At 56.5% G+C, this 136,823-nt stretch overlaps 7 protein-coding genes and 1 non-coding gene across 16 annotated transcripts in view; 5 read left to right on the forward strand and 3 right to left on the reverse strand.

Annotated features, from left to right (window-relative positions):
* SLC1A5 (solute carrier family 1 member 5) overlaps positions 1-1,758 on the forward strand; it is an 11,284-nt gene extending 9,526 nt beyond the window's left edge. Inside the window, exon 8 of the mRNA XM_039245961.1 lies at positions 528-1,758. Coding sequence (XP_039101892.1) covers positions 528-762 — 235 coding nt within the window. The 3' untranslated portion in view covers positions 763-1,758. The remainder of the gene's footprint in view (positions 1-527) is intronic.
* A 4,351-nt stretch (positions 1,759-6,109) lies between these two features.
* On the reverse strand, positions 6,110-17,097 carry LOC120241054 (fukutin related protein). Of its 2 annotated transcripts, none has more exons than XM_039245969.1 (3): positions 17,073-17,097; positions 15,451-15,577; positions 6,110-9,783 (listed from the first exon to the last, which is right to left on the reverse strand). In XM_039245969.1, exon 3 carries the CDS (start codon positions 9,742-9,744, stop codon positions 8,257-8,259), a length of 1,488 nt encoding a protein of 495 aa, XP_039101900.1. In that variant the 5' UTR covers positions 9,745-9,783; positions 15,451-15,577; positions 17,073-17,097; the 3' UTR covers positions 6,110-8,256. The 2 variants fall into 2 exon arrangements, with proteins under 2 accessions (XP_039101900.1, XP_039101909.1); XM_039245978.1 differs by having other exon boundaries at positions 15,451-15,508; positions 17,073-17,085.
* On the forward strand, positions 16,699-43,485 carry STRN4 (striatin 4). 4 transcript variants are annotated; one of them, XR_005530822.1, is made up of 19 exons: positions 16,938-17,019; positions 23,979-24,096; positions 24,951-25,054; positions 25,572-25,645; positions 26,573-26,651; positions 29,733-29,930; positions 31,781-31,922; positions 34,963-35,122; positions 35,671-35,784; positions 36,145-36,260; positions 37,859-38,034; positions 38,119-38,166; positions 38,464-38,585; positions 39,686-39,856; positions 39,977-40,117; positions 40,468-40,566; positions 40,681-40,767; positions 42,001-42,236; positions 42,495-43,485. XR_005530822.1 is itself a non-coding variant. In XM_039245947.1 (17 exons), the coding sequence occupies exons 1-17, from the start codon at positions 16,738-16,740 to the stop codon at positions 42,168-42,170; spliced, it is 2,283 nt and encodes a 760-aa protein (XP_039101878.1). In that variant the 5' UTR covers positions 16,699-16,737; the 3' UTR covers positions 42,171-43,485. The 4 variants fall into 4 exon arrangements, 1 of the variants encoding a protein (XP_039101878.1); XR_005530816.1 differs by lacking the exon at positions 23,979-24,096 and having other exon boundaries at positions 16,699-17,019; XR_005530818.1 differs by lacking the exon at positions 23,979-24,096 and having other exon boundaries at positions 16,699-17,019; positions 36,166-36,260.
* Positions 43,486-45,841: 2,356 nt separating this feature from the next.
* On the forward strand, positions 45,842-80,339 carry PRKD2 (protein kinase D2). The gene is made up of 18 exons (XM_039249822.1): positions 45,842-46,785; positions 48,867-49,005; positions 54,113-54,244; positions 57,157-57,311; positions 57,417-57,639; positions 59,461-59,538; positions 59,618-59,771; positions 62,636-62,753; positions 63,486-63,563; positions 64,764-65,022; positions 66,555-66,607; positions 66,748-66,820; positions 67,318-67,424; positions 68,401-68,562; positions 72,866-72,964; positions 76,651-76,918; positions 79,458-79,543; positions 79,858-80,339. Exons 1-18 carry the CDS (start codon positions 46,546-46,548, stop codon positions 80,068-80,070), a joined length of 2,637 nt encoding a protein of 878 aa, XP_039105753.1. The 5' UTR covers positions 45,842-46,545; the 3' UTR covers positions 80,071-80,339.
* Positions 49,856-49,940, reverse strand: TRNAQ-UUG. Its single transcript has one exon. It is a non-coding gene; the product is annotated as a tRNA-Gln (tRNA).
* A 7,806-nt stretch (positions 80,340-88,145) lies between the features above and the next one.
* On the forward strand, positions 88,146-108,534 carry LOC120239991 (guanine nucleotide-binding protein G(I)/G(S)/G(O) subunit gamma-8). 4 transcript variants are annotated; one of them, XM_039244561.1, is made up of 5 exons: positions 88,146-88,416; positions 94,341-94,437; positions 94,580-94,732; positions 108,050-108,135; positions 108,354-108,534. In XM_039244561.1, exons 1-5 carry the CDS (start codon positions 88,168-88,170, stop codon positions 108,480-108,482), a joined length of 714 nt encoding a protein of 237 aa, XP_039100492.1. In that variant the 5' UTR covers positions 88,146-88,167; the 3' UTR covers positions 108,483-108,534. The 4 variants fall into 4 exon arrangements, with proteins under 4 accessions (XP_039100492.1, XP_039100487.1, XP_039100508.1 ...); XM_039244556.1 differs by lacking the exons at positions 108,050-108,135; positions 108,354-108,534 and adding an exon at positions 95,693-97,976; XM_039244577.1 differs by lacking the exons at positions 94,341-94,437; positions 94,580-94,732 and having other exon boundaries at positions 88,369-88,416.
* A 6,068-nt stretch (positions 108,535-114,602) lies between these two features.
* PTGIR (prostaglandin I2 receptor) lies at positions 114,603-118,745 on the forward strand. Its single transcript, XM_039245148.1, has 2 exons — positions 114,603-115,602; positions 116,588-118,745. Exons 1-2 carry the CDS (start codon positions 114,835-114,837, stop codon positions 116,972-116,974), a joined length of 1,155 nt encoding a protein of 384 aa, XP_039101079.1. The 5' UTR covers positions 114,603-114,834; the 3' UTR covers positions 116,975-118,745.
* Positions 118,746-123,040: 4,295 nt separating this feature from the next.
* On the reverse strand, positions 123,041-132,090 carry CALM3 (calmodulin 3). 2 transcript variants are annotated; one of them, XM_039247430.1, is made up of 6 exons: positions 131,955-132,090; positions 127,670-127,700; positions 125,371-125,514; positions 125,099-125,205; positions 124,826-124,961; positions 123,041-124,696 (listed from the first exon to the last, which is right to left on the reverse strand). In XM_039247430.1, the coding sequence occupies exons 1-6, from the start codon at positions 131,955-131,957 to the stop codon at positions 124,668-124,670; spliced, it is 450 nt and encodes a 149-aa protein (XP_039103361.1). In that variant the 5' UTR covers positions 131,958-132,090; the 3' UTR covers positions 123,041-124,667. The 2 variants fall into 2 exon arrangements, with proteins under 2 accessions (XP_039103361.1, XP_039103366.1); XM_039247435.1 differs by lacking the exon at positions 131,955-132,090 and adding an exon at positions 131,742-131,888 and having other exon boundaries at positions 124,668-124,696.
* Between the last annotated feature and the right edge of the window lie 4,733 nt (positions 132,091-136,823).

The following is a 136,823-nucleotide window of genomic DNA, read 5'->3' on the forward strand; positions in this document are numbered from 1 at the left end:
GAAGTAGAACGGAGGGGGAGGGGCGCCTGGGTGGCTCAGTTGGTTAAGTATCTGACTTCGGCTCAGGTCATGATCTCACAGTCCGTGGGTTTGAGCCCCGAATCAGGATCTGTGCTGACAGCTCAGAGCCTGGAGCCTGCTTCGGATTCTGTGTCTCCTTCTGCCCCTCCTCTGCTCATACTCTGTCTCTCTCTCTCTAAAAAATAAATAAAACATTAAAAAAAAATTTAGAAGTAGAACAGGGCTGCATGAAGGACATGATACGGACTTCAAGATATGGGGGGAGAGGGGGGCGCCTGGGTGGCTCAGTTGGTTGAGCATCTGACTCGTGATTTCAGCTCGTCATAGTCTCCTGGTTCATGGGTTCGAGCCCCGTTTCAGGCTCCATGCTGATAGTGCAGAGCCTGCTTGGGATTCTCTCTCTTTCTCTCTCAAAAAAGAAAAAAAAGATTCAGGAGGAGAGGCGGGAGGATTGGGCCCTACCCCCTCCCCTCCTACTCACTTTCCTCTCGCTTCTGCCCCTTCAGGGACCGGTCCTGCACGGTCCTCAATGTGGAAGGTGATGCCTTTGGGGCGGGACTCCTCCAAAGTTACGTGGATCGTACAGAGCTGCGGAGTTCGGTGCCGGAGTTGATCCAAGTGAAGAGCGAGGTGCCCTTGGCTCCACCGCCCGCCCCCACTGAGGAGGGGAACCCCCTCCTCAAACACCGCCTGGGATCTGCTGGGGACGCGGACCCCTGCGAGAAGGAGTCGGTTATGTAAACCCCGCGGGGACTTTCCCTGCCCTGTTGGGGACACTCGGGACATCAGGATCGTGAATCGGGGCTATGGAGGCCCTGCCTGCACACTTGAGGGTTCCAGGGGTCCCAGCCTGTCTCCCCAACATCAGATCTGGGAAGTTTCGATGTTGGGGTATAGGTGTGTGTGTGTGTGTGTGTGTGTGTGTATCTCCCCAAATCCTCCCCAGTCTTCAATTCCTGTTTCTGACCAAAGTTAGGAAACAAGATGGAGAAACCATGTCGTTCTGGCCCCCCCACCTCTCAGGGCACAGGTCACCATGTGGATTTCTGCCCTCATTGAGAAAAAGGACATTCCAATGGGTTGATGGCTATTTTGGTGGCTGTAGCTGTGTGTGTGTGTGTGTGTGTGTGTGTGTGTGTGTGTGTGTGTGTGTGTTTTGTGACTCCATGGTACATCCCACCCTCTTCCCTCCACAGTAACAAACACTCCTCGGGACCTTGCCGGGGTTGGGGAGCCTGAGGACAAATACTGCCGTCACTCCAAAGGACATTTTTTGTAGCAACAAAACTCTATCTCATCAGGTGTTTTTAAGACCAAAAGCATGAGGCACGCACTAAAAAACCACACAGGATAAAACAGACTTCACCGAAATAAGATTATCTGTTCGTCAAAAAAAACACCACTAGAGGGCGCCTGGGTGGCTCAGTCAGTTAAGCAATCTTGCGAATGTTCCGTATCTCGACACGGGTGATGCTTACACAGACACATACATTTGAGCACGCTCATCTGCACACCGTAGATGTGCGTGATTTTACCCCATGTGTAACATCTTGGCCGTGGAAAATTCCGTACAACTGGGAAGAGACTGACTCTGCTGTAGCCACTTACAGGGACTTCCTTGATACTTGAACTCTATCCAATAGTGGCAGTAATGACTTGCTCTCCCCACCCCTTTTTTATTTAACCCAGAATTTGCTATTTGAATAAAAAATGTGCTGTGCCGCTGTTTTTAAGTCCTGTTCGAGTCCAGGATGTGGATGATACCCAGCCATGGCTCACCTGTCATAAAGATCCCAGGTCCTGTCTTACACATTGCTAAAATGTGTTACACATTACTGATAATTATCACCCCCCTCAGGGCCCTACGTCAACTTCTGCCAAGTGCCTGGGAGGCACCACCAACCCGAAGCCCAATTATATAGATGCTATCTTGGGTATCTTTCGCATCTTTCTGTTGCTTTGATTATTTAGTTACATCGCATGATCACTGCAGTGCATTAAGGAGAATGCAGTTCATTTCCGAGTCTGTGCAAAACTCGTGTATCGTACACGAACGTAACCACTAGTGAGTTCATTAAGGGTTGAATAATTAATTGTCATTTTCAGCGCTTTCTATGATGCCCAAATCCTTAGTGGGCAGTGAGAACAGTGTTTAAGAGTTTTAATGGTATTTGGGGAAAATGGCTGGGGTTGCTGGAAGGAGCTGAGTCCTTAATTTTTCTATTTAATGCTTTTTGGGAATGGATTAGATTTAGATTATGAAGGGTACACACATGCTTATGTAATATTACATATACTGTATACACAACATGTGTACATACAAGGGATAACATAACTCGGCCAAATTCAGTAGAACAGTATCCCCTCCCCTTTTTTTTCTATTCCATTAAAAAATATGTTTATTTGGAGGGGTGACAGAGGATCCAAAGCATGCTCCATGCTGACAGCAGCAAGCCTGATGTGGAGCTCAAACTCCCAAACTCTGAAATCATGACCTGAGTGGAAGTTGGGTGCTTAACCAATGGAGCCACCCAAGCGCCCCATTCCATTTTTTAAAAAATTTTTAATGTTTTATTTCTGAGAGAGAGAGATACAGAATCTGAAACATGTTCCAGGCTCTGAGCTGGCTGTCAGCACAGAGCCTGATGCGGGGCTCGAACCCATGAACCGTGAGATCATGACCTGAGCTGAAGTCGGACAATTAACCGACTGAGCCACCCAGGCGCCCCATTTCTATTCCATTTTTAAAATTTGCTGGGCACACATTACTACTTTGCCTAAGATGCTGATCTGGGTCATCTAAAAGGCCTGGAACCATTTCAGGCCTCAGTGTGGACAGGGACTCCCAAACCTGGTCCCCACTAGGATGAGCACCCCACCTTTGTCCCATTCACAACTGTATGCTCAGCACAGCATGGGCCTCGGCGCATAGTAGGTACTCCGTAAATGTTTGCAGAATGAATAAACTGGGCTCCAGCTACCGAGCTGCCTGGCTTAGAGGCTGTTACGCCAGCTCAGACGGGATCCTGCCTGCCAGCTGCATGACCTTGCGCAAGCACTCCGGAGCCTCACCCTCTGGTGACAATGGCTCTGTTATGCCTCACCCAAAGGCCACCGGTGAAGTTTACCTAAGGGCAGAAGGCAAAGCACCTGTAACGCCGCCCTCTGGAGCCCGGCTCCCTTCCTCCATTCCCCCGTCCACCCCTGCTTTGGGGGACACCCCTCTTGCCCCTACGAAGGAGCCTGGCTTGGGGGGAAGTGAGCAGGCTAGCCCTGCACCGGGCTTGGACCTGCATCCTAGGCTCATAGTAACAGGATGGGGGCGGGGGGCTGGCAGACACAGGGTAATGACAGCTTTGTCTCTCCTAACGACAGTTTCTAGGCCCGTTGGACTGGTTTTTTTAATGTTTTATTTCTTTTTTTAAAAAATATTTTTATTTATTTCTAGGAGAGAGAGAGAGAGAGCGTGAGCAGGGGAGGGTCAGAGAGAGAGGGAGTCACAGACTGAAACAGGCTCCAGGCTCTGAGCTGGCAGTCAGCACAGAGCCCGACGCGGGGCTCGAACCCACGAACCGAGAGATCATGACCTAAGCGAAAGTCGGACGCTTAACCGACTAAGCCACCCAGGCGCCCCTATTTATTTCTGAGAGAGAGAGAGACAGCATGAGCAGGGGAGGGTCAGAGAGAGAGGGAGACACAGAATATGAAACAGGCTCCAGGCTCTGAGCACAGAACCCGACACGGGGCTCGAAACCACAAACCGTAAGATCATGACCTGAGCCGAAGGCAGACACTTAACTGACTGAGCCACCCAGGCACCCCTTGTTGGACTTTTTGGGAGGGGTACCTGCTAAAGAAGGTAATTGGATGAGTTTTGACCAGATGCTTAAGCTAGCGAAACCCACCGAAATCAAGATACACGATATTCACCCGCCGCGCCCCCGATTTCTTGCTGTGCCTTTGCAACATATTCCTCTCTCCACCCCCCTGCTTCGGGGTCACTGAGGATTCGTTTGCCTCTTCTAGAATTTCGCATTAGTGGAACTATATAGTATGTCGCCTTTCGTGCCCCGTGTCCTGCTTCTCATACTTCACATCATGCCTTTGAGCTTTAGGCATGTTTTTGCCCATTATCAGTCTGTTCCTTTTTGTATTTAATCACCAAAGAGTATTCCGCTCTCTGCTGTTCACCAGTTTGTTGATCCATTTGCCTGTAATGGACACTGGACAGTTTCCAGTTTGGGGCTAATGCATATAAAGGTGCATTTGTACGTGGCTCTTTGCCTGCCCTCCACTTTCTATAGCAAACATTTTGTAATGCCCAGGAAGGATACACAAATATTTGCTGCTTGGAAAAGGGAGCAGACCATTCAACAGCATTTAAGACATGGCCCCCTTCCCTCCATCGATGCCTGGGCTTAACCCCTTGGTTGCTGGATGTGGGGGGAGACCCAGGAGGGTGAGAATAGGGGGCTCACGGCAGTGGCCATTTAGCAACTGAGCGAATCTATACTTTGGTATTTCCATATTTTAGCCACCCTGATGGCAACACTGGCGCATGTGATGGGTTGAATGTCAGCTCTGGGAATATCCTCTTGGCTCTGCCGAAATGGAATGAAATGAAATAGATAATATAACTCATCTGCACATGATTTTGTTTATTTAAGGTTCTACTTATTTTAGGTATCTCTATACCCAAAGTGGGGCTCCATCTCACGATCTCTCACGATCCTGAGATCAAGAGTCACATGCTGTTTTGACGACGCCAGCCAGGTGCTCCCTGCAAGTGATTTTAAAAACAATCTCTTAGGGGCGCCTGGGTGGCTCAGCCAATTAAGTATCTGACTCTTGATTTTGGCTCAAGTCCTGATCTCAGTTCGTGGGTTCGGGCCCCACGTTGGTCAGCACAGAGTCTGCTTGGGATTCTCTCTCTCCCTCTCTGCCTTGCCCCTGCTTGTGCTTGCTCTCTCAAAATAAACTTAAAAACACACACAACCCCCCCCCCATCTCTATATTGTCCTAACTATAACAAAAAAGAGAGAAATAAAAGGACAATTCATAATAGGAATTTCAATATGAAAATTGAAGCAGAACTGAGAACCCAAGGAGGTAGCTAGGTGTCTATGTGAATAATGTAGGCGGTTCCCATCAGCTGGAAACACGATATGGGTGTCTGATTATTAAGAGCCATGAAGATAGAATATGATTTTAAGAAATTCTTGACAATCCTTGGTCGAGTTTTAAACAAAACACGATACAAGCTTTCCTCATTTAGGACCTATTAAAACCTTACAAAAAGGACTTTGTGTTTGCATGAATAGAGAATTAGGTTCTGGGCTCATATACGTATTTTTTTAAGTAAGAAAAATTTTTAATGTTTATTTTTGAGAGAGAGAGAAAGACAGAATGTGAGTGGGGGAGGGGCAGAGAGAGAGGGAGACACAGAATTCAAAGCAGGCTCCAGGCTCTGGGCTGTCAGCACAGAGCTCGACGTGGGGCTCGAACTCACAAACCGCGAGATCATGACCGGAACCTAAGTTGAAAGCTTAACCGACTGAGCCACCCAGTCACCCCTTTTAATTTTTAAACTGTATTTACTTCTTATTTATTTAAGTAATCTCTACATCCAACGTGGGGCTTGAACTCATGACCCAGAGATCAAGAGTCCGCATGCTCTTCTGACAGAGCCAACCAGGCGCCTCTGGGCTCCGATAATTCTTAACCACGTTTTTCTAAGTGAGGCTAAAATTTGGTTATGCATTAGGATGGATGTGCTGGTTTTTACAATATCTGAACGCCTCTGTTCTAGCTACAAGACTAACTGAGAAAACACAATCCAGCAATACACATTCTCATATAAACTCATTAATTCAAGTTCATTGTTGCAGTAGGCTGTCATATTATTACTTAAAAAATTTTTTTTATGTTTTATTTATTTCTGAGAGAGAGAGAAAGACAGCATGAGCAGGGGAGGGTTAGAGAGAGAGGGAGATACAGAATCTGAAACAGGCTCCAGGCTCTGAGCTAGCTGTCAGCACAGAGCCCGATGCGGGGCTCGAACCCAAGAACCGTGAGATCATGACTTGAGCTGAAGTCAGACACTTAACCGACTGAGCCACCCAGGCACCCCTGTCAGACTATTAATTAATCAATGATAAAGGCATCAAATGCACAGAGCCGTCAGGCGGTAGTATAAAGGCTACAAAAGTTGTAGCTGTTAGTTCAGGAACAGTGAGGAGAGGGGAACATACCAGAACACCATGGGTAATGCTAAGAGAAATGATGTATTGAGACCCCATGTCACCTAATGATACCCGGTTTAGTGGGAAGTTGCTAGAAGCCCTTGATGTGGTTCCCTTATCAAATCACAGCGAAGGCAGGGTTATTTTATATATTTTTATATAATAAATAAATAATATATGTGTGCGTGTGTCAATCAAGAATTCACACCGACAATTTCTAAATAAAACAAAATCACTGCAATGATTTAAGAACGATTTGAGCTTTAGCTTCTGTTCTTTGCAAACAATTTAAAGAAATATGTATATGGAGAGATCGTTTCCATTCTTTAGAGGATAAAAAAAACTATTTAAATACTCGGATGCATATATTGACTCATATATTCATTTATATATTACTGTACCTGTTGCCAAAGATTTTGAATATCACACATCCTTCATGAATGCCCCGTGGGACATTTCAAAACCATATATGACAAGGGACAATGTTTTGTTAGGTGGAGACGCCCTGCACAATCATGAGACATCTCCATCCCTGGGCCGGGGCTCCCAAGAGCTAAGAGCACCACACGATCACCCCAAATCATCCCTTTATGTTTCCCAAATGTCCCGTGGAAACCCAACAGTCTGGGAGCCATTTGCGGGTCCAGTGGCTAAACACAGGATACGTTCTAAGAAGTCAGGCTTTGGATGTCTGAGCCTCATGGTATTGGGCCAAATTTGCATTTGTGTTCTCTCCTGCTGGTCTGTGAAGTCTCCTCGCTCAAGGGCTTCAAGTTTCTGCTTCAAGTTTCTGCGAGGACACACACACACACACCCGCCTCCCCAATCTATACGTTCGGGGAGGCAGTGACTTGCTTAAGATGGCAAAGAAAATAAGTGGCCAAGCCAGGAGCCAACCCCAGCCTTGATTCGTGACCCCTTTACCACTCAAGTGCCTCCCAGCACCCCTGTGGGGTGAACTTTCATCACACCCATTTCTAAGGTGCAAAGCAGAGTCTCAGGCAAGGCGGTTCCGCCTCCCCGGATCTCCCCTCCCGCAGCATTAGGAGAGAATGACTTCAGTTACCAACTTCAGTGTGGGCTCCAGACTGACTGCCTGGGGTCAAGTCCCTGCTCTGTCACTTCCCAAGCTGTGTGACCTTGAGCAAATGACGTTACCATTCTAGCCTCAGTTTGCTCATCTGTAAAGTGGAAAGAATAGCAGCTCTCACCTCAGAGAGTTGAGATACTCAGATACAGTCAAATACTGAGAAGGATGCCTGGCACACAGTATGTGCGGCGTAATTTGGGCTGTGATTACTGTTTATCCCGCCTTGCAAGTGGGCTAACAGGTGCAGAGAGCTAAAATAAGTTAACACGGAGTGGGGCGGGCATCCAGGACCCGGTCCTTAACCATAGCTGCAGCTCAGGGCTCTGAGCCTGCTTCCTCCTCTGTAAGATGAGGTCAAGAGCAGCACGCCCCTCACGGGGCTCTCGAAGGGAGACAGCTATCCCGTCCTGCGAGATACAGGGGATTGGAGAGACCAAAGCCAAGAAGAGTCAGGAAAGTTACAGAACAACAGAGATGCCAGGCTTCCCGGCGCCTTGGCCCCACAGCAGGACAACGGCGCCCTCTAGTGGCGGAAGCAAGCCCAGCAACCAAGCGTCCCACAGACTGTGAGCTAGACCCGAGGGCGCTCACTGCACCCTGGAAGAAACCGAGGCACAGAGACGTTGGGACAGTCGCCCGGGCCCACCTAAGTCGCAAGTGGTAGAGCTGGGGTTTTAGTCGCGGCAGTCCAGCCCAGTATCCACACGTTTTCCTCTTTACAAAAACTGTCCGCGCTCTAAATAAAGCCCACGCGCTGGGAAATCTCGGGCAGCGTGGGTCTTCGACGTCCAGGCGCGCGCTGGGCCCTGCAGGGCAGCTCGGCACCCCCAGCCCGCTCGCCAAACGCCGGCGGCACCAACCCGGAGGCCAGCTCTCCCGACCCCAGGAGCGCGCGCTGGGGCTTCAGCTGCTTCCGACCAAGCTCAGGAGTGCCGGGTTGGGGTACTCGGGGTTCTCGATGACCCCGGGGCCGAACTTGAGCTCCAGGAAGCGCCGGTAGTTGTTCGGCGCCTGCGCCACGAAGCCGGCAAAGGGCAAGGGCACGAGGGGCTGCAGGAAGTGTTCGGGGAACTCGACGTCCTGCCGGTGGTCCAGCCACGTGTCCTTGGTCATGACCCCGTTGCGGGGGTAGAAAGGCCACAGGTCCACGTGCAGATGGTTGCTCTCGCTGTACTGCACGCGGAAGAAGTCGCCCTCGACGGCCTTCTCCCACACGAAGCCGCGCTCGTCCACCACCGAGCCCGCCTCGGCCCCCCGCAGCTGCTCGCAGTTGCCCACGTCCTCCAGGTAGATGCCCAGGTCCACGTCGTAGTCCCACGGGATGATGTCCCCGTGGCGGGCGGCCCCCAGCAGCGAGCCGCCCTCCAGCCAGTAGCGCACGCCCGCCGCCTCCAGGACGCCCACCACGTAGCGCGCGGTCTCCCGCAGCGCGCGCAGGCAGCACGGGGGCGTCCAGCGCCGCTCGTAGAGGTAGGCGGGCGTGTCGCCCACCACCGTCCCGAAGCAGCGCGGCGTCTCCTTGCTGCAGCCGAACCACTCGAGCCGGCCGCCCTCGGCGCTCACCAGGCGGATGCCCAGCGCGCGCAGCAGCGCCGCCCGCCGCGCGCGCCCCTCGCGCTCCGCCTTCCAGCGCGCGTGGGCCGTGGCCAGAGGGGGCTGGCGCGCCGCGGCGAACGGCAGGTCCAGCAGCTGCACGGGCCAGCCGCGGAGGGCCGTCTGCAGGAAGAGGCCGGTGCCCACCGGCCGGGCCAGGGGCGCCGGCAGGTCGAAGAGGTCACGGGCGCGCAGGAGCACCACCGCGTCCCCGTCCAGGGCGTCGCAGCGGGGCGCCGAGGGGGCGGGGCCGTAGCGCGCGGTCCACTCCCGCAGGCTGACGTTCAGGGCCAGGCAGCGCGCGGGGTTGGCGGAGGCGACCGGGGCGGCCACCAGGCGTGCGCCTCCGGCCCGGAGCGCGTCCACCATGTGCTCCAGCTGGCCCGGCGCCTCGGCCCTCGCCCCGTCGGGCACCAGCGCCACGAATTCGGTGGCCACGTAGGTCTCGGGGCGCGAGGCCGCGGCGGGCCGGTCCAGGGCGGGCTGGAGTAGCGCCAGGCGGACGTTGGGAACCCGGGGCAGGGCCAGGGGGGGATAGGGGAGCGTGTCGGCGGCCACCACCACCGGCTGGGCTGCGTCCTGCTGCAGGAAGGAGTCCACCAGCTCTGGCACGGCGTTGTCAAAGGCCTCGAACTCGCGCACCAGGACAGTGACGCGGGGCCCGGCGGCGGCTCCACGGCGGGGACCGCGGGCCCGGGAGTTCCTGGGCTGGTGCTGTAGCCACGAGACATAGAAGAGGACCAGGAGGTTGAGCGTGATGGCGGCTGCCAGGGCAGCCTGGCAGCGGGTGAGCCGCATGGGGCCAAAGTCAGGCCCTAGCTGGGCCTCCGGCGCATCCTGGGGAGGGGAGAGTGAAAGGGGAGGCTGGTGCTGGTTGTCAGAAACCTCCTCCCAGACCCCCTTAATCCTCAGCATTGTCCTTCTCTCCTGGGCCTTTCTGTATGCGGTTTCAGCTCTGACTTGTCCTCCTCCAGGAAGCCCTCTGTGACTTCCCCGTCCCCCCTTCTGGGCTCCTTCGGCTCCTTGGGTTCTCCCACCCTAGCCCACCACTCTAAGTCATTACTGCGTGGGGACAGGTCTGCACCCTCCCACCGGCTGTGAGACCCACGGGGGCAGGCCCTGAGCTTGTCTCCATCACTACTGGGTCCCTCCTTCCACCCGGCACAGGACCTGGTGCTCAGCAAGTTTTTATCAAGTGATTCACCTTCCCGGCTTCCTTGTTCAATCCCACCTGTTCCTTATCCTTTTCTTTGTCAACTTCTCATTCTGTTTGGGGCTCAATTATAAACGCCCAACTCCATCCCCAAGCCCAGGCTGCACCTTCTGCCCCACCATTTGCTCCTCCAGGAAGCCCCTCCTGATCTCTCTCTCCTGTCCCTCTCACACCCCACCCTGGCTCCAGGGGGAGGCTGCAGCGGCAGCACTGGCCACCAAGCCCCTCCCCCACTCTCCCCTTCTCACTTCCTCAAATCCAGTGCCATCTGGTCCTCTCCTGATGGTCAGCCTGATCGTTTTGATTTTGCAAGAAAAGCTAGAGGCTCCTGGGTGGCTCAGTCAGTTAAGTGCCCACTTCAGCTCAGGTCATGATCTCACGGTTCATGAGTTTGAGCCCCGCGTCCGGCTCTGTGCTGACAGCTCAGAGCCTGGAGCCTGCTTCAGATTGTCTCCCTCTCTCTCTGCCCCTCCCCTGCTCTCTCTCTCTCTCTCTCTCTCTGCCCCTCCTCTGTGCTCATTTGCTCTCAAAATAAATAAATAAACTTAAAAAAAAAAAAACTACTAGCAACAGAAAGTAGAAAGGTGGTTGCCAGGGGCTGGGGGGTAAGGGGAAATGGAGTTGTTTAACGGGTATAGATTTCCAGTTTTGCAAGATTGAGAAAGTTCTGGAGACTGCACAATAATGGAGAATATACATAACACTACTGAACTATGCGCCTAAGAATTGTTAAGATGATAAATTTTGCTTTGTGTATTTTATTGCAACTAAAATTTTTTTTTTAATGTTTGTTTATTTAGAGAGCATGAGCAGGGGAAGAATAGAGAGAAAGAGAGAGAGAATCCCAAGCAGGCTCTTGATGTCAGCACAGAGCTGATACGGGGCTTAAACTCAGTGAACCATGATATCACGACCTGAGCCACCCAGGTCCCCCCAGAATTTTTTAAAGGCGGGGGGGCTGCATCAAAAGAGGGCTGGGGAGGTAGGGCACACCCACTCTTCATTCATCGGCCGCAGTCCTACGCGACCTCCAGGTGGCGTTGTCTCCCCGCGCCCCGCACCACTTGGCGCTCTGGCTCGCCTCCAGCACAGGAAGTGTAAGTGAGCTCTGAGCAGATACTCCAAATGTTTTCCCAGAAGGATTTCCATATGTTTCTAGTCTTCCCAGAAAGGGGTGGCATCAGAGACTCAGCTAATCTTCCCACCTCCTAGATCCTTCTGACCAAAGCTCCTCCTTCAGCCCTGGTCCACACAGATCCCCACTCGGCCTCCCCTGTTTCTCTCTCTTTCTTTTTTTTTAAATGTTTTTATTTATTTTTGAGAGAGAATGAGAGAGAGAGCATGTGTGAGGCGGGGGAAGGGGGCAGAGACAGCGACAGAGGATTTGAAGCGGACTCTGTACCGACAGCAGAGAGCCCCATGTGGGGCTTGAACCCATAAATACGAGATCATGACCTGAGCTTAACCTGAGCCACCCAGGGGCCCCTCCCTGGTCTCCTGACCAAATCCTCTCCCTGGTAACCTGAGGAGAAAGTTTAGGTTTCTTACAACATCCCACAAGCCCGTGGGTGACCTGTCCCTTGCTGGCCCACCCCTGCCATGGGTCAGACTCTATGCCTAGGACCTTTCTTCAAACAGATCTTATTTCTAAGTCTTTGTACATTCTGTTCCTTCTGCTCCCAAACACCCCTCCTCCCCATGCCTCTTTTCTCCTGGAGACCAAACACTACCTTACGCTTTAGGCCTCAGCTCTGATGCCTCCTACCCCAGGAAGCCCTCCCTGAAGCCCCAGGCTGGGTAGAAGTCCTTCATGGGCTGCCCATTCTGGTCGGGTATCATCTGGGGATGGGACTGTCTGCCCAACTAGACTTTGAGGCCCAGGAGAGTAAAGCCCGGGCTTCCTCCATCAGCTCTGTGTTCCCAGCACACGGCCGGGCACTGAAAGTGCACTTGGCGGGGCGCCTGGGTGGCTCCGTCGGTTAAGCATCCGACTTCGGTTCAAGTCACCATCTCACAGTTCATGGGTTCGAGCTCTGTGCTGACAGCTCGGAGCCTGTAGCCTGATTCAGATTCTGTGTCTCCCTCTCTCTCTGCCCCTCCCCGCTCGTGCTTTCTCTCTGTCTCTGAAAAATGAACACATGCTAACACACACTAACACACACACACAAAAGGAAAGTGCACTTGGTGAAGAAATGACGGCCAGGGTCACGGTTCTCTGAGTCTATGAGGCCTCAGGTTCCCGAAGCCAAACTCTGCATGATGGCTACGTGCCCTGCGTCTTCTGCCTCCTCTTCCCTGCCTCTCTCCTACCAGGAATAGCCTCCTACCTCTCCTCACCCATCCCAGGCCTGTTTGCCCTTCTCTGACCCAACTCGCCTGGCACTTAACAACCCAAGTTGCGCTTTAAGAGCAACTTCATTTATTAGATTTTTTTTTTATGTTCATTTTTTGATAGAGAGAGGGGGACAGAGGATCAGAAGCGGGCTCTGTGCTGACGGCAAAGAGCCTGATGCGGGGCTCGAACTCACGAACTGTGAAATCATGACCTGAGCCGAAGTCCGACACTTAACTGACTGAGCCACCCAGGCACCCTGACAACTTAATTTTTAGAACCTTGGAATTGCTTCTGGATCTTAGAGTGATTCTTCTTTCCTTCAGTCCTTCCCTCTCCTTCCCTCTGTTTATGGAACTCTTACAACGTGGCAGGCCCTGTTTGTGGCACTGGGAACACAGCAGTGGACACACAGCCCACAGAGACAGACAGCAACCCTGACCTCACATTACTGGGAGGAGGAGCCTTTGGAACCATAAAATCTGCGGAGTCTTAAAAATCTTATAATCTTAGGAACGCCTGGGTGGCTCAGTCAGTTAAGCTCCCAACTTCGGCTCGGGTCATGATCTCACAATTCGTGGTTTCGAGCCCCGCGTTGGATTCTGTGCTGACAGCTCGGAGCCTGGAGCCTCCTTCAGATTCTGTTATCTCCCTCTCTCTGACCCTCCCCTGCTCACACTGTCTCTCTCTCAGAAATAAATAAAACATTAAAAATTTAAAAAAAAAATCTTAGAATCTTAGAGCTTATGGACACGGAAGCACAGGAGAGACCGTGGACAGTTTCGGAACTTTTGGAAGATTCTAAAGAGACCACCTTCCTGCTCTGCCCACATCCCCAACAGTCCGTTCCACAGCCAGCGCCCAGAGGGATCCTGTTAAAACTCACATTCGATCCTGTCCTGCATCTGCTCCGACCCTTCTGTGGCTCACAACTCACTCAAAGGAAAAGCCAAGTCTTTACCGGGGCCCACTGGGCTCCACGTGATCCCCTACCCTCTCCCACTCTCAGCTCCAGCCACAATGGCCGCCAAACACCAGTGTTCAAATACATCCGGACATCAGGGCCAAAGATCAGCGGCTCCCTCTGCCTGGAGCTCATCCCCAGGTATCCACATGGCCTTCACCTCTGCTCAAATGTCACCTGTCCAGTGAGCCCTCTCTTTGGCTATTCTTTTTCAAAATGCACCTCTCACCCACTTTCCACGTGTCCTATCCCTGCATCTTCTCCCCTTGTCATTATCATGTAAATTTCACTTATTTGTTCCCTGCTGTAGACTCAGGGCACAGCTCAGTGCCTGATAGGTAGGAAGTGCTTAATAAATTTCAGTGGCACCGATGACTGAGTCCAGCTGTTCAGATGGGGAACGTGCGGCTCAGAGATAGAAACCATGGAGAACTCAGGTGTCTACCTCCCAGGCCTTGGCTCTCGGGATGCTCTGTCTGGCTGACTCTGTGCCCCGAGGTCCCCAGCAGGACACAGGACAGAAATCGGGTCCTCAGAGGGGCGCCTGGGTGGCTCAGTCGGTTAAGCGTCCGACTTTGGCTCAGGTCATGATCTCGTGGTTTGAGAGTTCAAGCCCCACATCGGGCTCTGTGCTGAGTTTAGAGCCCAGAGCCTGCTTCAGATTCTGTGTCTCATTCTCTCTCCGCCCCTCCCCTATTTGTGCTCTGTCTCTCTCTGTCTCTCAAATATAAGTAAGTGTAAAAAAAATTTTTTTTTTTAAATCAGGTCCTCAGAGACCAGTGGGCATGACAGTCAGACCAGCAGGCGAAGGCACCAGAGAAGAAAGAGAAAGGAATCGTCCAGCCCCCTGACAAGGTTGGTCTCGGCTTCCCCAGCTACAAAGGCTCAAACCTCCTTCATGGAGGCAAAGTGGATGAAATGATGATTTTGAAGGTGCGAATGTTCTATCTTTCCCTGAATCCCAACAGGATGGTAATATCAACAATTCTAACCACTTGTGATATGCCAGACCCGTTTCTGAGCACTTTACGCATACGAACTTGTTTGATCTTCTTGTTCTGATCACGTTTTAAGAATGGCAGCACAGAGAAGTGAAGTCACACACTCAAGGTAACACAGCTGGGAAATCGTGGACCCCAATGTGACTCACGAACCTGGTGCATTTTGTCCCCAGTCACATTTTCAACCATTGGTCATTCAACCGATGACCTCGCTATCTCTCTTGGATTCCTCAAGACAGCCCAGCTCTCTGTCAACCTTCAGGGAATGTTCGACGGGTGCCTTCAAAGCTGAATATGGCATATCCCTTAATTCAACCCGGTAACTCAACATACAGATAGTCACTGGGTACCCTCTCAGCCAGACCCTGTGTTCTGGGGACAAGGAATGACCAAGGCAGTCACTGGGCAAGCCCTCCAGAGGTAAGCGGACAAAAACCACACTCACGATGTACAGAGAGGTCAGGAAACCAGCAGGGGGTGTGACAGAGAAAAGGTGGTCAGGGAAGGAGAGGACAGTTAAGTGGGAACCTTGTCCCTGTCCATTCTCCATAAAACAATGTAAGTGGATCCAGGGGCGCCTGGGTGGCTTAGTCGGTTGGGCGTCCGACTTTCGCTTCGGTCATGATCTCGCGGTTCGTGGGTTCGAGCCCCGCATCGGGCTCTGTGCTGACTGCCAGCTCAGAGCCTGGAGCCTGTTTCAGTCTGTGAATCCCTCTCTCTCTGACCCTCCCCTGCTCGCGCTGTCTCTCTCTCTGTCTCTCTCCTAGAAATAAATAAAAAACATTAAAAAAAAACAACAACAACAATGTAAGTGGATCCAGAGTCCCTTCGGGCCTTGGTTCACCTGCCCTGGACTCTGATCTGGCCTGGGCCTCAGCTGCTACATCTGCAGAATGGGAATGTGATAGGTAAGAAAATGAGTGATACATGGGAAAGGCTTTGGGGAGAAGGGCAATCTCCACCTGAGTGCTGGTGACACTATGGGACTCCTTACCTCTGAGGCTGCTGTGGGAGCTCCCGGTGGGCAGTTCCTGCCCAGCTCAGCTGCACGCCTGAGGGAATGAGAACCAGAAAACCCCAAATCAGCCAATTTCGCACAAGAGCGGACGGCTTCATCTTACCTACAAAAGTGGCAATGGGAAGGTCAGAGAATCCTTTCGCTTGAAGTTCCATAAGCTCGGGCACCACCTGGGGTGTCTCGGGAACAGGTAGGAAGGATGTCAGTTATCATAGCAACTTATAACTATCCCTTCCGTATGAAAAGTGTCCAGAGAGGTGGGGCTAGAAGTGACCAGAGCTGTTACCGTGACAAGCCCTTCCCTAGAAATACTCCATCGTGAGACACAAACCTAAAACATCCCCTACCTTGGTGGGTCTGGTTCCTAGGGTCACTGGAAGGGAGGGGGGCTTTCCCCTCCTTGTTACCATAGGAACCAGGGTTTGACCTTGCCTGTTTCCACTTCCTGGTCCAGGCCCTGTAACCATAGCAACTATTCCTCAGCAGAGCATCTTCTCTAAATAAAAACACCTGGTTGGTTTGGGCCACAGACCTCCCACGATGCGAGAGGGGGGAGCCGGTTACCATGGTGACGCCAGCTGGGCGGCTAGGGGGAGGGGTTGGGAAAGAGGTGTTCTCTCCGCAGTCAGTGTCCTTGGGACTGGGGTCCTTGCTACCTGAGTGCTAGGTGAAGTTGCCATAGTAACCAAGTGAGGATAGGGGCAGAAAGACCACAGGGGGACTTAGGTTACCTTAGCAACCTTCCCCTCATCCAGGGACAGGACAGGTTTGGGACTTCATAACCACAAAGGGGGAGGGTTCCAGGCTGCGGAAGGGTTACCATGACTACCGACCCGGGCCAGGAATCAGGGAGGATGGGGCCACTGCTGAAATCACCCTTGGTGGTCGCCCTTTCTCTCTGACAGTGTTTGTCAAAGAGAGTAGCATTTGGGTCTGGAGGGGGTTAGAATCTTTGGGGCGAAGCTGGAGGAGAGGGGCAGAAAACGGCCCCTCCCAAAGTCCCGCTTTTCCCAGGGGCGCCCCTCGTGCTGGGCCTGGGTCTCCTCGGCCTTCCTCGAGGCGCGCGCTTCCGTCCCGCCCCCCCGCGCGCGCGGGCGCGCGCTCTCGGGGTCGACCCGGGTGGGCGCGGAGCGCGCCGGGCCTCGTTCCCATCACCGGCCCCCCCGGCCCCCGCCGAGCGCGCGCGCGGGCGGGGAGTGGGGGCGGTACGGCCGCGCAGGCGCGCGAGGCACAGCGGGCGCGCGGGCCGGCCCCGGGGCCTCCATGATGGAGGAGCGAGCGGCCGCCGCGGTCGCCGCCGCCGCCTCCTCCTGCCGCCCGCTCGGCTCCGGCGCGGGTCCCGGCCCGACGGGGGCGGCCCCTGCCTCTGCCGCTGCCCCGGGGCCCGGCCCGGCCGGTAAGGGAGGCGGCGGCGGAGGCAGCCCCGGGCCTACAGCGGGGCCCGAGCCCCTGAGCCTGCCCGGGATCCTGCATTTTATCCAGCACGAGTGGGCGCGCTTCGAAGCGGAGAAGGCCCGCTGGGAGGCCGAGCGCGCCGAGTTGCAGGTGAGCGCCGCCCCGGGACCCCCGACCCCCCGCCCGGCCCGGCCCGGCCTCACCCGCCGCCGCCGCCGCCGCCATCTTGGAGCAATGGCCGCCGGGACGGCCGGGGGGGGCGGGAGGGGACCGCGACCGGCCCGGAGACCGAGTGAGGGGCCGTCCGAGGGGGCTCCGGAGGGCACCCGGAGGCTGGAGGCGGGGGGGTGCGGCCGAGAGGAGGGGCGCGGGGCACCGGATCCGGCTGAGAGGGGGAGTGGGAGTGAGCGCACCCGCAGATGAGTTCCCGGGAGAGGGGCCTCGGGCCCTGAGAGCTCCGCGGAGGGTGGGGGGGAGGAGTGGGGGCAGGGGGTTCTTGTGGGGAGTGAGCAGAAGCCCGAAGGGGTGCCGAGGGGTCCCCACCTTCGTGGCTGACCAGGTGAGGGTGGGAGGTGGAGCCCGATGGGATTTGGGTGGGAGAGGGGGGCTTCGGGGGGACGTGGGAGCCGCCGAGGGCCAGAGTGCAACGGGCGAGGAACCGGCCTCGGTAGGGAGAGGAAGTCAGCGAGCCTGGGACCGGGTGTGTTTCGGATTGTTTGGACGGTGGAGGCGAAACGAAAGACGGCTGTATGAGGACTCAGGGGATGAGAGGAGGGCCTCCTCGAGGGGTCCAGGAGGAAGGTGTGTGCCCTCCCCTTGAAGGAGGGAGCTTTGGGGGAGCCCTGGCATGTGTGGCTGTCAGGGAGGAGTCCCCGGAGATAGAAGCACGGACAGGGCCCGGACTTGCCCTAGGAGTTTGGATGGAAGAGCGGCGGAGCGGAAACTCGTTTTGGGAGGAGGCGGCGGGATTTGAGATGCGAGGTGTGTGTAGGCTGTCAGGTGGAGAACCCTGGACTGGAGTGCGCTGGCGTCGAACGTGGACATAAGGGGACCTAGGATGGGGACAAGGAGAAGGGATCCAGGGCTACCTGGAAGATGGCAGGGAGAGAATTTTGCAGAGGAGGTAAACAGCATGGAAGAAGCACCTCAGAAGGACCCTGGGAGGAGATGTGTTTGTGGAAGTTTCTGGGCAAGGACCCTATGGCTTGTGGAGTAGCTCCGGAGCGGAGCGTGCCCAGGGATGATGTTTGGAAGAGTTGGAGGACTTGGCCTGGGTTATGTGACCTTGACAAGTGTGGGGTCTGTTTGCTGAGCGCCCCGCGGAGCCGCATGTCAGAGTTGTGAGGATTTGAAGGGATCCAGGGGTGGGCAGCGAGGACTCTGAGGGCTCCTGGGCTGGGGTATAATTAGCAGAAGCCGGGACTTATTTCTGGCAGCCCATCTTTCCCCTTCCGGTGCACCGTTTTCCTGTCCAGTTGATGTGGGGACCCAAATAACTGATTAGAATTTTGTCCAGAAGATGAATAAAGAGAGCGATCCGCAATTCCCTCCCCCTGGGCATCTTAGCTGTTTGGTAGCTGAGGCTTGGCATTGAGGTGGGAGAGGAGTCATTATGTAAGTGCCCCTCCATTCTCAGTTTCCGGAGCTCTTCTCAGATCTCAATACCCCATTATGTAGACAGGGCCCGTGGCATTGCCCTCACTTAGCTTCTTGCTGAAACTGATGGCAGCTGCTGCTTATTGGGCACATAGGAGGTGCCAGGCCTGTATGAAGCACTTTAGTTAGATGCATGGTATCCTTTAAGCCTTGCAACATTCTGGAAGGGTAAGTGATAGCATTCCCACCCCCACCCCCCCACCCCCGGCCGTGCTATTGGAGAAAAGAGTCCCAAAAGGGAAGGGAAGCTCTAGGACCGGCAGTGATTAATCTAGGATCACAGCCTGCGGGGAACTGGGCTGGTCTGTGGGCTTTGAAAAGGCTCATGCTCTACACGTCTCTGCTGCCCAGCACAGGTGAGGAAGCCGTTCCGGTGGCCTCCTCAGGATCGGGCAGACAGTCACGGGCGGGCCTGGGGTTGCCTTTTGGTCTCTGGGACTGCACGCCGGTGCGCCCTACAGCAGCCACCCTCCCACCGGCTCGTCTTTGCCACTGACCAGAGAAAAGTTGCCTGTTTATTCCCTCACCCAGTGGCCCTTGACAGGAACTCATGACAGCACCCAGGTAGGCCCGCCCAGGTCGAGGCCGCAGCGTCAGCTCACTTTGTGCTTCTGATTGCTCTTCATTCCGTCATGTTAGTAAAAGCGCACAGGTCTCAGGAGTGTGTGTGTGTGTGTGTGTGTGTGTGTGTGCGCGCGCGCGCACACGCGCACGTATGTAAGTGTGTACTTAGGACCAAGGAGAGTCCCCCGCTCTGTCCCTTCCCTGCTCTCCTCGGGAACTGCTACTGCTGGAAAGGTAGTTAGGCTCTGCCCTGTCATGTGATATGTATCATTTTGTGACTTTTTTCACAGTCTCTGTGTCTTGCTCTTCCTTCCCCATCAGCACAGAGAGCTTTCTGGTTGCTCTTGGTAACTCCATTCCGCTGGATGTTTGCACCATTCCTCCTTTAGCTGACTCTTGTGGGCAGACCTTTAGCCTGTTTGCTGCTTTTCCCTGTCAGAAATGGCGGGGTGACTATGTTCATATTCCCGCGGGAGCATGACGCAGGGCAGGGGGGTGGAGTGGGAGGGTGGAGACACTTAGCAGACGGGGGTGGGTTCTGCCAGGTTGTCCCCGGTCACAGCCCCAGGAGCAGCACCTCCTTCTACACACCTTTGCTCGAACGCTTACCACGTGCGGAGGTGTGACTTCTCCCGTGAGGTCCTGTAAGGCCTGGCCCGTATCAGACTTTTGTGCAGAACCCTGAATACCTCTTCTCCAAATAGCTGAGTTACAGCTGCTCCTGGCGCAGGACCCGCTGCGCATAAGCGTGTGGTAGAAAAGGCAGCCGCTTGTGGGGCAGGGGCACCCCAGGATGGGAGCAGGGAGGTGGCGCTGCTGCTTCATCAGATGGGGGGTTCCGAGAGGCAGGCAGTGCGGTTTCTGTCCTTCAGAAGCTTCCAGGCTAACCGGGGAGGCTGGTGTGCACAGGAGGCTGCGGAGAACTGTGCACACACAGGCCGAGTGCTTGATGGGGTGGCTCTGCTTGAAGCACAGCGATCATTTCCAGAAAGCATGAACTGTTGTAATGAAAGCATAAGCCCAAGGCATAAACGTTTGTGGTTTTATAGCTAACGTGTGTTGCGAATTTAAGGTAAATCGGCGCCAGGTCCAGTAAGCATGAGAGGTCACACACCCTGTAGAGGTTGTCGACCCGTGGCACTTCCAGGGAGGGCAGCTGGCTGAGGACGGGCGGACGCAGTCAGGGGACTCTCACCTGGACGCCCCGGTCGGCGCAGCGATGGGCAGAGGTCTGGCAGCCCTCCGCTCGCACCCACCCTGGGGGCTCTGATGGACTCAGGGGGGCGTCCTCCCGGCCAGGAGCCCCTGGAGCTAGTGAAGGAGGGGTGCGGGAGACCTAGGGCAAAGTGGGTCCAGAAGGGGAGCACATAGGACAGGGCTGGGACAGAAAGCTTGGCACCAGCTCCCGGGGGGTTGAGGTGCTGAGACTCCCCAAGAAGTTTTTTCGACGCCACCTGGCTGGAGAGGGGGACAGCCTCAGGGGAGGTGGCAGCCGTGTTTGAGCACAGATTGGGGGGGTGTTCTAACAGTCTGGCCAGAGGGAGTGGCAGTGGGTGGATGTGGTGGGTGGAGAAACTTCCAGGTCCTGGGCTTACCTGCCAGTCTACCACGGCACTTGGCATTCGCGGGTCAGACAGACAGCGCTGGCTGCTGGCGTTTTCAGAGATGGGATGGACCGGCCACCAGCGCTTCCCCTTTCCGTGGGATTCCACTGAATTGGTTTGCCGTTTCAGCCACATGTTTGTGGTTCTCTCTTCTCCCTTTGCCAGAGGAACTGGGGAGGGGACGGCGGAGCAGAGTGGGCTGAGCTGGGTTCTTGCACCATGATTAGAAGGGAGCTGAGGGCTTGACACGGTGGCAACAAGGAGATAAAGGGGCCGGGCTGAGCACGTGTGAGGGTCTGGCTCGTTCTGGACTTTCCTTTCTTCCCCCACAGACGGAGGTCACCTGTGTTATCTATCAGTCCTGCCTCCTTATCACCTCAAATCCACTCACCAACGCCCCCATCCCAGTCTCAGCCACTGTCATTTCTCCCTGGCACTTCTTTTTTTTTTTTTTTTTTTTTTTANGTGCTGACAGCAGAGAGCCCCAGGCAGAGCTTGAACTCAGGAACCATGAGATGGTGACCTGAGCGGAAGTAGGATGCTTAACCAACTGAGCCACCCCCACAAGGAACCTTTTAAAGACTTTTTTAAATATATTTTTTTATTTATTTCTAGGAGAGAGAGAGAGACCGCGTGAGCAGGGGAGGGTCAGAGAGAGAGGGAGATACAGACTCCGAAATAGGCTCCAGGCTCTGAGCTGGCAGTCAGCACAGAGCCCGACGCGGGGCCCGAACCCACGAACCTTCGCGAGGTCATGACCTAAGCGAAAGTCGAACGCTTAACCGACTAAGCCACCCAGGCGCCCCTCTCCCTGGCACTTCTGCGACTGCCTCCTGGGACTGGCCTTTAGCTGTGTGGGCACGCACCTCCCCCCAGGCCATCGGTTCTCCCCGGCAGAGCTGGAATGCTATTTGTCACAAGCACTGATCACATCTCTCCCTTGCTTGAAACCCTTCCATGGCTCTTAGAACCCTGTGCTCTTAGGACGACCTTTGAACTCTAACTTGGTCTGCGGTCCTTTCTCGGGCCTACGAGGCTCTCAGCCTTTTGTCACGAACCCCGTTACACATTCTGATGTGGCCGTCCTGGCATCGATTTATGACCCCACCAGTGGAATACGAGCGTGCCTGTCTCCTCGGTTCTCAGCCAGTGCCGGGCGTCACTTTAGCACACGCTCAGTTCTCAGCCGACTGGAGGGAGAGACCTGGTCCCTGGAGCAGGACACAGGTGACAGTAGCTTGTGGGCACAGCTCTTGTCTCTGTCCTCTGCCAGCAGCACAGTCCGCTCCGCTGGCTAACTTCTCACAGCCTTCAGGTCTTGGCTGGACTGTGCATATTAACTCCAGGAACACGTTGGGGACCTTCGTCCCATAACATCCTTTGCTCCCTCACTGTGGCCCTGGTCACGTCGTATGCCGGTCGTCGGTGCTCCCGCCTGTCTCCTGCACTGCACTGAGAGCTCTGTGGGGCCAGGAGCCACACGCAGGACCTGGCTGTCACGGGCAGTCCCAGGCTCTGGAGGTTGAATGAACGCAGGCTCTCAGTAGGCTGTACTGGCGCTGGGAAATAGAACACTGGCTGTGGAAGCCGTGGAGGGTTGGGTGGATGGTGAGGACGTAACTCGGGGCTTGTGTTCGGTGACCTTTCCTTCTCCACCTCTCCCCCCACCTTCTAAAATAGACGGGACAGGGCAGAGTGGGATGACTGAGAAGATACACAAAGGACAGACATTTCAGACGTCCAAGATGGTAATTACATGAGAGTCTGCCTGTCTGGTTTCAGATCTTTTCTTACCTATGTGTTGATGTAATGTTTGTTTGTTTTGAGAGAGAGGGGGAGAGAGAGAGAGAGAGAGAGACAGAGTGTGAGCAGGGGAGGGCCAGAGAGGAGACACAGAATCCGAGCAGGCTCCAGGCTGTGAGCTGTCAGCACAGAGCCCAACGCGGGGCTCGAACCCACGAACTGTGAGATCATGACATGAGCCAGAGTTGGACGCTCAACTGACTGAGCCACCCAGGCGCCCCTGTGTTGGTTTAAAACGTAGAGGAAAAACAGTGTTTAGAACGGGGCAGGGGGATGTCCCATTCCCTCAATGGATGGAGGGTTTTTCCTCCCCACAGCGTACCTGGTGACATATAGTGATCTGTTGATTATTTGTCTCCCCCCCGCACCCCGTAACCTCCATCTCTTCATGTTTAGTGCTCTTCTCTGTCTGCAGTTGTATCTGATACATAGTTGGGGCTCACCCAGTAAATGTTGGTGCAGTAAATGAGTGAACATGTGAAACTTTTGTCTTACATCAATGCACATGTGTCTCTTTTTATTTTCTCAAAAAGAAGCCTATGGTGCAGTTACGCCTGTAGGCTAGCTGCATCCCCGGAAGTGGACCTGTCAGGACAAAGGGAAAGTGCCTTTAACATTCTTTTTTTTTTTTTTTTTTTTAAATACTTTTATTTATTTCTAGGAGAGAGAGAGAGAGACAGCGTGAGCAGGGGAGGGCCAGAGAGAGAGGGAGTCACAGACTGAAACAGGCTCCAGGCTCTGAGCTGGCAGTCAGCACAGAGCCCGACGCGGGGCTCGAACCCACGAACCGCGAGATCATGACCTAAGCGAAAGTCGGACGCTTAACCGACTAAGCCACCCAGGCGCCCCAGTGCCTTTAACATTCTTATAGACACGGCCAACTTGCCCTCCAGGAAGGGTGCGTCGATTTATGACCCCACCAGTGGAATACGAGCGGGCCTGTGTCCCTGGGTCTCGGCCAGTGCCGGACATTACTTAGCACACGCTCAGTTCTCAGCCGACCGGAGGGAGAGACCTGGTCCCTGGAGCAGGACACAGGTGATAGTTGGCTTGTGGGCACAGGCTGTGCTGCACTGCCAAGTGCACGGGACGGATAGGTCACGGCCCTTGGAACCCCGAGGAGAGGCAAAGCAGTGAGGGCGGGCATCTGACAGCCTGCTGAAACTTGCAGTCCTGGAGCAGGGCTTTGAGAATGGTTGTGTCCTGGAAAAGGGGTCTGTGGCCAGACGCGGGGCTGCTGGTGGAGGCATTGAAGGCCCCCAGCAAGCACGTGGTGTTTGGGGGTCGGCTCCAGGAAGAGGCAGCCGCCTGTGGGGCAGGGGGCCTGGGAGCCACAGACATCTCCGCTCAGTGGGGCATGGGGCTCTGGGGATCTTAGCTCCCTTAAGGAGCTGGGCCCATTTCAGCGTTGTGGAAGAACGGACAGGGAGAAGAAAAACAGTAGGCAGGAGCTGGCATTTATTAGCCCTTCTTCTGTGCTAGGCCTCGGACTGAGAAGAACTTAACACATGAGGGGCAGGCACTCTCGTGAGCCCCATTTTCTAGAAGGGGAAATGGAGGCTCAGAGAAGGCCGATGACCTGCCTAAGATCATGCAGCAAGTAAGTGGCCGAGCCCGGCCTGCAGCTCAGGCCGTCCCAGCCTGTGACAGCGGAGCACTTGGGGAGAAGCCAGGGTTGAGCCCTGCTCTCAGGGCTTTGGCACAGGACTTCTGGAACATGGTCAGGGGCCAGGATCCTGCCTCGAAGGCCATTGGCCCAGTGTCTCCAAAAGACCTGTTGACAGACCAGAGCAGACTGGGGTAGCCATGCCAGCAGACGGTGTGAAGTGGTTGGCAGGGGCCCTGGGCCATGTCTGTGGCATGTCTCGCTCACCCTGGGCAGACTCCAGTGGGACGCGTGGTCCCCACGGTGGGGGGGGGGCGGGGGGGAGGGTGGTAAAGCTTTTGCATTGGAGCCGGAGCTGAGCTGAGCCACCCACTCTTGTCCCGAAGCTCCAGAAGTAGCTTCCTCCGCCTGCCAGAGACAGATGCTCTGGTGGAGACAGTGAGGCGCCACCTCCACCGGCAACGTAGGGGACAGCACCTGCCTTAGGGCCGGGGAGAAGGAGCCCAGGGCTCTCGATGCCTACCTCCCCCACCCTCATCCCCGATCCGACTTCTCCCCACGAGGCAGGGGCCGTGCTAGGCCCGAGCTGGCCCCTTTCGAATTGCAAGGGTTAAGACTCCTCCTCAGCTCTTCTGCGGTGGGCTAATGGCAGGGGACTCTGGAAACAGATCCAGCATGCCCTGTCGCTGCTCCATTGGACCCTGGCTCGGGGTCTTCACGCCTGAAGAAGTGGCTGCTGCATGTCATTGTGGGGGGAGGCGCTGGCGCTGATTGTCCCCGCGTGAGCGAGGGCCGCGCATCAGTGAGCCTGAGCCCTACTGCCTTCCTGTGTGCTCCTGTCTCCCCAGGCTCAGGTGGCCTTCCTCCAGGGGGAAAGGAAGGGCCAGGAGAACCTCAAGACAGACCTGGTGCGCCGGATCAAGATGCTGGAATATGCGCTGAAGCAGGAGAGGTGAGCCCACCGCCCTGCGGCCCTGCCTTCTGAAGTCGGGCCTGACGGGAGGCTCAGGAGGCTGCGGCGCCTTCCGGCCGAGGGAGGCTTGGGGTCGGGCATTCTCTTCCCCGTCACCCAGCGCTGTGGGGCTCCCGTGGGGGCACGGACAGGGTGGAGTCCGGGGTAACTGCTGGTGACAACATGCGTAGTGGCGGCGGCCCCGGCTGATCACTCACCGCCTCAGTCCCCCTCCAGCCGCCTGACGGGGTCAGTGAGGCTTCCAGAGGCCGAGGATTTCTTCAGGGGCTCCTGGAGCTGGGGTAGCTCCCCACTGTCTGACTCCAAAGAGTGGGTCCCTCTCAACGTCCCGTGTGGTGCCTCTTCCACCAGGGCTGCTTCCTGGAGGCCGGGGCAAGGGCGACTCCGCTTCCGCGCTGGGGGAGCTGGCTGGGGGGACCCCGGGACCCGGCATGGCCGAGGTGAACCCAGTCCGCCCTTCTGCATCCGTCATCCAGTAATCCTTTTGCCCTTTCAGGGCCAAGTATCATAAGTTGAAGTTCGGGACCGACCTGAACCAGGGGGAGAAGAAGCCAGAACTGGCAGAACAAGGTACCCGCTGTGCCCCCCCAACCCTGACGTGACGGAGTTGTGCGGAGCCGGGCCACCTCCGCCTTACTTCACACCACAGGAAGCAGACCTGGCCGAGTGGGTGGGGGGGGGGGTGCTGGGGAGGCTTGAACCGCACTCCGCACCCCTCTTCGTGGGCTGCCCTGCAGGGATGGCGGGGAGGGGAGATAGTGGTGAGGAAGCCTGTCCTGCCTGCCGTTCCTCTGTAAACGGAAGACAGTGTCCCTGATGCTCTAAGCTCCTGGACCAGGGCTCTTGTCACCAACAGGTGCCAGGTCGGGGGAGGTGTGTACAGAAGCATGAGAATGTGGAGGGGGACGTGCTAGGGGACGGAGCCATCGGGTGGGACTGGAGCAAGTGGCGGGGCGGCAGAGGCGACAGGCTGGGTGACCCACCAGCGGCGTTGCTTATACCAAACCCCTCCTGCCAGGACAGGACAGGAGCTCCACGGGGCGAGGGCTTTGTCCCCAGGGTGGCCCAGGCGCCGGCCAGGAGCCTGGCAGATGCCCAACAAATAGTTAATAGAATAAACAGACGGCCTGATTTAACCCTCACAGCGATCCCGAGAGGTAGCTGCAGATGTTATTAACTAATTTTCTCGGAAGAGGAAACTGAGGCTCGGGGACGTAAAGCAGCTGTTCGGGGGCACACAGCTGGGCAACAGCGGAGCCCGGGGTCTGCTCTGTATACGCTCTCGGGACGGGGTCGGCTTCCTGCGCAGAAAATGAGAGTAGAGGGTGTTGGAGGCGAGAGGGTAGGTTTCAGACGCTGTCAGGTAGGGGCTCAGCGGGACCTGTGACAGTGACCCGATGGTGACCCACGAGGGCTTGAGGGCGAGGCAGGTGGCGGAGGTGACGGGTCCCCGGCGGCACCCTAACGCAGCCTGCCTCCTTTGTCTCCGCTCTGCAGTCTCCAATGGCCCCGTGGAGTCAGTCACCCTGGAGAACAGCCCGCTGGTGTGGAAGGAGGGGCGACAGCTTCTCCGACAGTGAGTGTGCAGGGCAGGGTGAGGGCTGGGGCGGCCAGAGCGACGCGCTTGGCTCCAGAGATGAGCTGGAAGAGTCCACGGTCCTTCCTGTCCCCGCCGGGTAGGGGGACAGAGCCATCAGGGTCCTTCCTGGCCTGTCACGCCTCGGGTGGAGCCTTGCCTGCAGGAGGCAGCCACGCGGGACCCTTGCTCTTGAGAGGTGACCCCAGGTGCCCCGGCTTTAAAAGAAAAGGGGGTAACATTAAATTGTTTTTCGTTGTTAAAGAGACTTGTGGTTTTCTGTATTTATTTTTATTTTTTGAAGAAGTGGTTTTTTTTTTAGGTTTCTTTATTTTGAGAGAGAGAAAGAAAGAGAGCAAGGGAGGGGCAGAGAGAGTGTAGGGGAGAGAGGATCCCAATCTGTCAGTGCAGAACCCGATGGGGGGCCTGCACTCATGAGCTGTGACATCAGGCCCTGAGCCAAAACCAAGAGTCGGATCCTTACCCGACTGAGCCACTCAGGCACCCCGCATCCCCGATTTCCTTCAGCTAAACATCGGGACGTGGGTTGCTAGCTTACAGGGTGTGCAGGCGGTCACAGCAAAATGGTTGTGACACGCAGCACCTGACGAGTGCCTGTCACGTGCCTGGCCCTGTGCTGAGCGTCGTGCCGCGTCGATGCCCCGCAGGCGTCGTGTGCAGGAAGGCCCTGGGCTCCCCCACAGCAGAACCGCAGGGAGGGCGTGCGTTTGCCTGAGGTGACAGCACTGGCGGGTGGAGGGTCTGAGAGGAGATCTCGGGCAGTCCACCTCTAGAGGCCCACTCCTCCGCCCCTGTGCTCCCCTGCCTCTCCCTGCGGCGGAGGGAGCCTCAGACACAGCCAGGCTCTGGGGAGGACACACCAGGTGAAGGCAGGTGTGGGCGGGGCAGGCTGGGGGAGTCCCCAAGGGACAAGGTCATGGTGAAGGTGACAGGCTTCCCGAGGAGCCCCCAGAGGACCAGCAGGGGACTCTGGTCTCCTATCTTTTAAAGCCACAGATCCCCACAATTGATTTTACCTGCTGTTTGTGACTTTTCTTTCTTTCTTTTTTTTTTAAATGTTTTATTTATTTCTAGGAGAAAGAAAAAGAAAGAGAGAGAGAGCGTGAGCAGGGGAGGGTCAGAGAGAGAGGGAGTCACAGACTGAAACAGGCTCCAGGCTCTGAGCCGGCAGTCAGCACAGAGCCCGACGCGGGGCTCGAACCCACGAACCGCGAGATCATGACCTAAGCGAAAGTCGGACGCTTAACCGACTAAGCCACCCAGGCGCCCCTGTTTGTAACTTTTCGACCAGTCCCAGCTGGCTTCCACTTTTTTTACATTGCAGAAGTAATGAACCCTAATTTGTAGAAGTGAGTAGAGCAAGTTGTAAAGGTTTCTCCCACGTCTCGAATCCTTTACTCTGAAGGTTGAAAGTAGCTGCTGCTGAGTTTAGTGGGTGTTTTTCCAGGCCTCATGGGGGGCATAGTTCAAATATGCGCTTGCATGTGGTCTTACAGTTTTGCTAACGGTAACACTTTTTTTGTGTGTGTTGATTTATTTTGAGAGAGGGAGAGAGTTCGAGCAGGGGAGGGGCAGAGAGAGAGGGAGACAGAGAATCCCAAGTGGGCTCCACACTATCAGTGCAGAGCCCGACGAATCAGTGCAGAGCCCGACGAGGGGCTTGATCTCATGAACTGTGAGATCAGAACCTGAGTCGAAGTCAGACTCTTATTGACCAAGCCACCCAGGTGCCTCAACACTTTTTTTTTTTTTTTTAAGGAATTATATGGATCATGTAACTTATGTTTTGTGAAACTGTGTATTGTGGCTGTCTTGGTACTCTGCCTCCTTTATTTTTTGCCTAGTATCCCCATCAGTCATTTGTGGCCACAGTCCTCTGCAGATTTTGGCTCTTCTGTACGACATCCCTGAGAGCGTGTGTGGCTGCACTGTGCCTGTTTATAAAGGCTTCCCCTGGAAATAGACTTGAAAGTCAAACGGCGGGGTCAGGGCAATGCTTATTTAAAATACTGGTGTGCTGGGACGCCTGGGTGGCACAGTCTGTTGGGCACCTGACACTTGATCTCGGCTCAGGTCATGATCTCACGGTTTATGAGTTCAAGCCCCACTTCGGGTTCTGCACTGATAGCATGGAGCCTGCTTGGGATTCTGTCTCTCCCTCTCTGCCCCTTCCCTGCTTGTGTGTGCGCTCTGTCTCACTCTCTTTTTCTCTCTCTCAAAGTAACTACATAAACTTAAAAAAAAGAAAATCTGAAATACTGGTGTGTGGGGTCACCTGGGGGCTCAGTCGGTTAAGCGTCCGACTTTGGCTCAGGTCATGATCTCACGGTTTGTGAGTTTGAGCTCCGCATCAGGCTCTGTGCTGACAGCCAGCTCAGAGCCTGGAGCCTGTTTCAGATTCTGTGTCCCCCTCTCTGTGAGTAGAGGAGTCTACTTACACTTTGCTTCTCTCAGAAGTAAATAAACATAAAAAAAATTTTTATTAAAAGAAATACTGGTGTGTAGTGTATTATTATTATTTTTTTAAATGTTTTATTTATTTCTAGGAGAGAGAGAGAGCGTGAGCCAGGGGTGGGTAAGAGAGAGAGGGAGTCACAGACTGAAACAGGCTCCAGGCTCTGAGCTGGCAGTCAGCACAGAGCCCGACGCGGGGCTCAAACCCACAAACCGCGAGATCATGACCTAAGCGAAAGTTGGACGCTTAACCAACTAAGCCACCCAGGCACCCCCGTAGTCTGTTATTGTTTTAACGTTTATTTATGTTTGAGAGACGGAGCATGAGCAGGGGAGGGGCAGAGAGTGGGGGAGACACAGAAGCCGAGGCAGGTTCCAGGCTCTGAGCTGTCAGCACAGAGCCCCGTGTGGGGCCCAAACACCTGAACTGTGAGATCATGACCCGAGCCCAGGTCGGACACTTAACCAAATGCGCCCCCAGGCGCCCCTGCAGCATAGTCTTCGGTCACTTCTCCACAAAGGCTGAACCCCATCCCAGTTGGCAGCAGCCACCACTGTACACAAAGCCCGGAGACGCCTGACCTGCGTGGCGCTGTCTCCCTGCAGGTACCTGGAAGAGGTGGGCTACACGGACACCATCCTGGATATGCGGTCCAAACGCGTGCGCTCCCTGCTAGGCCGCTCGTTGGAGCTCAACGGGGCCGTGGAGCCCAGTGAAGGTGGCTCTAGGGCCCCACCAGGCCCCGGGACGCTCGGCGGCGGCAAGTCGCTGCTGGTGAAGCAGATCGAAGAGCAGATCAAAAGGTGAGCCCTTGGTGAGACCGGACAGGTCCCTCCGTCCGTGTCCTCTCCTCCGATGTCTGACAAGTCGACAGTGCTGCCCGGTGCTCTGGTGGCCGCTTCCCTCCTGGAGAGTATCGTGGCTCCATTCGTTCCAGCACCTGTGCTGCCTTCACCGTGGGTCCGCTGGATCCTCTCCGGGCCCCCTGCGCGCTCTCCCGTGTGCCGTCGTGTTCGTACCGCCTTGTGCCACAGCTCACGTCCCGCCCGGTGCCTCTCCTGAGGCTCCGGCCTTAAGGTGCTCAGCACACAGAGCACCTGCTGAAGGCAGAGGCTGGGCGGCCACCCAGTACCCCTCTCTCCCCACTGTGGGGAGCGAAACGCACGGCCGCCGCCCAGGGGAGCTCTTACTTGTCCATCGTCTTGCCGCTGGTAGGTCATCAGCATCAGTGACTTGACATTTGCTGGCGCTCCGTGCCGGGCAGAAGGGCGAGGAGGAAGAGAGGTCGGGGCTGGCCCTGCTCTGAATGGGCCGGCGGGGCCTCTTCACCAGGCCACATCTGGGCAGAGACCCGTGGGAGGAGGCTTAGTGAGTCGTGCACAGGCCAGAGGGAGAGGGCACAGCGATTGTGTCAGGGGCCCGAGGCGTGGCCCGTGGAGGAACCACGGCCGGGCGGCAGTGGCTGCAGCGAGCGAGCACGTGGGGGGCTGTGGTCTGCGGTGAGGTTGAAATCTCGGGAGTCAGATGAAGTGGGCTGCACCGGCCACGGTAGGGAGCTTGGATTCCTCTCTACAGCTTGTGGGAAGGCCGTGCTTTCAAGCGGGGGTGTGACGCGATCCGGTGTGCTGGTCGCCTTGCAGAAGGAAGGGAGCCTCCTGCGTCATCCTGGCGAGGGGGAGGGCCCGAGCCGCGGAGGGGGCGCCAAGTGGCCCGCCTGCCTGTGGGTTTTCTTTTTAAAGGAGTGGCTGTCAGGGAGAGGAGGGAAGCTGGGAGGTGGCTTCAGGGTTTGGTCCAAGCAGCCTTGACTGCGGCAGGGGAGACGGCGAGCGGAGCGAGCGGAAGGAACATCGAGGGAGCTGTTGAGGGTGGGCGGAGTCCGCCGTTGGCGGCCCCAGTACAGGTGACGAGTGGCCAGCCTGGAGCTGGGGGGAGGGCTGGGCTCCGAACCCCCCTCTTGCTCACCAGTGTGCGGGCGGGGTTGGCACGCTAGAGGCCGCAGCCCGGGAGGCTGGACGGTGCAGCAGGGTGGCGGGAGGAAACCCCGGAGCGGAGCCCGGCTGCTGGGCACAGAGCAGCTCTGCCGAGAGGCCGCGGGTGCCGGGTTTGGCAGCCTGGAGGAAAGCTCTGTCCTCCGGGCGGTGTCCATACACCTGGGCAGTTGGGAGGAACTCTCCAGAGCGTCGGCCCTGTGGCCAGGAAGGAGGATGTTTGCATTTATCTGAACTTTGAATCCCACCCGGTTTTCTCCCTTGGAGTCCGGTTTGGGCAAATACCTCCTTTGTTAAACCCTGTTATCCGGTCGGAGGCGTTAGACGGTTGGCCAGGAGTGGAAATGGGAGGCCATCTGTCATTCGGGAGGGTGCAGGCCCGCTGACGGCTGGGCTGCCGGTAGGGAGCTGGGCATTTGCAGAGTGACCGGTTCCTCTTCCCGCCAGGCGTGTCTGCCTCTCCCTGCCCGGCGCCCCGCGCCTGTGGGTTTGGCACCTGCGGGTTTGCCCGGGGCCGTGGGAACGTGGGCCGCCCTCCTGCCCCAGCACGTGGAGGTGTCCCTGGGCAGAGGCGGGGATCGCGGGCCGGGCTGTGGCCACCTCCCGAGTTTTGTCGCCTGATGGGACTGACGTCCCCTCTGCTCCCCTCCCCCCATCACGGGCAGGAACGCGGCGGGCAAAGACGGCAAAGAGCGCCTGAGCGGCTCGGTGCTGGAGCAGATCCCCTTCCTGCAGAGCTGTGAGGACGAGGACAGTGATGACGACGACGAGCTGGACAGCGTGCAGCACAAGAAACAGCGGGTGAAGGTGCGCTCGCCGCCCCCAAGAGGGTCCCCTGCTTTGGGTACCGGTGCCCCCCCGGGTGCTCTTGGGGCCGGCTCTCCCGCCCAGCCCCTGCCTCGGGAACTCGTCAGGGCTGCCTCGTCCCCGCGCGCGTTTCCTCCCATCCGGCTGCTCACATGGTCCCGAGGGGCCTGAACTCTCCAGACCAGCCCGCCACACGCTGCCCTGTCCCCGTGCTCTGTCCCTTGGGCCCGACCTCCATCACCCACACCAGGGGCTCTCCGTCTTCTCCCTCAGTAGGTTGTGAGCCCCACCAGGCAGGGGCTGCGTGCGTCCTCTCGCTCTTCTCTCCCCAGCACCTGGCACGGGTGGCGGCTGGGGTCAGCCTGGGGCCAGGTTGGGGCTCCTGTCGGGGACTTGGCAGTTCCGAGTGTCAGGTCTGCCCTGTGTCAAGACCTCGGCGCGGGCACTGGCCACAGGGCAGAGTCCACATCTCAGCTTGGCTTCGAAATAATGGCCTGAGGCCCCTTTAACCCCTGCTCCTCGACTGCCAGAGCCACCGTGTTCCCGCCATTTCCGCGGCACTGTCCCCAGGCACGGTGCGGGCTCACCTGTCCGGTGAGCAGGCCTCGCTTTGGGCCTCACGGGCCCAGCTCTGCTCCAGCAGCAGCGACGGGGGGACAGAGGCCCGGTCCCTGGCGTGCGGAGCCGGCAGCCGGCGGCGGGCTTGTGAGCAGGCCTGCGCAGGGGGCCGCGCGCCCGCGAAGGGGCCTGTGTGCGGCCTTCCCGGCAGAGCCCCTCCGGGCCTCCTTCAGCCTCCCCTCAGCGGTCCTCTTCCAGGCCACCTCCCCCGCCCTCTCCCCTGCCGGGTCGCAGCCCTCTGGACCCCGACCGCCCTGGGTCCTCCCTGCTGGTGTCCCCACGCCTGTGTGGGACCACGTCCGTCCTTGCCACGGCCCCCTCTGCAGGGTCGCCGGCGTGGCTCAGCACGGGGTCCCGCCCGGCGCAGGCGCTCCGGGCACCACGGAGCCAGGACGCTGGCGCCGGGTGACAGGAGCACCCGGATCTGCTCGGGGTCCCTCCTGCCCCCGGTTGGGACTCGCGCTCCTGTACCTCTTACCTCTCCCTCCTCTGGGAGACCTGCCCGCTCCTCTCCGCTCCCCCCAGCGGAGCTCATCGCTGACTCGTCACACTCCCTCAGGCCTTTGTGTCTGTCGCCACGCTTGCCCCGCGGGCCCTGAGGGGGTGGCTCGTCTTACGGGGGTCCCCAGGCCCGCTCTCGCACCCAGCAGACCTTCGGTGACCAGGCCGTGCTCCCAAAGCCCTCCAAGACTCCCGGGGTGGCCGCTGGCCTGGCTCTGTGCCTTCGGGCACGTGATTCTCTTTGTCTCGGCTGCGGTTTCAGGGGCTCGCCGTCCCCGGCTCTGGGTTGTTAACACGAGTTCGTGGCCAGGGAGCCCCTGGCTGCACTGCGGCCGGCCACGCCCAGGTCGCGGTGCTGGCAGAATGTGCGGTGCTGGGCACAGCGGGCAGAACAGGACCACGCGGGACACCTCTGTCGTGGGCCCTCGGGAGCGCCTGTTGATGCTCGCATGCGCCTGCCGAGCCCTGGCCCCACCGGGGCCTCTCTGGGCCCGCTGGCCAGCCCTCCAGCCTAGGTCTTCTAGAGGGGACGGGGAGGGGGTCGCCAGGTCCTGTCCCCGTGGCTCTCCCCCACAGGCCAGCGGCCGGCCCCTTACGGATGCCCGAGCGGTTAGGACTCCACAGATTCAGAGCCCGCAGTCCTGGGGGGGTTGGGGTGGGGGTCAGCCACAGCGTCGAGGAGCCTGCGGTCCAACTGCGGCTGGCCTCGTGGGTGCCCGGGACTTGGTCCAGTCCGGGGACACTGAGGAGGGAGAAGATTACCCAGAAGAGGTGGTGTTTGAGGCCGCTGTCTGTCAGAGCCCCAGCGCTGGGGTGGGGTGTGCTCTTACACCGGCACTTAAAGCAGAAGTCGGAGGTCCAGACTGTTGTAGAAAGTCCTGGAACTCCCTTAAGCTGTTTTATGCAGCCACTAGGGTTGTGAGCACACAGTCCCTGGATGGCACTTTGTGTACGACATAGTGACGCAGGACCGCGAGGGGGCAGAAGGTCGGGTGCAAGATGTCCTTGTGGAAGCCTGGGCCGTGTGGGGAGATGCAGGCGCGTGCGCAGGGGGTTGGGTCCAAGCTTGCGGATGGGGGTTTGGTTCTGACCCTGTGGAAGAGTGGCCATGAGGAGTGCCCGTGCTCACCTGCCCGGCGTCCTGCTTCTCTCGCTGTGGGGGGTGGAGACAGTGCTGGGCTCTCTTGTTCCAAAAGCAGCGCGCACTGGTTGTCCAAGAACACAGAGCTTCAGCCCCCCCGGAAAGTTCTAAGGGCTTGGCGAGCCCTCGGTAATCCCCGTGGTTCAGAGCCGCCTTAACGTATCAGGAACGGCTTGCACCAGGGACTCGGGATGAGCGGCTTCTCTGCTCAGCCTCAGTTTCCTCCTCTGTAGTATGGGAATCAGTGCAGTAATGCTGACTCTCCACGAGGTCGTGAAGCTCCACGGGTGAAGCTTGCTTGGCGCGCTGGAGGACGCACAGAGGCTGGCGCAGCCTGCCTGATGAGTGTCTGTCGCCGCCACCCCCGTGTCCCGCTTTAATCGTGCATCTCCGCACACTCGCTTACACACATAGGCACACACATCTCTCCCCTGTGCCCTGCAGCAGGCGGTGCTGTCTGACTCCCCTGCCCCCCAGGCAGGCTTGCCCGGGTGAGGCCAGGTGGGGTGGCAGGGAAGAGGAAGCGACTCCCAAGCTGTGGGGCTGGCACGGCCCTGGGCCCAGCGAGGAGCCACCTGTGAAGGCTCCCGGCAGGGGGAGCACTGCCGCCACAGCGCGTCCCCCGCGGCCTCCGGGCCCAGGGGAAGGGCACCCGGGGAGGCCGGGGGAGCCGTGTCTGGTGCGGGACACTTCCAGGCAGGGCACGTCGGCTCCCGGGGAGCCGGTGGCGTGGGCCGCGGGCAGGCGCCTCCCGACCCGGCCGCTCTTCTCCGTGCCCAGCTGCCCTCCAAGGCCCTGGTGCCGGAAGTGGAGGACGAGGACGAGGAGGACGACTCCGAGGACGCCATCAATGAGTTCGACTTCCTGGGCTCAGGAGAGGACGGGGAGGGCGCCCCAGACCCTCGGCGGTGCGCCGGAGAGGGGGCCCGCCGCGAGCTGGGTAAGCCGAGGGCCTTCTGGCCCCGCCGTCCGCCCCAGACGAGGCAGGAGCACGCAGGGCCGCCCGCAGCCGCTTCCTGGCCCAGGGTCTCTGCCGGACGGATCCGCTTCCTGAGAGGAGGGTGGCCGAGGCGAGCAGGAGTCCCGCACGGCGGCGGCCGGGCCCTCACCCTTGCCCTGGAAAATCCCTGTGGGGGTGCAGCCGGGCCCAGCTCTTCCTGGAGCGTCTGGTTCTCGGCGGGCCTCTGGGAGGGGACAGGACGAGGACCTGGCGGGGAGAGGCAGACAGGGCAGGGCCGCCTCCTCCTGTTTGGTGACTCTGAGCCCCGGGGCCCTCGCTGGTCACACGGGGTTGCTGGGGACTGAGTTCCCCGCGAGGCTGGCACCACAGAGCATCCTGACTCGGCGTACCGCCTCCGCGTGGCCCCCGCCTTGAGCCCTAGCGCTGCAGGTCAGGCTGCTGGCCGCCGCCCCCTGCAGGGGAGCGAGGCCCCCAGGGGCTGGGGCGCAGCGGAACACAGGCTCCAGCCCTGTGCTCTGTCCCTGCAGAAAGCCGGCGGGTCAAACTCCAGGGAATTTTGGCCGACCTTCGGGATGTGGATGGACTGCCCCCTAAAGTGACGGGTCCCCCGCCTGGCACACCCCAGCCCCGGCCACACGAAGGTAAGCTGCCCCCCCGCCCCCCGCCCAGCCCAGTCCCCTGGGGCCCATAGCCAGCGGGGGGGGGGGGGCTGCAGAGCTAAGCCCAGGGCTTCTGTGTCCTCAGGGTCGGAGCCTGGCCTCTAGTCTGCAGCCTCCCTGTCCCAAAAGTTTGTCTGTCTGTCTGTCTCCCTCCTTTTTTGTCTGTCCTGCCCTGTCTGTCTGTCTGTCTCTCCCTGTCTCTTTCTTTCCAGCTGTGATTCTTGATCTTGTCCTCTCCCTGTCTCTTTCTGACTTCTTATCTCTCCCTCTGCCTCTCTCTGTCTTTCTCTCTCTCTCCCTGCTCCTCTCCGCCCCCTCCTTCCCCTCCCCTCCCCCTACCAGGTTCCTTTGGCTTCTCCTCAGACGTTTTCATCATGGACACTATCGGGGGCGGGGAGGTGAGCCTGGGGGACTTGGCGGATCTCACCGTCACCAACGACAACGACCTCAGCTGTGATGTAAGTTCTGGGGGCGTCCCGCACCATGCCCGCTCTTGCTGGGTTCTGACTGGGTGCTCAGCCTGCACTCGGCCCCTTAGCGGGAGGATGCTGTGAGGTCGTTCAGCAGCTCACCCTGTCTTACCGATAGGTGTGGACGCGCACTCGGCGTGGGGCTTGACAGGGTCACCGAGATGTGGGGTCTGGAAGACTGCAGGCGACACTCCCTCCCACCCCTGGCCTAGGCGCACCTTACATCCAGCGCCCCCGTGGGCTGGGAGCCGGGCAGGATGGCACCGGCGGGGGGAGGGGGCCTGGATTGGCACGGCGCGGGGAAATTGGCTTGTGCAGGAGATGGGAATCGAGCCGACTTTCACAGCCAGAAACCAGAAAGCCGGGCGCAAGAGGGGTCTGGTGGGCAGGCGGGCCGGGGTGAGAGGAGGCCTTAGGGCCCGTGTTCGGAGCCCCAGATCCACAGATGAGCCTCTGGCCACGCGGTCTCTGCATCCAGTGCATGTGCCTTTCCCCCCGGGGACGTTCACCATGGCTTTCAGCAGGGTCTCGAGCAGCGGGTTCCCCAGCACGGTTGAGGATGCTGCTGTGGGATACCGGGGGGCAGGGTGCAGAGCAGAGGCTTCGTGCAGGCACGTGTGCCTGTGGGGAGGTAGCTGCACAGCGGCAGAGCCTCTGGCCCTCAAGAGCAAGGGCAGCGGTGCCAGCACTGGTGGGGACCTTTGGGGATAGAGCCCAGGCAGAGGGCTTCGTCACGTGTGCGGCCTGTGTTGGGGCAGGACATGGAGTCTTGTGTGACAGTCTGCTCTTCCTCCTTCCTGAGAGGCTGCCCCTGGGTCCCCTGCTCGGAGAGGGACACCACCATCTGCTAGGGCGTGTGCAGGGTCTCTGGGACTCCCCCAGCAACCTGTGGGTTCTGCACCCGGGCTCTCCCTTCTGCGCACACCTGTCCCTGTCCACTCCCCAGCATGTGGTCTCCGGGCCCCCTCTTTCCCCGAGAGACTTCTCTCTGGGCCCCTTAGCCTCTCTGCAGCCACTCGTATCTTCCCCCATCCGTATCATTCCGCTCTAAACCCTTCCACGGCTCCCCGGTCACTTAGGAGGAGATACGGGTCCTTAGAAGCGGCTCCGGCCCTGGCTCCTGCCACACTCTCCCTTGCTCTCTACAACCCAGGCCACCCTTCGGGCTCTAGAGCTGCTCCTACGGCCTCAGGGACTTTGCACACGCAGGGTCCTCCCTCAGTCCCCTCGCCCGATCTGGTTGAGTCTTACTCCCTTGACACCTCAGGAAAGCCTCACTGACGCCCGCGGAGGCGGCAGGCTCTCGGGTACCCTTCCCAGTGCATTTGCGATCCCTAGCCGCTCAGAGTTCACGGTCCTGGCACTGTCGGGGGCACTGACCTGACTGCTTTCCCCAGGCCCCCTCTGAGCTGACTGCTGCCCAGAGTGCACCGGGTCCCCACACACCACAGGGCTCCCTGAGGGTGGGAAGCGAGGGCAGGGTGCATGGGGCTAAGGGCTGGCGGCGGTGGTGCTCCGTGTGGGTCTGGCTGGCCGGCCTCGTCTGCCGGATCAAGGGGACGCTGAGGCAGCTCCCCCTACCCCAGCTCTCGGACAGCAAAGACGCCTTTAAGAAGACCTGGAACCCCAAATTCACCCTGCGCTCCCACTACGACGGCGTGCGCTCCCTGGCTTTCCACCACAGCCAGTCCGCCTTGCTCACCGCCTCCGAGGACGGCACGCTCAAGCTCTGGAACCTGCAGAAAGCCGTCACGGCCAAAAAGTGAGGCTGCCCCGGGCTGGGGCGGGGGGAGGGCAGGGGGCGTCTGGGCTCAGGGTGACAGCCAGCCCCTCTGCCTCCCCTCAGGAATGCCGCGCTCGATGTGGAGCCTATCCACGCCTTCCGGGCTCACAGGTAGGCCAGCACCCCCAGAGGCGGTCCGGCCCTCTGCCCGCACCCCCGCACCCCGGCTCTCGGTGCTCTGCAGATAGTGCTACCGCAGCTGGGTCTTGGCGCAGCCAAGAGGAGGAGATGAGTGTGGGGAGCCAGGGGAAGGCAGGTCTGGGGGGCACAGCTGGAGCCCCAGATGCCAGATTCCGATTGGCCAACCTTGAAAAATCTAGCAGAGAACTTCAGGATCCCCTGGAGGGGGCTGGAGGGGGGCCGAGACTGAGGTTTTCATTTCTGCTTTGCCGCTTTTGCACCTTCCAGGGGCCCCGTGTTGGCGGTAGCTGTGGGCAGCAACAGCGAGTACTGCTACAGCGGCGGGGCCGATGCCCGCATCCACAGCTGGAAGATTCCGGACCTCAACGTGGACCCCTATGATGGCTACGGTGAGGCCATCTCCCTCGTCTGGCCCCCACCCCCCGGGTCCGCTGGAGCCTCTTCATTGCCTAGCAGTGCAGGGGCGGTGGGGGGGAGCTCTGTGCGCCCCCAGCCTGGGTGAGCCCAGAGCCGTGTGTTGCACCTCTGCCCGGTGGGGTGGGCTGAGCAGGCAGGAGAGCGGCGGCGGGGGTGCTGCTTCGTCCAGGAGCTGGCGGGTGAGCGGGCTCGAGGTCCACGCGACGCCGGGGCCCTGCTGTGTCCTCTTGGCTGAGCGCAGGCAGTCGCTGAGGAGGGGGGCAGGTGACAGGCATGAGTTAGTTGGGCCAGGTCATAGGAGGTCTGTGCTCGGTCCTTGGTGCCCCTTTACGGGTTCAGTGGAAAAGTGATCGTGCTTAGTTCTGTGTGTCGTACGGCCCCCACCTTCTGACGCGTCTTCTGAGAACTTTCTTGATCACACGCGTGGCTCTGCCGCGTCTTCTCATGGCAGAGTTTAGAGGCCTGTGTCTTCCCAGGAAGGGTCCCACCCTGTGAAAGGTCAAGGGTCAGTCTCAGGTAGTCTGTGCTCTGGGCCCCGCGAGCTGCCACATATCAGGGGTCGGCTGGGCCTGACCTGAGCACGCTGTGTGAACTTGAGTGATGGGGGAGGTGGAGGTGGGAGGGACCAGAGGGCTTTGGAGAGAGTGGCCAGGGCTTGTGCCCCGAGGGCGGGACAGGCAGGTGGAGGGTGGGGGTGACCCATAGGTCCCCAGCTGCAAGGGGCCTCAGGGCCACAGAACTACCATTGTTCCTTCCCCGCTTCACCGAGTCCTAAAAGTTGTGTCCGGAGCGCTTATTCGGTGCCCGGCACTACAGGGCGCCCTGCGGGGATGGCGGTGAAAAGCGGGGCACCCCCCTCCCCCTGGAGCTTCCGTTCTGGGCCCTGAAACCTTCCCAGCAGGGCAGGGGGTGACCGCGTGAGCAGCCACAGCTCCGAGGGCAGGAGGAGCCTGGGAAGAAGCTGGGTGAACGGGCGGCTCCAGGCAGCCCCGCTCTCAGCAGGGTCGGTGTCCTGCAGCCGTCGGGGGCTGGTGGCCCTGACCAGCTTGTTCCCTCCCTTCGGGGGCCCCAGACCCGAGCGTGCTGAGCCACGTGCTAGAGGGCCACGCGGACGCCGTGTGGGGCCTGGCCTTCAGTCCCGCCTCCCAGCGCCTGGCGTCCTGCTCTGCCGACGGCACCATTCGCATCTGGGACCCGAGCAGCAGCAGCCCCACCTGCCTCTGTACCTTCCTCACGGCCAGCGGTGAGTGGGGGGAGCGGGGCTGGGGGGGGGGTGTGAACACGTCACAGGAACGTGACTCCCCACGAGGACCCCAGGGCAGGGCCGGGTCTGTGAGGCAGCCCTCCCGCCCTCTGCCCTCAGATCACGGGATCCCCACCTCAGTGGCCTTCACCAGCACCGAGCCCGCCCACATCGTGGCCTCCTTCCGCTCTGGCGACACCGTCTTGTACGACCTAGAGGCTGGCAGTGCCCTCCTCTCGCTGGAATCCCGGGGCAGCAGCGGTAAGGGGGGGGCCCGGGGCCAGCGGCCGGTCTCTGAGTGCCTCCCGTGGCCCCGCCAAGCCGGTGTCTGGTCAGCGGAAGACGGCTCCCTGCCCTCTCGGGGGCTCTGGGTAGGAAGGAGATAAGGTCCCAGCAGCCGCCCTCGTGGCGCGAGTGGGGCTCTCGGGAGGGCTCAGGGGACAGAGATCATGAGGGACTCGCCCGTCAAGCCTGCTGGCACGATACATGGCCCGTGCGGGGAGCCCAGGACCGCGGGCAGAGGGCAGGGCTGCGGCACGTGCTTCTCTTCCTCTGGCCTGTGTCCGGGTCTGCCTGCTCCCCCGACACCCTCCCCTCCCCTCTCCGTCCAGGCCCGACGCAGATCAACCAGGTGGTGAGCCACCCGCACCAGCCCCTCACCATCACCGCCCACGACGACAGGGGCATCCGCTTCCTGGACAGCCGGACAGGTGAGGCCCGGCCTTCCCGGCGCCCGCTCAAGCGCACTCGCTCGCGGTGTCCCCTCGGGCCCTTCACCTCCCGCCCAGGGAGAGCGACCCACCATCCCCCCATCTGTCCTCCAGGGAAGTCTGTGCACTCCATGGTCGCCCACCTGGACGCGGTCACCTGCCTAGCCGTGGACCCCAACGGCGTGTTCCTGATGTCGGGAAGTAAGTGGGGACCGTCCTGGCTCCTGAGGGGCAAGGCTGTGTGGGCGGCCAAGAGGAGGAGAGGCGGGGGTGTCCAGGGCCCCGGCGGCAGGGGGCAGGCACGGCGCACGCGCAGCCCAGTGAACGCTCTTGCGCACATCTTCCCGTCTCACCCAAACACGCCCTCGGTGGGCACGTTATGCCCACCGCGCAGACCAGACACGGGCTCCCGGAGTTCCGCGCTTTGGGCACGGCCGGGTGGGCCGGCTGCGGGAACAGAGTCTGGGCGGGTCTGGTTCTCAGTCCCCACGGGATTGGTAGTAGGTGCCACGTGCTCTGTGGATAAGGGCACTGGGGCCCAGCCTCCGTGGGGCCTTGCCTAGAAAGGAGGGGTGCGGCCTGCGCAGAGGGGAAGGGCAGGGAAGGGTGTGCCCGGGCCATCAGGGCGCCGCTGCTCCCCCTGGCAAGTGTGTGGGATGTCGCGAGCCGGCACCCAGAGGGGACAGTAGAGCCCGTGGCTGGGCCTGCTCCCCCCGCGGCTTGGTCTTTGCCCCATGATGGTAGCCGCTGGCCCTACAGATGGTGGTAGAGGGGCAGTCAGGAAGGTCAGGCCCAGGGCAGAGAGGATTTGGGACAGGGCCCAGGTCCTCCCTTTATAAGCGACAAATCGAGCGGGTCTGTGCCACAGCCAGCCTAGTCTTTCTGACGCAGAAGTCAGAACATCTCTGTAGGTGGCTCTTGCCCCAAGGCCCAGCCCTGTCCGCCCCCGCCCCCTCCACTCCCTGCCCTCCTCCTCTCCATGCTCCTGCTCCAGCTGCTGCAGCCATACCCGCCCCTGCGGGTCCTCAGAACCTTCCCCTGCCAACCCTTCTGTGCCTCCTGCTCCTCCCCCGGCCGCTCTGGCATCGCGCCGACCGGCTTGTACTCAGGGCTGCTGTCCGCCTGGTACGCCTCTCCTCCTTTCTCATTTACCAGGTGCCGGGTCCGAACGTCGACAGAACTGGGGTGGGGGGTCTGCCCAGCCTGTCCGCTGGGCCCCCAGGTCCCAGTGCCCGGTGAATACTTGGTCGCTGGATGGAAGGAGGCTGGGCTGAAAGCGTACTCCTTCGGGCTTGGTGTCAGGAGGTGGCCGGTAGAGCTGGGGGCCGAGAGGATGGGGGGCCCCTGTTGTTGAGGCCAGGCTGCTTCGGGGGGAGGTTCAGGGGAACCGGGGCACCACAGGGGCCAGCGCTTTCCGCCCCCTCACCCGCGCAGGCCACGACTGCTCCCTTCGCCTGTGGAGCCTGGACAACAAGACGTGCGTGCAGGAGATCACGGCCCACCGCAAGAAGCACGAGGAGGCCATCCACGCGGTCGCGTGCCACCCCAGCAAGGCCCTCATTGCCAGCGCGGGCGCCGACGCCCTGGCCAAGGTCTTCGTATGATGCCCACCTGGCCCCCCCCCGGCCGCCACGCCGGCTGGGGACTGGGGCCGGGCAGGCGGGACTGAGGTGAGGGGCTGGGCAGGAGCAAGGCTTGGTCCGGGACGGCTTCTAGAAACCCTCTGCGTCCTCACCCCTAAACGGGACCTCAGACGCATCCCTTTGCCTGGCACTTGAGGAGGCTGCCACGTTCCCAAGATGGTAGCCAGGCCCCTTGTGCGAATCATCCAGGTAGCCCCTGGGCCTCAAGAGAGGAGGCTGAGGCCTGACCTCCTGTACCCGCGGGGTCATGAGGGTCCAGTCTCCCTTCCCTTCTGTCTCCCTCAGGCGACGCCCAGCCTCGGTCTGGAGGCCCGGAGGCCCGGCCTCCTCCCACCTGCCTCGGAACCTGGTGGTGCTAACGGCCCTTTCCCCGGGAGGCCCTTTCCCCGGGAGGCCGTCCCCCACAGCCTCCCCTTCCCCAGGCATCCAGCCTGGGGAGTCTCCTCCTTCAGGACTCCCCCTCCGGGACGGCCTCGGGGAATGTCCTCTCTGCGCCCTGACACCCAGTCCTGGTATCTGAGCTGCCTTGTTGGGTGCAGCACAGCCAGGGCCGGGTGTCCTTGGGGATCAGCTTTTCCAAGACGCCAGAAGGTGCCAGGTTCTCTCTTTGAACCCCGATCACGCCTCCCCCTACCCAGACCTGGGAGGTAGCTGTGCCAGGAGGAACCCCAGGCGCCCCTGCCCTGGGTAACCCCAGGAAGCCATGGCGCCAGCTGGACCCTGGGCCGTCCTCGGTGGGGGAGCGCCCAGCCTGGGCCGCCCTAGCAGCACGCTCGGGTCCACCACCCTCTCCTCCAGTTCTCCCAGCACAGCTTTCTGGACACTACCCAGCGCCCCCAGGGCCAGTAACCTTACCTGGGGCCAGGTGATGCCCTGGGGGAGGCACCCAGCCCTCTCCCCCTCCCACAGCACTCCTCCAAGGGCAGCCCCCCAGCCCCCACAGGGTCACCCATGGGGAGAGAGAGCCGTCTCTCACCCCTCCCTGGGGCCTGGAGGCTGGAAGGGGGTCCCCCGGGTCCCCCACAGCTCCCTGTATATCTGTATAAATAAATGGGATTTTAAAGGAGCCCCGCCCCCCCTCCCCTGTCGTTATCACTGTGTGATAGTCTGTGTCTCCTCTCCCAGCCCTCCGCTCTCTTCCTCTATTTATTTCACTCTTTTTTTGGGTTCCACCCTGAGCCCTCGGGCCCCCTTCAAGGTTCCTGTTTATAAGCCCCATCCCCTCTGCCCTGGACTTGGATGTGAAACTTGTCTCAATAAACCCTTTGGAGTAAGATGGGTGGTGGTGCTGACTGTTGAGGGGCTCAGGGGACCCGGGACTTCAGGAGACGGGTGCTGGGTTCTGCCTGGGCTGGGTGGAGCTCAGGGAGGGGGTGATGGGTTTGGGTTTTGTGGTAAGGTTGGGGGGGGGTTGCCAGAGAGGGGCCCAGAGTTTAGGCGGGGTGTGGGTGGAGGGCCGGAAATGGGGGCACAGGACCGAATCTCCCAGGGCCCCTCCTTTCTGTTCCTAAGCACACTCCTTCCCCAGGGGCCTCAGCAGCAGCCTGGGGGCAGAAGCCTGAGAAACACGACCTGATGTGACAGCTCATGGCTCACCCCCCCCCCTCCCCGGGTGTGATGGGTGGTAGGAGGCCAGAGAGTTCTTCCTGAGTGTCCTGAGTACTTACCTCCCCTCCTCCCCTGCCCTCCCCACGTGGGCCAGGCTTCCCTGGAGCCCCAGGCAACCTGGAGTGGGAAGGGAGAGCCTGGGGCCTGCCTGCAGAATGCCTCCACCCTGCTGGTGGGTCCCTCACCGCCTGTGCCCTGACGAGCCCCGTCCCTTCACCGCGGCAGTCCTATCCAGGTGGTCAGTTACGCGCCTCGTGGGAGCCAGATGTCATGCTAGGTGCCTCACGTGCTATTTCAGTGGGTCCTCACGACGCCCTCCATAGTGGGCGTCATTACCCCAAGTTACAGAAAATGAGACACAGGTGGGGGCTGCTCCGAGTGCCCAGCAGGTCCTCAGAATTTGTATCCAGTCCTGTGGGACTCCCTCTGCACACCCTGGGTCTCGGCATGGTCTGTACAATGGGCATAATGCCAATGCCCGCCCCCTGGATTGTCAAGGGCTGTGCCCTGGTGCCCAGAATAGGACCCGGCCCCAGTTGGGGCTCCGGGGCCGCTCAGAGAAGGAGGCAGGTTGGCAGATGGCCATCGGGTGACACTGACAGAAGCCTAACTGTGAGCTCCACGTGGCCTTGTTCACCCCTCATCCCTCTGGGCTCTGAGAAGCTTCCCCAGGTGGTGGTTTGGGTTTTGACTCCAGCCTCAGACTTCCTTCCTTCCCCAGCCCCAGCCAGCCCCCGGATGTGGTGGCAGAGTCACTACTGTACCGACCTCAGCTGCCCTCAGCAGCCCTTTACCAGGAAGGGGGGCCCGTCTCGAGGCCCCCCTCCCCAGCCAGCCCTGCCTCTCTGGAACGCAGGTGGCCAGGTGGCCCATCTCTCTCATTGTTAGCTGGGGAAGAGAGATCGAGTCTAAATAGCCCCTGAACAGGCTGGGAGAGCTGTTTTATGACAAGCCTGGCACATAGTAGGCCGGCGTTCAATGCCTCTGGGATGACTGGCCGGATGAACATAACTGTACTTGACACCTCAGTGCTCGAGGTGCCCACCCCTTTGTCTCTGCAAATTATAGTGACGGCCACCACCTACTGAACCTCAGCTGTGTGCCAGGCACCGACATACAATCTCATGAATCCCCTCAAAGACCCTCTGGGTTCAGCCCTGTCACGGTCCCATCTAACAGATGGAGCGACAGGCTCAGAGGAACAGACTGTTCTTCCTCTGCAAGTGGGGGTGGGGATGCCGTGCTCCCTGGTTGCTCTGGCCCTTACAGCACCCCCAGGTCTGTGGCTCTCCTGGGCCAGAGTGGCAAGCAGATGAAAGGAAACTACACCCCTTCTCTGCCGGCCCTGTCTGTGCCTGGCTCTTCCCTGCACAGATAATCCAGCTCTGGCCCCTCCAGGTTTCTCCGTGCACCTTGCCAAGTTTGCCAGAGGCAGACATGAGTCAAGGGTCCTTCTGCCCATCTGGAGGCCTCTGTCTTGCCACCTGTGTAATGGGCTGGGGGATCTCTACAGCACCCCCCTCTCCTGGGCGGGGCGGGGGTAGGGGTGGGGAGGACGACGCTCTGAGAAGAGGCAGGCCGAGGCCAGCGATCCCAGAGCGGGCTGGCCCCGACACCAGTTTCCCACCCTTTCCCCTGCGGTGGGCGCCGGATGCAGGCCAGGCTAGACGGGCCCCCTTCCTTAAAGGGCCAGGCGCCTCCTCAGCCCGGGCCCCCGCGACCTGCGGCGGTAATGAGGGTGACTGGCCCCTCCTCTCCGGCTCTGGGAATAGTTAACTTTCCAGACTTGGGTGTGTTGAGGGGCAGGAATCAGTCCCGGATCCCTGCCCTGCATCTCGCACCCCAGACAGCCGGACCCAGGCGGGGCAGGTGACGCCCCCACTCGGAGGTGCCCGGCCCGCCCTCTCCTTCCGCCCCCGGCCCCTCGACTGGCTCCGCCCATCTCTGACGTCACCGAGCCCCGCGCGGATTGGCTGACTGCGCCATCGCTCCGGACACTTCCTCCTGGGCCGCAGCCGCAGAGTTAAACTTTGGAGGGGGAAAAAGAGCCACCGGCGCCCGGCGCCGGGCGACCCTCCCTTGCCCCCCCCCCTCCACCGCCGCCGGGAACGCCCCCTCCTCCGCGGCCCCCGACCGAACTTTCCTCCAACTTCTGAGACCCGTGAGATACCCTCCTTAGTACCCCGGCCCTCAGAATCCCTTTGCCCATCCCTGGGCCCGTCGGATCCCTGGGTTCCACTCGATCCCCGACTCAGAGACTCCTGTCCTCCACCGCTAGGGTCTGGTGAATCCCCTCGGGCCCCCTTCTTAATTGAATCCTTTTCTTAGAGCCATTGGATTCTGGGACACCCCCCCTCTCCGCCCGCTCTCTCCTCAAGCCTTTCTCTCCCCGAAGGGCCTCTGGATCCTGGGTTCCTCCCCTGATCCCGACCTACTAGATTTCCTTGATTTCTTAGAACCTCTCAGTCTCTGGGTCCCTCAAACCATTAGATTTCTCCTTTATGATTCCCTGGCGTCTGACCCACTAGCTTAAATTTCTCTATTTTCCCAGGGTCCCGCCACCCTCGAGTGCCCTCAACCTGATAGGTTTCTTTTCTCGTAGCCCCGGGATCCCGGCACCCCCACCACCAGCTTACCAGCTCCTTCGAATCCGGTGACCCGGGTTCCCCGGGCTCCTTCAGCCGGATCCCGGGTGGGCGCCGGGCGGCTGGTCCCGGGCCTCCCCCCTATGGCCGCCTCCCCCTCCCATCTCGCCGGGCTCCCAGGCTCTCCCGGGCCTGGGTCTCCTCTGCCCCCCGGCGGCTTGGAGTTGCAGTCGCCGCCACCGCAGCTGGCCCAGATCCCAGCTCCCAGCTCCGGGGTCTCCTTCCACATCCAGATCGGGCTGACCCGCGAGTTTGTGCTGCTGCCCACCGCCTCCGAGCTGGCCCATGTGAAGCAGCTGGCTTGCTCCATCGTGGACCAGAAGGTGAGGGTGCAGGGTTTCTCCTGTCAAGCTTGGGGAGAGGTCTGGGGGTGGGGAGGGCCTGGCAGAGGTGGCCTGGAGCCTGGCCCAGGGGAGGGAGAAGAAGGAGGATTAAACCTCGGTGGTCTGGGAGGTGGGGATAGGGCATTTAGCCCCCAGTTGCCTCCTCACCCCACTTTCCGTTTGAGGGAGGCCCGGCCAGGGGCGGGGTGCTCCAGCGGCCTCCCCAGTTGCGTGTCCCTGTATGTTGTTGTTTTCTGTAGCCAGCAGGGAGGAAGGGAGAGGCCAGCTAGGTGTAGAAGTGGGGAGGAAGGGACCGGTGAGGTCAGCAGATGGGGGACCTCCCCATTCAAGCCCATCCCGGACCTCCCATTTGGTGGAAACAGTAGAAATCGGAGCCGCACCGGGCCGTGGCGATCGGGTGACATGTGTCGGTGTGGGTGCTTGCACACTAGCTGCCAGGGGCAAGTGAGGTCTCAGAGCCCAATCTCGGCCCTCCCCCGGGCCTGAGAGGTGTGGGGAGGGGCAGGCACCTCTTTGGAACCCCAAGAGGCTCAGGGGACTCTGTCCCCATTCCTAATCAGTGTCACCACCTCTCAGGTCTGATGCTGGCCTATTAAAACAGGCCTTCCCCAACCCCAACACTACCACAGTGGGAAGCTGGAGATCACTGGGGGCGAGAGGGAATCAGGTGGAACTCAACGCGTGAATTCTAGAACGTCCAAAGTTAGAACAGTGGGCTTCTCGGTTGTGGCAGTTCGAGACTGTAAAAATGTTAGAATATTAGATTCCTGAGCTGTTGGAATCGTGGAAAATGAAAATGTAGAATTTGGGAATGCTGGGTTGTTGAAATCATAATGGAAAGATATTCAAATACTAGAATCCTCAGTGTATTCGATTCCTAGAACATTAACATCCCAGACTGTGCTAATCTGGAGTGGTGAAGTCCTAAAACATACATGTTGGGCCCTAAGACAGATAGATACTATCATGTGGGCATGTTGGAATCCCAAAATGTCCACATTCCAGAATCTTCTCAGACCCCTGATGATAAATTCTTTGGGTTTCGGAGAAACCACAGGAACTGAGCCCAGTCCCCCATTTTACAGACAAGGAAACTGACAGAGAAAGGCCCTCTTCCCTGCACACACCCCCTGGCCCCTTGCCCCCCCCCCCCCAAGGAGTCAGGGCTCAGGCAGTCCCTGCCACCTGTGGACCCTCTCCCAGCAGACATGAACACGCGGGGCTTCCTTTGCCCTCCACCCAAATCCCCAAACCCACAGGCCCAGCCAGTTTTCACACCCAACTCAGCCCAACGGCCCTTTGAGAAAACGGGGTGGGGGTGGGGTAGGTTGGAGGGCAGATGGTCCCCTGGGGGTAATTTGTCCAGTGCTCACATCTTCTGCCGCCTCCTTCAGGCCCCCCCCCCCCCGGGGAGGGGGGTGTTGCGTCTTCTCTGTCCAGGTGTGGTAGGCCCCTTCCTTTCTTTCCAGCCACCCCACCTGGGCGGTTTCACTTTCTGTTCTACCAGGTTTCATTTCCTGCCCCCCAGCCCAAGCTAGGGACAGGGACACCTGGGTCCTTCGGGCATTGTGGGGGGGGGCACCCTACCTCCCTCCAGCTCCCTTGAGCCCTAACCTTTCCGCCTCCACCCCCCCCGCACCCCCCCCATGTCCTAAATCCCCATCTTCCAGCTGGCCCCACCCTAGTGCTGGGCCAGGAGCCAGGTAACTGGGACAATAGATCTAGGAAGGAAGCTGGGGGGGAGGGGGACGGAGTGGGTGTTCACTTAGACCCTCACTGCGCGCGCGCCCCCCACCCCCCCCGGAAAATTCTAGATGCCCACTGCTCCCAGAGCCACTCCGCCTCCCACCCTAGTTTCCTAGTCCAGCCACCAAACTGTTGGCGGCGCTGTCTCCCAGCACACCTGGGCCCTGGCACCCCGCCCGGGGCTGGCAGGAAGCAAGGGCTGCGGGGTCTCGGTTTCCGGGGGAAACAGGCCCGCCTGCCCTGGGAGCGTTCCAGACCGCTGCTGAAGGCAGTGCCGAGCCTTTGGGTCACCGCCTCCCTGTCCCGCCCCTCAGTTCCCCGAGTGCGGCTTCTACGGCCTTTACGACAAGATCCTTCTCTTCAAACATGACCCCACGTCGGCCAACCTCTTGCAGCTGGTGCGCTCCGTCGGAGACATCCAGGAGGGCGACCTGGTGGAGGTGGTGCTGTCGGGTGAGCGGTGGAGGCCCGCCTGTGGGCGCAGCCTGTCGCTGGGGGGGAACAGGGTGAGGGGCCGGTGTGTGTGTGTGTAGGGGTGGGGAACGGAGGGAGGTGGGGTGGCACATCTGGAGGAGGGAGAGGAGAGGGCCCCAGAAACCTGCTTCTTAAAGTCGGGGCCAGTGGTTCAAAGCCCTGGGTGCAAATTGGAATCCCTTTTGGGACTTTTATAAACTACGACCTTGAAACGGGTAAATATATTGTGTATGCGCACCAGCAACGTGAGTGAATCTCGCAGACCTAATGCCGAAAGCGGAAAGATGCTAGACATGAGACTACATAGTATAATTCCATTTAGGAAGCACAGAGACGGATACAGTTACTATATGGTATTGGAAGGGAGGAACGTGGTGCCTTCCGAGAAGACAGAGTGGGGCAGGAGGGAGATTTCTGCGGACTGATTTGAACTTCCATTTACTTATCAAGATGTGGGTGACGGGGTGTGTACAGTTTGACAATTCGCTGAGCCCTGCACTCGAGATGTGTCCTTTTCTAGATGGATGTTATACTTTGATACCAAGTAGACAGTGTTCCGATGCCCACGCCTCCTCCCATGAAAGGCCAAATGGAATCAGACTCTTTGAGGTTAGATGAGGCGTGGGCACCTGTATTTCCAGCCAGAATTTAGCCATTCGCATTAAAAAAATTTCTTTTAATGTTTATTTATTTATTTTTAAATATTTTTATTTTTTAAACGTTTTTTATTTATTTCTGAGAGAGAGAGAGAGCATGAGCAGGGGAGGGTCAGAGAGAGAGGGAGACACAGAATCTAAAGTAGGCTCCAGGCTCTGAGCTGTTAGCACAGAGCCTGATGTGGGGCTCGAACCCACGGACTGTGAGATCACGACCTGAGCCAAAGTCAGACACTCAACCGACTGAGCCACCCAGGCGCCACCTATTGTTTATTTATTTTTGAGAGAGACAGACAGAGCTTGAGCGGGAAGGGGCAGAGAGAGAGAGGGAGACACAGAATCCATAGCAGGCTCCAGGCTCTGAGCTGTCAGCACAGAGCCCAATGCAGGACTTGAACTCCTGGACTATGAGATCATGACCTGAGCTGAAGTCAGAAGCTCCTCCGACTGAGCCACCCAGCTGCCCCTTGGCCATTTGCATTTTAGAGACTAGTTAGCTCTGGGCACCTCAGAGGAGTGGATGGCCCCCCATTTCTTTTAGGAGGGTAGGGGATTGGAGGTATCCGCCCCCAGGCTTGCATAGCACAATGCTTAGTAAAACCCGTTGAATGGATGGATGACAATTAGCAGAAGTTTGGACGCATACCCCCGGTGACTTTATTCAGGTTTCAGATACCCTCAATATAGGCTGGAAACTCGGATTTTTATTCATCCTGGTCTCCCTCCCCTAGATCCAAGTCTTCGTCCTATAGCTCTCTCCCTGACACTGTTAGTCGGTATCTCTCGGCATCTGAGATGGGGCCTGCCTAAGACAGAAATCTTGATTTTTCTCCTCCTTTCTTCCAGCAGTCTTCTCCCCCTCAGTGAAGGGCGTCACCATTCACTCAGGTGTTCATGATCCCAAACATTGGGGCATCCTTGACCCCTCCATTCCTCTCACCCCTTCACCCATCATCAAATGAATTGGTCTTACCATTAACATACATCTTGAATCTATTGTTTTAATTTACTTTTTAAAGTTTACTCATTTTTGAGAAAGAGAGAGAAACAGCATGAGCGGGGAAGGGGCAGAGAGAAAGGGAGGGAGACCCAGAATCTGAAGCAGGCTCCAGGCTCTGAGCTGTCTGCACAGAGCCCGACGCGGGGCTTGAACTCACGAACGGTGAGATCATGACCTGAGCCAAAGTCTGACACTTAACCAACTGAGCCACCCAGGCGCCCCATCTGGAATCTATTTCTTACTACCTCCTCTGGTCCAAGAGGCCGTCACCTTCTGCCCAGATTGTTGGAGTAGCTCATGACACTTGGATGCTCCGAATCCTCCCCTGGCTCCACATTACCCTTGGACTAAAATGCATACTCCTCCCATGTGGCCTTAAGGATGTCCATGATCTGGACTTGCCCGTCCTCTGTCCCTTGAACAAACCAAGCTGCCTCCCATCTCTGGGTCTGTGCGCCCACCGTCCATGCCTCCCTCCCCGCCCCATCTTCTCACAGCTAGCTGCTGCTTGTTATTTGAATCTGAGCTTAAATGCCATTTCCTCCAGTGTCTGAAATGTCCTTGTTTATTGTGTGTGCACGTTTCTTGTCTGTCTCCGCAAAAGAATGTCAGCTCCCTGAGAGTGGGGTGCAAATCTGACTTGTTCATAGCTTTACCCTGTGTGTGTAAACAGTGCTTGGCGCACAGAAGAGAATCCCCTTTTGTCACACAATAACAAGGAAAATAGCCCAACGTTAGAGTGAATTTCGGGGGAAGTGGGGAGAAAAGAGAGTGAGACTTAGTTGAAAAATGAAACTTTAAAAATAAAAGCTAGGGACGCCTGGGTGGCTCACTCGGGTAAACATTCGACTTCGGCTCAGGTCATGATCTCACAGTTCGTGAGTTCAAGCCTCGCATCAGTTTCCAAGCTGAAGGTGCAGAGCCTGCTTGGGATTCTCTCTCTCTCTCTCTCTCTCTCCCCCACCTTCCCTCTCCCTCTCCCCCCTCTCCCTGCCCCTTCCCTGCACTCACTTGCTCTGTCTCTCTCTATTTCTCAAAATAAATAAATAAACTTTAAAAAATCATTCTAAAATAAAAGTTAACAGTTATTGAACACTTTCTATGTGCTTTGTTTAAAGAGCACCATTAAAAAAATTTTTTTAGGGGCACCTGGTTGGCTCAGTCGGTTAAGCGTCCCGACTTCAGCTCAGGTCATGATCTCGTGGTTCATGAGTTCGAGCCCCGCGTTGGGCTCTGTGCTGACAGCTCAGAGCCTGGAGCCTGCTTCGGATTCTGTCTCCCTCTCTCTCTGACCCTCCCCTGCTCGTACTCTGTCTCTCTCTCTCTCTCTCAAAAATAAATAAACATTAAAATTAAAAAAAAAATTTTTTTTAATTGAAAAAACTTAAGGGGCCCCTGGGTAGCTTAGTCACTTTAGCATTTGACTCTTGATGTCGGCTCAGGCCTTGATCTCAGGGTTGTGAGTTCAAGCCCCTACTTAAAAACAAAACAAAACATTTTTTTAAACTTAAAAAAAATTTTTTAAACTTAAGAAAATATGGGGCGCTTGACTGGCTCAGTCAGTAAAGCATGCAGCTCTTGATCTCAGGGTTGTGGGTTCAAGCCCCACATTGGGTATAGAGATTACTTAAAAACAAAACCTCAAAATAATAATAATAAAAGAACACTGTTTTCAATGTTTTCCCAATAGTAATTCATTTGGCACTTAAAAAAGAATTTCTAAATGAGCACCTGGATGGCACATTTTGATTAAGCGTCCGACTCTTGATTTTGGCTCAGGTCATGATCTCATGGTTTCATGAGTTCGAGCCCCAAGTTGGGCTCTGTGCTGACTCTGCAGAGCCTGCTTGGGATTCTCTTTCTCTCGCTCTCTCTTTCTCTTTTAAATTTTTAAATTTATTTCTGAGAGAGAGAGATAGCACGAGCAGGGGAGGTTCAGAGAGAGAGGGGGAGACACAGAATCCGAAGCAGGCTCCAGGCTCTGAGCTAGCTGTCAGCACAGAGCCTGATGCGGGGCTTGAACCCACAAACCATGAGATCATGACCTGAGCCGAAGTTGGATGTTTAACTGACTGAGCCACCCGGGCGCCACCAGTTGTTGTTTTTTTTTAATTATTTGAGGACAATTGGCACATGCTGTGTATTTTATTAGTTAACCAGTTCAGTGACGAAGTAAGTACAGCGCTAAAAGCATGAACTTTGGAGCCTCACTGACCTGGGTTCGATTTCAAGTTCCACGATTTGCAGACTGTGTGACCTTAGGCAAGTCGTTTCGCCTCTCTGTGCTGCCACCTTCTCATCTGGAAAATGGGGATAATGACAGAATGTACCTCCAGGGCTCTTGAGACAACTGAATTCATTGGTATTTTATTTGTTTTAAGTTTATTTATTTTGATAGAAAGGGAGAGAGAATCCCAAGCAGACTCCACTCTGGCAGCACAGGCAGGGCTCAAACTCCCTAACGGTGGGATCATGACTTGACCAGAAGTCAAGAGTCAGACGCTCAACCGAATGAGCCCCCCAAAGTGCCCCTGACTTTGTTAGTATTTTAAAATACTTAGAGGAGTGCCTGGCACAAGGTAACTGCTAGACTGGGTGATTGTTAAATAGGAATATTTATATTTTCTTTACTTTGGGGGTCTGCCCCTGCTTACTAGAGGCCAGGCAGGGAATTTTTGTTCTATGTGGTGTTCCCTAGCACCTAGGACAATACTCAGGAAATGTTTGTTGGATTTCCATTTTAAGGTTTATTATTTTTTTTAATTTATTTTGAGAGAGAGAGAGATAAAGAGCAAGCGGGGAAGGGGCAGAGAGAGTGGGAGACAGAATCCCAAGGAGGCTCCGCGGGCTCAGGGCAGAGTCCCAATGCAGGGCTGGAACTCACGAACTGTGATTTTGTGACCTGACCGGAAATCAAGAGTCCGAAGCTTAAACGATTGAGCCGCCCGGGTGCCCCTGTTGGATTTCCATTTTAAAGATGAGAACATTGAGATACATAGGTATTTGTTTTTTCTCTTGATGCTCAAGCTCTGTCCTAGACCAGGTAGATCAAGAGACTCTGAGAAAGAGACCCAGGCATCTGTATTTTTAAATTTTATTTTAAAATGTTGAATTGTGAAATATTTATAACATAACATAAAATTTACCGTCTTAACCATATTTGGAGACTCCTGTTCAGTAGTGTTCGTTCCATTCACGCTGCCCTGCAGCAGTCTCCAAAACTCCAAAACTGGGGCCACTAAACGACCCCCCAGTCCGCGGCATAGTGGTGAAACGGGGATTTGAACGCAGGGAGAGTGGTATGTGAGTAAATGAAGGCAGGCAGGCAACATCAAACCTTGCAGCGGGGAGGACTGTGAGGAAGACACCCAGGAACAAACACAGCCTCCGCCGCCCGGCTCAACCCTCCGCCTCTCCCTGCTGCCCGCAGCTTCGGCCACCTTCGAGGACTTCCAGATCCGCCCCCACGCCCTCACCGTTCACTCCTACCGGGCGCCTGCCTTCTGCGATCACTGCGGGGAGATGCTCTTCGGCCTTGTGCGCCAGGGCCTCAAGTGTGACGGTGAGGCGAGAGGGGCTGGAGGCGGGGCCAAGGGTAGGGGGTGGGCAGGAGGGTGGGGCTGGGGTGGAGTCCAGGTGTAGGAGGCGGGGCTCGGAAGGAGAGGTGGGGCAGGAGGCACCGCATGGGGGAGGAGCTGGAGGTGGGTGGGGGCGGGGCTTGGATAAGGGGGCGGGTCTAGGGTGGGGCTCAGCCCCGGAGGAGGAGCTTGAGAGGTGGAGCTCCGAGAGAGGGGTAAAAAGGGGGAGGGGCTTGGGGAGGAAAAAAGGAATGTGCGCAGGGAAGAGGGCGGAGCCTGTAACTGGGATCAACCAGAGAAACTGCCAGTAGGAGGCTGCGTATTAAGGTATATTTGGAAGGAATTCCTGTATGGGAATTGTAAGCCCCTTTTAAGGGGGCTGGCTAAGCGCCTCTAAAATCCATAGGGCAGGGGCGCCTGGGTGGCTTAGTCCGTTAAGCGTCCGCCTTTCGCTTGGGTCATGATCTCGCGGTTCGTGGGTTCGAGCCCCGCGTCGGACTCTGCGCTGACTGCCTGCTCAGAGCCTGGAGCCTGTTTCAGAGTCTGTGACTCCCTCTCTCTCTGACCCTCCCCAGCTCACGCTGTCTCTCTCTCTCTCTCTCTCTCTCTCCTAGAAATAAATAAAAAAGCATTAAAAAAAAAATCCATAGGGCAGCCGGTCAGGAAGGGCAGGCTGGGCTCCCAGGCAGAAGCTGAAACTGCTTTTCACTGGCAGAATATCTTCATCTGAGAAATCTCACTCCTTTTCAAACCTTTCAACTGATGGAAACAGGCCCACCCAGCTTAACTAGGACACCCTCCATCACTTCAAGTCATCCGATTGTGGACTTGAATCACACCTACTAAATACCTTTATAGCAGTCCCTACATCAGTGTCTGAATTACCAGGGATGCTACCCTAGGCAATTGCACACATAAACCTGACCATCAGTGTCCACTCCTTATTGACTTGGCACGTCAGTGGGCCAGCGTTGTCATAACCAAATACCGCAGGCTGACTGGCTTAAACAACACATATTTATAACTCACAGTCCGGAGGCTGGAAGGTTTAAGATAAGCTTCGGCCTGGGTTTGGTTCCTGGTGAGAATTTCTTCCTGGCGTGCAGACGGCTGCTGTCTCGCCGTGTGCTACCACGGCGTGCAGAGACAGAACAGCTTCTGAAATGTCTTCCTTTTACAAAAGACCTCAGTTGCCTCCGATCACAGCCCCACCCTTATGGCCTCATTTAATGTTAGTGATCCCCTTAAAGGCCCATCTCCAAATACAGTCACATTGCGGATTAGGGCATCATCCCGAGTTTGGAGGGGTGGACGCATGTTCAGTCTGCAACAAGCACCCCTGCACATGTCCTTAATTTTATCATACAGTGTTTCTTTACCCAAATGTCTCAAGGCCGGGCCCCAGGGCCAAGTTCCTCAGGTCCACTCTTCCTGTCTTTGATGCTTCTGGGGGAGAGGTTGAGATCTCGCCCCCGCCTGCAGATGAAGCCACACCCTGCCTTGATTACACACACACGGCGACGGAAGACCTTCTATTGTGCGAAGAAGACTGTCTGCACCATCATTGTTTTTCAATATTAGAGGCCTATTTTCCGCTGTTCCGTCATCCAGTGATCTCCAGCTTTGCAGCTATCAAGCTCAAATGGAAATCTAGAGTGTGGAACACCCTGTGTTCTAGAAGACCTACAGAATGGACCAGAATTGTTACCATGGAGCCCTGAATACACTTGCGGCATTTAAGGGCTCTTCGGATCATAGCCCAATCAGGCCTGCAGAAAACTGACTCCCATTCACTCAGAGTCGCTATCAATATTGCCGTTATGCACACACCGTATCCAGCTTTTTTTTTTTCTTTAAAGCTTATTTACTTATTTTGAGAACACCATATCCAACTCTTCCCGTCTTGGCACATGGAAGGTTTTTTTAGAGCACACACGTGGTGAGCTCACACACAGCCATGAACAGGGAAGGAACAGAGAAAGAGGGAGGGAGAGAATCCCAAGCAGGCTCCGAGCCGTGGGCACAGAGCCTGCCGTGGGGCTCAATCCCACGAACCACGAGATCATGATCTGAGCAAAAATCAAGAGTAGGCTCCTGTTAGACTGAGCCACGCAGGCGCCACGTGTAACCTTCCTCACTGTGTGACCCTGGTGTCGTCAATTGTAATGGGCATTCTTAGCATCCATTTCACAGATGATGTGCCCCCCGCACAAGGATGACATGCACATTCATAAATGTTCCATATTTTAAAAAGTGATGACGGGATAGAAGGAAGAAAACAAAAATATTGGTGGACGTGTATATCAGAATAAGGAAGAAAATAATCATTGCAAGTGCACCCTTCATGTGTACAGTTGGTCACGTGGTTGTGGCTTCTTTCTTCAGTTACCCAGTCCACATTCCCTGGGCCCTCAGCAAGCACCCCACCTGCACATGGTTCAGTGCCTGGTGGACTGGTCCAGCACCTTCTAGGCCTGAATTGAGTTCTCGTGATTTTCTTTTTTTTGTTGTTAATGTTTTTTTTCATTTATTTGTAGGAGAGAGAGAGAGAGAGACAACGTGAGCGGGGCAGGGTCAGAGAGAGAGAGAGTCACAGACTCTAAAACAGGCTCCAGGCTCTGAGCTGGCTGGCTGTCAGCACAGAGCCCGACGTGGGGCTTGAACCCATGAACCCCGAGATCATGACCTAAGCGAAAGTCGGACCCTTAACCGACTAAGCCTCCCAGGCGCCCCGAGTTCTTGTAATTTTCCATTGGCTTGAATGGCACTGCTAGGGGGCCCTCCTGAGAGATCTACTGTATTCCTGATCTACGGAAAAGGAAAAGGGGGGTGGGGTCGAGCGTTAGAGCCCAGGCCTGGAGGAAGTGTGTCTCTGATCGTCTGGCGCCCCCCGCAGGCTGTGGACTGAACTACCACAAGCGCTGCGCCTTCAGCATCCCTAACAATTGCAGCGGGGCCCGCAAGCGCCGCCTGTCGTCCACGTCTCTGGCCAGTGGCCATTCCGTGCGCCTCAGCACCTCTGAGTCCCTGCCGTGCATGGTCGATGAGCTGGTGAGGGGCTGGGGAGTGGGCGGGCCGGCGGTGGTGGCGGCGGCGGCCAGGGCGGGTGACAGGGCCCAGGCACTAATGCGTCCCTTCCGTCTTGCTGACCCATAGAGCCGTAGTACCACCGAGCTCCTGCCTCGCCGCCCCCCATCCTCCTCCTCCTCCTCTTCTGCCTCCTCCTACACCGGGCGCCCGATCGAGCTAGACAAGATGCTGCTCTCCAAGGTCAAGGTGCCGCACACATTCCTCATCCACAGCTACACCCGGCCCACCGTCTGCCAGGCTTGCAAGAAGCTCCTCAAAGGCCTCTTTCGCCAGGGCCTGCAGTGCAAAGGTCAGCGGGGCCCCCGTGGGGGGACAGATGGGGTGACACCCCCGCCCCCCCCCCATACATCCATACACTCACTCAGCAGCTCAGGGCTTCCCTCCCCTGGGCTCCTGGCCGTAAGAATCCCAGTGTTTTGGGGGCACCTGGCTGGCTCAGGTGGTGGGGCGCGTGACTCTTGCTCTTGGGGTTGTGAGTTTGAAGCCCACGTCAGGCTCTCTGCTGACGGCTCAAAGCCTGAAGCCTGCTTTGGATTCCAGTGTCTCTGTTTCTCTCTGCCCTTCCCCTGCTCGCACTCTTGTCTCTCAAAAATAAATAAACATTTTAAAAAATTGTTTTTAATCTTAAAAAAAAAAAAAAAAAAAGAATCCCAGTGTGTTTCTGATCTTTAGGAGCACAGGGCCTCAGGAGAGGAGTGCCCTGAATCCTGGGGATCTAGAACCTTTGGAATTCTGCAATCCTAGAACCTCAGAGAATTTAGCTTTATAAACCCACTTAGCATAGAATGCTTTTTTTAAAAAAATTTTAATGTTTATTTTTGAGAGAGAGAATGTATGTGTATGGGAAGGACACAGAATCCGAAGCAGGCTCCAGGCTCCGAGCTGTCAGCACAAAGCCCAATACGGGGCTTGAACCCACGAATCGTGAGATCATGACCTGAGCTGAAGTTGGCCACTTCGCTGACTGAGCCCCCTGGGTTCCCCAGCATGGAATTCTAAAACTGTAGAACTTGAGAATTCTAGAACCATGGAGCCCTGGAAGTGCCAAATTCTAGATTCTCAGAATACTGGAACTTTACAACCATCAGGTTTGATAATAATGGAAGCCCTAGAAGCATCACATGTGAACCATGGGTCCTAGAAATCTAGAACACGGAACGTTGCATGATCAAATCTAGAAAATCAGAAATCAAGATCCGTAAAAACTCAGAGCTGTCCAATTCTAGAATTCATTGGAACAAAAAATATATATAGAATCTTAGCTGCACACAGCTAAAGAACGATAGGAACATCAAGGTTTAGAATCTCGAGTGCAGGGAATCCTAGAACCTTGGAATCATCAGATTCTAGAGTGTTCACAGTCAGGAACTGTAGAGTCACAATTCTAGAATTTATATATAGAAAACCCTAAAACCCTGGACATCAAGGAGTCTTAGCAGCCTAGAATCATAGGCCTATAGAATTGTAGGTATATCAAGTTCTAAAAACGTGCGTGTCAAAATCTGAAGTCTTAGAAATCTAGAATTGAAGGAAGGAAGAAAAGAAAGAAAGGGAGGGAGAGAATGAGGGAGGGAGAGAATGAGGGAGGGAGGAGGGAGGGAAGGAAGAAAGAAGAAATCTAGAACCACAGGACCTTAGGAAAATAGGTTTTCATAAAATTCCAGCATTCTAGAACCTTGGAACCATCCAACTCTAGAGCGATGATGGTTCTTAACCAGACGGGATTTTGCCCCAGGGGATGTTGGGAGCCATTGTCATGATGACGTGCTGCTGGCATCTAGTGGGTAGAAGTCAGCAGGGCAGACACAGCAGCCCCAGCAACAAGGAATTCTCCAGCCCCAGATATTCTTAGTGCCGAAAGTTCGGAAACCCTTTCCTGAGTGTTCAAAGTCCAGAATCCTGGAACCTTAGACCCTATTATAATCATCCCAGAATTCTAGAAGGAAACCGGCTCAAAGAGGGACAGCCAGAGAAGGCTCCGGCTAGGTTTCCTGCCCCAAACAGCGAGTGGCGCATCTTGTGGGCCTGGGGGTTAGGCGTCAAGATTCAGCCCTTACAGGTGACCTCTTTTCCCCTCCCCCCCGTCCGCTTGTTCCGGTCCTCATACCAGACTGCAAGTTCAACTGTCACAAGCGCTGTGCCACCCGCGTCCCTAACGACTGTTTGGGGGAGGCGCTCATCAACGGAGGTGAGAGGCCGTGGGCCGAGCTGGGAGGGGGAGGGGGCAGGGCTGGGCGGGGTCCCCTCTGATGCGCCTGTGCCCCTAGATGTCCCGATGGAGGAGGCCACTGATTACAGCGAGGCTGACAAGAGCTCCCTCATGGACGAGCCCGATGACACCGGGATCATCCCAGGCTCCCACTCGGAAAATGCCCTTCATGCCAGTGAGGAGGAGGAAGGCGAGGAAGGCAAGGCCCAGAGGTACCCAGGGGACCCTCCGGGGAGGGCCCTTCCTCTCTCTCGAATGGGTTGGCGTCACCCTGCAAATCTGCCAGGCGCCCGCACCTTGATTTTTCAATTTTACCTTTCTCTTGAAAAATGTGCCTTTAAAAATTAGGTTTTCATAGAAGCAGACTTTAATTGGTGTCGCGTTTCCGTTTTGGAGATGCTAACGTGGTCCTTACAAAGGACCTTACCTCTCTACAAAGGTAGAGAGTCAAACCCGCCTCCCTCCCTGCCCCTCAGCCACTTCCCGATCCCGGGATGATGCCCCTGGGATCAGCTGTGGGCGGAACCTTCCAGAAACAGTCTGGGCTGAAAAGGGACGGAGCAAAGAATGAGAACATGGGAGTCTGGAACCAGACTGCTGTGTGGCCTTTGGCAGGAGATTAACCTCTCTAGGGCCTCAGTTTCCCTGTCAGTAAGATGGGGATAAAGTAGTACGGACCTTTGAGGATTGTTGTAAGGGGAAGATGAATGGATACAAACGAAGTACCTCACACAGTGCCTGGCACGCAGTAAGGGTTAAAAATGTTAGTTATTCTTGGGGCGTCTGGGGCGCTCAGTCGGTTAAGGGTCCAAGTCTTGATTTCGGCTCCGGTCATGACCTCGCTGTTCATGAGTTCGAGCCCGGAAGCCCCATGTCGGGCTCTCTGCTCACAGTGTGGGAGCCGGCTTGGGATTCTCTCTCTCTGCCCCTTCCCCTGCTCACATGCTCGCTTGCTTGCTCCCTCTCAAAATAAGTAAGTAAACGTTAAAAAAAAAAAGTTACCTTTTCTTGTAGAGAAAGCTGCTCATTTTCTTTTGACCATTCTGGCCTCAGATTGACTTGTATGGCCTACGCAACTCCCTGCCCCTTTTGGTGCCTCATTCTGCCCATCTGTAAAATGGGGAGGGGGAAACCGTTCCCAAGTACCTGACAGGCCGTGGCTTTCTTCTGGCCTGGAAACTCTCAAACATGATAGTGAGTTGCTATGTTATACATTTTATTTTATTATTTATTTATTTACTTACTTATTCATTCATTCATTCTGAGAGAGAGGGGAAAAAAAGCACAAGTGGGAGAGGGTCAGAGAGAGAGAGGGAGAGAGAGAATTCCAAGCAGGCTCTGCACAGACAGTGCAAAGCTTGATGTGGGGCTCAAACCCACAAACCATGAGATCATGACTTAGCCAAAATCAGGAGTCAGAGGCTTAACCAACTGAGCCACCCTGGTGCCCCTGATTATACCTTTTTTTTAACGTTTATTTATTTTTGAGAGACAGAGAGAGACAGAGCACGAGCAGGGGAGGGGCAGAGAGAGAGGGAAACACAGAATCCGAAGCGGGCTCCAGGCTCTGAGCTGTCAGCACAGAGCCCGATGTGGGGCTAGAACTCATGGCCTGCGAGATCATGACCTGAGCCAAAGTTGCCTGCCCAACCGACTGAGCCACCCAGGCGCCCTGAGAAGCATTTGCTCTTGAACTAAATCCTTTCCGTAAGACCACAAGGATCACTGTCCCCATTTCTAGGTTAGAAGATTGAGCCTCAGTGGCTTCCGCCAATAATTAGTAAGAGAAAGGAGCTGTGATGTCCCCCCACAGGGCTAGAGCGGCACAAACATGGAGAGGAGGGTCAGCCACTTCCACGGTGCATTGGTAAACATTTAATGAGCACCTACTGGGTTCTAGACTCCAAGCATTACAGCAGTGAAGCAAGCCTGTAAAACTCTCCAGCCTCATAGAGCAGACACTCTAAGTTGCGGAGACCAGTAATGAACAGACACACCTTTAGCATCAGGTATTGATAACTGCTATCAAAATAAATAAAAACAAAGCAATGAGAGGGGACAGAGAATGAAGACATGCTGTTTTAGTTTGGGTCATTAAAGGAGGCCTCTAGGAGGAGGTGACATTTGAAAAGATCTGAAGGAGGGAAGGAAGAGAGCTATGTGGAAAGTAGTTGGTGGAAGAGCCTACCAAGCAAAGGGAACAGCAAGTGCAAAGGCCCTGAGGTAGCTCCAAGCATGTTCCAGGAACACATGGAGCTTGGTGTGCCTGTAGCAGGGACAGAAAGGGGAGGGGATGGGAGACCAGGCCAGAGTGGGGATGGGTATGCAGGTCACAATGATTGAAGAGTTTCTTACTGGTGCCACCTGACCCAAGCTGCCTGGAAGTTCAAATTCTCTTTCTTCCAAGTCTTTCTTGGGAGTGTTAAGCAACAGAATAACAGGGTGGCAGAGTTGGATCTTGATGGACTTGGGCGAGGTGGGGGTATTGGGAGAGGCAGCCTGTTTCACAGATGAGAAAAACAAGTCTTAGGCAAAGGGAAGTGGCAAGGCCACCCGAATCCTGATTTAGTCCAGATATCAAGGGATTGTTGGTTCGGGAGTTGAGCAGGTCTCTTAATCTCTCTCAGCCTTTGTTTTCCCTCTGTAATAATAACAGGTGCACAGATGAAGGCAAGTGAGGCACAGAGAGGTTGAGTCACTTGCCCAGTGTTCCACAGCTGGCTCCACAATCACTGGGCTCAATACCGATGAGCACTTATTGGAGGCCCACTGTATGCTGAGCATTGTGCCAAATGCCCTAAGAAGGTTTTCACTTCTCACAGCAACCCCTTTGGGTGGAGAAACTGAGGTACACAGAGGTTAGGTGATATGCCAGGCAGCCTGACTTCGGAATCCAGCCTTTTACTGTGAGCCTCTAGCGAGTCCCCTTCCTCATTAAGGGAAATCAGGAAACCACAGGAGTGTGGCCCCCAAATCCCAACTCCTGCCTGCCCAGAGAGGTGCCCCGCCGTCCCAGGTGCTTATGGGTATTTTCCACTTGTAACGTCTCGCCTCTTCTGCTCCCCCTCCCCCTCAGCTCCTTGGGGTACATCCCCCTAATGAGGGTAGTGCAGTCGGTGCGACACACGACACGGAAATCTAGCACCACCCTGCGCGAGGGTTGGGTGGTTCATTACAGCAACAAGGACACGCTGGTGAGTGGGTGGGGCGGGGCGGAGCTAGAGTTAGGGGAGGGGCAAGACTCCCTTGAGGGGCTGGGCAGGGTGGGGTCGGCGGGGGCGGGGCCAAGATGGAGGCGGAGCTAGATTAGAGGGATGGGTTCTAAGGGAGGGAGGGGGCCCCTGGGAGTCCGGGAGAGGAGGCGTGGGATCAGAAACGAGGAAGCTGGAGTTAGGGGCTGGGCGAGAAGGGTTAAGGTCAGGAAGATGGGATGAGGGGGTGCTGGGCCGGGCCAGAAGCTTACCTAGAGGTAATTAAGGGGGTTGGGGGTGTGATATAGGGTGGTGCCAGGTAGGGCGAAATTGGAAGGGAGGGAAGGGGAGGGCTTATCGTGGGGGCCAGGTGTGGGCAGGCAGGACGCAGGGGTGGATGGAGCAGGGTTAGGGGCAGAGGAGCCAGGCCAGAGGCGGCCCTAAAGTGAGAGAGGGGTTATGGGGCAGAGCAAGGTGGGGTGGAGCCGAAGCGAAGGCGGGAGAGGCGAGATCAATTTGTGAAGGGGACGAGGTGGGGGTGGGGCTGGAGCCAGAAATGGGCGGAGCCCTGATGGAGGCGGGGCTAGAGGTAAAGGCGTGGGTTCCCAGAGATGGAAGGGGTGGGGCCTGATGGGTGGGGCTCGAGTTAGGGGCGGGGTTCGGCTCCAGGAAGCGCTGGAGCCCCAGGCGCGCCACGTGCGGGCCACTCACCCCCTGGGGACCCTCTCCCAACAGAGGAAGCGGCACTATTGGCGCCTGGACTGCAAGTGCATCACGCTCTTCCAGAACAACACGACCAACAGATACTACAAGGTGGGCCTTCCGGCCCCCAGCTCCCCCGGTCCTCCTGCACTCCTCTCCCGCCTGCTTGCCGGCTTGCTTGTCATGAGCAAGTGGGCCCGCCCGCCCCGCCGCTTTCCAGCTGGGGACCCAGGCTGCACCTCACGTCTCGCACCTCAAAGACTAACCCTCGCCGCAGGGCTGCTGCCCCGAATTCAGAGATAATCTTCCAGAAGCAGTTAGCTAAGGGCCTGGCGTGTGTTGAGCTCCCTGTTACCATCATGACTTTATGATGAATTCGTGGATTCTTTATTAGTGTTCCTCGCCACCTCCCATGGCCGCGCTGTACCCTAGGCCGTCTCGTCGCTAGGCCCTTGCTTCTGCGCTTGCCCGCCCCTCCCCATCTTGGCCCACACCGCAGCCAGAGGAGTGGAGAAAACCGTCAGAACCTTCCCGTTGCCCTTAAACTAAAACTCAGCGGCTTCGGAGTCACCTGCCCTGGAGCGGCGTCCCTCAGAAGGGTGACTTCTCATCCTTCCTGTTTTCTCAGCCCCGCTGTCTAGGATGCCATCCCCACCACCTCTCTGTCTCCCGCTTTTATTAGCTGTTTCATGTTTTCATGTTTATTCATTCTTTCCTCCCCCTCCTGCACCCCTCCCCCACTTTCTCTGCCAACATTTTTCAAAGCACTCTTTTCCTTCCACACGACCCCGCACCTTCTCTTCCCCTGCCCTTCCCTCCTTCCTGGCCTCCTGTCTCAGTCCCATCCTCTCCCATCCACCCTCCACACACAGCCAGAGACTTCCCACTCCCTCACTCTAAACCCTTCCGTGGCTCCCAGAGCCCTGAAGACAAAAGCTAAGCTCTTGTAGTCCTTGAGCCCTTCATAGCCTAGCCATAGCCTGATTGCCTTCATTTACTCACCAAACATCGCACAACTACAGTGTGCTGTGCACCATCTATTGTGATGGGAATAGAGTATGTCCCTTGAAGACAAGCCTTTCCCACCCCGGGGCCTTTGCACATGCTGTTTCCACCATCCTCCACCAGCTGGCCTCTTCTTACCTTTCTGATCGCTGCTTTGTGCAACTCCTGCCAGGAGGCCTCTGCTGACTCCTCTGCGCAATTCAGGCCCTTCCCACTGACCCTGGATTCTGTGTGCTCTTCTGAGTAAGTGGGGAGCCCCAGGGTCTGCTTGGCCTCCTCACTGGTGCTGGTTATGTGTCCTGCCAGGAAATTCCACTGTCAGAAATCCTCACTGTGGAGCCCGCCCAGAACTTCAGCCTTGTGCCACCAGGCACCAACCCCCACTGCTTCGAGATCGTCACTGCCAATGTCACCTACTTTGTGGGCGAGACACCCGGCGGGGCCCCGGGGGGGCCCAGTGGGCAGGGAGCCGAGGCCGCCCGGGGCTGGGAAACGGCCATCCGCCAGGCCCTGATGCCCGTCATCCTCCAGGACGGGCCCAGCACCCCAGGCCACACACCCCACAGTAAGTCCCCACCCTGGGCCCTGAGAGGATGGGTCTGGGGGGGCTCGTGTGGGTCTCAGGGGAAGGGGAGAGGCAGGGAGAAGGCAGGGAAGACAGCTTCTGGACTCAGCTGGCCTGGGTCCAAATCTCCATGAAGCCCAAACCCTATGTGTGGCCTTGGACCTGTCACTTCCCTTTTCTGAATCTTGTCCCAGATGGTGACAACCCCTCTAGATTGTGAGTTGAGACTATTTAATTCATGTATTTACTATGTGTCCATCCTGTGCCGGACAGTACTGGGGACATGGTCGTGACCAAGACAGCCCAGCACCGGCCCTCAGCTGGCTCAGAGTCCAGTAAGGGAGACAGAATTGTCCCCAGACAGTGACGACCCAGAGTGGGCAGGGCTGGGCCAGGGAAGCCAGAGGGCTGTGGGAGTTCAGAGCGGATGGGTAATCCAGCCTGGCTATCTAGAAGGGCTTCCTGGAGGTGGCAACATCTGAGTTGAGCCATAGAAGCTGAGGAGGGGTGAAAGAGGGGAAAGCGAATGGGAACTATTTCAAGTAGAAGCAACAGATGATCAGAAAGTTCTAGGTTCCTGCCTTCTGGAGCTCATAATCCAGAGCGAGTGGCTGATACTAATCAGATCATCCTGTGTCACGTAGAACATGTTCCGGGGTAACGTGACATGGCCCCAGGGGTGGCGTTTGAGCTGAGACTGAGTGATGAGGAGGAGTGGACTAAGTCCAGAGGAAGGGACACATGTTCCTGGCAGCGGGGACAGAAAATGAAGGGCAGGAGGCGAGAGGGAACCCGCTCTATCCGGGGCGCAGCGAGGAGGCCAGGTCATCAGGAGGATAGGACATCATGGTGGGGGTTGAAGTCAAGGAAATAAATGGTGGACCGGTGCCTGTTAGGCCACCGCAGGGGCTTGGGCTTCCTCCTGAGGGCGCTGGGGAGCCATTGCAGGGTTTTGAGCAGGGGAAGGGAGGCAGGTTCAGGTTTGTGCTTCAGCACACTCTCTCTGGAGGCTGAAAAGGAGAGAGCAGAACCCGAGAGGGGATGAAGGAGGAGGAGGAGGAGGAAGGGCCAGGCCTGGAACCCCCGGGGAGGGGGTAGATGTTCAAATGGCAGAAGGATCAGAACTTTGGAAATGTCTGGCTCTGGTTGGGTGGTAAGGTGGCAAGTTTAGGGGAAGATGCTGGAATCAGTGTGGGCGCTCCCGCAGAGCCTCAGTTTCCTCCTCGGTAAGATGGGATCAGCGCGCTTCATCTGGAACTGAGATCATGGGGTGCAGTGCTCAGCGAAATCATCCGTGACATCACTTCCTGAGCCCCCCACCCCAGGATATCTCATTTCCTTCTCCCACTGGCCCAATAAGGGAGCACCTGTTGTCATCTCCATTCACTAGATGTGGAAACTGAGGTTCCTAAGTCAGCAGCCCGGAGCTGCACTGGATTCCCTAGATTCAAACCTGGGTGGAGTTATGGGCGAAGATAATCTTGAGCCCGGGGTCGACTCACCTCCCCCTCTCCCCTCACCCCTCTCCCCAGGACAAGCTTCTCTGAGCATCTCCGTGTCTAACAGCCAGATCCAAGAGAATGTGGTGAGACCCTGCCCACACTGCGTGGTCCCAAGGATGTCCTATGCCTCCCACACAGCCTCCCGGCCCTCCTGCCCTTTCCAGTCTCTTCGATGCCCTGTCTCCATTTGTACTTCCTGACCCTCCCTGTCCCCACCTTACAGGACATCGCCACAGTCTACCAGATCTTCCCTGATGAGGTGCTGGGCTCGGGGCAGTTTGGAGTGGTCTATGGAGGTAAGGATGCTTCCGATCTAATCCAGAAGGGATCCTGTGGGGGGAGGGGGGAGCGGGTTCTGGGCTCCAGACCTTCCTATCTGATTGGCCACATGCTCACCTCCTATTCTGGTTGACTCCGAAAGCTAGATCCTCTTCGCAGATGGTCGCAGGCTCTCTCTCACTGGGAAAAGCCAATGGGCTTTCTCCCGTTATTAATAGAGAGAGCAAATTCTGCGCTTTGATTGGCCACGGAGCTAGTTCCTAGATTCTGATTGGTTCTAAACCTAGTTTCCCACCTCAGAATTCTGTCCTTTACCTTCTTCATTCCGCCTTTGCCCCCCAAGGCCCCCCACCCCTCACATCTCTCCTGGGGGCCCCACAGAGCCGCCTTGATGTCCTTCTGTCCACCTTTGGTCAGCTATGCCTGTGTCTCTGTGGTGGGGGTGGGTGTTCCTTTTGCCAGGACTGGAAGGTTTTTCTCCCCTCATCCCCCTCCTCCCCTACCCCCTGCCCAGGAAAGCACCGGAAGACAGGCCGGGACGTGGCAGTAAAGGTCATTGACAAACTGCGTTTCCCCACCAAGCAGGAAAGCCAGCTCCGGAACGAAGTGGCCATTCTGCAGGTGACCACCAGGCTCTGGGCCCCAGCTCTGCCCCCACCTAGGAAGGACTTTCCCTTCCCACTTCCTCCTTTCAGGGCTAGCCCACGCTGGGGGGTGGTCAGGGAAGGCTTCCTGGAGGAGGGAATACGCATATGGAGACTGAAGGAGTGGGAAGGTGTGCTGCGCCCCGAGGTCATCTTGGAATTTGAATTTCAAGGTTACTAGATGTGTGGGGAGGTGGTGGGGGGTGAGGCCAGAGAAGAGGGTAGGGTCACACCCTGTGGATTTTCTCCTGAGGCTACTGGGGAACCAAGGAAAGATTTAGAGCGAGGGAGGGTTGAGTGTCTATTTGGGCCAATCTCTCTGGCTGCTGCTGGAGGGGTGAGGCCAGAGTCTGGAGCTCAGGGAGGAGGCTGGGTTGGGGGCCTTGGTGGGAGAAATGGGGGTAGGCCAGGTAGGGCTGGGGGTAGAGGGCAAAGGATTTAAAAAACAGAGATGTACAAAGGTTTTTTCCCATTGTTCCATATTCCTGGCCCCACCCCCCCATCCCTCCCACAACCCTGGACCTTCAGCAGAGCTTCAAAATTTAGATCCTTCTGGATACCTGGTGGTGCAGGAATGTGGTTCTGTCGGGGCCTGTAGGAAGCCCCTCTCCTCCCCCCAGGAAAGGAGCTGCTCACCCTCCAGGGACATTTAAAAAATTATTTATTTATTTATTTTGAGAGCGAGGAGGGGAGGGTGGGGAGGGGGGGTAGAGAATCCCAAGCAGGTGCCACACTGCTAACGTGGAGCTGGATGTGGGGCCCCACCCGGGGCTTGAACCCACGAACTAGGAGATCACGACCTGAGCTGATCTCAAGAGTCGGGGGCTTAACAGAATGAGCCGCCCAGGCGCCCTCCTTATTTGTCGTCTCTCTGCTTCTGTGGCTTGCCTCCCAAGTTCATGGGCCGCCTAGACCCTGACCGCCATCCTACCCCACCCCCACCCCACCCCCAGAGTCTGAGGCACCCCGGGATCGTGAATCTGGACTGTATGTTTGAGACGCCAGAGAAGGTGTTCGTGGTCATGGAGAAGCTGCATGGGGACATGCTGGAGATGATCCTGTCCAGCGAGAAGGGCCGGCTGCCTGAGCGCCTCACCAAGTTCCTCATCACCCAGGTGCGCCCGCGCCCCTGCGCCCCCTCCCCCTCCCTGCACGCAGGGTGCCTCAGATACTGCATGCAGTATGCGGGCCATCGCGGCCGATAATAAAAAGTATACCAATAGACTAATGAGAGACTAACAGAAAGGTAATTTTCCATTTCAGTTTTCTTTTCAATGTTTCGTTTAATTTTGAGAGAGTGCGAGTGGGGGAGGGGCACAGAGCAAGGGACAGAGGATCTGAAGCCGGCTCCGCGCCTAAGGCAGCGAGCCTGATGTGGGCCTTGAACTGCGAGATCGTGACCTGAACCAAAGTTGGACGCTCAACCCACTGGGCCACCCAGGTGCCCTGGGATGATAATTTTATTTTTATTTATTAAAAAAAATTTTTTTGATGTTTTATTTATTTTTGAGAGAGACAGAGTGAGAGCAGGGGAAGGGAAGAGAGAGAGAGAGATGGAGACACAGAATCCGGAGCAGGCTCCAGGCTCCGAGCTGTCAGCACAGAGCCCGACATGGGGTTCGAACCCTCAAACCGTAAGATCATGACGTGAGCCAAAGTCTGCCGCTTAACCAACTGAGCCACCCAGGGGCCCTGGAATGATAATCTTAAAATAATAATAACAGAGTCATAACAGAACAGACTGTAGATTAATAAAAGAGGAACAACAATAGAAAGTAATCAAGTAATAAAAATAATAGAGTAGTAGTAATAATAGTTATTAGTATAGAAAACTAATACATGATTTTTCTATTTTTTATTACTTTATATAATGAAGCTCCCTAGGCCTGACCATATTCATGTAGAAAAAGGGAAGGGGAGAGAGTCCTTTCTGTTGGAAGCTCATTCATTCCTTACATTCTTCAGCAGACCCTCCATGTGCCTCAGTTCCCGCCCCACAGAGGGGACAGGGCTGGCGACACAGCTGCGATCAACACAGCCCCAGCCCTGGACACCGATCGCCCACAATGGGCAGGGCTGGGATGGGGGTGCTAATAATGGGGGCAAATAATGCAGTCACCAACCTGTATTGAGCATCTACTGTGTGCCAGGCACTGTTTTCACTCATTTTATCTCCATAGCAATCTCTGTGCCGATGGCTGTTGTCACCCCCGTTTTCAAGTTGAGAACCTTGAGGCACAGCAACTTTAAGGAACTTGCCTGGGGTCACACAGCTGGCGGGATTTGAACCTAGGGTCTGTCCTTTTTTTTTTTTTTTTTAATTTTTTTTTTTTTTTTTACATTTATTCATTTTTTGAGAGACAGAGAGAGACAGAGTATGAGCAGGGGAGGAGCAGAGAGGGGGAGACACAGAATCGGAAGCAGGCTCCAGGCTCTGAGCTGTCAGCACAGAGCCGGATGCGGGGCTCGAACCCACAACTTTGAGATCATGACCTGAGCTGAAGTCGGCCGCCCAACCCACTGAGCCACCCAGGTGGCCCCTAGGGTCTGTGCTTTTAACTAGTAATGTCAAACGAATTGATGTTATCTGTGCCTCTTTCTGCCACTTACTTTCTTCACTATAATAGTACTTCTGGAAGGCTATTTTGTTTCGGAACGTTGTTTAGCGATTTTTTTTTTTTTTTTTTTTTTTTTCTGAATTGTCTCCCCTGGTGGATATCACCAAATTCCCTAACTGCTGAGCACTTTAGGTTGTTTTCACTTTTCCATTAGTACAAATAACATCCTGTGAATAGTTGTCTGCAAACACTGCTGGGCTCTGGTGGGAGAATTTCTGTAGAATGCATTTCTGATAATGGACTACTGAGTCCAGAGAAATGCTTTAGAATTTTTTTAAACACGCTGCCCAGTTATCCGCTAAAATCCCTTTCAGTCTTTGCTCTCAACAACAATTTGAGGGTGTCTACTTTCTCCTTACTAACTCTGGATAAAGTAATCACTAAAGTAATCAATAGCTGGAAAAACACTTCATGTGGCTTCATTTGGCAATTTAAAAATTATGGGTCAAGTCGAGTATATTTTCCTATGTTTATTGGCCTGTGTTTCATATACCCTTTGCCCATTGTTCAGTTGGATCAATCTTATTGATTTGTAAGAGCTCTTTGTATATGATGGACACTGGATCTTTGTCACTTGTGTCGTTCAATTTTTTTTTCTTTTGTTCAATTTTTTTTTTAAATCCCAGTATTTGTTTTCCTTTCCATTTCATTCATGGCTTTTATTTGCCCTAAACAGTTTAACTTTTACAATATTAAATGGTGCCTTTCATGGCTTCTGGGTTTTACAGCATTTCTAGAAAGACGTACCCACAGGCTGGTCCCTTACCTGATTCTAGGGCTTGTTCTCTTGGTCACAAAATCCCCTGTGCTGTGGTTCCTTTATACAGACCCAGCACCCTCGCTCTCCCCAGTCCTGGGTCTTTGTCAGGCTGGCTTGTGGGGTGTGGACAGAAGCCTACTGACGCAGGCCTATCCACACTCCAGGTGGAGAGAGGGAACTGCTTGCCCTCAGCAACTGGTTGGTTTCTCTTTCTGGTCTTCCATCTCTTCCTCTCTTTGCCTGTGTTCCTCTCTCTCTCTCTCTCTCTGCAGATTTCTGCCTTCCACCTCTTGTCTGCCCTACCCCAAGTCCTGTGCTAAGCCCTGTACCTAATGGGCTTGTTTAGGCTTCACAGCTGCCCTCCAAGGTAGGTTACTATAACCCCCATTGTACAGATGAGGAAACTGAGGTGGAGAGAGGGCCCATGTCCTGCCCAATGTCACCGAGCTAGCTAGCGGTCTGGCTGAGACTTGAACCTGGATCTCGCTAGCTGCCAACCTGCCCTCTTCACTAGTAGGGGAGGGAGGCGGTCAACAAACAGGAAATCTGGAGAAGGGGTCCATGTTCATCTTGGATCTCAGGCTCCCTGGCTCCAGAATGAGCCGGGACCTTTGGCAACGGCTTTCACATAGCATTTCTATGCTCGGAAGTCATTTGGCAAAAATCATGAGAAGTATAGGGGCGCCTGGGCTGCTCAGTGGGTTAAGCGTCCTACTTCGGCTCAGGTCGGGAGCTCGCGGTTCGTGGGTTCGGGCCCTGCGTCAGGCTCTGTGCTGACAGCTCAGAGCCTGGAGCCTGCTTCAGATTCTGTCTTCCCCCCTCTACCCCGCCCCAGCTCACACTCTGCCTCTCTCTCAAAAATAAACAAATATTAAAAATTTTAAAAAAAGAAGTACAAATACCTAAATTCTAAGACAGAAGTCACAGCTTCATGCTTCCATCACTCTGTACTTGCAGTGTAGTGGGTATTTTGTTTGGATTACACAGAATCAAGGAAAATCATAATGTCCGTGGATAAGTGGTTAAAAACGGTATCAGTTTTTTTGTTTTGTAAATTAGCTCCCCTTGCCATCTTAGAATCTCTGAGATTAGCAGATACAGCAGGAAAAGCTTTATTTATTTATTTATTTATATTAAAAAAGTTTTTTAACGTTTTTGTTCATTTTTGGAAGAGAGAGAGAACACTAGCGGGGTAAAGACAGAGGGAGAGGGAGACACAGAATCCGAAGCAGGCTCCAGGTTCCGAGCTGTCCGCACAGAGCCCGATGCGGGGCTCGAACCCCGTGAACCGTGAGATCATGACCTGAGCCAAAGTCAGAGGCTCAACCGACTGAGCCACCCAGGTGCCCCAATATTATACATATATATTTAATAGATGAAAAATATGTTTTAAAAAATTGGGGCACACATTGGTACTTCCTTAAAGGCTGCTACTTTATTGATAGCACCTCCACTACGTTTTTAAAGTAAACTCCAGGCCAAAGTAAGGCTCCAACTTATGACCCCCAGAGAGCCAGCCCGGAGCCCCATTAATAGTTCTTTTTTGTCAGGAGCTCACACGTGCTGGCGGATCTCAGGATTTTCCTAAGCCCACTGTTCCAGCCGAGCCTTTCTAGAATTATCCAACTCCTATCTTGGATGTAATGGTTTGGGGGTTCTGAGATTTTTTTTTTTCAGAGAGAGAGGGAGTAGGGAAGAGAGGCAGAAGGGGGGGGGAGAGAGAGAGAGAGAGAGAGAGAGAGAGAGAGAGAATCCCAAGCAGGCCCCACACCCAGTGCAGAGCCTGATGCAGGGCTCGATCCCATACCCTGGGTCTGTGACCCGAGCCAAAATCAAGAGTTGGACGCTTAACCAACTGAGCCACCCAGCCACCCCTGGGGTTCTGAGATTATTTGGAGCTCCAGCGCCTCCCCCTGGTCCCGGGGGGCATCTGTAGGGGTGCAGAGACAGGCATGGATAGGGTTTGGAGGGCTGGCTGCCCACAGCATCTGGGACAGGTGCCTTTCGGCCTTCCTTACCTGCCCCATCTCCTCCCCTCAGATCCTGGTGGCTTTGAGACACCTTCACTTCAAGAACATCGTCCACTGTGACTTGAAACCAGAGAACGTGTTGCTGGCATCCGCTGACCCGTTTCCTCAGGTCAGTCACGTCCCAGCTTGATTTGAGGACGTCTAGCTAACGCTGGGGGCTGGTGGCGATTGTATGAACTGGATAATTGGACACAGAGACTCTAGATAACAATGACTTAAATAAAATAGACGCTTGTTTCTCACTCATGTACGGTCCAGCATAAGCATTTTGAGGCTGAAAGCGGTTTCTTGGTGTCAGGTATTCGGCTCCGGCGGTCTTCTGCTGGCCTGTGATCGTTGCTTCCTCTTCATGGTCATGACGGTCCCTGTCATGCGAAAAGATAATAGGGAGAGGGAGGAAAGAAGCAGGGTGGAGGAAACGGACGCACCCCCTTCCTTTTCAAGGAGCGTTTTCTGACATCCCATTGGCTAGGTCTTGATCACGTGGTCATGGCTGGCTGCAAGGGAGGTTGGGAAATGTAGTCTGTATTCTTCATGGCTCGTGGCCAATTAAGGTCAAGATTTTTATTGTTATTGTTTTTTATTTATTTTTATGTTTTATTTTATATTTGAGAGAGAGAGGGAGGGAGAAAGAGTGCGAGCAGGGGAGGGGCAGAGAGACCGACAGAATCCAAAGCAGGCTTCTGGTTCTGAGCTGTCAGCACAGAGCCTGATGTAAGGCTCAAATTCAAGATCCATGAGATAATGACCTGAGCTGAAGTCAGATGCTTAACAGACTGGGCCACTCAGGCATTCCTATTGTTATTATTTTTTTAATGTTTATTTATTTTTGAGAGAGAGAATGTGAGTGGGAGAGATGCAGAGAGAAAGGGGACACAGGATCCAAAATGGGCTCCATACTGACAGCAGAGAGTTCGATGCAAGGCTCAAACTCACAAACTGTGAAATCATGACTGGAGCAGAAAACAAGAGTCGACACTTAACCGACTAAGCCACCCACATGCCCCCAGATACCACATTTTAGTAGCCACATTTAAAAAGATAAAAAGAAACTGGTAACATTAACTTTAAAATTATTTATTTACTTATTTAAATTTATTTATTTATTTTGAGAGAGAGTGCACAGCAGAGGGTAGGGGAGAGAGAGAGCAGAGAGAGAGAATCCTATACAGGCTCTGCACTCCCAATGCAGAGTCCCACATGAGCCTTGAACTCATGAACTGTGACATCAAGACCTGAGCTGAGATCAAGAGTCAGAAGTTCAACCAACTGAGCCACCCAGGTGCCCCAAGATATTTTTTATTTTTAAGTAATCTCTACCCCCAAGGTGGGGCTCGAACCCACAACCCTGAGATCAAGAGCCACGTGCTCCACTGACCGAGCCAGCCAGGCGCCCTTGGTGATCTTAACTTTAATAATATACTTTATCCCAGTATATTCCAATATTATCATTTCAACATGTAACCCACATAAAAATTATCAATGAAATATTCTTTCTTTCCATACCAAGTTTCAAAATCTGGTGTGCATTTAACACCTAGAAGACATCTCAGTTCAGCTATGAAATCTTCATAAGAGATATTTGATTTGGAAAAAAAGGAAATATTTGATTTTATGCTTAGATTTCTGAAAATTAGCAGTTGGAGAAGTAGATTGACCTATCTACTTCCAAGCACATTTAAAAGTTGTCCAATAATTAAGTCTAGAAACTTTTTTTTCTAATAGTAAAAGAGGATATTATTCTCACTAACATTTATTTCAGAAGGCTAAAAGATTCTGACTCCCAGTGGAAACAACTTACATCAACATCATAGTTTCCTTCTGCTTCCGGAAATCGTTCAGTTGTTAGCGGCAGCCTGGGATGTAACACAGGATCAGGTTTTACATGTCAATTAATGACAATTAAATAAAATAAAAACTAGTTCGTCAATTGCACTTGCCATATCGAAGGGCTCAGTGGCCACCATATTGGTCAGTGCAGATCACAATGGGAAGAGCAAACGTTGATCATGTGGTCACAATAATGTCATACCTGTAATGAGTTCTGTGACATGGTTCTATGAGCCCACATCACTGTATAGCCCACTTGAAAGGTCAAAAAGAAACCTCTCTGAAGAAAGAGTAGGAGTCCAAATTTTTTGATGGTCAAGGATTCCAGGCAGGGGGAACAGCCTGTACAAAGGCCCCATAGCGAGAAGATCCCTACTTTTTCTTTTTTTTAACAGCTTTATCGAGATATAATTTGCACACGACTCAATTCACTGATTCAGCTATACAATTCGGGGGTGGCTGGGTGGCTCGGTTGGATAAGTGTCTGACTCTTGATTTCAGCCTGGATCACAATCTCACGGTTCGTGAGTTCAAGCCCCACATCGGGCTCTGTGCTGACAGTTCAGAGCCCGCTTAAGATTCTCTCTTTTTCCTTCTCTCTGCCCCTCCCTCCTTCTCTCTCTCTTTCTCAAATAAATAAACTTAAAAAAAAAGAAGTATACAACTCAGTGGCTTTCAGCGTATTCAGAGTTGTACAACCATCCCCACAGCACATTTTAGAACATTTCATGACCCCCAAAACAAACCCCGTACCCGTTAGCCATCATCCTCCAACCCCACCACCCTTCATCCCAACCATGAATCTACTTTCTGCAGATTTGCCTATTCTGGGTGTTTTGCATAAACAGAACATCCACCGACAGACTGTGTGGCCCTTTGCAACTGGCTCCTCTCACTTGGAGGTTCTCAGAGCTCATTTATGTTGTCGCCTGGATCGCTACTTCCATTTCTTTCAATGGCCCCGTAACATTGCATGTAACATCTGCAGAAAAGGGTGGATCTTTGACAAAGACAAGGATCTTAGGACAGGGTGGCGTGGCAGTCGCATGGCATCAGTGGTTGGGTTGTGGCTGTTTTTGAGGACCGATACAGACGTGTCGGGCTTCGATGGGTCTTGGGCCCTTGAGAGCCATAGTGAGCCTAGAAGATTTTGAGCAGGGGAGGAACAATATATGAACAGAGACCTCAGCACAGAGGTGGTGCCGCTTATGAACAGATGGGAAGGAGAGCAGGACCTTGAACGCAGGTGTTGCTGGCTCCGAAGCCCATCCATGACCCTGGACTGCCTCCACCACCCAGGGGGAGGTGGGCGAACACCTGTTACTGTCCGCCGGCCATCACGGTCAGCAGTTTATGTGCGGGTGTTCCGTTTAATCCCCAGGGAGGCTGGAGAGCAAGCTGTGGTTAACATCCCCGATACACATGACATCGCTGGGGCTGGGCGGAGTTAGGTCCTGCCCTTGAGGTCCGTGAAGCCCACTTTGAGCCAGACACTGCTCCCAGCACTTGGAGTGTATTTATTCTTTCAATCCATACAACCACCCGTTAAGGGAGGGATTTTTCGGATCCCTGTTGTTCAAAAGAGGCAATAGAGGCACGAGGTGGTTAAGAGACATGTTCGGTGTGGCGGAAGTGTAGGGGCAGATGGCATTTATTAAGCGCTCACGGCATACGGGGCATTTATCATCCTATGGGCCTTAGATGGATAAACTCACGTAATCCTCATGACGGCCCTTCGAGGTGGGCCGTTTTGATCCCCCTCCTCGTACAGATGAGGCAACTGAAGCACAGAGAGAGGAAATCACTTAACTTACCCACGGTCACTTGACTAGTGGCAGGAGAGGCTTGGATCTGAACCGTCATTCAGATTTACCTGGAATGCCGTGGAGGGGTGTGGTGGTGCGGACGCGGGGTAGGGTGCATCCTTAACACTCCTTCAGACCCTCCACCCCACGCCCTCTGCAGGTGAAGCTGTGCGACTTCGGCTTCGCGCGCATCATCGGCGAGAAGTCGTTCCGGCGCTCGGTGGTGGGCACGCCTGCCTACCTGGCGCCCGAGGTGCTGCTCAACCAGGGCTACAACCGCTCCCTGGACATGTGGTCGGTGGGCGTGATCATGTACGTCAGCCTCAGTGGCACGTTCCCCTTCAACGAGGACGAGGACATCAAAGACCAGATCCAGAACGCCGCCTTCATGTACCCAGCCTGCCCCTGGAGCTGCATCTCCTCCGGAGGTGGGCGGAGGCGAGGGGCGGGGCGGGATGAGGGGCGGGGCCATAAAAGAGGCGGGCCCTGAGCCTACTCTGGGGGTGGAGCCTGGCGGTGGGTGGGGCCGCAGGGAGGCAGGTCCTTTAAACGGTGAGGTGCCCTGGCCTGGAGCCTTGGGTCAGGGACTCGGGGGTTTGTGTGGAACTAGTCAGGCCTAGTTCCTGGATCACGGGAAATGAAGTGTTCCAGAAGAATGGACAGACGGCGCCTTGGGGGCTGAGTGAGGTTTGGCTTGTCTAGGGCGGGACCAGGAGAGGAACCGGGGGACCTGCGGAAGCAAAAGGTTGGGGTAGCCGGGAGAAGAGGTGGATCCTTCCTCCCAAGGCATTGGCTGGGGGGCTGGAGTCTTTGGGGTTATGACCCCGGAAGGGTTAGCCTTGCAAAAGCAGTGGTGCTGGAGAGTAGCTCATTTGCTGGGTACTGGGCCGACTTGGGCCTGGGGCCAGGGGGAAGGTCCCCCGATGGAGGGGACTGGTTTAGGGGAGTGGCCAGAGGAGGGGCGGGGCCATGGAGGGTTTCTGAAGCTTCCCGGAAAAAGCCATCTTGAGATCAGTCAAAATCACCTGAACCTAGAAGCAAGTGGGAATGGGGGGAAGCTTGGGGGTGCGTGGGGAGGGGACCCAGGCACGAGATGGACACTGGGATTCAGGGGCTTTGGCGTTGTGGCCGGGTAATGACACTGGGTCTCGTGACTTGGGCCCTGAGAGGCTTGTAACTTTGGGGCCCCAGCCAGGTGTGGGGGCGAGCCTACCAGGGCCAAGATACTGCGGCCATGTGAGGAGGCTGTAAGAACAGGGGGCAGGTCCCGGGGCCGGGGAGCTCAGACAGAGCACGGGAGGTTGGTTGCGAAGGCAATCGCTATTCCTAACAGTTTATTCAACAAGCGCACACTGAGTGCCTACTATGCGCCCGGTACTGACTGTCCCAGGTTCTGGGAATATTGGGATGACTGGGAGAGAAGGCGTCACATGAGGAGAAGGTTGTCGAGGAGGGAAGGGCCCTAGAGGGAGGTGGCCTCGTGGAGCAGGCAGAGCGGGAGAGCAGGGGTGCCATGGGGGTTAGTCCGGGCGGCAGTGGTGAGCCTGAGAGAGGGAAGCACTAAGTGATAAGAATGTACATTCACGAGTGCTGGAGCGGTACTGGGGGGTCCTCGGCGTTGTTTGGGACCCACTCAGCAGCCTCAGGCAAAGTGCATCAAGTGTGTGAGTGAATCTGGTGTGGATGGACGCGTGTGAGGGAGGCGGTGTGGACAAGGCCTGGATTCTGAGGGGTTCACGCCATGAGGCCTTGTTCTTCAAGGCTTCTGATCAAGGTGACGGTCGCAGCCAAGTGGTGGCTTGTCTTGAACGCCTGACGCTTACTAATGCTCCTTTCCTAAAGTCCAGGCCTGTCTCTGGGCCTCAGGAAAGTGCTGACTGACTACCGTCTAATAATTTTGTTTGATTTTCATTTTATGTTTGTGTGCGTGGCAAGTGATCTTTGGATTGTCATTGACCGGGGTGATGTAATATTTTCATTCTCACCTTGAAAAATGGATTTTTGAAAAGTGAAGTGATTTAAAACCAAATGCTGTCGATTTTTGCTTACATATTCCCATGGCAGAAGGCAGGGCGCCTGGGTGGCTCAGTTGGTTGAGCTTCCTACTTTGGCCCAGGTTATGATCTCATGGCTCATGATTTCAAGCCCTGCGTCGGGCTCTGTGTTGACAGCTCAGAGCCTGGAACCTGCTTCGGATTCTATGTCTCCCTCTTTTTCTGCCCCTCCCCTGCTTGTGCTCTCTCTCTCTCTCTCTCAAAAATAATTTAGTGATCCATCACTTACATAGAACACTCAGTGCTCATCCCAACAAGTGTCCTCTTTAATGTTTGTCACCCATTTAGCCCATCCCCCTCTGCACCTCCCCTCTAGCAACCCTCAGTTTGTTCTCTGTATTTAAGAGTCTCTTATGATTTGCCTCTCTCTCCATTTTTATCTTATTTTCCTTCCCTTCCCCTACGTTCATCTGTTTTGTTTCTTAAATTCCACATCTGAGTGAAATCGTATGATATTTATCCTTCTCTGACTGATTTATTTCACTTAGCATAAAACATTCTTCCATCCGGTTGTCACAAGTGACAACATTGCATTCTTTTTGGTCGCCAAGTAATATGCCATTGTATGCTTAAAGAAAAATATTAAGCGAGGAGTAGTATGGGTGTTCCTGGATGTACCTCTGTATGACAAAGCTTATGATGGTGACATGGGAATGGGGAAACTGAGGGAGAGGCTTGGTGAAGAGATGTAGGAGCTAGTGTATGTGCAACGTCGGGGGAGGTAGACAAAATGGTAATTTAATGAGGAAACGGGTGGGTGAGTGAGTGGTGAAGTGGTGAAGGTGAGGCCTCAGAGCCACCGGCGCCACGCAGAGGGAAGGCCCTGGAAGGTAGGCAGGTAGGCTGGAGTGGCCTGTTGGAGGAGGGGTGGCCCCTCGGCGCACAGGGCTTGAACTGTCTCCTTCCCGTGCAGCCATTGACCTCATCAACAACCTGCTGCAGGTGAAGATGCGCAAGCGCTACAGCGTGGACAAATCTCTCAGTCACCCCTGGTTACAGGTGATGCAGGGGCCAGGGCTGAGAGCGACCGGGGAGGGAGGTCCTATTGGCCGGGTTGAAGTAAGGGGTGGAACCAGATGGCTTGTTGGCTGTGTCGGTGGTAAAGGATGCAGGTTCATTGTCCATCGAACGTGGCTGAGATTCCCATTGGCTGGGCTGTAGAAGGAGGTGGAGCTGAATTTCCATTGGCTGGACAGGCTGTGGGGGTGTGGCTTCACCTTCCTGGGTACCCGCGCTGTCATCCGCTGGGTGGGCGAGGTGCGGGCGGGCGCTGTGTGCTGTGTGCAGGCTAACCCTCGGTCTCCGGGGCCCAGGAGTACCAGACGTGGCTGGACCTCCGAGAGCTGGAGGGGAAGATGGGCGAGCGGTACATCACGCACGAGAGTGACGACGCGCGCTGGGAGCAGTTCGTGGCAGAGCACCCGCTGCCCGGGCCCGGCCTGCCCGCCGGTGGGGACTTCGGGGGGGCCCTCCCGCCGCAGGACCACGAGCTGCAGGGGCTGGCCGAGCGCATCAGCGTCCTCTGAGGCCCCGTCCTTCTGCCCTGGCTGCCCCATGATGCTGCCCTCCGGTCCCCGAGGAGCCGCCCTCCCGCCCCATCTCATGGAACTGTTCCTCCTAAGGAGAAGCGGCTTCCTGCCCAAACCGGGCGACACCAGCCCCGGGGGAGGAGCCCGGCGGGTGTCCGTGCAGGGGGGTAGTTATTTCCAACTACCCAACATGAATTCCCCAGCAATTAAAACGAACTCATCTCTGGCCCCAAGGCCTGGGTTTCTGGCCACGCTGCACTCTCGTATCACGAGTCTGTTGAGCATATTTCCTGAAAGGGAGGCGGGAGGAAGGGGGGGTGGGAGAGGGGGCGGCGAGGAGGCTGAAAGCGGAGGAGTCTTGGAAGGAGGATCAACGGGGGTGGGAAGTCCGGAGGGAGGACCGGAGGGGGGAAGGTACGGAAGGGAGCAGGAGGAGGACGGGGAAGAGTTCGAGAAGGAAGGAGTAAGCCGCGGGGGGGGCGGGGGGGGATGGATGGAGGAACCCGACTGGTCGCTTGGAGGGTTTCGAGCAAAGTAATCTCATGGGTAGTTCGATCCCCTGTTTTGGTTGGCAGCACTGCTACTAATCACAACTACGGATGACGACACGCAGTTCGCGCAAGTCTGGTCCGTAGGAGAAGCCTGATGCGCAGTATTCAGTATTTTCAGTTGACGCGGTCACGTCTCTACACGCAGAATGTGCTCATTCGCTGTTTCATCCGTCTGCCACACTGTGGCAGGTGACGCTAGGGACACGGTGGTGCCCGAGACCACCCAAGCTCTGCCCTCGGGGTTCTCCATCCAGTGGAGAGACAGACTTGTTGTCTCTGGACAGTGAGGACCCAGAGTGGGTTAAGGCTGGGATGGGAGACTCAAGGGAGCCTGGGGATCGGGAAGGCAGGTCTTCCAAGCTGACTTCTCAAGCTCCATCCTGGTCCTGAGGTTGCAGGCACATGGAACGTTGCTCCCCATTTGACCCCTGCCCTCCAGCTCCCTGTTGTCACCCAGATTTTTTTTTTAATGTTATTTTGAGAGAGAGCACACAGCATGGGAGGGGGAGAGAGGCAACAGAGGATCCGAAGCAGACTCCACAGTGACAGCGCAGAGCCCAATTCTGGGCTCAAACTCCTGAAGTGTGAGATCATGACCTGAGGGGAAATTAAGAGTCAGACAGTTAGGACGCCTGGGTGGCTCAGTCGGTTAAGTGTCCAACTTTGGCTCAGGTCATGATCTCACGGTTCGTGGGTTCGAGCCCTGCGTCAGGCTCTGTGTTGACAGCCAGCTCAGAGCCTGGAGCCTGTCTTCAGATTCTGTGTCTCCCTCGCTCTCTGACCCTCCCCTGCTCACGCTGTCTCTCTCTCTCTCTCAGAAATAAATAAAACATTTAAAAAAAAATTTTAAAGAGTCAGACACTTAACCGATGGTCCCACCCAGGCGCCCCTGTTTGTTTTTTTAATTTAAATTTTAGTTGGCATACAGTGCAATACTGGTTTCAGGAGTAGAATTCAGTGATTCATCACTTACATAAAACACCCGGTGCTCGGGGCGCCTGGGTGGCTCAGTCGGTTAAGCGTCTGACTTCATCTTGCAGTTCACAAGTTCAAGCCCTGCATCAGGCTCCATGCTGAGAGCTCAAAGCCTGGAGTCTTCTTCAGATTCTGTGTCTCCCTCTTGCTCTGCCCCTCCCCCCGACTCTTCTCTCTCTCTCTCTCTCTCTCTCTCTCTCTCAAAAATAAAACATTTAAAAAAAATTTTTTTAAAGCTCAGGAATGGGGCACCTGGATGACTCAGTTGGTAAAGCACCCAACTCCTGATTTTGGCTCATGGTTCGTAGGTTTGAGCCCCATATCAGGCTCTGGGCTGACACCATGAAGCCTGCGTTGGATTCTCTCTCCCTCTCTTTCCACCCCTCCCCCACTCACACACATACACACTCTCTCAAAATAAGTAAGTAGGAACTTAAAAAGTTAAAGAAGCTCAGATAAATGTCAATGAGGAGCTCCAGATGAACGAGAATACCTTTGAGGCATAATTCCAGCTAATAACATTGGAGAATGTCTCTTGGCTTCCATCTTGAATGCTTCTCCCTCTAAAACTGATTGGCCCAAGGTCGGTAGCCAACAGATAGACAAATCCATCTCCAATGATAGACCCAAGTTGGGAAATGTGTGCAATGACTACTCAGGCCCGATCCTGGATGATCACACTGCTTCTATCTTGGGTACTGGTTTTGTTAACACTTTGAGACCAAACATTAGAGATATGATCAGAGACATGTTAGGGGCGCCTGGCTGGCTCAGTCCGAAGAGTGTGCGACATTTTTTTTTTTTTTTACATTTATTTAGTTTTGAGAGACCGAGTGAGACAGAACGTGAGTTGCGGAGGGGCAGAGAGAGGGAGACATAGAAACCGAAGCAGGCTCCAGGCTCTGAGCTAGCTGTCAGCACAGAGCCCGATGCGGGGCTTGAACCCACAAACCATGAGATCATGACCTGAGCGGAAGTCAGAGGCTCAACTGACTGAACCACCCAGGCGCCCCTAAAGAACATGCAACTGTTGATCTCAGGGTCGTGAGTTCAAGTCCCACACTGGGTGCAAAGATTACTTAAACGAGTAAAGAAATAAAAACTCAAACAAACAAACAAAAAACCATAACATTAGCTGGGGAAATGCCTTGATTGCAGAATTCCATGAGATAGTCAGACATCATGGGGATGCTGCAGCACATCAAAGCAAAGCCACACAGTGTCACTTAAAGCCCCACGATTTGAATTTGATAAAAAAGCCCATCGTGTAGACACTTGTAGGGCTCTAAAGAAAAGGGACACTAGGGGCGCCTGGGTGGCTCAGTCGGTTAAGTCTCTGACTTTGGCTCAGATCATGATCTCATTGTCCATGAGTTCGAGCCCCGTGTCAGGCTCTGAGCCTGCTTCAGATTCTGTCTCCCTCTCTCTCTGCCTCTGCCCCGCTCATGCTCTGTCTCTCAAAAATAAATAAACGTTAAAAAAAAAAAGAAGAAGAAAAGGGACAGTAAATTAGAGGGTAAGATTTAGTCTCCCCCAAGGATTCCCTTCTGGTAGGTTTTCTCCATGTCCACAAATACCCCTCACCCCGCAGGGGAAATGCCTAGCCCCATTAGTGGGTATCCTACCCCAGGGGCCACGCCCTCCCCATAAATAGCTCACAGTCCCCCTCCCCCTCCCTCAGTACACAGCAATGACTCTGATGAAATCCCAGTTTGCTGTGCAGTTGATGCTCTTCTAAGGCACTCTGTGCCTCATTACGCGCCCCCACTACCCAGTCCGGTTTCTTACCAGTAAATTTACCCCAGTAAATCTTTTTATAAGAATATTTTTAAGTTTATTTATTTTGAGAGAGAGGGAGAGGACATGAACAAGCAGGAGAGGGACAGAGAGAGGGAGAGACAGAATTCTAATGCTGGGCTCAAGCTCACAAACTCAGATCATGACCTGAGCTGAGATCAAGAGTCGAACATTTAACCGACAGTGTCACCCAGGCGCCTCACTACTCCAGGCACTCTTTCAGGAAGGGATATTCTTTCAATCCTGGACGTTAAGATTTCACGTTCACAAGAGAGTCTATCTCTTATGGTCCCCAGCTGTTTCTATCCATGTTAGTCCGCTAACCTTCCTCACACCGCCCCCTTCAAAAACAAAAACAAACAAAAAAATCCCCATCAACTTCTCCCGCAAGCCCACATAGTCAATCATGATACGCTGACTCGAATCTTGATTGAGACTGATTCTCTTTGGGCCTCAAGAACTCAACAACACAGGGTGCATCTTGGAAGCTGAGCCTTTAGAAGCGCAAGTGAAACCTTCATGCCCTTCCTGAAACGGACTTATCATCAATGACTTCAGCTCAGGTCATGATCTCACGGTTCACGAGTTCAAGCCCCCCATCGGGCTCTGCACGGACAGCTCAGAGCCTGTAGCCTGCTTCAGATTCTGTGTCTCCCTGTCTCTCTCTGCCTCTCCCTGGCTCATGCTCTGTCTCCCTCTTTCTCTCATAAATGAATAAACATTAAGAAAAAAGAAACCTAAAACTAAAAGTAACCTTATCTTAACAGCAGCTCGCCCTGCTTCCGAATTCCTTACAGACTTATACTAGCCTTACCCGCCACTAATTAAAAAGTATATAACAGTCACTTTGGAACCAATAATGTCTTAAGGATCCTTTCTTAGCCATTTGCTCCTGAACCCCACTTCACACCTCATCAGTTACCTTTGGCATATGGCTGGTCAAAGACCCATCAGCCATAAATAAAAGAGTCAAACCTAGGTCCCTGCTAGCTCCCAATCCAAACACTGTCTTTACCTCTCTATACCTTCCAGCACCGCCCACTTTACCGTTTTAACGCCTCGTCTACTTCTTGTTTCCTATCCTTCTACGTTCTGATTCTCGATCTTTTTGTTTTCACTTGGGAAAGTCAACAATACACAGGGACAGAAGTTCCCTGAAGCCCCTCCTTCCTTTCCGGTGACTCTGAATGGTAATTTGAGGGGTGTGGTTTTTCTCTTGCAATACCCACCCCCCAATCCAATATGTGGATGATCCCCTACTCAGCTCACTCACTGACACTCATCAGGTACCTCACAGAGACACAAGGTATCTAGGGACAGATTACAACTACGTAAGTCACAAGCACACCATTTAGGACCTGACTTTGCACCAGAAGGCTAACCTTAGCGCAGGAGGAATGTATCCTATTGTGAATGTGACCTTGACCTCAGACTAAAACGTAACTCCAGTGGTTTCTGAGGCTGTGATGGGTTGGATTGTGTCCCCTCCCCCACCACCAAAAAAAAGATAGTTGAAGTCTTATCCTCCAGTGGCTCAGAATGTGACGTGATTTGGAAATAGGATGGGTTCCAGACAGACTGAGCCCTGTCTCACGTACCCCTCAAAGACTCCTAACTCATGGCCTGGTTGTGACACTAACCTCTCCCTCTCGCTAGCATCGATGAGTCAGGATTTCTGTGCTCCTTCACAACCTGCCTCACGGCCCCTTCATGGGACTCTGTCTCTGGAAATGTGGTAAATGACACTAACACAACCTTACTGGCAAGAGCCACCTCCTTGCTGAACTCACCCGGATTTTCCAGCTATCAAAATATTACCGATCCCATGTCAACCGGTGCCACTCACAATTGCTCTTGGCATCAAGCTCCTCGTGTGACTCATTTCATGGTCCCAGTCCCATCCCTGCGTCTTCTCCTTGATGTTCCATCTTTGATCAACATTTATTTTCTGACCCCTCAGATAAATAAGATAATTATTTCCATGAGTCTTGGATTGCCCCCAGTGAGGCATGCCATATGTGTGAAGATTTTTGCAGAGCGGTACCTACCTACCAGCTGGACTGGCTTCTGTTATCATGCCAACCCTGTAAGTCCTTTTTGGGGTTTCAACCCCCCCTTCCTTCTATTCATGTCTCAACTTCACTCTTCTCTCCACGCCTCACTGAATTCCCACCAATGTAAGAGATCAGCCGCATCCTGGAAAGGCGGAAAGTCACCATACAGACACAAGATCTAAGATGACTGTGACCCCCTTTTTCATTAGCATCAAAGGAGCCAAATGCTTAGCAGTAAGCTCCTAGGACTTAATATGGCCTCCAACCGTATTTGGGCAACTTTTCCAAGGGAAGGACTTGTATGTTACAGTTGGTAGTTTCTGCTGCGTGTTCATTTCCAGGGACTCCTCAGACAGCATCATTATCAACAAGAACATCAAGAGGCCAATGAGGTGGGGCACCTGGGTGGCTCAGTTGGTTGAGCATCCAAATCTTGATTGCAGCTCAACTCATGATCTCGTGGTTGGTGAGATCAAGCCCCTGAATCAGCCTCTGCGGTGACAGTCCGGAGCCTGATCGGGATTCTCTCTCTCCGCCCCTCCTCTACTTACACGTGCATGCACCACCACCCCCCTTCTAAATAAATAAACTTAAAGAAAAGAGGCCAACGAGGATACCTGCGGAATTGTGACCCCTGTTCTGACTCCCTCAACCAAGAATCTCTCTATACCTCGTTCTTGGAACACTGTCAACTGGCTGCCCTTGGGCCTCAAATCTTGGTTTTACTCCCTTATTCAACCCTTAATAATTTTCTTTTTTTATTGATCTTCCTAGGAATACCCATGTTTGAATGCCCAGTGACCAAATCCTAAATCAGTTTCAGATCCAACGTTTTATGCAAGAAATGGTTCAACTGGCTTCTCACAAACACCAGAGATCGAAAACCAATCCTGACATCGCACCCAGACACTAATTACTAAGTAAATCTTCTTTGAGATGGAGCTCCCAAGATCCACCTATCAGGAAATCTCCATCATCTCCCCACTCTTGGAAAATTAAGACAGTTTCAGGACAGCCTAGGTCTGTCTTAAACGAGAGGGGGATTGACTACAGTTCATCTCTACCAAAGTCCAAATTCGTTTTTCTCCTTGGGACTCACTAGATTATTTTGTGCTTATTTATCAGACCCCCTATGGCTCTTTCTACATAGAAGGCACTGGACACATATCTCACGCAATCCTCAGAATGACTCTATATGGTAGACCATATTATGAACCCCATCATACAGATAAGGAAACCGAGGCACAGAAGCTAACCAAGTTTCTCAAAGTCACACAGCTAGAAAGTGGCAGGGCTGGGGATCACACGCCCTTCCGCCCCGCCCCCTAGTCTGGTTCCAGACTACCACTGCTTCTCCAGCTTACTGCCAGAAGGTCTCCTGGTGTAGGGGGGTCATATAAGACGGAGGTTTTCACATGGTCTTCTGGGCCCTGGCCTTTAGGGAGTCAAAGTCTGTCTGAGAAATGGGTATGAATACTCGAGCTAGATCTTGAAGGTTGTAGGGACGCACGCTCGGCGTAGTGACACAGGCTGGCCGCCTGAGGGGGCGCCAGCCCCGGCTCCCGGAGCCAGGGAAAGCCAGAGGGAATCTTGGAAACGAATGTCGGGCTCAGACTCTTAGGACCACGGAACGTTGAGAACAGAGCATCTTAGAATGCTGAGAACAAAGCCTCTTAGAACGTAGAACAAAGGCTCCTGGAGTCGTAGAATGGTGAACGAAATGCCCCATACGATATGAGACACAAAAGACGCCTAGATTCTGTTCTGGTGGAATTATAGAATCTTCCACCCAGGCTGGTCTTTTAATTCCAGAATTTGGGATGTGATCGATCTCAGACTCTTAGAAGTTAAGACTGTCTACATACTTTGGGAAGCCTGCTGCAAAATGAAAATACAGGGCCCCTTGTTCAAAAAATCAGAATTTCAAGACAGGAACAGCCTAATATTAAACCAAGCGCAAGGCCCTCCTAAACTGGTCACACGCTGGTGAAGCCGGTCCCGCTCAGAAGCATAATTTTACTGGAGGATGCCGTTCCTAAGCTGGCCTGGTCCTCTAGTTAGGTAGCTGAGTGTCTGGGAAGGCTTCGTGGAAGAGGAGGCAAAATCAGGGCTTGACTCAATAACCCTCACCGCCCCCTGCACAGCCTCAGCAGCTTAGGGTTGCTAGGGGTGGGGGGAGAGGAACAGCTGCCAAACTGTCACGTGGACCCATTCTCTATTTATAGATCACCCCTTCCCCTCTCGCGGGGCAGCCCAATGCGGAGCTGAGCTCGCCCGCAAGGGGGCGGAACCAGCTGCGGGACCGGGGAGGCACGGACCAATGACATTGAAGCAAGGGCGGACTTGTTTCATTGTGACGCGAGAGGGGGCGTGACTAGGACCCAAAGGCTGGAGAGCGGTGGGGCGTGGCGAGGCCGCCCAGAAGCAAAGCGAGTAGGAAGCTGGGAGCATGCGTCGCGTTGGGGGGCGCCGGTGCACCGCCGAGCATCTTCGTAAAGGAGGGTACCAGCCAATGGGCGACGGTTGCTCTGTCGCCGGGGGCGTGGCCATGCAGATACGGCGCGGGTGGGCGGCCCAATGGGCGGGCGCCTATGCAGATGAGACGGTGACAGCCGGGCCAGCGGGCGGGCGGGCAGGCGGGCTGTTGGGGCGGGGAGGTGGGACCCGGAGAGGGGTGGCCGTGGGGCCCGGCCGGGCTGGGGTGGGGGGCCGCAGCCATGATCCGGGCCTTCTCGTTCCCGGTGAGCCCCGAGCGGGGCCGGCTGCGGGGCTGGCTGGAGGGCAGCCTGGCCGGGCTCTGCGAGTTGCACTGGCTCCGGGAGAGGCAGGAGTACCGCGTGCAGCAGGCTCTGCGGCTGGCCCAGCCCGGAATGGGGGGCGCCGAGGCCGAGGACGAGGAGGACGCCGATGAAGACGAAGATGCGGCGGCGGCGCGCCGGGCCGCGGCGGCCCTGGAGGAGCAGCTGGTGAGGGGCCGCCTGTCCGTCCATCCCTCCGCCCCCGTCTGTGTCTGTCTGTCTGTCTCGGTTGGATGCTCAGACACCCGTTGCGGTGGGGGAGGGGGAAAGGACAGGGGGTGGGGCTGGAGACCCAGGAGTACGGGCGGCGGGCGGGCTCCGGCCTCCTCACCCCCTAACTGGGGAAGGGGGGGGTCTGCATCGCCTCCGCTGGGGCCTCGTGAAATGCACAGACCCCTTCCCCAGAGAAAATCCTTCTGGGCGCTAAGTATGTGTCAGGCCTGGGCCGAGTATTTGGCATGCGTTGTCTTCTTGCAGCTTGGGGGACAGGGGGTGATGGTCCCCATTTTACAGAGAAAGAAACTGCGGTTCAGAGATGGCAAGTGACTCACCCAAGGTCACACAGCCAGGGACCCAAACATGCTCCCCTCTGGCCCCGCTACCAGAGCTCCATCTTCCCTAAGTCCTGGTGTGCTTGGAGATCTCCGGAGGGGGCGGGGTGGGGAGGGGGAGGGGATCCTCGGGCCTCCTGGGGGAGGGACCACCAATGAGGGGAAGCTTGCAGTCCCTGAGCACCCCCCCCCCAGGTGATTTTGACTCTTGGTGACACTTTCCCTCCTTTCCTACCTGGTCCCAGGCTTGGTTGACCCCAGAAGAGGCAGGTTGAGGTAGCATGGGGGGAGGGGCCGACTTCGGAACTCCCTGAGTGCTCTAATGGTGGAAATTGAGGCAGAGGTCTCCAGAACAACTTGAGGAGCACCACCCCGCTCTCTTTCTATCTCTGTGACTTTCAGGGTCTCTTTCTATCCTTCTTAATCCTGTGTGTGTGTCTCTGTCTCCCTAGGCTTCTCTTGCATTTCTGCACCTCTCTCTTCCGGCCCCAAGTCCCTGTCCCTGTCTCTCCCTTCCCCTCCCCCCAGGCTGCCAGGCCCCAGACCCGGGTTCCCCTAGCAGATCCCATCCCCAAGCCTGTGTGTGGTCAGAGTTTCCCGTTTGGGGAAACCTGAGACCCGGTGGCGGGGGAGGGGGCTCTCCCCGCCGCTGACCTCCGTTGCCCCCTCCCCAGATGGGGAATGGGGAGGCGGGGGGTCTGCAGCCAGACTCCGGGGCTGCGCGCAAGGCCCCTCCCCCGACCGGGAGAGGGACCCTGCACATTCTTCTCTGGAAACAGAAACAGCTGTGGGAGGCCCCACCCCCTCCCAAAGTTGGAGCCGCCTGGTGGGGGCCTTCGCCCAGCTCCCCCCACCCCACCCCAAGCCGGCTGGGCTGGGGAAGGCACCTCCCACCCTACGAGGAGAGGGATGGGCAGGCTGTGTCCTTCCTTCCTGTCCCTCAGTCTCGCCCTCTCTCTGCCTCAGTCTCCTCTCTCCGTCCTTCAGCCGCCCCATCCCTGCCCCTAAGTCTCCCCCCTTCTCCCGCCCCTCCGGCTCCCCCCACCCCCCAGGAGGTGGTAGTGGAGAGGCCTCTTTCCCCCACACTCTCCAGGCACAGCTCCGTCCCAGCGTCAGCGAGGAGGCGGTGGCAGGCAGCGGGAGAGAGACAGCGGCACCGAGGGAGGAACAGAGAAGCGCTAAATATAAACTCCTCTGCTGCAGGGGGTTCCTGGGTCCTTCTGAGGAGGGTGTGGGGACCTCCTCTGATCCCTGAGCCTCTGTCTCAGGATACTTCCCCCTCCCGCCCCTCTCCCTGAGCTCCCCTCCCCTGCCCCAGGAATACACTCCCTTTTAAGCAAGAAAGATTGAAGCCAGACTTAATTCGTTCCTAAGAGGAATGGTGGGGAATATAGGTAAAGACTAGGGCTATTTGGAGAAAAGAGGCAAGAATCCTGAATGGGGGTAGGAGTTCCGTTCTCTCCCACCAAGAGAAAGGGTCCCCTTCCAGCAAGAAGGACTCAAGTTAGACTTGCAGAAGGACTTCCTAGTAGAGATAAAGGGAATTGGAGAGCAGTGGGGACAAAGGTCTGGAAAAGTTTGGGCAAAGGGGTTTCCAGGGGTCATAACCACACGCATGTTGACCCTCCCTGGATGGCAGCAGGCCGACTGTTGAAGGCTTTGCAAAAAAAAAAGAAAAAAAAAAAAGAAAAGATGAGGGGCACACAGGAAGCCAGATTCAGGCCAAGGTCCTTCTGGTCTTTTTATTTTTTTATTTTTTATTTTTATTTTTTTTAATATTTTTATTTATTTCTAGGAGAGAGAGAGACAGCGTGAGCAGGGGAGGGTCAGAGAGAGAGGGATTCACAGACTGAAACAGGCTCCAGGCTCCAAGCTGGCAGTCAGCACAGAGCCCGACGCGGGGCCCAAACCCACGAACTGCGAGATCATGACCTAAGCAAAAGTCAGACGCTTAACCGACTAAGCCACCCAGGCGCCCCCCTTCTGGTCTTTTTAAAGAGTCGTCATCGCCTTGCACCTGGAAGGGATGGGGTCAAACTTACAAACAGTGGGAGTGTGTAAAGTAGGGTGGTGGTAGAGGGTCCAGGCGTGGGGGAAGGGGAGGCCTCTCCTGTCGGTCTTCCTACTGTTTCTCTTCCCTGCAGTGCAAGAACTGAAATGAGATCGGGAGAACTTACCCCCAGCTCCCAAAGCTATCCATGAAAGGAAATATGAAAATTTTAATTTTTTTAGTGTTTATTTTATTTAAAAAAATTTTTAACGTTTTTATTTATTTCTGAGAGAGAGAGAGAGACAGCGCGAGCAGGGGAAGGTCAGAGAGAGAGGGAGATCCAGAATCTGAAGCAGGCTCCAGGCTCTGAGCTGTCAGCACAGAGCCCAACGCAGGGCTCGAACCCACAAACTGTGAAATCATGACCTGAGCCAAAGTCAGACGCTTAACCGACTGAGCCACCCAGGCGCCCCAGTGTTTGTTCATTTTTGAGACACAGACAGAAAGACAGAATGTGAGCAGGGGAGGGGCAGGGGAGGGGCAGAGAGAGAGGGAGACACAGAATTAGAACCAGGCTCCAGGCTCTGAGCTGTCAGCACAGAGCCCAGCGTGGTGCTTGATCTCACGAACAGTGAGATCATGACCTGAGCTGAAGCTGAATGCTAACCAACTTAGCCACCCAGGCACCCCTCCTATTTATTTTTAATCACACAAGTAAAACACGATTTTATATTTTCCTTGCTAAAAATTCAGAGCTTTGGAGGCTCCTGGGGGGCTCACAGTTGAGTGTCTGACTTCGGCCCAGGTCATGATCTCGAGGTTCACGAGTTCGAGCTGGGTGTGGGGCTCTGTGCTGACAGCTCAGAGCCTGGAGCCTGGTTCTAATTCTGTGTCTCCCTCTCTCTCTGCCCCTCCCCTGCTCGTGCTTGCGCACACGCTCTCTCTCTGTCTCTCTGTCTCAAAAATAAATAAACATTAAAAAAAGAAATTCAGAGCTTTCGTGTAATAATAAAAGCTAGCATTTATTAAGAGCTTAAAAAGAACTGCTGTTTTAGCTCATTTAATCCTTTGACACCCTGTAAGAGAGGGAGTTGAAAGCCATGTTACAGAGGAGGAAACCAGGGCCCAGAGAGGAGAAGTAACCTGTTCCGGATCACCCATGGTCTCTTCTGAGACCTCCTCTGAGGTGTTGAGTCCCTCCAGACCTCTTTCACAGCTTACCTACCAAGAAATGTAGTGTTTTGCTTTGCTTTTTAATTTGTATTTTATTAGAAAATTTGTTTAAGTTTATTTAGAGAGAGAGAGCGAGAGAGAGCACGAATGGGATAGGAGCAGAGGAGAAAGAATCTCAAGGCGGCTCCATGCTGTCAGCGCAGAGCCCAACGCACGGCTCTAACTCACAAACCATCAGATCATGACCTGGGTCAAAATCAAGAACCAGATGCCTAACCGACTGAGCCACCCAGGCGCCCGATGCTTTATTGGGCTCCAGACTGGAATCAGACGCTCTGGAGGTGGGACCCAGTAAGTTAGGTGCGAACCATGCCCTTCAGATAATTCTGACTCACGCTTATGCGATGCCCTTCCCTTTTCTGCTCAGCAGCTCGGCCTTGGTAATGGTCGTATACACAAATGGTGTCCTTCCGTTTTGACAGCTGTATAGTATTCTGCTGTGCACGTTCATTCCCGCAGCAAACATTTCCTGAGCACCTACTGTGTGCCAGGCACTGTGCGAGGCACTGGGGGGAGGGGAGGGGCGCTGCGCCGACATCGCAGGCAGAACTCTCTGCCTTCCAGGAATGACATTTAGTGAGACAGACAATAAACAAAATGACAACCCGATGTATCATTCTGAGCCAGGAGGTCTTTACTGCTGTGCAGCCCCGGGGGGGGGGGGGGGGGGGAGCTATTTTGGAAAGACTGGTCCCAGGAGGGATCAAGTAAGCGAAGATGTGAACAGAGCAAGGGAGTGAGGCAGGAGGAAATTCAGGGGAAACATATCTTATGCAGGTAGGAACTCTCCGGAAACAGCAAGGAGGCCAGTGTGGCCGCGACGGGGGGACACATGACGCGGGACATATATGGGCGATCCGAGAGTTTTTCTAGCCTCCCCCCCCCATACTGCACAGTTGGGCTGCCCCCTGGGTTCTGCTCAAAGATGACGCCACCCTGAGCATCTCTGCACGGCCCAGGGCAGGAGCCCAAAGTGGAATGATTTGTTGACTTTCTTCCCATAAACAAGCCCAGATGGGGGCTTCTGTTGGGGGGGGAGGGGTGAAGACGGGGGCCCAGGAGAGCCGCCGCAGGAGTAGGAAGCTGGGGGAGGGGGGGCGTCTGCGAGGGAGCTGGCCGGTCTTTCTGCCCTAAATAGGCAGGGCTGGGCGCCTGGCCTCCCAGCTCCTCCCCCCCCCCCCCCCCCCCCCCCCCCCCCCCCCCCCCCCGCCGTCCAGACAAGCCGCTTTTGTCTGAGGGTCAACCGTCAGCCTGCGGCTGCTGCCACCCCTGGCCTCACGCAGACCCATGTGGGACTCTCCCTGGATGTTTTCCAAAATGGGGTGAAGCCCTAGTGTCTCGGAGGCCCCATCGGTGTTCTTTAGCGCCTACCCCCATCCCCAGCCACTGCCGCGCCCCTAAAAGGGGTTTCAGCTTCATTCATTCTCCCCTGATAAGAAATGCTCATTTCCTGCAGCAAGAAGGATCCGGGATAGACTCGACAGAATTTTCTCATGGGGATGAGGGGCGAGGGGCAGACACGGGCTTGGGGGGGTGGCTTCTGGGTGGGAATGAAGCAGGGGCAGGAGGAAGATGCGGTCCCCCAGGCAAGGGAAACTGACTTGCTGTGTGTGTGGGGGGGGGGTTGCTGCAGCCCCACCAGGGCTAGACTCACAGAAGGACTTACCAGTGGATGGGGGGTGGGGGTGGGGATGGTTCTTCCCTAGAGAAGGAGCAAAGGACCTAATCGTGGTGTGCCTCTTTTATCCACATGAGGGAAAGAATCGGTCTGCAGCAGGAAGGACTTAAGGAAGCCTTGCAGAAGGACTTTCTGCTGCTGATAAGGGGCAGTGGGGGGAAACGGGAGCATCTGAGAAGAGAAGGTCAAGGACTGGAGAAGGCGGACCCATGGCTAAGGGATCTGCTGGGTCCTGGACACCAACTTTTAGCAGCGAATTGCCCTTGCGGCAAGACCACTGGAGCTTAGACTCAAAGAGGGACATCCTAATAGCGGTTAAGGGGCCAGGAGCACAAATGGAGGGGACGCCCGATAGAGAGGGAGCAAGGGATGGGGCCTTCTGAAGCTTATCATACCTAAGAGAGGGTGATGTCACTGCAGCAGGAAGGACTTGAGTTAGACCGTCCGAAGGACTTCTAATGGGATGAAGGGACAGAGACCCTGAGGGGGAATCCTGGGACTCGGGTGCGGCTTTTACCCTTTCGAAATCAGAGCCTCGTTGCCAAAATGAAACTCTGTCCGTGGTCTGGGGGAGATGCGGGGGGTTGGTCGCCAGAGCTTGGGGGGCGTTCTGACAAGTCTGCTCTCCTCATGCCCCCAGGAGGCCTTGCCCGGGCTCATCTGGGACCTGGGCCAGCAGCTGGGAGATCTGAGCCTGGAATCTGGGGGCCTGGAACAGGAGAGCGGACGCAGCTCAGGTGAGCAGGGTGTGGCCTGGGACACCCCAGTCTTTCCTCCTGCCCCCTACCTCTCAAGCTGCTTCTTGGTCTCTTCCTTCCCCCACCCCTGGCTTCCCCATCGAGGCCCCTGATTCTTTCTCCTCTCCTCCTTGGAATCCAGGCTTCTACGAAGACCCCAGTTCCACGGGGGGTCCAGACTCACCACCCTCTACCTTCTGTGGGGACAGTGGCTTCTCTGGATCTGGCTCCTATGGACGCCTGGGTCCCTCTGAACCCCGGGGCATCTATGCCAGCGAGAGGCCCAAGTCCCTAGGTAAGGTGGGTGGGGTTGGGGCCCTGAGAACCAGGGAATGGACAGTAAGGATGGTTTTGAGCCCAAGCCTCTGAGCCAGGCTGACCTGGATTCGAATTCTGGCTGTGACATTCCCCCTTCGTGTGATTTTTGAGCTTGTTGCTTCTTTCTGGGCCTCGGTTTCTCCGTCGGTTAAAATGGGATTGATAACAGCACCTCCGTCATAGGGAAGTTTTGCATATTCAGTGAGCCTCAGCCCTAATTGCTATTGGACTTGGCACACACGGTAGCCACTCGGTAAACGGCAACGGCTATTGCTCATGTATACAAGTAAGTTTCTGAGCCCCTACTATGTGCCAGCGTAGCCCTATCTTAGTGGTGAGGGATATAGCAGGGGACCAAAACCACAAAAAACCCTGTCCTCATGAAGCTGACTTTGCAGTGGGAGAAACAGGTAATATACAAGTAAGATACACACATACTGCAGCAGACAGTTGGGGAAGGGGACCAGGGAGGGCATCCTCTTTTGAATGGTGGAGGAAGTTGCAATTTCAGAAGACGTGGCCCGGACAGGATGTCACTGAGACTATGACATTTGTGTGGCGCCCTAAAATAAGTGAAGGGGTGGACCAAACATATATCCTCAGGGAAGAGTGTTCCAGGTAGCGGGAACAGCAAGTGCAAAGGCCATGAGGCTGGCATGTGCAACCAGGAAGTCAAGGTAGCCAGCAGGAGATCTGGAATCACAGAGGACGGGGGTTAGAGAGAGAGAGGCTGGGGCGGGACAGACCATTCAGGGTCTTGGGAAGATTTTGTGATGAACCTGGTATGAGGGAAAAGGTGACAGACAGCAGGGTTTCTGATGACAGTGGAAGAGGAGGGGGTAGACAACTTGACCCTCCGAGGCTCTCTGAGAAAGCGCTTCGAGAGCCTCTCCACTCTCTTCCTTTTTTTTTTTTTTTTTTTTGCCTCCCTCCCCAGGAGACGCCAGTCCAAGCGCTCCAGAGGCGGTGAGCGCTCGGGCAGCCGTGCCGCGATCATACTCGGCGCCCTACCCGACGGCGGCGGGCTCTGCGGGCCCGGAGGCCTGCTCCTCGGCGGAGCGGCGGGCCCGCGCGGGGCCCTTCCTGACGCCCAGCCCCCTGCACGCCGTGGCGCTGCGCAGCCCGCGGCCCTGCGTCCGTCCTCCCGCGGACTCGCCGGACGCGCCCGGCGGGGGGCGGCCCCTGGACGGCTACATCTCGGCGCTCCTGCGCAGGCGCCGCCGCCGGGGGGCGGGCCAGCCCCGGACGAGTCCCGGGGGCGCGGACGGGGGCCCGCGGCGCCAGAACAGCGTGCGCCAGAGGCCGCCCGACGTGTCCCCGCCCCCCGGAGGCGCGCGGCCCGCGCCCGAGCCCCCGGTGGAGCGCGCGGGGGGCCGTCCCGCCAGCCCGGCCGCCTTGGGGCGCGCCTGGGCCTCGCCGTGGGAGTCGGAGACGGCGCCCGAGCCCGCCGCGCCGCCCGCCGCCCCCTCGCCCCCCGACAGCCCGGCCGAGGGTCGCCTGGTGAAGGCGCAGTACATCCCAGGAGCGCAGGCCGCCAGCCGCGGCCTCCCCGGCCGCGCGGCGCGCCGCAAAGCGCCACCGCTGACCCGCGGCCGCAGCGTGGAGCAGTCCCCACCCCGGGAGCGTCCCCGGGCCGCCGGCCGCCGCGGACGCATGACGGAGGCCTCGGGCCGCCGGGGCTCGCCCAGGGCTCGCAAGGCCGCGCGCTCCCAGTCGGAGACCAGCCTGTTGGGCCGCGCGGCCGCGGTGCCTCCGGGGCCCCCCAAGTACCCCACGGCCGAACGGGAAGAGCCCCGGCCGCCGAGGCCCCGTCGCGGCCCTGCGCCCACACTCGCGGCGCAGGCCGCGGGGGCCTGCCGCCGCTGGCGCTCCACGGCGGAGATCGACGCTGCGGACGGACGCCGCGGCCGTCCCCGAGCGCCGGCGGCCCGGGGCCCGGGGCCCGGCCCATCCCCGTCAGCCCCGCAGCGCCGGCTCCTGTACGGCTGCGCGGGCAGCGACTCGGAGTGCTCCGCTGGGCGCCTGGGGCCCCTGGGACGCCGGGGGCCCACAGGCGGCGGCGGCGGCTATGGGGAGAGTGAATCGAGCGCCAGCGAGGGGGAGTCGCCTGCCTTCAGCTCCGCATCCAGCGACTCAGACGGCAGCGGCGGCCTGGTGTGGCCGCAGCAGCTGGTGGCAGCCACCGCAGCCTCTGGGGCAGGGGGTGGTGCAGGCGGAGGGGCGCCCGCGGGCCCCGCCAAAGTCTTTGTGAAGATCAAGGCTTCCCACGCACTCAAGAAAAAGATACTGCGTTTCCGTTCGGGTTCTCTCAAGGTCATGACTACAGTGTGAGTGTGGGGGTTTGCTTGGGCTCCCCCTTCATGGCCTCTGCACCACCACACACCCAATCACTGCCCCTTCCGCACCTCCATTCCAAAGACCACCATTTTCTCGGCTTCCAAAGACCCTTCCTCCACTGCCCCCATCCACTGCAGTCTTGGTTGAAGAGGCTCCCCCCCCCCCTCGCCATAGGGAGGACTGGGGGAGGAGCCCTGTTTGACCCAGCTCAGCTGCTGGCTCTGCAGCATTTGGGCAAGAAAGTTCCCTTTGTCTGGGCCTCACTTTTCTTCATCTGTACTATGGGTGTAATATGGTATGCAGAAGGGGTAATTCCGTTTGAATTTCCCCATTTTAGTTTAGACACTTAGTCCGTTTGTTCCCGTTCACTTCCATCACCGAAACTTCTTACTCCTTCTTTCCATGCCCAGATATGGTGCCCCCCCCACTCCCTCATTCACAAAGTGCCCCCGTCCATGTCCCTGGATTCTTAAGATATCCCCTTGGCACCTGTCAGAGACTCTGTGTCTGACCCAGGTGGTGCCTGCGGAGTGCCCTGGGAAAGGAAGGAGCACTGATTTTGGGGTTTTGAGGGTCACGTAGGAGGTGGTAACACCTGGGAAGAAAGGCTCTTTTCACCTCTATCCCCGGACAGTTATGGAGGATTAGGAGGTAGAAGAGGGATAGGAAGATTGTTTCTATCTCATGCCCCCCTTCTCTCCCCTCTCCCTTTGGGGGGAGGGGGGAGAGCCCAGGATGACCCCCGGCTGTTCCAATCCAGTATTTTTTTTTCTTTTTTAAAATTACTGTATTTATTATGACGACGGTGACTCCCCAGCGCACAGGGGGGCCGGATTCTGTGTGTTTCTCTAACCTCTTTGTAAATAAATGCACACTGTTACATACCTGGCAGACTCTCCTTCTGTGGCAAAATGGGAGAAACGGCTTTCCTTTGGGCATTTAGTGAGCAACTACTGTTTGCCTTGAATATAGTAGTGTCTGGAGCCAGGTGGCAGAACTCAGGGAGGGCCTCAACCTGATATTCCTACCAGTGGCTGGTTTACGACAATGAATCTGAATCTGACCTTTGAGTTGTGTTTGGTCAAAAACATGGTTTCATAAAAATGTAAGTAAAGGGACGACCCACATTTCTCTTCTCAGAAATCATCATAATCAGCTTGATGTGTATTCTTGAATGTTTTCCTTTATGTGTTTGCATACAAATATGAATTTAAGTAACTAAAGAAATATATAACCATAATATATAACCATTATATCTACATATATACTATGTATACTTACATATATACATGTATAAATTGAACCATATATTTGTATTATCAGTTTTATTTTCTATTCTATTATTTAATAGTAGTAGTACTATTATTATTTGGTGGTGTTAAGTCATCGATGTCCAGAGATTTCTTTATGGGAAGGATTTTAATTAAGAATTGGATTTCTTTGGGGCACCCAGGTGCCTCGGTCGGTTGAGCGTCCAGCTCTTAATTTTGGCTCAGGTCATGATCCCAGTGTCCTGCGTCAGGCTTCATGCTGAGCCTGGAGCCTGCTTGGTATTCTCTTCTCTCTCTCTCTCTCAAAAGAAAAAAAAGGCGGCGGGTTTCTTTGATGATTATAGTACTATTTAGCTTTTCTCTTTCTTTCTGTGTCAGTTTTACTAAGCTGTATTCTTCTAGGAAATTGTCCATTTCGTCTAAATTTAGATGACATTTTCCTATCACTGTATAATTACTGCTTAAAAATTTTTTTAACATTTATTTATTTTTGAGAGACAGAGACAGATCATGAGCAGGGGAGGGGCAGAGAGAGAGGGACACACAGAATCAGAAGCAGGCTCCATGCCCTGAGCTGTCAGCACAGGGCCTGATGCGGGACTCAAACCCACAAACTGTGAAATCATGACCTGAGCCAAAGTCAGACGCTCAACCGACTGAGCCAGCCAGGCGCCCCTGTTAAGATTTTATTTATTTTATTATTTATTTACTTATTTATTTTGAGAGAGCATTCACAAGTGAAGAAGGGGTGGAGAGAGAGGAAAAGAGAGTGTAGAACCCAAAGGGCGGCTCAAGCTCACCTGAAGTAGGGCTCGAGCTCACCCAAAGTGGTACTGGAACTCACCAGATGTGGGGCTCGAACTCACAAACCGTGAGATCATGACCTGAGCCTAAGCTGGATGCTTAACCCACTGCGCCACCCAGGTGCTCTAAGATTTTATTTTTAATTAATCTCTACACCCAACATGGAGCTTGAACTTAAAACTCCAAGCTCGAGAGTCGCATACTCTACTGACTGAGGCAGCCAGGAGCCCCCTATCACTGTATTATTATTATTAGCTGCATAAGAGTCCACTGTGGGATTGTCAGCTCTCCCAGTTATTTTGCTGTTAGGGACCTTGCTGGAGGAATGTCCTTGCACCTCTATGTGCATATATGCATGTATTTCTGTAGGCTTCACTCCTAGAAATAGAATTGTTTGGTCATTATAGTACGCTCATTTATTTTATTTTTTTTTTTAATGTTTTATTTATTTCTAGGAGAGAGAGAGACAGCGTGAGCAGAGGAGGGTCAGAGAGAGAGGGAGTCACAGACTGAAACAGGCTCCAGGCTCCGAGCCGGCAGTCAGCACAGAGCCCGACGCGGGGCCTGAACCCACAAACCGCGAGATCATGACCTAAGCGAAAGTCGGACGCTTAACCGACTAAGCCACCCAGGCGCCCCTATAGTACGCTCATTTAAAAACTTTTATTTGACACTGCCACACTTCCTTCCACTAAAAGTCCCTTCAGGGGGTGCCTGGGTGGCTCAGTTGGTTGGGCGTCCGACTTCGGCTTGGGTCATGATCTCAACGGTTCATGGGTTCGAGCCCTGCATCGGGCTCTGTGCTGACAGCTAGCTCAGAGCCTGGAGCCTGCTTCGGATTCTGTGCCTCCCTCTCTCTCTGACCCTCGCCTGCTCATGCTGTCTCTCTCTCTCAGAAATAAATAAAACATTTAAAAAATTAAAAAAATAAAAGTCCCTTCAGCTGACATTTCCAACAGCAATTTCTGAGTTGCCCATTTTCCCACCTGTCCACCAGATATTTTTGCCAATCTCATGGTGGGGGCAAAACCGTGTTCTGTTTTAATTAGGATGTCTCTCTCCCTGTTTCCTTGAAGCAACACATACTTCTGTATGTCCATTGGCCCACTTGTCATTCAGTGAATTGCCTGTTCATACTGTTTGCCCATATTTCTATTGGATAAGATCAATAATCATACTAGTATCATGGATGGGTAAGTAGACGTTTGGGGAGGGGCCATTACTTACCCTGATCATACAGCAAGAAGGAGAGAGCTAGGGCTAGCCCCCCTCCCCCAAACCAGACTCCACAGTCATATGGAGAATGGTATTTGTTCTGCTTTGACCTTTGTGTCTAGATGGGTGGGTCCACCTCGCTGTAGCTTTGAACTCTGAGAGAGCAGGAGACCAGGCCAGTTGTGCTCACCTGCATCCCCACTGCCCCCACTGAGGCACTGGGGCCAGGGGCGGGGAGGGCAGTGGGCAATGTGTGTGTATGGATAAACAAGTATTTCTTTTCTTTTTTTTTTATGTTTTATTTATTTCTAGGAGAGAGAGAGAGAGAGAGACAGCGTGAGCAGGGGAGGGTCAGAGAGAGAGGGAGTCACAGACTGAAACAGGCCCAGGCTCTGAGCTGGCAGTCAGCACAGAGCCCGACGCGGGGCCCGAAACCATGAACCGCGAGATCATGTCCTAAGCGAAAGTCGGACGCTTAACCGACTAAGCCACCCAGGCGCCCCAACAAGTATTTCTTTTCAAGTACCAATGAATAAAAGTCAATTTTAAAAGTTTGCCAAGGGGCGCCTGGGTGGCGCAGTCAGTTAAGTGTCTCACTCTTGATCTTGGCTCAGGTCATGATCTCACTGTTCATGAATTCAAAGCTAGCATCGGTTTTATGGTGTGGAGCTTGCTTAGGATTCTTTCTCTCTACCCCTCCCCTGCTTTGCTCACTCTCTCTCTCTCAAAATAAATAAATAAACATTTTTAAAAATTGCCAGGAAAAGCCATTGCTTGTCAGGCTTTTGGGAATATTTGCCCCATCTCCATTCCGTTAAGAGAGGCAACTAACGTCAGAAAGGGAAAGGGACTTGTCTAAGGCCACACTGGCCACCACGGTCAAAATGACTAAAGTGCACATGGATGACCTTTCATCTTCTTTTTTTAAGATTTTGGTACAAACTCATTTAAAAATACATAAATAACAGTGGGGCGCCCAGCCGGCTCAGTCTGTAGAGCATGCGACTCTTAATCTCAGAGTCATGTGTTTAAGCCCCCACCTTGGGTGTGGAGCCTACTTAAAAATAAAAAATAAAAAAAGAACAGCTAACTGTTAAATTGAGCATTTATTGCCTGCCAGACTCAATTCTCAGTGACTCACTTAATCCTCACAACCTCGAGGGCATATTAGATAGATAGATGGATACTAGTATGCCCATTTCACAGATGCAGAAACCGAAGCACAGAGATGTTAAGTAACTTACCTGAAGCTAATAAGTAGCAAAGCCAGAATTTAAGTTCAGGTTGCTTAAGAGTGCATGCTCTTAAGCACTGCCCGACATAGCCTATTTGCTGTATGGTTTATCTCTAAGGATACAGAAGGAACTGCTTATAGGGACGGGAGCTGGGGGGAGGGGCGGAGGTGTTGACATAACAAATAAATAAGGTCTATGATCTGTTAAAGGTGACAAGCATTATGGGGGAGAACCGAGCAGAGCTCTGAGGAAATTGGGTGGGATGGGGGAGCAGAGGAGTTTGTGATTTTCAGTAGAGGCATCAGAATGGTCTGAGAAGGTGACATTTGAACAGAGATCTGAAGGAGGTGGGGGAAGGGGGTGTGTGAATATCTTGGGTAAAGGGGTGGGAGTAGCTAGAGTGGGGGGGGCAGAGAATGGTAGGGTCTACGACATTATTCGGGGCCTCATGGGCCATGGTGAGGGTTTTGGTTTTTACTTCAAGGGAGGTGGGAGCCATGGGAGAATTCTGAGCACAAGAGGGACTTAGAGGCTTTTGCGGGGGGGGGGGGGCGGTGAGAGGGTTAACAGCTCTATTGAGCTATACTTCACACATCAGGGCACCTGGGCATCTCAGCTTGTTAAGCTTCCGACTCTTGATCTCAACTCAGTTCTTGATCTCAGGGTTGTGAGTTCAAGCCCCCAGTTGGGCTTCACACTGGGTGGGAATCTTACTTAAAAAATTAAAAAGTCAAAGGATACCTGGGTGGCTCAGTCTGTTAAGCACCCGACTCTTGGTTTCAGCTCAGGTCATGATCTTGCAGTTCTTGAGTTCGAGCACCGCGTTGGGCTCTGGGCTGGCGGCATGGAGCCTGCTTGGGATTCTCTTTCTCTCAAAATAAAGTTTTTAAAATGTTGAGGTATAATTCACATACCATAAAATTCACCCATATAGAGTTCAGTGGCTTTTAGTATATTCACAGAGTTGTACAACTATCCCCATATTAAGTGTCTGACTTCAGCTCAGGTCATGATCTCATGGTTCATGAGTTTGAGCCCTGCCTCCGGCTCTGTGCAGACAGCTCAGAGCCTGGAGCCTGCTTCAGATTCTGTGTCTCCTTCTCTCTCTGCCCCTTTCCCACTCACACTCTGTCTCCCTCTCTCTCAAAAACTGAATAAACATTTAAAAAACGAAAGAAAAGAATTCCCTTAGGTGTCATCCTCCGGTATCTCCAGCCCCTGGAAATCACTTATCTACTCTGTGTCTCTCTATATATTGGCCCACTCTGGACGTTTTATATAAATGGAATCATGCAATGTGTGACCTTTTAAAGTGACTGCCTTCTTTCAAGTTTCATCCCTTGATAAAATGAAATGAAAGGGTTTTATTTCTTTTTATTGCCTAATGATATTCTATTGTCTGGACATCCCGCATTTAGTGTTCCCACTCATCAGTGGATGGACATTTAGGTTGATTCCACTTTGGGGCTGTTATGACCAAAGCTGCCCCGAACATTCGTGTACAAGTTTTTGTCCGGAGGAATGTTTTCATTTCTTTTATGTGGATACCTAGGGACTGGAATGGCCGTGTCTTCCTAACTCTTTAGCCTCTTAAAGTAGTGCCAGACTGTTTTCTCCAGTGGCTATGCCACTTTACTTCCCACAACCGGCATATGAAGGCTCCAATTTCGCCACCTCCTCGCCAACACACGCTATTATCTGGGGACTTCGTTTCAAACAGCGTCCCTCCCTCTGGCTGCCCTGTGGGGGCCCCGGATGAGGGAAGCCAGTGAGGAGCTGTGGCTGGATCAGAGTGTGGGCAGCGAAGGAGGTGGGAAGTGACTGCAAGCGGCAGTTAGTGGCAGTTGCTACGACATCAGTTGTGGGTGCGAGGGAGGGAAGGCAAGAATGACCCCAAAGATTTACTATCAGATGGATGGGACAGAAGTAGGAGGGGGTTTGGGGGTTGGAATCTGGAGTTCAGTGTTGGGACGCGAGTGTGAGATACCCCCTAAGACATCCAGCTGGGAATAGACAGCGGGCGATTGCGTATTGACCCTGGAATTACTGTTGGCGTTCATTGCACATCTCTTGAATAATTAAAAGTTAAAGCTGAGGCCGAATCCAGGATCTCAGTTTCCCCCTCCAAAAAATGGGTGCAATAATGCCACTGACTACCAGGCTGTTACGAGGCCGGGGCGACTCGCGTGCAGCACAAGCCAGGATTGCACATCTGAAAACCGAAGTTACACGTCGGGTGGAAAGACGGCTGAGGTCTGCAGCTCCGGCGAGAAAGGGAGGTTATTTAAGTATGGTTCAAGCCGCGTCGGTCCGTCCGTCTCCCCCGCCCTCCCCCCCGCCCCCGGCGTCTGGCAGCCGTCAGAGAGGAGGCTAGGAGATTGGGTCGTCACCCTGGCTTCCCCCACTCTAAGCTGGGTTTCCTCCTTGGGGGCGCCCGGGGCCAAAATCGCTGATGGAAACCAGCTGCGGGAGGCGCAGAGGCTCGGCGCACGCCCAGGCCCCTCCCCGGCGCCGGCCGACCCCGCTGAGGGGGGAGGACGAGGCCGCCCTAGCTCCCCTCCCCCCCTCCGCAGCCGGGCCCGGGGCCCTGGCACGTCCGGCGCGCCTGATGCTTTCCAGATGTGAGCCCGGTTCCCTTCCCCCACCGGGCCGCGTTGCTTCTGCGGGGTGGCGGGGGCGGGGGGGAGGGAGAAGCGGGGAGTCGGGGTCGGGTACCCTCAAATCACCGGCACCCGGGCCGGTGTCCCCTCCGCGCTCGTCTCGCTTCCCCATGCAGTCGGTAAAAACCGAATTGGGAAGGGCTGACTGCGTGGAGAAGCTCCCTCCAGGACCGCCACCTCTCCCCAGCACCCGCCCCTGGGGGCACGCCTCATCCAGCCACGCCCCTTATGGTCCGCCTCGGGACGCGCCCCCTGGGGGGCCACGCCCCTAGTCACGCCCCCCGACCGCATCGAGGCCACGCCTCCGGGGCGCGCCCTGGAAGCCCCGCCTCCGCCACAACCCCCGTGGGAGGCTTGCTCCGCGAGTTGGTCTCCGTTCGCTTCTGTGTGTGTCTCTTGGGTGTCTGTGTTTCTCGGTCCCTGTCTCGGCCTCTCCATTCCTGTCCGTGTGTCTCGCCTGTACCCTGCATGTCTCTGTCTCTCTGTCTTTGCGATCCTGGGCCTGTCTCTGTTTCACCTAATCCCTAGGTCTTTCTCTCCAAATTTGTCTCTGCGTCCCTATCTCTCTCTGCCTCTCCCTGAATCTCTGTCCCCCTCTCTTTGAATTTCTCTTGTCCCAGTCCATCTTCAGTTCTCTCCCTCTGGTCTCCAGCCCCCTCCGCCCCGCTGTGTCCCGGCGTCCCTCCCAGGTCTGCGACCCCCGCGGGCCCGCGGGGGCGCCTTGCCTTCCCAGTTTCCACCACCACCTACGGCTTTGGTGTCGGCGGGCCGCGGGCGCCCCCGTGTGGCCATCAGGGGGCTGTCACGAGAGGCCCGAGGGCTGCGTATGGGCGCCCTCAGGGGTGTGGGCAGTGCAGGAAAGACCCTGGGGGTGTCCCTAGGTGACACCGGGAAATGGCGTGGGACGCCAAGAGGCTGTGTGAGCGTGTACTACCGTGAGCTTGTGATGTTATGTGTGTGGCTGTGTGAACTGTGGCATTTTGTGACAACCAGAAATAGGGTGTGACTGTGAAACCATGTGTTATGCAGAGATGCTGTGTGTGACTGAGTGTGTGAGATAATAGAGGTGACGTGGCTGTGTGGGAACCTGTGAGGCTGGGTGTGTCTGAGACACCATTTGGGGGCTGTGACATCAGGAGGGGCTCTATGTGACAGCGAAAGATTGGCATGGTGTGACACGGGGAGGATATGAGGGCTGTGTGGGTCACGTGGGCAGTTGAGGTGGGACAGGGTGTGATGGGCCTGGGCCAACGAGTGTGACAGAGGGACCACGTGGGTGTGACAGTGTGTGTCAGCTACGCTGATCAACTGTGAGAAACTGATGATGTGCGACACAGAGCATGTGGGACAGCAAGAGACTGTCACGGTGTTGTGACAGCACGTGAGGGAGTGTGCCACTGTGCAGGGCACTCAGAGACGAGAAGATGAGAGAGACTGCGTGTGTGTGTGCGTGACACGGGACTGCTGTGTGACGGCAGTGACAGCAGTGTGCGCTGTACATGACAGTGCGTGGGGGACACTCTGTAAGATGGTGTGTGACACCAGGGAGGTCATGCGAGGGTGAGTCACTGTATGGCTGTCACTGTATGGCTGTATAGTGGAGTCACTGGATGCGTGACGGTGTGTCACTGGGTGACACCATAACATACTGGGTGACAGTGTTCCACAAAGGTGTCATGTGAGTAATTCCATGTCACAGTGTGCAGCACGGGAAAAGTGCATGTGAAGTTGCTATAGGGTGTGAGACAGAGAGAAGTTTCAATTGCCTGTGAATGTGTGTGACGTCCAATTGCCTGTGAATGGTCGCCTGTGACACTGTGACGCTGTGTCTGCACCGCTGACACCCTGAGATGGTGTGTCTGGCCTGTGGTATGTGAGGCGGCATTGGTGACGATGTGCCACCCTCTGATGTGCCACACTCTGAGAGACTGTGAGCCACCGTGTGTGGCATTTTGGGGGGAGGCGTGGCTGTGGCCAGTGAGAGAGTGTGGTGAGCGCGGGTCAACCGTGAGACTGTGTGGCAGCGCCACGCGACAGGAGGTGATGTGCACGTGGGTCTGGGGGGCTGCGAGGGTGAGCCTGTGTGCTGAGGGGGCTGGTCTGTGATGGGGCGACGCAGGTGGCTGCTGGGGGGGACATCGGAATAAATGCAGAGCAGGGGCCACCCTTGAAGGCTGTCTTTTCCTGGGAGTGAGTGTGTGCGGGCGTGTTTGAGAGAGACAGAGACAGAGGCAGAGATGGAGGGGGGAGATTGGGGGGAGAGAGGGAGAAAAGACACAGAGACGCAGAAACGGGAAGACAAAGCGGGGACGGACATGGAGAGCGGACCCGAGGAAACAGACCCAAGGCGGTGTGTGTGGGCGGGGGACAGCGGGGAGGAGGCGGGCCCTCAGGGGCTGTGCCCCCGGGGGAGGGGGCGGGGCGGGACTGGAGAGGTGGCGGGGGTGGGGGGGGGACCCAGACGCGTCTCCCAGGCTCTGCCACCTGCCTGCCATCCTGGCCCCCGAGCAGCAACAGGTAGGAGGCTCCGGTCTGGACCCCACAGCTGATCCCTCTGTCTCCATCGCAGCCATGTTCTGTCCGCCTAGGAATGAATCAATGAATGAGTGAATGAATGACTTTCTACTTCTCCATCAGCCTGTCTCTCCCCCAGCCCCTCCATCTCCCTCTCTCCATCCTCCGGTCCCCTCTCTCCTCTGCCCCTTTACCCCCCCCATCCCTCCCATGCCTCTCCCTGCCCCTCTATCATCGTGTCTTCCTCTGTCCCTCTATTTGCCCCTCCCTCCATCCTATCCCACCCCCCCACTCCACCCCTTCTGGACCCTCCGCCTCCCCGTTTCTGTCCCCGCTCTGTCCCTTCACCCCCTCAGTGGCTCTGTGTCCTGGATCCTGTCTCTCTCTCTCTCTCTCATTCTTGTTTTCACTCCTCTATTTGTCCTCCCCTTCCTCTACCTCGCTTCATCCCTCCATCTCTCTCTCCCCCACCCCTGTCTCTCTATTTCTTCCGTGTCTCGGTCTTTTTCGGTCACTCTGGGGCTCTCTCTGCCCCTCCGTTTGCACCCTCTCCGCTCCTCTCGCCGTCATGGCTGAGCGGCCCGGCGCACCCCACCCCCAGCCCTCTCCTTGGCGGCTAATGAGCAGAGGAGCCTTTGAGGTGGCCAGGGCGGGGGTGGGGGGCCCCCCAAGGGGGCCGGAGGGGGCAGCTGCTGCTCCGGCCCTAATGAGGCCCCCTCTGCGCCTTTCCCGCCGCGATCTTAATTCCTTGTTCTCCCCGGAGCCGCCGCTAATTGGCCTGGGGAGGCCCCCTCCTGGCTCACGCTCTGTCCCCGGGGGCCGAGGACACCTGGATCCCGACCCAGCACCTGTGGCCCTGCTCTTCGGTCCCTCCCTCCACCTGCCTGGCGGCCTCACCGCTGTACTTCCGTCCGGCCTTCCCTCGCCCCTCTTTGTCCTTCCCTCCATCTGCCTCCAGGTGCCCCGTCTATGCACCCCTCCATCCCTTCTCTTGTCGCCCCCCTCCCGGTCCCTCTGTCCCTCCCTGGCCTGCCTCTTGGTCGCCCATCTGTATGTCCCTTCATTCCTCCTCTTTTCTCTGGGTTCCCGTCCCTCCCTCTGTCCGTCTCCGGGCACCCCATTCGTACGCTCTCCCACCCACACCCCTGTCGCCGGGTCGCACTACCGCTGCCACCCTTACCTGGGGACCCAGGCTTGTCCCAGCCTACCTCTTCAGCCCCTACTCCCGCCTGGCTTTTAAACTCTTCCCCGCCCTTAGCCATGTCCAACAACATGGCCAAGATCGCGGAGGCCCGCAAGACGGTGGAGCAGCTGAAGCTGGAGGTGAACATCGATCGCATGAAGGTGCGGGGTGGGTCTGGGGAGGAGGGAGGGGGCCGCGGGGCCGGGGTCCAGACTCCGCGCGGTTGGAGGTGGGGCGCGTGGGAAGATCCCCTTCGGAACTGGGTGGGACCAGGGGCGGGGCCAGGACGGGGCGGGGCCACAAGGGGGCGTTTCCGGGCGTGGCCGAGACGAGGGGCGGGGTCTTGGGCGGAGAACAGACCGCGCTCCGGCGTCCGCAGGTGTCGCAGGCGGCGGCCGAGCTCCTGGCCTTCTGCGAGACGCACGCCAAAGATGACCCGCTGGTGACGCCGGTCCCCGCCGCAGAGAACCCCTTTCGCGACAAGCGCCTCTTTTGCGTCCTGCTCTGAGTCTTCGCGACAGCTCACCCACCTCCCTTGCCAAAGTATGAATCCAATAAACGCGGTGACCGTGGTGGTACCTGTGCTTTTGGGGAAACTGAGGCATGCAGCGAGCTTGGGGCCATCACGGGGGAACCTGTCTCTTCTCATCCCTTCTGAGTGTGTTTGGAGCGTGTTGGGGGTGAGGATGAGTGGCGTGTGTGGGGTTTGTGGATGTGGAGGGTGTTCCTGAGGAAATGAGCGCTCCGGACTCTGACCTCCACTGAGCACTCGGCGATGCTGAACTTATTTAATCATCCCAACCGCCCAGAAGGCAGCCGGCCAGTTGTATAGTACCCACTTTGCAGATACAGAAACTGAGCTAGGAGGTAATGAGGTGAAGACTGTGGCTTCCAGTCAAGGCCTCAAGGACTGAACCTTTGAACCAAAGCTGGCCCCTCTCCTCTCCTGAGCTGTAGATTCGTAGGAGCCCCGGTGTCCACCCCACCTTTCTCTCTGCCTGGATGACTCCACCTCCTTTTGTCACAGGTGGCTACCCCCTGACACAGGCTTACCTCTGTGTGTAGCACTGACCTCTGTTCATTCGTTCGTCCGTTCATTCTTCTAAGCTCTCCCTGAGTACCTACCTGCTCTGTGACCAGCCCTGTTCTGGGTGAAGCAGGGTACACAGCCCTTGGCTTTGCCCTCTTGGGGCTCAGAGTCCACTAGGAGACACAGACCTGTTCCCAGATAGTGATGACCCAGACAGGGCAGGGCTGTGGGTCAGGGGAGCTCAAAGGGAGCCCTTGAGTCAGCTTGGGGATCAGAGAAGGCTTCCGGGAGGAGGGGACATCTGAGCTGGGACATGGTGGTAATAAAATTTGGGGACCCAGAGGAGAGAAAAGCGTGGCTGGAGGGAGAAGGAGACACATTAAGGTGTGGCATTCTTTCCTTCACTGGTTATTTTCTTTGTTCTGGGGACACAGGAGGGACTGAGGTAGGTCTGGTTCCTGCCCTGTGTTTCCCGCTTCACACACTGGTGGCCCACGGGACATTTATAGCCTGCAGCTATATATATACATATATATATATTTTTTGGTTCTCTACTTTTGGCCTACATAATGTTTAAAAATGTTCTTGACTTGGTTGCCAACTTGAAAAATAGGAGTACTTCACATAAAAGTCCCTATTTCTGGCTTCTCCCAAATTGGAAGCGCTGGTGACCTCAGACCCGTATAAGCCCTCGGGGTGCCCAGAAAGCCAGGGGATGGGAGGGCGCGGCGGACACTCTGGTGAACCGCAAAGCCCAGGTGAGATGGCTTGGAGAAAGCCCAAAGCAGGCTGGGTGAGATGGGGGTTTGCTCCATCATTTCACCTGGGTGGCTGGAGGGCCACTGAGTTAGAGACCCCCTCTCATCTCCTCACGCCCACTTCCTCTTTTCTCCAGACTAACACCTGTGCTCCCCAGCTTGGGGCTAACGGGGTGGGGGAGGTGGCTGCACCCCTGGATCCTGATGGAGCTCACTCACTGGGCCTCCCCTCCCTGGAGGGGGATGCGTGCTTCTGGTGAGTGCTCCATTATTCGCATCGGATTAGGGTCCCCTGGGCCCCAACTCTGAGCTTCCTGCTGGATTGAGGTAGAAGCGTCTGTAATTACATCTCCCTCCTGCCTCCCACCTCTCAGCCGGCTCCAGCCCCGGTTGCATCATGTCTGTGGGAGCCTCGGGGGAGACTGGGGACAGAGAGAGCCAAGGATGAGCTGGGAGGGTGGGGGGCTGGGGAGGAGGGATGCCTGGAGAGAAGTTGCCAGAGGGTTCTGGAATTTCTCAGACCCAGCATCCTTGCCTCTTAAAACATGAAATGCAAAGGAATCTAGAATCGCGGGACCTCAGAGGGCTGGCGTTCTGGAATCTTTGAACCCTGGGGGGGTGGGGGGGCAGAATCCTGTTCCCTGTCGCTCTGGGATCCAGAACTCTGCACGTCATGAGTGTAAGGATGCCTTGAGCCTAGACAGTTGGGATTTTTAGACCCTTTAGACCCTCAGCCTTGAAATCTTGGGCGTGGGTAGTGGAGGTCGCTCCTCCTTGACACTCCTGGTCTCGGGGAATGGAAGTCAGGAGAAGCAAGGGGGCTGGCTGACCCCGTGGGGAAGGGAGGGTGGGCAGGAAGGGAGGTCCACCTGGAGGAGGAGGGGGGAGGCTGGAGGTGGTGGTGGTGATGGCTGGATGAGCCAGACAGAGCTGGTTCCCAGCTGACCAGCATCCATGTGTGCAAATCTGGGTAATCTTGTTAGCGGGTATGACTTGGGAGCACCAGCTTCTGGTCGCCAGCTGCTCTATCCGGCCAGCCCCCAGCTGTGAGGTCAGCTCTGGGGTCAGAGCCAGGGCAAGAGGCAGAGAGGTGACCGCCTGGGGAAGTGATTGCAGTCAGCAGTCCCTTCCCTCTTCACCCCAAACCCTGAGGGCTGCCCCTCCCAGGCTGCTTCCCCTCTGCACCCCACATGCTCCGAGAGATGCTTGGATCTTGCTGAAGGGGTCTGGGGGCTGGGTGGCCCTGAGCCACAACTATGACCATCACTTACTGAGGTCTTGTTTCCGAAACCCCAACCTCAATTCTTGGATAACCCCACCCCCCAAAGTATCCCCATTTTACAGACGTGGAATCAGGCACAGGGCGGTGGCATCACGTGGCCCAGTTAGGGGTGGAGGTGGGAGTGGGAGCCGATGGGTGAGTTGTTCCGGAAGGGGCTGGAGGTGTTGGGGGGGGTGCTTGAAGGATGGAAGCGAGAGGCGCAGCCCCCAGCAAAGGCAGGGCAGGGATGACAGAGTAGAGCCCCTTGGAGCAGGGCTAAGAAGCAGAGTCTGACAGGTTAGGCAAGGGCCCATCTGGGGTGCAGGAAAGGGTGGGGCAGAGGAAAATGGCCTCTGACCGAAGGTGTTGGATGGACGCACAGCAACATCTTGCTACAGCGCGATGGGCTTGGCAGGTGCGAGCAGCTGATGGGGTGTGTGCACACTCATTCCTGTTTGTGTGTAGGGTGGGGAGGGGCACGGGTGGGTCCATCCTCCTCCCAGGGCACCATCAGGAGTGGGGGAGTCAAGACAGGGTTGGGCCCAGGGCTGGCGGAGTGTTAGGTCAGCCAGATGCAGACCTGGGCAGGCCGCCTGAGGCGCTGGCCTGCGAGCAGGGGTGGGGAAGAGCCCTGGGGGGTGAGGATGACTCAGCAGAGGGCCTGCTGGCCCAGGCTCCAACCCAGCCTTCCTCTTCCTCCCCCTCTCCCACCCCTTGTCCCACACCACTTGGGAACCCGTGTCTGCCAGATGGCGCCCTCGGAGCCCCTCTGGGTCCCTCACCCTTCACACATAGTTAAGTGGGTCAGAGTCTGTCGAATGGATAATAACCATATACCAACAGCTATTTGAGGGCTTCCTGGAGGAGGCGGGCAGGGCAAATTCTGCCTCTGATCTCCACACCACGCCCCTAACAAGGGCAAGGCAGCCATTTGATGAAGAAGAACATCAAGGCTAAGCTCTAGCAAGTTGTTTTCCAGAGTCACAGGGCGGGTGGCCGAGGGGAGCTGCCAGAGCCCCTCTCTTCCCACAGCACCAGGCAGCCCCTTCACCTGCAAACACACACAGTAGACGCAGCCACAAAGAGGCCCACGGGCCCACGGTACACAGGCACAGACCCACAACAACATGCGCAAATGGACACTGATGGACCAATAGAGAAAGTAATGCGTGCTCACTGCTGGAGTGCGCGCGCATGTGCGCACGCGCGCACGCACACACACACACACACACACACACACACACACACACACTCACACACTCATGGTGCTGTTGCAAGGCTCTCTTGGGTTACACTAATCCCACACAGGCCCACACGTGAAGGTCACACGTCCAACACAGTCCCTAGCACACCCCGCCCCTGGGTGCCCATCCCCCTCCCTGCCCAGGTACGGAGCTGGCCACTGCCATCGGCCCTGGGCTGTCCTCCCCTCTGCCCCTGTCCAGGGTCCTTCTGCGGAAGCCTGAGTCTCATTCGAGATGCGGGAGAGAAAGGACGCTGACTCACCCGCCCAGGGCAGCTCCTTCCCACGGTTCCGCCACCGATGGAAGCCACCCCCTCCTGGCCCAGCCGGGGTGACCTCTCACCTCAAGGCACCTGGAGGAAGAAGGACCCTTTGCGACCCTTGCTGTGGGCAGGATGCCAGGTTCCCGGAAAGTGAGTGGAAGTACATCCAGCACTGACACTGGCCCCGGGGCTCCTGGTCGGGCGCAGGTGGGTAAACTGAGGCCTGGAGGGGGGCAGGATGTGTGAGGCCTCACTGGGCACGGGAGCAGTGTGGATTTCCTGAATGCTTAACGGTCCCCGGTGGGGACAGGAAGCCAGCGGGAGGGAGGCTCCAGGAACCGGAGCCACCCCATCTTTCCCCCGCGCACCCTCCCCACCCCGCCAACTCCCCTGATGCTTCGACAGGACATAAGCCTGCCAGGCGTCATCTTTCATTAATATGATACAACTTCCTGAGTTCCCTCTGGCCTGTCTGGGGACCACAGAGCCTGAGGCCCGTACACGCAGGCGCCCCCCTCGCAGAGCCCCTGCTATGGCTGGAGCTGAGGCCGGAAGCTGGGGATGCCAGCTGGGCATGGGTGATAGGGAGAGGGGGAGAAGGGGTGAGGGGGTTGTGGTCACTGAGGGGCATGAGCAGAGAGGGGAAGTCTGCAGCCACCCAGTGTCCGGCCTCAGGGATCAGGCACACCCCTCCTGGCCTTGGACATGAGGCAACATCGGCGCAGCCTCTCCGCCGTGCTACAAACAGGGCTCTGGCCATCGTTGGCCGCTGGGCCCGTGAAGCTGCTGGTAGCCCGTTGCACAGATGAGGAAGCTGAGGTACACTGGCTTCTCGTCCTCACCCAGAGCAGCGCACCACAAAGAGGTGGTGGAATGGGGCCAGGAGCTCAAGTCACATGGGGTCTGTGACCCCTCTACGGAAACAGCCTCCTCTAAAGGGTATCCGGAGGGTCTCTGGCCCTTATGGGCCTGGAGGCTGAATGGGAGGCCAGTGACTCAGTGGGAACCCGGGCTGATTAACAGCTGTGCTTGCGGCGGGGACATGCCGGCTGACCACCCAAGGGTGGCGGTGGCTGGGGGTGTGTTTGGGGAGGTGTGGGAGACATCTATCTGACACTGATCTTGGAGTCTTGGACTGCTCTCTGTGGCCAAAATATTATTCCTGGACGTCAAGGTCACCAGAGCTTGGCCTAGGGCCTGGGATAGCTAAGAGGGTGGGAGGGCTCTCCCCTCTGGTGCCCTTGGAAGTCACCGCCCCCCCCCCCCCCCCCCCCCCACCGAAGGCAGGACACCGAGTCCCAAGTCCCTCGAATCCCTCTTCCCAGGACTCGGCTGAGTGATGAGCCTGCAAGCCAGGATGGGCTCCAGGGACCGGCATTTTTTTCTCTGGCGCGGCCACCTCCTTCCCCAGCTTTCTGGAAGGAGTGAATTGTGTGTCCGGGAGCAGAAATCTCAGTAGTGCCTGTAAAACACTGCATCGGGGAGGAATTTCCTGGTCGTTTCTCAATCCCTGGGCAATGTCCTAACCCCGGGGCCTGGAGCCCAGAATAGATCCCGGAGGCCACCCCCTTCGGCCTCTCGCTCTGGGCAGCAGTGTACCCCTGAGGTCTTGTCCTGGTGTGTCCCCAGAGTGGGACAATTCAGTGATCCCCACACCGGCTCGCTGGGAGACACGGGGCAAGGAGGTGGACAGAGAGAGACCCTCCTGGGAGGAGGTGGCAGGTGGCTCAGGGACGGATGGCACCTTGAGGCGGGGAGGTAGAGGCAGGACCTGGAAGGTGTGCTGGGCAGGGGAGATGGAGGGAGCAAGCCAGGGGAGGCGGGAGAGAGCCTGAGGTTGGGGGGAGCGCCTCTGGAGCAAGCAGGGGGAGGGAAGGCGGGGCAGAGGGAGGAAATGAAAAAGCCAGGGCGAGGAGGGAGGGAGGGAGGGAGGAGGAGGGAAATAGGGAGAAGCTGACACGCAGAGACCGACACAGACGGACCTCGGACCTCGGGCGCACAGGAGAGCAGGGGACAGAGGAGGGACTGAGAGAGAAGGCAGACAGAGGTGCAGTGAGGAGGGGAGAGAGAGGGACAGGCAGAGGCAGAGAAGGGTGGGCGAGGGAGAGGACAGAATAGGGAGAGCCAGGGAGGAAAGGCAGGGAGAGAGAGGAGAGAGGCAGACAGACCGACGTGCGAGCTTGGGGTTGACCATGGGGAGGGCGGTGGGCCTCTGAGTGGGGCTCAGGGTGGCAGACCCTGCCCCCCCTCACCCCCCTGCCCCCTCGGGACCCCTCTAGTGCAGGAGGCGGGGCGGGGGGGGGGGATGGCCGATTCCTGCAGGAACCTCACCTACGTGCGGGACTCGGTGGGCCCAGCCACCAGCACCCTGATGTTCGTGGCGGGCGTGGTGGGCAATGGGCTGGCACTGGGCATCCTGGGGGCCCGGCGACGGTCACGCCCGTCGGCCTTCGCCGTGCTGGTCACCGGACTGGCTGTCACCGACCTGCTGGGCACTTGCTTCCTGAGCCCGGCGGTGTTCGTGACCTACGCCCGAAACAGCTCGCTGCTGGGCCTGGCCCGGGGCCGCCCCGCCTTGTGCGACGCCTTCGCCTTCGCCATGACCTTCTTCGGCCTGGCTTCCACGCTCATCCTCTTCGCCATGGCCGTGGAGCGCTGCCTGGCGCTCAGCCACCCCTACCTGTACGCGCAGCTGGACGGGCCGCGCTGCGCCCGCCTGGCCCTGCCTGCCATCTACGCCTTCTGCACCCTCTTCTGCTCGCTGCCCCTGCTGGGCCTGGGCCAGCACCAGCAGTATTGCCCTGGCAGCTGGTGCTTCATCCGCATGCGCGCCCCGGAGCCCGGCGGCCGTGCCTTCTCCCTGGCCTATGCCAGCCTCGTGGCGCTGCTGGTGGCCGCCATCATCCTCTGCAACAGCTCCGTCACCCTGAGCCTCTGCCGCATGTACCACCAGCAGAGGCGCCACCAGGGCTCACTGGTCCCCGGTCCCCGAGCAGGCGAGGACGAGGTTGACCACCTGATCCTGCTGGCTCTCATGACGGGCATCATGGCCGTGTGCTCCCTGCCTCTCACGGTGAGTCCTCCCCGCAGCCGGGGTGGGGGGAGGGAGGGCGGCACCCAGCTCCGTCCTCCAGCGGTTGCGCCCATTTCGCGGATGGGGGAAACTGAGACCCAAAGAGGTCAGAGGCTTTGTCTGTGGTCAGACAGCTGCCAGCTTTCTGGAGAAGAAGTCTCTCCCCATATGCTTCTGCCCTGTTTGACTCCTCCCGACCCCTCCTCTGCCCCCCTTCCACATCTCCAGCACCCCTCCAACCCACCCCGACCTTCCCCTACCCCCGTGATGATAATAAGATCCCCCATTCGTTGCACGCTTGCCCTAGGTCCACCCTGTGCTCTGTGGTTTATAAATTCTCTCTCGAATAGTCTTCAGATGACCTTCTACACCCATTCTGCAAGCACTTAGCAAGGAACTGAAAAAAGTTCCTGCCCCAGGGCTCTTCTTACAGATGCGGGGTGATGCGTCCTGCCCACGGTCACACAGAGCCGGGTCTGGGCCCCAGGCCTGTCTGATGCCAGGGTCTGCTGTCCCCACCACCTCCCATCCCAGCCCCACCCTCCCTCGGGCCCGGACTCCCCTGCTCTTGCCCCTTCCCTGCGCAGCTCCTGCCTGCGTCTCGGAGAACCCGGCCACCTGGCCGTCCGCCCCTGTATTCTGGGCCTCGGCTTCTCTTGCCGTAACATGCGACGGCTGGGCTAGATTAGAGGGCTGTCCAGCCTTTGGGGCCGGGGGTTACGGACAACTCAGAGACGGGACGGTGCGGACACGCCCAAAGGACCCCGGCTCTGTCCCTCCAGGCTGGTGGTTTCCTGGGGCTTCTCTCTCTCAGCTCCCCGGATGCCTTTCTTACTTCCTTTACATCTTATCTTATTCCCTTCTCTTTCTCAAGGGCGCCCCTCCCTCATTCCCGCCAGTGAGCAACGTGGAAGGAGGGGCGCGCGAGGGCGGGGCGGGGGGAGGATTCGCGGGTGCTTCTTGATGCCCTCGCCCTGCCCCCCAGATCCGAGGCTTCACGCAGGCCGTCGCCCCGGACAGCAGCGAGATGGGGGACCTCCTCGCCTTCCGATTCAACGCCTTCAACCCCATCCTGGACCCCTGGGTCTTCATCCTCTTCCGCAAGGCCGTCTTCCAGAAGCTCAGGGGCTGGCTCTGCTGCCGGTGCCCCAGGCCGGCCTGCGGCGGCTCGCACACACCCCTCTCCCGGCCTGCCCCGGGGAGGACAGACTCAAGGGCCCCCACTGATCCCGGGGGGAAGGAGGGGAGCTGGGTGCCTCTGTCGGCCCGGGGCGAGGGGCAGGGGGGACCCTTACTCCAGGCACAGCAGCCCGCCAGCACCATGGGAACGCCACCCAAAGAGGGGGCGGCGCCGGCCTGCTCCCTCTGCTGACCCAGCTGCCTGCCGACACCGGCCCTGACTTCCGGCCGCTCAGGGGCACCGTAGGGACGAGTGTCAGGGTCCTCGTCTGCTGGAGCCTTGAACCCCTGGATGCAGGGGGCGATCAGCTGCTATCCCCCTGGCTCTCCCCACGGCAGGCTCTGGAAGAGGGAGGGACGGAGGGAGCGTGGAAAGAACGGTTCTCTCAAAATAACTGGTGGCCCGGCCGGCCCGGTCTGGCCCCCGCTTGCCCATCCATCTCACTGTCTAAATATTTAGAAGGCGGGAAAGTTTCCAGAAGCTTCTGTGCACTCAGGTCTGCTCTGGTTCAGGTTCTGGCTCTGATCCTCACCCATTCGGGGTACTCGGCTGCCCTCCCCCCCAGTCCCCAGGGGACGTCCCTGCCCTCTCCCAGGCCACTCCAACAGCCGCCCTCTCTTCTGCCTCATGGGAGCCCGGGATTCTTGGACTAGCTCCCTGCCTCCCCTCACTCCCGATTTCCCACCAGACTTGGAAGGTAGGGGAGGGGACCGGAGGAGGGACGGATTGTCGTATGGTAGGTGGCACGCTGGACACGTGCCTGGGAAACTGCATGGCTTGGTGGCTTGTAAGATGTGGAGTGTGGGTGGGGGGCGGGTGCAGGGGGAGATGGAGCCAGTGGCCCGAGGACAAAGCCAGCGGAGTTACGCATCCCAGGGACCCCCCGGGGACAGGGACGCAGGCACAAGCCCTGGGCCTGCCCCTCAATAAACAGCTGCCCGCTTACTTACAAAGCCTGACCCCACCTCATGTGTCCTCGGAAGAGCCCTCACAAAAATGTCATTCATTCATTCCACAAACAGTGGGCACTGACCCTGAGGGTATTGGAGACACTGGGCTGGCCTCTGCCACCCCCAGGGCTCCGCTGGTGTGACTGCCAGCCTTCGGGGTTCTGGGCTTCACGGCCATCCCACAGAGAGGCCCTGAGATCAAGGGTGCTTGGGAGGGAGCCGCCTGGTGGGAAAGGAAGTGTGGTGTTTGTGGTGGCAGGCGGCGAACAGGGACTGTCCTTCTCTCCCAGCCCCTCCCAGTTCCCCTTTGCAGTTGCTCCAGGGTTAAAACCATAAACACGTATGGGGGGGGGGGGGAGGGAGAGAGGGACCGGAGAGGCAACAGCAGAGATAATCAGTGAGTCTTTTGCTGTGCAGGGCGCACCCTCTCTCCAGCCTATTATTGGAGCCTTTCCACAGAAACTGGAATCAAGGCCCAGAGAAGGCAATCATCAGCCCTGGGTCACACAGCGAGCATAAGCAGTCTCAGGGTGTAGTCCATCTTTCTATCTCACTTGGCTAGTGGCTTTGCCTCTCCGTGACCTGCCCTGACTTCCTTTTGTGCAGAATGGTGATGATAATGTAACGTTCAGTGTACAGGGTTGGCCTGCGGATTAACCCATTCCTCCTGAAAAGCAGTTTAGCGCAGCCTGAAATAAACACCGCAAGAAACGCTACTGTTACTGCCCTCCTTGTCGCTGCTATTGTTGTCTGTGGCTTGAAATGGGGGTTGACAAAAAGCAACACTTTGCTCCGATATTTCCCCATTTCTTTCTTTCTTTTTTCAGCCACCATGATTCGAATCGCATTACAGAAGAACAAGGGGTGTCTGGGAAAGTTAAAAATAGGTCACGAGGGGGGCTTCCTTTGGGGGTGATCAAAACGTCTGGAACTAGATAATGCTGATAGTCGCACAGCACTGAAAATGGACTAAATGTCTCTGAATTGTACGCATTAAAATGGTTAACATGGTACATTTTATGTTATGGGCATTTTTACCGCAATAAAAAAAATACATGGAATATTCAAAAAGAATTGAGCGTGTTCAGAAACTTCTATGGCGGTCTTACCAGAGTGACCTATTGGTTGACTTTAGGGGATCCCAAGCAGACTCCGGGCTGCCAGCGCAGAGCCCAAGGCGGGGCTCGATCCCACGCATGGTGAGATCATGACCTGAGCGGGAATTGAGAGTCCCACACTTAGCCGACTGAACCACCCAGGAGCCCCAAGGGGTTGGCTTTCCGCTGGCTTTTACTCACCAGCCCTAAGGTCTCAAGAATCTGCCCCCCTCCCCTGCCCCTTCCCCCTCCCCCAGCTTCCCACCCACATCCGCTGTTTAATAGCAGACCCCACCAGCTCTCTTCCAGGCCAGGGGTTTTCAAGCAGTCCTCACCCCGTCTATCAGCAGCCCTTCCGGGATGAGTTGGAAATTTGTCTCCTCGCTGGTGTCCTGACCCCTGACTGCCTGTGTGTCCCCCTCCAGGGTCCAGACCCAGTGGTCATTCCTTTGCTTGCCAAGCCTCAAGGGCTCCCTCTGGTGGAGGTCCAGGGACAGCGCCCTCCCTCTCTTCTCAGCCACAGCGGCGACCATGGGCCGCCCAGAGCCCGCGCAGGACCTGTGTGGCCTCCACCTCTCTGTGCACTGAGCTCGCCTTTCCTGCAGCAGCGCTCTCCCTCCTCCAATCCTCAAAAGCACCGTGGCCCTTCAGGTCCTGCTCAAACTACTCCTTCTCCTTTTTCCTTTTTAAGACTTTTATTTTTGAGTAATCCCTACACCCAAAGTGGGGTTTGAACTCACAACCCCAAGATCAAGAGTCGCACGGTCCACCAACTGAGCCGGCCAGGCGCCCCCAGTCCTTCTCCCAGAAGCCTCAGTCCCTCCTATCTCAGGCACGCTCGTCGCTTTGTGGGCTCCACGATGGTGCTCCCTGCAGCCTGCTCCGGCGCAGACCTCTGCCCGTTCATTCAGCAAGGTTCTTTTGAGACTTTGATGCCAGGGACACGGCAGTGACAGAGACAGCCCTGGTCCCGCTCTCCTGCGGCTCCTAGTCCAGAGTGGGCGGCGCTGAGACATGGGGGGTGGGGTGCTGTCCAAGGGGGACCTCAGGGAGGGCTTCCTGGAGGAGGGGGTGGCTGAGCGGGCCCAGAGGATTGCAAGAAAGTGAGCCCAGGAAAGAGGAAGGTTTCTGTCGTGCTCAAGGTGCCGTCCCTGGCCGCAGCCTCCTGCTTCTCGAGACTCAACAGACACCCTGGAAATTGCTTGGGGGCCCCAAGGCTGCACTGTGCCTGCGGGGATCTAGCAGTGACTGACTTTGCCTTGGCCCCGGCTCACTCATTTCCCAGTTGGGTGACAGCTTAATCACCGCAGAACTAAGTATTGCAAGGAGCAGAAAAGATGCAAAGTTGCAAGCTGGGATCTGTGCCGGGAGCACCGTGCAGGCATCTGGGGGCGCACAGCCCCGGGGCCTGCCTGGCGCAGAGGGGGCGTCGGGATGCCAAGGAGACTCTGTTCATTTAGAACTTCAGTCATTCTGGACTTCCTCGCCCTGGGCCTGGGCCACAGATGGGACTTGTGTGCATGGGATCACGCACGCGCGTGCGCGCAAACACACACACACACACACGGAGGCTGGTCGCCCCCAGCGGCCGCTCTCCGGGGCTTTGTACAGTCATTGCCCCACCTGCTGGCCACGGTGGGAATAACACTTAGGAGTGGTCCCAGCGGCCACTACTCACCCACCGGGAAGGGTGAACCCATGCGGGCCCCCTCGGCTAGTCACCTGCTAAGGACAGGGCTGGGCTGGCCTGGCAGACCTGCGAGCCTGAGCTGGGAACGATTCTGGTTCCAAGCATCTCTCTGGTTGGGGCGGGAGTCGGCTCCCTCAGAGCCTGCCCCGTGTCCGTTAGAAGCTCAGAGTGCCATCTATGTGTCTTTGATTAATAAAGAATGGGAAAGCGAAGTCATGATTATTTAATCACGCAGGCTTTTTGGGAGTAAAAGTCTTTCGAAACACAGGGCCCAAGGGGGAAAAGCACTGACAGGCGGGAGCGCAGGGCGTGGAGCGCCGCCGCTGAAAGCATGGCTGTTCGGGAATCCGAATTCTGGGGCTTTGAGATGCAGTTCCGCTGTGTCCGAGAAGCGAAGCGCGGTGTCACGGTGTCGGAGGCTTTACCTGCCTGGGCCCTCCAGGTTCCGGCAAGTATTTCAGGCCTGGGTGCCGAGAGCAGGGCACGCACACCCTCGCTGGGCGCAGGGCCTTGTTCCGACTCACTCTGGCCGGTGCGCCAATTACGTGAGATGTGCCTACAAAGGGGTTGGCACAGCCCTCTGAAGTGGGGGCTTTTCTTTTTTTTTTTAAAAATATATTTTTTTAATGTTTATTTCTTTTTGAGAGAGAGAGAGAGAGAGAGAGAGAGAGAGCGCATGAGCAGGGGAGGGAGAGAGGGAGAGTGAGAGAGAAAGTGGGACTCACTCGAAGCAGGGCTGGAACTCATGAACCCGGAGATCATGACCGGAGCCGAAGTCAGACGCTTACCCGGCTGAGCCGCCCCGGCGCCTTGAAGTGGATGTGTTATGATCTCCCTTTTACAGGACCGGTGTTATTTTCCATTTTGCAGAATGGTAAACTGAGGACCACAGGTTGTCAGGTAGGAAGTGGCACAGCTGGGCCTCGCGGTTGGGCAAGCCCGCGGACTCACGGCAGCGAGTGTCCGCACCAGGCTCGGAGCCCAGTTCCGTGGGGCACCAGACCTTGTCGTTCTCTCAACTGCGAGACCAGAATTTTCCACAGGCGTCCTGGCAGCTGAGACGGCAGCCCCCTTCTCGGACTCCACCACGGTGACCCCAGGCCCAGCCCAGCCTCCCGCTGGCTCTGGCTTGGGGCTGCCTGAAGTCAGTTTTAAAACGACCATTGAAACGACTGAGGCATGGACCCCTCGAGGTCAGGTCTGGTTCAGTTTCCAGCTCTGCCACTTTGGAGGTTGGCTTCAGTGACCTTGGGGGTAATCTCTTCACTTCTCCGGGCCTCAGTTTCCTAGTCTGCAAAATTGGGATTAACGGCACTCAGCCCAAACGGGCTGCCTGCAGGCTTCCGGGAGACGGACGCGGAGGCGAGCAGGGAGCCTGTGGAGTGGGGAGGGGTCTCCGGGAAAGAAGGGCTGCGGCTCGCTCTAGCCCGGGCCTGCTTCCCCGGGGCTCCAGCGGTCCTGGGCCAGCCCCAGGGGCACCTGCTACGGCGCTCCCGGGTTACGGTCGGGGTCATCTGCCCGAGGTCGCCCTGGTCCCCACCTCTCACCCATCACACTCTACTTTCTTCACTGCGCTGGAAGGCAGGCCACAGCCAGAGGGTAGCAGGGGGCCCAGAAGCTGGGGCTCTGGAAGCACGCCAGGTGCTCCCTGCTTGCGCCCCTGCGACGGGGGCCACAGGGGGAAGGCCCAGCCATGTCTCTGCCCCCAGGAAGGCCCCCGAGGTTGGATCCTGCTGCTGGCCTTCTCCAACCTCCCAAGGCCAGGGACGGGGAGTGCAAGTAGGTTAATTCCTCTGAATTTGGTCCGTGTCCCTCCTGCCCGGTGGAGGAGGTGGGGTGTCCGCTAACCATCCACTCCCTGCACCCCTGGGAACGGGGAGCAGGTGGGCTTTGTGGTTGGGGACGGGGTTCATGTATTTTGGGAGAAGGATGGTTATGCACCTCCCCTATGGAACCACCGGACCCCAGGCCTCGCTTCTTCACGCGCCTGCTCGCTAAGCCTTCTGGGGTTTGCAATTGTTTGGAGCTTGTTTCAAATCTCCCTGTCCGGTGCCCTTGCTGGGAGTTAAAAGCTGAGAGACGAGGACCACGTGGTACGTATGCGGCCAGACGTGGACTCCTCCGGTCCCCCCTCCCCAGAGCGCCCTGAGAACCCCTGCCAGGTGATACCCCCAGGGTCTGGCTCCTTGCTGCTCCCTTGGACGCCCATCCTTCGGGTGTCGCTCCCTGGGATGCTCTCGAGGCCCGAACTGGCCCCAGGCCTTCCCGGGTCACCTGGGGCTCACTCCCCTGCGGACAAGGGTCGGTGCGCCCCCAGCGGCTGCGGCCAGCGCGCAGAGGATGGCACCCGCCAGCGGTGACCAGGACCCGCCCGTGGTATCTGGCTGGGATCAGAACTCAGCTGGGAGGTTCCCTCTCGGCTGCCGGTGACAAGGACAGGGCTCCTGAGTGAGCACGGGGGCAGGGCTGGCCGGGGCAGGGCGCGGGCCCAGAAACAGAGGCGAGAGGGTAAGAGCCGAGGTAGGTAGTCACTGTATTTTATTGGAAAACATTGATATATATTTTTCTTCACAGCTTGAACTGAACACAATATTGCCCGGTTTAAAAAAAAAAATAAACAAACAAACCGAAACCTAAACCGAAACACTCCGAAAAACGTCCACAGCCTCACGCCTACCTGCCCTTAACCATCAGCTCTTGGCTGGGTCTCCCCCTGCGCCCCATCCCTCCCCTCCCCTCCCCCAGAGGCTGAGCGCCCCAGGGTGGATGAGGAGATTCTCAAAGCTGGGCAGGTCCCGGAAAAGCCACTTGAACAACCTGGGAGGGGTGGGGGCGGGGGGCAAGATGAAATGAACAGAAAAAGGAAAAAAGAAGAATCCAGACGACCGAACTGCCCACATTGACTTACTTGTCCCAGAGGCGAAAACCAGAAGCAAGGTCACGGATCATGCTCTCCGCTGGGGGAGGGTGGGGGCAGGCAGGCGGGGGAGGGCAGGGAGGGCACAGAGACAGCACGGATGTGAGGGAGCCAACCAAGTCACCACGGAGAAGCGGGAGGGGCCGGCTGAGCGGTCCTCCCTGGGCGGCCGGCCGACGACACGCTTTTATTGCAGGTTAGTTCTCTCGAGAGCGTGGCGGGGCTTGCCCTTCCCTCCCCACCCCTTCAGCTGGCCCGGCATGGGTTTTGACAGAGTCAGTTTTAGGGGGCATAAAGGAAAAAAAAAAAAAAAAAAGAAAAACGAAACCAGAGGATAACCTGTACATCACAAAGCAGCCCCCCCACATCCGTCCCGGCGCGGGGACCCGGGGGCGGGGGGCGGAGCGGCGTGGGACGTTAGCACCAGGTTACAGAACAGCCGGAGATCGCATTAGAAACAGGGGCGCAGCCGACCTGCAGGGCAGCCCCCCGCCCCACCCCGGCAAGTCAGCCGGACGGTGTCAGGGTGGTGGCCGCTGGGGTCCGAGCGCGGGCCACTCGGTCTGTCCCCTTCGGCGAGTCGGCCCCCTTGAGCCGTAAAAGAATGACGGCCTCCGGGACTCCCTTGCCCCTCGAGCCCCTCTCCTGGGCCACAGCCGGTCGACACCACAACTCCTCAACTCCCCCCCGCCCCCCCCGGTCCTTCCAGAACGCCGCTCTCGGCACCCCTGCCCCCAAAGGCTGCTGGGATGTGCACACGGAATCACGGGGCTGGCTGCATGCAATAACGAAAGGCATGCTCTCTGTCTGGGCGAGGCCTCACCCCTGCCTAGCAGGCCCCGGGACAGGGCTGGCAGCCACCCCAGCACCCAAAATAAGAGGACACACGAACGGAAACAAACCAAAATAGAGGAGAGCCACCCGGGCTGGAGGGGGGGGCAGAGGCTCCCCCGAGGGGAACGGGGCTCCACCTTATGAACGCATCAGGCCTCGGAAGATGTGAACGGGAGGGGGGAGGGTGAAAGGAAGAGATGAGGGGCAGGGGAGGAGACTCCGGGAGGGAGAAAGAGCAGTCATGCAGCTTGGGACAAATCTTTTGTTGCTTTATCAGATTCTCAGTCAATCAACTGGTGTTTGCTAGAACCGGGGAACGCAGGGGAGTGTTGAAGAGAGCGCGCGCGCGAGAAGAGAGAGATCACGAGAACGGGCATCACCAGCTGCCCAGGGGCCTTCACTTGGCCGTCATCATCTGTACGAACTCTGTGGGGTGAAGCAGAGAGCAGGGGGTCAGCGGGCGTGGAGGTGGGGGGTGGGGCGCGGCCGAGCCACCGGACACGGACAGGAGGGACCCGGGGCCTGTTCCTGAAGCTGCGACTGGCGCCCGCTCACCTTCATAGTTGACCTGGCCGTCCCCGTCGATGTCGGCCTCTCTGATCATCTCGTCCACCTCCTCGTCGGTGAGCTTCTCGCCCAGGTTCGTCATTACGTGACGGAGCTCGGCAGCGCTGATGTAGCCGTTGCCGTCCTGGGCGGGGGTGGGGGAGGGCCGTCAGGCACCCACGCTCGGCCGGGGAAGGGGGCCTCCGGGGGCCAGGTGTCCCGGGCCGCAGCCACCTGGCCCTCTGCTGGGCCCCGGAGCCGCCCCGGCAGAGGGCCGCTCACCTTGTCAAAGACACGGAAGGCCTCTCGGATCTCTTCCTCGCTGTCCGTGTCCTTCATCTTCCGGGCCATCATGGTCAGGAACTCCGGGAAGTCGATGGTCCCATTCCCTGGAGAGGGGGAGGGGAGCGCCGTCGGCCCGGGCCCGGGAGGCCACGCCAGAGCCCCCGGCGGGGAGACACCAGCTCCTCCGCAACCCCCTCCCCCAAGGAAGGCACCCAGTGGTCAGGAGAGGTGACCCAGAGCGGGGCCGTCCACCCCTCCCCGGGGCTCACCGTCCGCGTCCACCTCGTTGATCATGTCCTGAAGCTCCGCCTCGGTGGGGTTCTGTCCCAGGGACCGCATCACTGTCCCCAGCTCCTTGGTGGTGATGGTGCCATCTCCGTCCTTGTCAAAGAGGGAGAAGGCCTCCTTGAACTCTGCGATAAGAGAGGGAACGAGGCGGTGGTCAAGGACCACGGGCAAAGCCCTCCGTGGGTGAAGGCCAAGGGAGCCCATCCCACCTGAGGACACCAGAGCAAGACTGCAATTCCGGTCCGAGCCCCTCGCGGCAGTGCTCAGAGCAGACCCCTTCTTTTGGTCAACATTTATTGAGCACCTACTGCGTACCAGGGGAAGCTACCTGTTCAGCCAGCCTAGCTCAGCGAGGACAGAGGGGGCACACGGGCTGACAGCTGCTCTCAGAGACTTCTACGGCTCTTGTTGGGCCCCAGCCTCAGCCTCTCCCTCAAATGATGAAATGGACTAAAGTCATAGAGCGGACAAAAGCCAAGAGAACTCTTCACCGGAAGTGGGCCAGCCAAGGTCAACTGGCTGGGAAGGGACGAGGAGGCTGCGGGATGCTTGCCGTTGGCGGCCCCGCATCCCTCCTGACCGGTACCGCCGGTCCCCTGGGCCGCGCCGCTGGCTTCCCGAGGAGCGAGTGGCCGCATGTGACGCGGTGAGGGGGTGGTCGGCAGCAGAGCGTGGCTGGCGGCCCGGAGGGGGGGGGCTGGAAGGAGAGGGGCCGGCTGCCAAGCGGGCCGGGCGCTAGCGGCGCCGAGGGGGAGGGCCGCAGCTGGGGCCGCACCAGGAGCGGGGAGAGAAGCGCGCGGCTGCTGCCCTCCCACTGGGCCCGATTTGGCACCTGGCGCTCCCACCCCCAGCCCTCAGGGAACAGACGCCTGGCAGCCTCTTCCCAGCGGGTGTGGGCCGGGTGAGCGGTGGACAGTTTGCTGATGGGGACAGGGACGGGGTGCAGAGCGTCCTGCCTGTGGCGCGTAGGGCAGAGCTGTGGGGTGGAGGGCAGGTGCGGCAGGCCACATGCACAGCCGAGAAGCTGCGTCCCCAGCCTCTGGGCCACCGGGCCACGGGTGTCCCTGCGGCTATAGGCGCTGCCCCGGGCCGAGGCCTTGTTGTTCCGGGGGAGGGCAGGGGCTGGGTCGCGGGGGCTCCCTGAGCTCACGATCACCCAACAGGGAGGCTCTCCGGCTTTCCTCGGTGGGTCTCCATAGCCCCTGGGGCCATTTCCACACTGACAGTGTGACTGACCGTGGGCTGGGGGGGAGGGGACGACAGGAGAGACGCATGTCCACTCCGGCCTCCTCCACTTCCGATGTGGGGCCTTCGACACTCATCACGCAGCCCGCTGGACCTGACAGCACAGCCGGGGTCTGGGGGGTCGTTCCGAGTCCCTCCCCCGCCTACTTGGTGCTGGCCCGTGGCCGTGGCCGTGGACTGAGAGCTGCTCTCTGTGTTGGGAGAGGGAGATGGAGAAGTGCACTCGCTCACACGGCAGCGCCTGCAGCGGGGACCTTCCTGGGACCCAGGGGCCAGGGGCCCACAGGTATGAATTAGATGGGATCCCAGGGTTTCCTTTAGCTTCCTGGGAGACGTACGACCATTCGTTCATTCACTTGTTTGGCCAACAAAAACTACAGGGCACTGACTATGTGCTGGGCACTGAAGATACAGAAAGGACCCCCCACTCCTGCTCCAAAAAAAGCCCCCAACTCAAGGAGCTCACATCTAGTGACAGGGGACACAGCAGGTAAAGACAGGGGACAGTTTTGAGGGCGAGCTGAGCCGGGGAGTCAGGGATGGCCTCTCCAAGGTGACAGCTGAGCGGAGGCCCAAAGGATGGGGAGAGCCGCTGCTGCCAGAGGACGGTGACGGCCAGCACGTGCGGAGGGGAGCGCGGAGGCGGGAGTGACAAGCCATCTCCTGGGTGGCTCCTAAAGGGGGACAGGAGCTCTGCAGCCCCCGGAGGGAGGCTCGCCTCGGAGCCCCACCGGCAGGAGCTGGGGCAGACGGCTGGGTTCACCGCGTGGCCCCGAGCTAACCAAGGGCCCCTGGACTCCAGGTGAGGGGAGGAACACAGATTTGGCATCGGGTTAAGTGCCCATCTTGGGACCAGCAGGGGTCGGTGTAACCGGAGTGCAGTGTGCTCTTTTCCACGGTTCCCCACATTTCAAGCACAAGCCCCAGCATTAAACAGTGGAGGGAACACAGGCGGCTATCTGTCGGGTGCCATCTGCCGCGCACGCAGAGGCCTCCCCGGGGCAGCACGGGGAGGAGGAGGGGAGGCAGGCTCACCTGCGATCTGCTCCTCGGTCAGCTGGTCAGCCTGGAAAAACAAGGAGACAGTCAGTCACTGGGCCAGCCAGTCACAGCCAGCGCGTCCTGCTGGCTGAGTCCAGCCCCCTCTGGCGAGGGCAGCCCACATGCCTGCGCCCCTGAGCCCATCAGGGTGTGCGGGACAGCAGAGGGCCTGGCAGACAGTCTGGGGATTCACGAAGTCAGGGACTGAAGTGGACTGGAAACCCAGCCTGCCCGATGAGGGGCCTGAGCAAGTTGCCTGGACCCCAGGGCGGCCAAGCTTGGATGAGCGTGCCCCGGGGCCAAAGGGTGGGGACACGTGCCACGCCAGCCGCAAACCAGGTGCACGGGCACAGTGTGGGTTCGTTGTCTCGGGGTCGGCTTGGCTGTCGGGGGCTGCGTGCAGGGAGCAGTTGCCCTGGAGGCCCCACAGAGCAGCTCTAGAAGCCTCCACGCCAAAGCAGGCCAGTCCTTGGCTAGGACGGAGAGATGATGTCTGGGCTCTTCGCTAGTTTCTGTGTCACCTATTTGGAGGTGCCAAGTCCAAGCACAGTGGACCCAGCGGGCAAAAATTCTCCTAACGGGGGGCCCTGAACGGCCCTGAGTGCCTGGCGGAGACCCCCCATCCCCCGAGTGCCTGGAGGAGCCCAGTCAGTCCAGAGCGGCCACTCTATGTCCCTGCTCCTGTCCTGTCCTGCGTGCTCTTCCATTTCTGCTGGGCAGGAGGGTAAATGTTGGGGAGGGGACTGCAGCAAGCAGCGGGGAGGGGAGGGCGACAGGCTTTCAGGACTGAAGTCAGCGTCCAAGGCTTCGCTGCAGTTTTTAACCCTTTCCAGTCCTGGCCGCTCTGGGGACTGGCCAGCCCGTGGCGGGCGGCCCTTGCTGCATGCGGGGCTTGGGGGTGGGGCGGAGGAGAGGCCAGGACAGGCCTCCTCCGCACTGGTGTGCTGGGAACCCGCCAGGGGAGGGGCCTTCTGCAGGGGGGGCTGGGGGGGGGTGCTGAGTCTCAACATTCAGCCTCAGGCGGCCAATACACACACTCTCCCTGGTTTTAGTGAATGTCGCCAAGAAGGTGCCACTCTGCCTGGTGCCCAGATGGCTGCCCCCCTCCTTTGCTTTCACAATCGGGGGAAGGGGCTCTATGTCCACAGCACGGCTGGAGCTGTGAGGCCCTCAAAACTGATGCAAACTAGCTGCACCAGGGCTCTGCAGGCTAGCAACGACCCCCCCCCCCCAGTCCCAAACACTAAGAACTGGTCTAAGATGTCCCTTTCCTTTTTTTTCCTTTTCAATCTAAGGGAAGAGGAACTTGAGGCCAAGCCCCAAAGAGGCGGAATGGGAGGGGAAATCGATGATGACAGAGAAAAGAGATGGCTAGGGGAGGAGGAAGGAAGGTAGAGAAGGAAAAACATGGCCTGTGCCCATTCTGGAAAAGTCCGAAGTCTAACCGGAAGGTTAGCAGGACGACCAGAGGAAGTCTTCCGTACTGCCTTCAAAAAAGCCTTGGGGCTGCTGGGGGAAGGCGAGAAGAGAGGATGGGCACCCGGCAATGGCAGGGGAGGGGGAAGGGAAAAGAGGAGGGCAGAGTAACAGTCTGGGGGAGGAGGGCTGCCATTCCACCGGCTCCTCGTTCTCTCCCCCTCCCCTGCCCTAGAATGGAGAGAGCCGGCCTAATTGGGGGGCTACCGCACCCCTACCGCACCCCTCTTCGAGAAGCCCAATTCTTTCAGCCTTTGGGCAGCACCGTCAGGGGCTGAGACAGGTCACCTGGGCTGTCCGGAAGGGGCTCTGCAGGCCCCTGTCTGCTACTACCCTCAACCCGCTAGCTGCCACGGGCGGGGGTGGGGTGGGGGGAGTGGTGGGCAGCTGGGGCTGCTGCAAATAGGCGTGGCTCTGCCTATAGAACCTGTCAGAAGCGCTCCCTCCTCCCTCCTGGGAGTAGGAGACCCTTCCCCCTGCCCGAAGAAGGAAAGGTCCCAACTCCATGTTCTAGATCTGCTCTAGATCACAAAGCATGGCTGCTGCCCACGAGACTGGTCGCCCAAGAAACTATCACCACTGGGGGCCCCTCCCCGGGGCTTCTTCCCTTTCCAAATCTGAAGACGTTAAGCTTTCACAAAAACGGTCTCCAAGATCACCCAGCGGGTCTACTGCTTCCTTATCCCTCATCTTAGTCTCCAGCCAGATAAGAGAAAAAAAAAAAAACAAAAAACCTTGGGGTGGGGGAGGGAAGAGGGTATTATTTCTCTGCCGTGACCCAGCCCCCAGCCAATGCCAGGGAGCAGTGTTAGATGAGATCAGAAACCAAGGCCAGGGCCCCTCACTCGGGCCAAGGCGGAGCCCCGGCGCCCAGGCCGAAGTCCAAGGCCAGTTCACAGTGGCTCGTCCCACCCGAACCTTGCCCATTACAAACGGGAAGAGAAACTAGCTGGTGCCCAGCTCAGGTCCTCGCCGGGAGGTGGGGGGCCTCCTGGCACCTGCCGGAGCCCCAGGGCCCCTTCTGCAAGGTCCAGCGGGGCGAAAACGGGGTGGCGGCAAGAGGAGCCACCAGGCCTGTGTCAGCAAGTATGAGATCTGATACAAGCGGCGGCTCCTGGTTCTCCCGGCCTTGCCAGGGGGGGTGGCTGCGCACGGTGCCGAGGCTGAGCCCGGGGGGGGGGCCGTGGGGGCTGTGGGTGGCAGGGCGCAGGAAAGAGCTGTCTGCTGCTTTTCGCGGCAAGCCCTTGCAGCGTGAACTGACAGCAGCGCTCGCTGAGGGCCCCAGGCGGACCCAGTGGTCCTCAGGCAGACGGAGGGGTCCCTCTGGAGACCCTCTCTGTTCCAGCTCTGCAGTCCCCACCCCGAGGCCCCAGGAACAGGCGTCCGATTGTCACCGACGCCACACTGTACTGCACTGTCATTTGGCACGAGGGAGGTGCAGAACGAGGAGAAACCCGGGACTCCTGTTCGGAAAAAGCAGCTCTCCGGGGTCGCAGAGGGGCGGTGACGGGGTGAGATTCTAAGCTCGAAAGGCTGGCTCATTCGATGCATCCCAAACTTTGGCCCCCCCACCCCCATTTCATGCGGCTTCAGTGCGCAATGAGGGGCCTGAACAACTCCGCCCACCGGCTCCCACTGGGCTGGGGCGCCTCCTGCCCAGCCCCATTCTTCCTGGGGAGGGGGGACCGTGTGGCCACTCCCTTTGGCCTCTGCAGCCCCCTCCCCATCTCGGGGGAAGAGTCTTTGCCTTGGTCCTTCCCTGGAGACTTCCAGGGAGCTACCCACATCCACTTCCAAATCGAGGCCCACCTTGGCCGTCATTCATCGTCTCCTCCAACACCCCCCGCCCCCGCAGGCCTCCCACCACCGGAGCCAGAGTCCTCTCCCACCCCCACCTTCTTCTGGACCCGACACAACGCTCGGCCCCAGCCCCCTCCCAGGAACGCCAACCTCCCTAGTCCAACAGCCTCAACCCACCAGTAACCTCAGAACCTTTTCTGGCCGCCCCCCAAATCAAGCACGCGGCCTCCCGCTCCCCCACCACTGGCAAGGGACGGCCTCGCCGCTCCCTCTTCACCGCTTCTCCGACCCCAATCCTTTTCAGTCCCTGCAGGCTTCCAGAGCATCTTCTAACCTCCGCTGCCGCCCACCCCAGGCTCTTCCTCTCCTAAGCTTGCACCTCACCCTTCTCCTACTTCCTCTGCAATGCCGGTCTTTGGAGAACAGCTCCCCCCCCCCCCCCCCGGGTCGGATCTGCAGAAATCACCCCCATCCCTGCCCCTCTCCCCACCCCGGTCCAGCTACACGCGGCCCCCAGCAGCCTGGCTTTCCTCTGGGCTCCCTTCCCTGCATCCTTTTAGGATCCAAAGTCTTCATCAGGGCCCAAATACCCCCCTTCCCCAGCCTGTGTTTCTTACCTCGCCCCCTATGGGGTCCAAACACCCCATCTCAGAGACCAAACGCCCCACCCTGGCTCCAAACGCCCTTTCTGGGGTCCAAACGCCCCCTGTGAGGGTCCAGATGTCCCATCCCGGGTTCCAACGTCCCCTCTGAGAGCTCGGGTGCCCATTTTGGGGTCTAAACACCCCACCTGGTATTAAAAGTCGCCTTTGAAGCCCCAAAGCCCCTTCTGGGATCCAAATGTCCCGCTCTGGGTTCGAAGGTCCCCCGGGCAGAAGGGGCTCCAGAGGCGCTCGCCGGGGACCCAACACCCCCGGTTCTGGGTCCACTCGCCCCTTCGGGAGTCCTGCCCGCCGCGCCCGCCTCCGAGCCCCAGCCTGGGCAGTCCCCCAGCCTCACTCACCATGGCGAGGCCGGGGTGTCCGGAACGCGGGGATCAAGGTTCCTCCGGCGGCGGCAGCAGCTGCAGCAGCTCGAGCTCCGCCGCGCGTCCGCGCCTCCACACTCACTGCCCGCAGCGCGCGCCGCCGCCACCTCCCGCCCCAACGGTCCTTCAACGGCCGCCGCGCGCGCGCCCCGCCTCGCCCGGCCCCGCCCCGCCCTGCCCGCGTGCCGCCGCACTGCGGCTCCCACGGATCCCTCCGCGCCCCGCTCCGCACCGACGAGCCCGCGGATCTCTCGCGCCCGCCCCGCGCAGGGCCGGGTTCTGCCTCCAGGCGCGCACGCGCGGGCACGCGCCTCGGCCGCGGGACTACTTTCCGTTGCCGCGCGCCCCGCCCTCTGCGCTCCAGTCCACGGGCCTCCCCGGCGGAGGGGCACCACTCGGCGGCGCGTGACGCGTCCCTGTGTGAGCCGAGCCGCTATTGGGTCCGGGCCATGGCGGAAATGAGAGCACGGCACCGATTGGTCCGGCCTTCCCTGCAATGCGTCAAACCGGGGCGAGCCACTGCGTGGTCGTGGTGGGAAGCCTGAAGTGTGTGGCTGCGGGGAGCCGGGGGGTGTAACGAGGCGAAGGGAGAAACTGTGTGGCCATCAGAGACGCAAATGTACCGTCTTGGTGGTCGGGGAATGGTACCGGGGCTGGCGAAAGATGCAGAAGGACTATCTCGGCTCTCCCCTCTAACAGATGAAAGATGGTGCAACCCAAAATTCTGGGGTCTGGAAGCCCCGCCCCCAACTGGGCCCTACTTGCTGGCGGGGTCTTCAAGGTTCGCTTCGCGAAGGTTCCTCGTGTCGCGGCTGCCGTCTGCGCCCCGACACACGCCCCGCAGGTGTGCGGGACCTCTATCCGCGCTTCACGCTTGATCAGCTCAGAGTCCATGAAATCAGGGCCGTAGCAGGACAGCCTCTGGGAACAGGACACTCATTCATTCAATTCATAAGCACGAATGGGGCGCGTGCTGTATGAAGCGACCTGTGTTGGGCCGGGCTGGGGAGACCATACTTCCCAACCATTGTCCTGCTGTCTCCTAGACCCACCTGAGTCTTGCACTTCTCTTTCCAAGGTTCTAACCACAGAAAGGAAAAGGATGCAAAGATTAGCCGACAACTGTTTACTGGAGCTCCAAAACAAAACTCAAACCTGTAGGAGCTGCTGTTCCTTTATGTGCCCTGCCCCTCGCGCCCCCGCAGATTGGCTGAGGGATGGGCAAGGAAGTCAAGCTGGACCAGTCATGATGTCCCACCTGGAACAGACTGTAGGGGGAACCAATGGGAGTCTTTCCCTGGGTTTTTTGGGTCCGGATGTTGGGGGCAAGAAGCCTATTCCTTATGGGGGCGCATGGCTGATTCAATTGGTAGAGCTTGTGACTCATGATCTTGGGGTTGAAGTTGGAGTTCCACACGGGGTGTAGAGATTAGTTAAAAATAAAATCTTCAAAAAAAAAAAGCCTTTTCCTTATGGATAGTGAGGCTTTGAAGGAAGAGGTCCAGAGCTGTTTGTCTGTGGCCATTTTCCCACTGCTGGAGGATAGAATAAAAGTGACACCAGGCAGGAGCGCCTGGGTGGCTCAGATGGTTAAATGTCTGACTTCAGCCCAGGTCATGATCTCACGGTTTGTGAGTTCAAGCCTGGCATGTGCGTTCAAGCCCCGTGTCGGGCTCTGTGCTGACAGCGCAGAGCCTGGAGCCTGCATCGGATTCTATGTCTCCCTCTCTCACTCTCTCTCTCTCTCTCTCTCTCTCTGCCCCTGTCCCACTTGCGCTCTGTCTGTCTCTCTCAAAAATAGGAATAAAAATTAAGGAAAAAAGCCAACCTGACCCCAGGGAGAAGCAAATAAGACCTGGAGTGAAAGCCCTGTTGATAATTACTTTCCCGGGTCCAGTACTCTTGAGGCCACCTGCACACCGTCATGGGGGAATTTTGATTACACGAGCGATTAAAATTTCCCTTGCTCCCAAACCAATTAGAATGTTTGTCACTTGTAACCAAAGAATTCCCGATGGAGATGATCTAGGCTAACCTCTGTCTTGGTCATCGGCACTGGACCTGAAATAGAAGGCCAATGACCCCATTCAACATTTACTGAGCAAATAAGCAAAATGTAGGCAGGTTCATGCTCTCTCCTTCTCGCTGTCTTTCTCTTTTTCTTAACTCTGAATTTCTACCAGGCAGATCTTAACTCCTGAATGACTTAGAGTTCTGAAATAGTCAAGACACTGCCAGCAACATCTTTGAGCACTTATGCTCTTCCACGCACTATTCCAAGCACTCTGTGTGGGTTAGCCCGTTTAATTCTTATGGCCTCTCTCAGGCTTTGTTCCTTCCTTTTTTTTTTTTTTTCATTTGCTGAAACTGTTTCATTGCCCCTGGAATTAGATGAGACCAGAGAGGTACGGAGGCTTGGCCAAGAACAGAATTGAAGTAGCTTGCCCATGGTCACCCTGGAGAAGGTAGAATCAGGATGTGAACCCAGGCAGTTTGATTGAAGAGCCCACTCTTTTTTTTTTTTTTTTTAATTTTTAAGAGCTTGCTTTTTTATTTGTTTATTTGTTTGTTTAGAGAGAATAGAAATAATGGGGGCACCTGGGTGGCTCAGTCAGTTGAGCGTCCAACTCTTGATTTTGGCTCAGGTCATGATCCCAGGGTTGTGGAATTGAACCCCATGTCATGTCACGATCTCACAGTTCATGAGTTTGAGCCCCGCGTCCGGCTCTGTGCTGACAGCTCAGAGCCTGGAACCTGCTTCGGATTCTGTGTCTCCCTCTCTGTCTGCCCCTCCCCCGCTGATGTTCTGTCCCTGTCTCTGTCTCTCTCTCTTTCTCAAAAATAAATAAACATTAAAAAAAATAAAATGAGCTTTCCTTTTATTGATTTTTACACCAGGTCCAGTGGATCCATGCCACAATCTGGTGACCCTATTATTAAAAAAAATTTTTTTTAATGTTTTTTATTTATTTCTGAGAGAGAGAGAGCATGAGCAGGGGAGGGTCAGAGAGAGAGGGAGACACAGAATCGGAAGCAGGTTCCAGGCTCTGAGCTGTCAGCACAGAGCCCGACGACGTGGGGCTCGAACCCACGAACCGTGAGATCATGACCTGAGCTGAAGTCGGACACTTAACCGACTGAGCCACCCAGGCACCCCAATACATCTACATTTCTGATTGTTCCTGACAAATGGCTCATAATTATGAAGTGACCCTCTTTATTTTGGGTAGTTTCTTGTTCTGAGGTCTACTTGCTCTGATCTCAATATAAACACTCCATGTTCCTATATTTTCTTTATATTTTTTGTTTTCATGATATGTCTTTTTCTACCCCTTTACTTAAAAATTTTTTTCAAGTTTATTTATTTATTTTGAAGGAGAGAGAAAAAGAGAGAGAGCACGAACGTGATAGGGACAGAGAGGGAGAGAGTGAGAACTCCAAGCAGGCTCTGCGCTGACAGTGCATAGCCCGACATGGGGCTCGAACTCTCAAACTCTGAGATCATGACCTGAGCCGAGATCAAGAGTCCGATGCTTAATCAACTGAGCCACTCAAGTGCCCCTCTACCCTTTTACTTTTGATGTGACTCTATATTTAGAATGTCTTTCTTGTGGACAGCGTATTGTTGGGTCTTGCTTTTTTTTTTTTTTTTTTTAATCCAGTCTGGCAATCTCTGTATTTCAATCAGAGTGTTTGGCTCATTTATATTTAATGTGATTAATCATATGGTTTGAAGTTTGGCACTTTCTTTTTTTTTTTTTTTAAATGTTTTATTTATTTCTAGGAGAGAGAGACAGCGTGAGCAGGGGAGGGTCAGAGAGAGAGGGAGTCACAGACTGAAACAGGCTCCAGGCTCCGAGCTGGCAGTCAGCACAGAGCCCGACGCGGGGCTCGAACCCACGAACCGCGAGATCATGACCTAAGCGAAAGTCGGAAAGTCGGACACTTAACCGACTAAGCCACCCAGGCGCCCCTAAGTTTGGCACTTTCTATTTGATCCATTTGCTATTTGTTCCTATTTTATTTTTTTTTTAAATATTTTTATTTCTAGGAGAGAGAGAGAGAGAGACAGCATGAGCAGGGGAGGGTCAGAGAGAGAGGGAGATACAGACTCTGAAACAGGCTCCAGGCTGGCAGTCAGCACAGAGCCCGATGCGGGGCTCGAACCCACGAACTGCGAGATCATGACCTAAGTGAAAGTTGGACGCTTAACTGACTAAGCCACCCAGGCGCCCCTATTTGTTCCTATTTTCTTTTTTTTTTTTTTATTTAAAAAAAAATTTTTTTTTTAATGTTTTTATTTATTTATAGAAGAGAGAGAGACAGCGTGAGCAGGGGAGGGTCAGAGAGAGAGGGAGTCACAGACAGAAACAGGCTCCAGGCTCCAAGCTGGCAGTCAGCACAGAGCCCGACGCGGGGCACGAACCCACGAACCGCGAGATCATGACCCAAGTGAAAGTCGGACGCATAACCGACTAAGCCACCCAGGCGCCCCTTGTTCCTATTTTCTTATCTTCTTTTAGGTAAATTGTGTGTTGTTTATTATTCCATTCTTTCCTCTGTATTTATAAAAACTTCATATTTTAGGGTAGTTTTAGATTATAGAAAAGTTGTAGAGAGTACAGAGTCCCACAGACTCCACACCCAGTTTCCCTTATTATTGATTTTACGTTAGCATTGCTCACATCTCACAAGTAATGAACCAATACTGATACATTATCTTTAACCAAAATCCAGGCTTTCATGTTTATCTAATGTCCTTTTTCTGTTCCAGGATCACATCACTTTTATTCATCATGTCATTAGCCTCCTCTAGACTATAGCAGTGTCTCAGACTTTCTTTGT

This window comes from Hyaena hyaena, unplaced genomic scaffold, assembly GCF_003009895.1.
Source record: "Hyaena hyaena isolate Hyena2069 unplaced genomic scaffold, ASM300989v1 scaffold_9, whole genome shotgun sequence".
Classification (NCBI taxonomy): Eukaryota; Metazoa; Chordata; class Mammalia; order Carnivora; family Hyaenidae; genus Hyaena; species Hyaena hyaena.

Coding starts and splice junctions, on each gene's coding strand:
- LOC120241054 (XM_039245969.1), bottom strand. CDS start 9,744: ATGCGGCTCACCCGCTGCCAGGCTGCCCTGGCAGCCGCCATCACGCTC.
- STRN4 (XM_039245947.1), top strand. CDS start 16,738: ATGATGGAGGAGCGAGCGGCCGCCGCGGTCGCCGCCGCCGCCTCCTCC. Junction 17,020..24,950: donor CCGAGCGCGCCGAGTTGCAG/GTGAGCGCCGCC, acceptor CTGTCTCCCCAG/GCTCAGGTGGCCTTCCTCCA. Junction 36,261..37,858: donor ACAACGACCTCAGCTGTGAT/GTAAGTTCTGGG, acceptor CCCCTACCCCAG/CTCTCGGACAGCAAAGACGC.
- PRKD2 (XM_039249822.1), top strand. CDS start 46,546: ATGGCCGCCTCCCCCTCCCATCTCGCCGGGCTCCCAGGCTCTCCCGGG. Junction 59,772..62,635: donor GAGGAAGGCAAGGCCCAGAG/GTACCCAGGGGA, acceptor CCTCCCCCTCAG/CTCCTTGGGGTACATCCCCC. Junction 79,544..79,857: donor TCAGTCACCCCTGGTTACAG/GTGATGCAGGGG, acceptor TCCGGGGCCCAG/GAGTACCAGACGTGGCTGGA.
- LOC120239991 (XM_039244556.1), top strand. CDS start 88,168: ATGATCCGGGCCTTCTCGTTCCCGGTGAGCCCCGAGCGGGGCCGGCTG. Junction 88,417..94,340: donor CGGCCCTGGAGGAGCAGCTG/GTGAGGGGCCGC, acceptor TCATGCCCCCAG/GAGGCCTTGCCCGGGCTCAT. Junction 94,733..95,692: donor CGAGAGGCCCAAGTCCCTAG/GTAAGGTGGGTG, acceptor CTCCCTCCCCAG/GAGACGCCAGTCCAAGCGCT.
- PTGIR (XM_039245148.1), top strand. CDS start 114,835: ATGGCCGATTCCTGCAGGAACCTCACCTACGTGCGGGACTCGGTGGGC. Junction 115,603..116,587: donor TGTGCTCCCTGCCTCTCACG/GTGAGTCCTCCC, acceptor CCTGCCCCCCAG/ATCCGAGGCTTCACGCAGGC.
- CALM3 (XM_039247430.1), bottom strand. Junction 124,962..125,098: donor CCTTCCGTGTCTTTGACAAG/GTGAGCGGCCCT, acceptor ACCCCCGCCCAG/GACGGCAACGGCTACATCAG. Junction 124,697..124,825: donor CGGCCAGGTCAACTATGAAG/GTGAGCGGGCGC, acceptor TTCACCCCACAG/AGTTCGTACAGATGATGACG.